This window comes from Neodiprion pinetum, unplaced genomic scaffold (genome assembly GCF_021155775.2).
Source record: "Neodiprion pinetum isolate iyNeoPine1 unplaced genomic scaffold, iyNeoPine1.2 ptg000081l, whole genome shotgun sequence".
NCBI classification, from domain to species: Eukaryota; Metazoa; Arthropoda; class Insecta; order Hymenoptera; family Diprionidae; genus Neodiprion; species Neodiprion pinetum.
The window spans coordinates 1-118601 of record NW_027184493.1 but is presented as its reverse complement, the minus strand read 5'-3'; the positions used below and the strand labels follow the sequence as shown (position 1 = coordinate 118601).

General features: G+C 42.3%; 6 protein-coding genes across 7 annotated transcripts; 4 read left to right on the top strand and 2 right to left on the bottom strand.

Moving 5' to 3' along the window:
• The first annotated feature begins 5613 nt into the window (after positions 1-5613).
• Positions 5614-7478, top strand: LOC138191350 (probable glutamate receptor). The gene is made up of 2 exons (XM_069138051.1): positions 5614-5772; positions 5838-7478. Exons 1-2 carry the CDS (start codon positions 5614-5616, stop codon positions 7476-7478), a joined length of 1800 nt encoding a protein of 599 aa, XP_068994152.1.
• A 20354-nt stretch (positions 7479-27832) lies between these two features.
• Positions 27833-40118, top strand: LOC124224075 (uncharacterized). Its single transcript, XM_069138050.1, has 28 exons — positions 27833-27878; positions 28097-28170; positions 28231-28388; positions 28732-28826; positions 28913-28986; positions 29125-29177; positions 29329-29518; positions 29619-29987; positions 30060-30264; positions 30334-30507; positions 30586-30737; positions 30807-30908; positions 30984-31101; positions 32769-32901; positions 33410-33641; positions 33712-33921; positions 33984-34095; positions 34188-34392; positions 34499-34686; positions 35929-36099; positions 36150-36404; positions 36475-36747; positions 36818-37194; positions 37270-37532; positions 37625-37811; positions 37894-38085; positions 38775-38995; positions 39672-40118. The coding sequence occupies exons 1-28, from the start codon at positions 27849-27851 to the stop codon at positions 39848-39850; spliced, it is 4992 nt and encodes a 1663-aa protein (XP_068994151.1). The 5' UTR covers positions 27833-27848; the 3' UTR covers positions 39851-40118.
• A 329-nt stretch (positions 40119-40447) lies between these two features.
• On the top strand, positions 40448-117327 carry LOC124224071 (phosphatase and actin regulator 4-A-like; the record flags this gene model as incomplete). Its single annotated transcript, XM_046636510.2, is given in 4 exon segments — positions 40448-40614; positions 44438-44539; positions 116531-116695; positions 117229-117327. Coding segments are annotated over 4 exon segments (472 nt in total), but the record flags the coding sequence as incomplete, so codon positions are not given.
• Positions 41822-44310, top strand: LOC124224073 (F-box only protein 7). 2 transcript variants are annotated; one of them, XM_046636512.2, is made up of 3 exons: positions 41822-42152; positions 43080-43611; positions 44101-44310. In XM_046636512.2, the coding sequence occupies exons 1-3, from the start codon at positions 41968-41970 to the stop codon at positions 44269-44271; spliced, it is 888 nt and encodes a 295-aa protein (XP_046492468.1). In that variant the 5' UTR covers positions 41822-41967; the 3' UTR covers positions 44272-44310. The 2 variants fall into 2 exon arrangements, with proteins under 2 accessions (XP_046492468.1, XP_046492469.1); XM_046636513.1 differs by having other exon boundaries at positions 41833-42152; positions 44143-44310.
• On the bottom strand, positions 53241-55862 carry LOC124224072 (uncharacterized). The gene is made up of 5 exons (XM_046636511.2): positions 55486-55862; positions 55110-55328; positions 54151-54988; positions 53897-54055; positions 53241-53828 (listed from the first exon to the last, which is right to left on the bottom strand). The coding sequence occupies exons 1-5, from the start codon at positions 55615-55617 to the stop codon at positions 53497-53499; spliced, it is 1680 nt and encodes a 559-aa protein (XP_046492467.1). The 5' UTR covers positions 55618-55862; the 3' UTR covers positions 53241-53496.
• Positions 57381-58237, bottom strand: LOC124224074 (uncharacterized). The gene is made up of 2 exons (XM_046636515.2): positions 58098-58237; positions 57381-57962 (listed from the first exon to the last, which is right to left on the bottom strand). The coding sequence occupies exons 1-2, from the start codon at positions 58234-58236 to the stop codon at positions 57691-57693; spliced, it is 411 nt and encodes a 136-aa protein (XP_046492471.1). The 5' UTR covers position 58237; the 3' UTR covers positions 57381-57690.
• Positions 117328-118601: the final 1274 nt, after the last annotated feature.

Genomic DNA, 118601 nt, shown 5'->3' with positions numbered 1-118601 from the left:
TATAAAAGAAAATAACGTTCAACTTATGAAAACACGACAAAAGCGCCGATTCAACCGGGTTTGTAATTACAAGGAAATTAATTGAAGTTCAAAACTGGAGTGAATTGCACGCGGATCTCGCGTTAGAATCGAGAGGTAAAGGAAAAAGGAAAAAGAACGTTTCAGGCCTTGGAAGGGGACTTCAAAGTTTTCAATTACCTTTGTTTTTATCTTGAAAAATTTTGCCGAGGTGAAATTTCACCCGAAAATTTCACCGGAGATTTACTCGGCAAGTGGCGAGGTTTTTCTTTCAGAGCAATTCTTCTCAGCGAACCGTTTGTATATGGTGCATTCCGTGCCACCTTGCTAGTTGAATACCTAAATCTCCTAAGACTCACTCACATTTCATCCACCGAATTTTCTCGATTCCCGATTTATTGCTAAATTTTCGAGCAAACGGAAATTAACAAATTTGTGTCAAAGACATAATTCCGAAATTGAAGTATGAAAAATATAAAATTGGAAAACTTCGATGGCTGTCAATGCTTAAGCATCGTAAATTCACCCGGAGCTCGATTTTTCGAAGAAAGCTGAAGCGCGTGATAAGAATGTGAATCGGAGGCAGTCGATTTGACGAGGAATGCCTTGTATATTCACAGGCGTCTTTTTACGGAGGTATTCAGCGCGGTGTTATACCTCTTCTTCTTATTTCCCGTTATAATTTCAACTGATACCAACGTGAGCGAGCTTTTTAAGCGTACCTGCTAACGCGTCTGACTTGAAATATTTTCAAGAAGAAGATTTCAAACAAAACCCGCTCTACCGGCAATAATCTCAAACGGTAGATGTGTACCCACCCAACTCGACGAGCTCAACTACTATTTATAATCCTTCGCGAAAATAAGAGTCAATACTTCTGTGCAACGGCCGTCTAGTGTATAAAAAGTGATAGAGCGTAAAATTAGTAGCTGCAAGCAATTCGACCCGACGAACTTCACGCTGCATTGAAATATTCCACAGACGACGAGAGTGCATGTACATTAGGGTGGTCCTCGTTTAGGGTGTTGACGAATCCCCCACAAATTAACTTTAAATACTTCAATAACAATTGCCTAATTTTTTCAGATTTTTACCTCAACTCTAACGAGAAGAAACTTCAGTGACAAAGCGGACTATCTTAGATTTGGGGAGGATGGGGCGAAAAAAATTTGTCAACACCCTAAACAAGGACCACCTTGAAATGTGCATGAGTCGATAAATCTCATCTTTGGTTGGCGATTGTTGTTCAAAGTTAAGCTCGTCGTCACGGCTCGGTAAGCCGTGTAATCCAGACCGACTAAGGGGTTGATTACTGTTTGTTTAAACAACGGTCGAAAATCCGTCCGAGAGAAGATCATCAATCACCGAGTAGAGTCACGGCCGGTTGTCTGCTGTTTGCCAAAATAACTCCACTTCTCCTTGGTGCTGTTCTACGTTCTAAAGGCGTGCGGCGACAGGTATTTCAACCCTGCAACGTAACGACAAGAGGCGGTTGCTTAATAAATAAACGCGCTCGAACGATTGCCAACTTTTCCTCTTGGTTGTTATTGTCGAATCGATATGCCTGCTATCCGTCATTGAATAGGCGCCATTTTTAATGCGCGAACAAATGAAAAGCGAAAAATCCGTCGTCCCACGTTTCGAGCTGTCTTCGATCTTCCAATTAGCGAGGCCAATGACTCAGTCTTTGAATCATCTTCTTCAACGTTTGACTTCCCACAGTTACAATTGGACAAATTTCTGTTGTGGTCAAGCCGCGGAGGAACTCATCAATGTCTAATACAGACTGAGACTATCGGCAGTCATTTTAGGTGGAAATGTAAGGGTTGAAAGGTCTACAGAGTTGTACCGCTTCAGCCGTCAGCGATACGAATCGATATCTAGTCGGTACCTCTTCGTTCTTGCAGACAGCGTTCAAATGGATTCTCCTTTAATCGGATTGCAAATTTCACCATTAAGCTTGATTTCGCGACTCCCACTGCGAGGATGAAAGTTTCTTCGCGTCGACGCTTTGTAAAGAAAAGCCAAGTTAGGTATAAGGCACCGCAGCCGACGAAACGGCGAGGAACGACGTTAGCCTCTTTGAAATGGACGAGAGAACTAATCGAATCAAGCTCTCCGGCGGACAACCTAATTTAATGAAACTTACTCTCGTCCCCCTCTCTCCCTCTCTTTCTATCTCCGATGCGGAAGTTTATTTGTTTTTTTGCGGACGGATTGAGAGGGAGAAAGAGAGAGCGAGAGAGAGAGAGAGAGAGAGACGAAAGAGCAGAACATCAAGATATAGGAAGAATACATGAAAGGGTGGACAACCGAATGTTTTTGGTTTGGATTCACGGGTCCTGAAGCGGTTGAATTTTTCTGTTCTCCTTTCACCCGTCACCTCGACTTTGTTTTCATCCCTCAAAATTCCACCCCCGAGATATGGGAAAAGTTATTCAACTTTCAGAGAGCCTCTGAAAAGTCTTGAAGATTTGAGAGGCGTAGGACGAAACACGCGTTAAGCCTTCTTCGCAGATAAGCGATCAAGCGAGTTGTACACCCCTCGGATTAGCCCACGGGTTGGAATTAATTTACTAGCCGAAAATCCGGCGGCGTTGAAACGACCTTGAAATCGATTATCTGATAATCGCGACGGAGCTGGTGGATGTTCGAAGGGGTTGAAGGAGAGCTTAAACCTTAGGAGGAAATTCTCTCGCCATCCGAGTCATTCGTTGTATACGTATATAATACACGCCTAGATTTCACTCGGCTCGCTCGGATAATGCTCTTACAACGCTGACCTCCCGGAGGCAGGGAGTTTCCAAGATCCTGGCAAAGCCCTCGATAAGACTTTGGCAAACTTGAGCCGGATGGGGAGTAGAAAACACCATTACGCCTCGCGGGATCAAGCCAGTTATCCAACTCGTCATCCGAACCGAGCTTCCCGGTCGTTCCTCGTTGCTGGGCCCGTCTCGCGGGCTGATGAAAAGTAAATTAATGAGAAGCAGAGCCTTCCGCAAGGAAGAAGAACGACGGTTGGTCGCGTCCATAGCCAAGTCTGCGAACGCTCGTCGTCCCCTTGGCTTCCAACGCCTAGATAATAAAACGTGGGAAGTTCCGCTAGTTGGTGAGGGTTGTTGGGGGCGGACACCCAGCCACTCCAGCAGAGCGGACCACTTGCAGCCCCGCTACTCGGGAAAGCATGCATGCATTTGGGTCAAAGAATCATCAAGGCTCCATTATTCCGATGTAGTGGTCCGCGATAGCGAATGGAAGTGCCCTCTGCTCGGAGGGACTCGGCCAAACGTTGGAATCTGGGTCACGGAAGCCCTGTCCTACCCCATCCTACCCTGCAAGTGCAGCGAGAATGTCGGGGAAGTTGGCACACCGATTGTCACCCAGCGCGCCGCGGCTCCGGGTCACCCGTCACTTCCGTTCCAAACTGCTGCGGGATTACGCCACTTCTGACTCCCTGCTTTTTCTCGACACGATCAAATGAACACAATCGCAAAAAGCATGGACGGTAATTTAGTGCTTTTTTTACAGCTTAAGGGATCATCCTAGTGTAACGGGTCGTAAGATAGCTGATTTTCGCGATTTTTCTTTTTTTCGATCGTCAAACTACGCCAATCGGTCTGATTTTTTTATGTCTAATCAAAGCACTCACTCGTAAAGAACAGAAAACACATTTTTAGACTTTTCTTTCAACGGTTTTTTCTATACGTGGTTCTTGAAAACGATGGACATTCTCGAAAGAGAAGTTTTCAAGTTATCTGTCTCAAATTTGCACACAACATTCTTCGCGACATTCTTTATCGTGCTACGAAATCTTCTTTTTTTTGGGTATCTTCATAATTTTTTACTTTAAACTACTACTCTTATTAATTTTTTTTAACTACATCGATTCAACAGATTATCGTGCGCAGATGCAAACGCAAACGCAAAACGTTAATTAAAGCAAGTGTAACTGCGCTGCCTCAACACTAGAATTTGCTGAAACTTTGATTACAGTGCATTAACTCGAGAATTTTGCTGGTCCAGCGCATCATTTTATTCCGTGCGAACGCAAACGCGAACGCAAAAGCGCATTCAAACCCAAGCGCAAAAGTAAGCGTAAAAGGGAAAAAAAAAACAGCCGTGCCAAATTTACCGTTGAGTCGGCAAGATATCGATTTTTAAAAAAATGGCCGACAAAACGAAATTAAAAGCAGGGCAACAAATTGGTAACAAAAAATCACTAAATATTCCCACTCTTAATCGAATAAAAACAAATTTTAGTGGCTACGTTAACTCAAGCAGCTCAAGTCAAGCCGAGTGGTGTTTATGCAAGCCACTATTTTCAAAAAAATATATTCAGCATCAAAATCGGCGATTGCTCAATTAATTAGTAACAAAAGCGCAAACTTGACTTGTTTTCTACGATTGTCCTCATTTGGTTGTATCGTTCTCAAAGTCGTAAAACTGCTCGCAGTATGAATATACAAGTGGCATTGAAATGTTGCGATTTGGCTCCCAACTTCACTGCGTAGATGGTAATGGAGAACCGAAAGACTCGCAAGTGCAGAGAGGATGATTAAATGGACTCTTCTCTGCCAGTTAGGTCACCGATCACCCGAAGTAAATCTTGTACTGTGACATCCGATTAATTGTAACAAGTCTGCGAGCACTTGCGAAGCTTTTCAGGTTCATCCCAGAACCGACTCTTTCAATCGAGTCCAGTCCAGTATCACCATCCATGCTTCGGAAGAGGGGTTGAATCGGGAGGGAGGCATATGAACCGTGGTGATAAACATATATTACATCAGTACAATCGCGGAAGCGTGAAAAAACATAGCCCCATAGATTGTGGCAACCGATGCTGAAACTGCCGCATGAATTCCAACTCCATCAAAATCCAAGCTTTTCCATAGGTATTTGTGTAGAGTATGTAGGAGCTTTACGGACGATTGGAGATACGGGCGAATCGCGAAGCAGTTAACGTCCGAGATGACAAATTGACGATGGATATGAGAGTCGATAAAGGTGGTGCATAACCGTTGATCAGCCAACACGGAGAACAAGCGAAGCTGCGCTCGATATGCGGAATGGAAGAAGGCTTATCGGATCAGTACAACGGCGCATGTTGTAACATTTGAGAGTTTGCAGCAAGGCGTCCCCGAGGGATAATACCGCCCGTCAGAGGGGAGATTTTGCGTTGTACGAAGATCGGGCTTTTGTCGGGATGACACGTTCCGCTCATAAGCACCAAGCATCTATTGGGTTTGAGGTACAGAGAATTGTTTCGGTTCATTCCGCCGTGATAAAGAATCAAGTCGATACCGTAAACGGATGAGTAGCGATGAAAATCAGCACACGATTTACGGCGGCATTTCGTCTTGCGAAGATACCGGTCGGTATTTACGTCGAGAATGATGACGGTCATGATGGAGTGGCGGGAAAATTTGGGGCTTGCCGAATGGTCCTACTTGGCGAATTACTTATACACGTTTGTACGAAACGTCTGAGCGTGTTCGCGCAACCCAGTTTCTCGCATTCTGCCTTGAAATGTTTCGCAGGAAGGTGTCACGACGGAATTCAATTTCATCTCTAGTCCGCCTTGTCGTGTTTGTCTCGATGGCGGTGCAGGTGACGACAGGCAGCGTCGAATTTCAGCAAAATACTTACCCCCAGTTAGGAGAAGAAGAATTTTTTCACCAGCCAAAGAATTTGGCGAGTAATTTCAAGCGACGAAATTACGCGAATATTCAAATCGACGTCTTCCTTGGCTCCAAGGTAGGTACTCCCATCCGCTCGTATATATCAGACCAATACAATTATCGATCGGAAACGTGTTTCAGACCGCAGACTACAGGCTGGTGGATCTCATCGTCAAGGACTGTTCGGTCGAGAATGTACTGACAGTCAGCGGCTGGTCAAAGGTCAAAGAACGCGAGACTGCAGTCGAGCCGAGTACAAAGCTGCAGAATTTGATCTTGATTTACGATTCGGCGAGCAGAATTGACCTCGAAATTGTGAAAAGGGTATTCGAAAGACGATGGAATTCCCGAGCTCAAGTGATGATCTTCGTCGAAGTGCTCGGGGATAAAACGCTGCTTCAAATCCTGGGATATTTCTGGTCTCGCGACTTGTTGAACGTGGTTCTCTCGGTCTTGGGGATCGGGGAAAGCTACACCTACAATCCTTTCCTCCCGGGAAGTTCACCCGGAAGCCGAGGTGCCGTGGCGAAATTGAGAGTCGGCGATCCTTTGTTCCCAGACAAGCTGACCGATCTGCACAACCACTCGATACCGGTCTCGGTATTCTTCCACTTTCCAAAGGCAGTGCTGTGGAACTTCACCCGTCTAAAAAACGGCGCTGACATCGAGGTCCAGCGGGCACTTTCACGGAAGCTGAACTTTACCGCGGACCTGAAGACGACTAACATTTACGGTATCAGCCACGTGGTCCGACTCCCGGACGGCGAGCATGTCGGCATGATGGGTGACGTGCTGGTGAACAGGTCTGACATCGTGTTCAACGCCCAGAACATGGAATCGACGAGGGGAAGACACCTCGAGACCACCTATCCCACCCTCCAAACCGGCTCCTGCGTCCTCGTTCCTAAGGCGAAGATGATGCCGATGATAGTCCGCATGGTCCGGCCCTTTTCTAAGGCGGTCTGGACCGCTGAAGCCGGCGTGGTCGTGATGCTGCTGGTGTGCCTGACCCTAGCCGGCGAGGAGAACAAGCTCATCAAGGTACTGAGGCTGTTGCTGCACTACGCGTTCGCAAAGATCCCACGACGGTTGTCGACCAGAGTATTCTGCATCTCCTGCGTCGTCTGGGCTTACGTGATGGCCTGTATGTACCAGGTCAACTTCATGAAAGAGCTGATTATCCCGAGGTACTACCGCAGCATCGAGACCCTCGAGGACCTCGACGAGAGCGGGTTGCCGCTTCTGGTGGGCGGGGGTATCGTCCAGGTCCTAAACAACTCCGAGGTTCCCGTCTTCAGAAGCCTGGCCAAGCGGACGATAGAGTTTTTGAAGATGAACGACTGCATCCAGCAGCTTATCGAGTACTCCAACGTCTCCTGCGGCGTCGACGAGTACGTTGGCGTATTGCTGAGCAAGGTGCGGAGGAACAGACACGGGGCGCTGGCCATCCACAAGGCCAAGGAGCGTCTCAGCCTACATTGGGACGTATACGTCGCCAAGGAGGGGTTTCCGTACCTCGAGAAATTCAACCTGCACATACAGAGCCTGGTGGAAGCTGGACTCTACAGAAAATGGCTCCAGGATGTCTTGACGGAGACGAGGATGGGCGAAGAGGAAGCGCGGAGCGCGGTTTTGATACTCAAACACTACGAGGGTGTTTTCATCCTGCTATTTCTGGGACTCGCTCTTTCCACCGCGGTCTTTATCTTGGAGGTGATCGCCGCTCGAATGACCCTCCGAAAAATTCCAATTACCTTTCGACGGATTCGAGGAGCTAATTAACTTTGTGCAAAAGCTCCGGATCAAGTTTACGCTTCGATGAGTTTTGTTTTTCGCGTGCAATCGAATTATAAAATCGTAACAGCATAGTATACCGAGCAGCAAAACTTTCTCTTTTCCCCCACGAATTTCAGCAATCCTGTTGATGAGTCGGAACGAAAAAGTGTTTGGGTAGATGGAAAAAACCGAATGAATATAAAAAGTGTTTCACCAAGCTCCAGGTTTTGTTTATTTTCTTTTCTTTTCTTTTTCCACCTCCCGCATATATACACAATGGTAAAAATTTACCGAGGCAGCACCGAGTGACGCTATACGTATTCACGGGGTACACTGTCGGCTCAGCGAAAATAATTCCGAAGAAATTTGAATATGCAAAATTACCCGGGGAATCACGTAGCGGAGGTATTTTTAACGTTTAAAAAGCAAAGTTAGCGGCTAGGTGGAATATGCAAATGATCACCCGATACCGTGCCGTACGAATTTCCCGGTAAACTGATCGAGGCTTATTAAAGAGCAAGGGGATTCTTATTGGTGGAAGCAAAGCAATCTGCCTGGAAAACTTAGCTATGAATTTTATACAGGTATTGGGAAATTTGCCCATCCGTAAGAAATGCACGCAGAATTCTTTTGTGGATAGTGTGAGACTTTCTTTGAGGTAGAGAGAATTGAGTTTATTGGTTGAATCGCGGGTATTATACCCTGTAAACGTGTTATCGAGTTCGTAGGACAAAATTAGTCAAGTACCCTAATGAAATTTCGCGAAGTTCCATTGGTGCTCGGATCTGGTGACGTGGGAATTAATTGATACCAAGTCTGTAGGAAGACAACGCGAGACATTCACAACGGAGTTGAACGGTAGCTGGGTGTAGGTACCTGTAATTATACAATGCCGGGGGAAATTTCCTCCGGATAGTATAATTACAGCTAGTTATTTTCCGTTAGACCTGTGGACAAACTGGGGCACGGTATCGCAGCCTGCAGGGTTACGGTTATGAAGTATGACGGGGTTAACGGTGGGCGACGATTCGAGAGAAGGGCGAAGGGCGAAGGGCGAACGAGTGAAATGGAGCGCGAGGTACGAGGACGAGGGGAACCGGAATGACAATCTTGTTAACGGCGCGTACTTCCACCTTCTGAAAGAGACGGGCGACTTCGTCGTACCGAAATGAGAAACACGTACCTGCCGACGTTAATATTTTGCCTACGTTTCCAAATTGCAAGACATTTCTCGTATTATAACCGCGTGACGCTGGCGTTCAGCCTTTGCAGTAATACCTCGTAACGATAACGTAACTCGGAAATCTGTCTCGATTATATTTCCAAATGAATAATTACTCTGGTCCTGAAAATTTGCTACTTCAACGAAGGTGAAGAAGAAAAAGAAATTGTGAAGGAGTAATAACGTCATCGAGTTATATGAATACCAAGTTATTCGTATAAATTGTCTCTCAGGAAGAAACAGAATCTGTTGAGTATGCGAAAAAGAAGAGGAAACGCTACGGCATGTATTAAAAAATTGTGAGGACACGAAAGGACAAAAGTTAAAGGGACGAAGTGCAATGACCAGAATGTGAGAAATCATATGGAAAAGAAAAAGAGAAGAAAGAGTACGACGGGAAAATATACAAAGTTGCAAAAATCTAAGCAGGGAAAAGAAAGAATGAAATTTTGATAATAAGCAATGATTAATAATGTCAATCAATACAAACGATTTTATGGATGTAGACAATTATTGATTAGGTTAAACGAAATGCTACGTATAAAGTAATTTATGTTATAAACCTACTTTATTATTGCAATTTATTATAAACCGTCTCTGGACCATGGCTCGTTGAAACTGAAATTAACAATCTGCGTGTCCAAAAGCAGAGAAAATTTAGGTGAAATGTATGATTTATTAGAAAATGATTATGTGACGGGGCTGAATTAAAGGTGGGTAAAATCGGAATCGAACAACGTGTGGAATGGCTGAAAGAAATTAAGAGGTAAGTATCGACGTCGGTTTATTACCGCACAGCTGTTTTCACCCCGAAGACTTATTGTTGGCCGCATTATCAATTTATGTATTCACTCACACCTGCATGCAGTCGAAGCCGTTTTCGTGGCTTGACAGTTGAGACCTTTACGCGCAGACGGGCGTGCACGTTATTTTATTAGGTAAAGATAGGGCGACAGAAAAAAAAAATTAATGACTTCCGGTTGTGGGCGGGCAACCCCTCTCGTTTCGAGCGACTGACGGTCAACGTAGGCAGATCGTTATTCGCCGAATGGAAATGCCGCAAATAAAACAGCTGTCGGACTTCCGCCCGCCGTCGGCGATTATCAGGCGAGTTCAATCGCGATGAAAAAGGCAAGGTGGAAAAAAAAATTACGAGAAACACAGAAAATAATGCAAATTCATCAAAATAATGCAATATTATTATCAAACGGTGAAGAAGAAAGAGGAATTTCTTTTCTCTTGCAGGTTCGCCCATAAATTTCCGAATCTAAGGCGAGCTGTTAATTAAGCTTTTTGATTTACTTTTTTTCAGCCCCGTTGCGAAACTGTGTTAATGACTTTTTCCTTAACTCCTGGGGCTGAAGTTTGGGAAAAGTAACGAATGATGTTGACATAAACGCTAATTAAAAAAGAAAATCAGATTTAGGACGGTGTACAAGTATCATATATACTGCAGAAGGGGCAGAAAAATTTTGATCGATATAATAATGTAAGGTTAGGTATACGCTTCGGTGGCTCTCTCTGACCGTAATAAGGTCCAAATAATCCAATACACATACTTTCCTGAAATGTGCCTTAGCTACAACTACAAGATTCTTGGCTCGATGTAAGTTCGCAAGGTAAGATCGAAACACAGAAAAAAAGAGTCCAGCCTCGAATTTATCCCCGGGCGAATTTTTACACCACTTTCATTTCCACTAGTGGGCCGGACAACGGACGAGTAATTTTTTAGGGTTAAGCCTATGTATTGAATGTAAGAAAATCCGGGAAAAATACTAATTGGAGGGTTGCCAACTTACATTTTCGTACACAAGTTATTCGTTACCGATAATAACCCTTTTCAAACGTGGTCACTTCCTGCAAATTGTTTCGATCGCAGTGTTTGTACGTGACAATCGATGATAACAGTTGCTTTCTCTACTTTGTAGCCTTTCCCGCGAAACAAGGGTGGGAAAAAAAAAAATTTCAGCCGAATCGAATTGTCTGAGCGATACGTAATGAGGGGAAATCGTACGAGTGATTTTAATGACACGTAAATCGCTTGTATAAGCGTCACTGAAATTCCAGTACAAGGAACGAAAGGAAAGGAATTATCATTGGAGATTTTTCTTGAAACAGAACAATTTCCCTCGCAAATCGAGACACAATGATGCAAATTCGGCAACAATGAAACAACCTTGCAGGGTGTTGCCATAGCGACGTATTGCCACACAGAATCCTCGTCCTTATGTCATTTTTCGGATTTCTTTTTCTGTATTCATGGTGAAAAATCGAGGCGATCCAGCAATTTTCATGCGGAGGGTGCAGAGCGATAAAACAGCTGCTGCCATCCCCGAATGAAATAACGATCTTTTATTGTGGCACACAAATCCAGATGATATTGTGTATTTGCCTATCACAGGATTAAAGCGCGAGTCAAAAAGTACCGTCAAAAATTGGATGGGGTTCCATGTGCGGAAAAAAGCGCGGCGCCGAGGCCTTTGCAAGCACGTCGTTTACAAGCAATTCGACAATATCCTTGATCCGACCAGGAGGATGGATGAAGCTATAAGTGTGTTATTTTTCCCCCTCCAAATTTCCGCGCCATTCTATCATAACACCGAGATATTTTTGTGAGGGGGTTTTGGAAGACGGGGATCGAACCTTTCACCGAGCGGAGCCTGCAGCTCGCGTTCTGAACTATTGATTGGGCGTATTTTTGTGGCTAAAGCGAAGAAAACAAAGAAAGACGGAGCTGAAGGCTCTGGGTAGGGGTGAAGTAATTTGAGAAAATGGAAAGCGTGGTTTTTTAAGGTTATACCCAACTCGTACCGCGATGAGAACTCAATCGGTAAAGAAGAGCGAGATTCAGATTGGATCGGTTGATCAGATACGAGTAATTTGGGGAAAAGCATTCGCCGATAGGCAGAGGCTCCGCAGCCGCACCATTGACAACGGCGCGGAGATAATTGGTCCTCAAGTGTCGGGGTAATTTCGTGGAAGCGATGCCGAGATAAAGGCGAGAGAGCCTCGCAAGAAAAGGGCGCTTTCCCTTTGCCTGAAATTATTCAGCTGCCGAGTGAATGCCTGAGCGAATGGAGAACCGGACGGGTATCCGCGGCTCAAGGGCCGAGGTCTCTGTTTATTCGCATCTCCGTTTACAGCGGAATGTCACAGTGTACGCGATTAAGACGTAATTAACTCCATGGCGTGTAAAACTTTGCGACGAACTTTTCTTTATCCGTCGTCCACCGCCGAACTCTCTGGAAGATGGTTCGTGTCTTGGCTTGAGTGTCGATAAGATGGCGGTAACGGAATCTGTGCCCTGAACGTGCCTTGCTATTCTACTGAAATTCGTCGCGGACGAGATGAGAGCGAGGATGGTGTACAGGATTCCAGCAAATTTCGCACGTGTATATTCCGGGATCAATATTACGAGGCGAAGCTACGGACCGGGTCGGTGGGTCTCTGTGCCGCCGTTTTGCGCACCTGCAGCGACACACTCGGCGGCATCGAGAGTAGCTCTTCCAGCTTCCGAAAACAACTTCCGAGGTGCCGGTTTAAGGATCCCAACTTCACCGTTAAGGCTCAATTAGCAAAACGAGAGAATGGAAATTGTGGGAGATGAGTATAAATCGAAGCCGAGTCTCGCTCTTCTAGAGTTTTAACGAAACGTTGCTGGAGTTCGCAGTGATCCAACTTTGTTAATTGCCAATATTCACGAAATTCCCAAGAATTCCAAGCGAATTTATCATAACAATTCCCCCCCCCCCCCCCCCCCCCCCCCCCGAATTGCCGACGTTTTTTCGCGGGTCGATTTTGTTCATTTGCCTGCCGTTTTCCTTCTGCAGCTCTACGGACATAGAAGAGAGCTTTACGATGACAACCAGGCGATACGAAACTGGGATGCAGGAATCGCCGGAAATTGCTGTATCAGTATGCCGGCTCGGAGGGCGTGTTTCACCCTGTTTTTCCCTGACCTAGCCTTCGCCCTTGGCAGCAACGAACTGGCGATACCCCACCAGCCGTAACATCTCACCCGTAAAATCCATGCTGCAGTAAACTGTCCGTGTGTCCGACACGGACACACAATCACAGACACGTGCAAAGATAGATGCGTGCCTAGGTGGGCCGCGTACGTGAGATTCGATACGCCACAGCGTTGGATATCGGTTATACGGGAATTGATCGTTTTATGTACAGACAGGCAATAAAGTTGAAAGGCGAGATGAGGATCAAGCTCGTCGTCGCAGTGCTTCGGCCGTAAAAAATCCCTCACCGATTCCCCGTTTATATCCTCGAAATGTATCATCCCTTCGCAATTATACGATAACCCGAATTACGGCGTTACGTCTCAAATCAACTCGTTATCCGTAGATTTTTTTCAAAATCGAATTACGCACGTGCAGAGGCACCTGTTTCTTCACGAGTCTCGGCTGATCAATTGGTCCAATAATAATCATCGGGCGAAATATGTAAGCTGATTGGATAATTATTATATGTATACCGTGTAGAGTTGTTACGTTAAGCCGCGGCTCGGATCCTCCTGTTTCCGTGATTAAAATATCTCTAATCATCTTCCAGCGTCTCGTATAACCTTAATAATCGACTTCGATTACGAGACAGGCGATTGTAACGTTACTCGTAACGCGTAACGGTGCGGGGATATTTTCAAACGTCTCGTTTCCCAATTTTCACTTCATTCAAATCAGCGCTGCTTACGTTAAGACATTGGGAAGGGAACAAGACGAAAAATGGGGGAAAAATAAACGACAAGAAAGAAACAACCCCACGGTATCAAACGTTTAATATTACACCAAGCCAGCGATATTTATATCTTTCACAGCACCGAAAGTTAAGATTAATGCGCGGAAAGTATAGGAGAAGAAGATGAAGATGAAAAAGGACGGTGATAATATAAGGGGGAAAAAACAAGAAGAACTTATGTAGGTATCCTTCAAATTTAAAACAAAATGAGCCGAATTCTCTTGCCCCAAAAATTTCTGCACGAAGTAATGTAAGTTCGCATTGCTGCTTATCTATCGCGCGAGAAATAAAAATTCATTTTTTTTCACGCCATACAATTCTTCGTTTGCATTAATTACAACGCACCGTGGTTCTAGAATAATTGTTATAATATATAAAATACAAAGTACATAGGAGAAAATATTCCATATTTTCGTGTTGCAAAATTTTTCCAAACAACTTGGGGGAAAACAATTCAAATCAGCGCCGAGCTGCTAGAGCTATAAACCGCCTCAAAGAGAAACTTGGGACTTACCGAGCTTGTGTTATGCATAAATCTCGCCGCTGCTTGTCTCGGCTGCAAGGGTTCGTCTCTCGGCACGTCTGCAAACGATTAATGAATCATCATAAGTCAAGTTTATACACACAAGCATCTCAAAGACCAATATAAATATACGTTTGGGGTAGTAGAAAACAATCGGACGTTGCGTTACGTAGGGAGAATTTAGTAGAAAGTGAAGAAACGCTGGGGACTGTTATAAGAAGGTTTCTCCTGAAACCATTTCCGGTTTTCCTGGTATTGTCGTTGAAAATCGTCGAAACGGATGCGAAAGACGTTTGTTGCGAGATTCCAACCCGATGAAAGGATGGAATAAAATTGAATTTTGAGAATCCCAAGGGTCTTCTCAACGGAAACGTTATGCCCGTTACTATACGAGAGTCTGGTCTGGTGGCGATAACACGTTTCAGCACACGTTTCTGACGTTTATAACAATATATTGTTTGGTGGAAAACAAGCGATTAGCGCGTCGAAGCTTTATACGGAACGAATTTTGCCGCGAGGTTTGTCGCTGACTCGTTCTAAGATTTATCGTAGGCCCGCCTGTATATAATATGTAACAACCGTGTAGGTATGTAACATATAAACAAAATGCGCGAGAGAAATCCCGAAATCCAGCATCGAATCCAGCGTCGGCACGCACCTTCGATCGATTTCTACGTCGCTCGTTGCGACGAGGGTTGCTCGAGCTCGTAGAAAGCTATCTTCATAAATTTCTGATAAAAAATTGAAGCCCGAATCCGCCGCGGCTACGAAGGCAGCTGAGAAAGTTGTGAAAATTTATTTTTACCTTCCTCCATCTCGAGAACGGACAGCTATTTCGAAATCACGAGAGATGGATACGTTTTTCGACGAGAGAGAATAAACACGCGATACATTTCTTGGGTTTTTAATTTCTCCAGTACAAAGTATCGAATGGCGTGAAGCCTGAATTCAAGGTGACATTATTATTATTATTATTCGAATTCAATTCTCTCATCGCCTTTATTGTAGTTGATTCTTCACCGATTTTTATCTTATAAGGTATTCAATATTCTCGACCAGACTCACTTGCGGTGAGACTTTAGTCGCAGATTCAAATTGCGTGAAAATAGCCAGCGCTCTGGTAGACACGCGGTATTAAAAATTAACTCCAGGAGTCTCGAGGGTCGTTTCGCCCCTGGACTTGGCCACGAATCGTGGCTTAAACCGGTGGCTAACTTCAGCATGCAGTGATTTTGCATATGGAAATTGGAACGTCGCGACGCGCATGACGCAACTTTAATGCCTGCGGATTCCCGCGGCGTTGCATCGTTGAATGCGAATGAAATGATCCTTCTGCACGTATTTGCAAGCATTTCGTAACTGATCTCTAAATATTTTACGTCTTTTCGGTGTACGTGTGAAATCCGCAAACGTGGATTAATGAGGAAACTTGAAAAATCTGTATTATGCTCTGATCGTAAAAGGCGCTGGACGAAGAATGACTGAAAGATGAATGATATCCACGGTGTGATTTAAAATCTAGTGATCGAGAAAAACTGGTTATAAAATCTATGCGTACATCAAGCGATTAAAATAGCGGCTCACCGATAAGCAGACTTTTGAAGTATCATTTGGTTCGTCATCGAACGAAAAAACGTCAACAATACACGCGAGCATCGATCTGACATCAATTTTGAATTTTTTTCTCGAGTTACCGATTATACCTTGTCTCATAGTATTCAAATTTATCTAGATTCGTTTCCGTTTCTCCAGTTCACCGTAGTAACGTCGTAAATAACATTACGTAGATGTTGTAAACTGTTAAATCTTGTTTCCTAATTCTCGATTCGAAGAGAAAGAGAGATTTTTATTATACCCATGGCAATGTTGGACAAAAAGCAGAAACACGAGTAAAGCAGTAACAGGAAATAAAAAGAGGTGAAACTAAATGACATCGAAAGTATGAATACGTAAAGAAGAAAGAGAAAGAGAGAGAGAGAGAGAGAGGAGAACGGAGAGTGGAGATCCAAGCGAAACATTCATCCCTAAATCACCGAGCGGTAGGAAATTCGGCAGGAACGTAGAAAAGAAAAAGTCTCATGTTTAACGACGCAGCAAACGGTTCTGGTTCGAGTTCTCTTTTTTCCCCCTTCTTCTCTTCTTCACTCCCACAGCTCGTGCAATTCTCACCCCCTAGTTGCGAGGCGCTCGGGGGTTTTCGCATCAGCTGCATACAGCGGCAGCAAGGAGGAAAGGAAGGAAAGGGAGGAAAGGGAGGAAAGGGAGGGAATGCAGCCCGCGGAGGTGTTGGCGAAACGGCAATCAGCCCGCGTTTAAACGAGTCGAATCGAGTCGAGTCGACTCGAGTCTCCCGGTGAGCCTGTGTAGACGGAAGCTGGATCCTGGTGCACCAACGGGAAAATGTCAAGGGTCGTTTTGTCGGTCGTTCGGCTGCTCGGGACGAAACGGGACGGAACGGAATGGGTCGATACAGCGGTGCCCGGTGCCGAGGATGAAGAGGACCTCTCCTCGTTTCGCCGTAACTTCGCCATTCGCCATTATTGCCGGACCCCGCAGGAACACCGGGCTGTTGCACACCTGTTAAGAGGACGCTGTAGTCGGTTCTTACCGGCTAACGACGAAGGTATCCCGGCTCGATCTTTGTAATATGGTACAGTAGACTAAAAACTAAGCCACGCGTGTTTGTTCTTTTCATCCGCCATTAAAGACTTTAAGGGGGTGAAACCATCCTCCGAAGTAAGACGTGAGCTGTTTTTGTTTTTTTTTTTTTTTTTGTTTTTTTAATTCAGAAAATTACATTTCTCATTTCTCGTTGTGAGAAAACCTTTCCAGTTGGATTGGTTAAGAAAAATATTATGTTCTTGCGGATGAAACTGCCAAATCAGCCCTGGATATTCCTTACGTTGGAGGGTGGTTTACATCCCCTTAAGTGTTTAATGGCAGATGAAAACAAAAATACGTGTCGCTTAGTTTTTAGTCTACCATAACGTATTGTGATAGAAATAAAATCGGAGAAATGTATATGATTCGACTGACGAGAGTAAGAAAGATAATATTATCATAACGATCTTGCGAATAAAAAAAAAAAAAATACTGCGGCAGAAATAAAAACGGTTTTATTTTCTCCCGAAATGATCGCGCATACATTGTTTGAAACCGCGTACAAGCGATACTCAGAGCTGCCGATAAAACTCGACCATGATGAACCGGAAAAGTACCCACGGTGTTGTAGAACAAAGGGTTGAAACACGGCAGTGGCAAATTTAAGCAAATTTAATTACAGTCGAACAGGGGACGTCGCTATAATTCTCCCTCTTTCCCTCTGGACGTTTCCTTCTCTCTCTCTCTCTCTCTCTCTCTCTCTCTCTCTCTCTCTCTCTCTCTCTCTCTCTCTCTCTCTCTCTCTCTCTCTCTCTCTCTCTCTCTCTCTCTCTCGCTCTCTCTCTTCGTCTCTCTCCGTAGCGTATCCGCCCAGTTTGAAATTGGATCGAACGAATGTTTCGCATTGCAGCGGAACGGTTTCCCGTACCACTCAATGCATATACATTAGGATGGTTTATTTTTCTACTTTTTTTTTAAGGTGCCATTCGAGAAATTTGTACAGAAAAAAAAAAAAAAAAAATTGTTGTAAAACCCGGAGGAGGTAGGAAAATATTTAGAGGATGCTATCGATCATTTTAATATCTTTCATTTATTTTCACGTGCACACCTAACTGGCACTTTAAAAATAGAAAGTTAAAAAATGAATCGCCCTAACATACATGCCGTATGCTACGGAGTGCAGTTTGCAACGTCGATGACTATTGTCTTACCGGATTCGGATCAATTAATTAACCGTTCGGAAGGGGGAGAAAATTCAACCGGTTCTTTCTCCTCGGATTACACGCAATTAAGTAAATGAACCGATGATCCAGCCGTGCTTTCGAATCGCGTGAATAAAATGTGGATGAAACGCGTTGCAGATTGCCAATTAAAGTCGCTCCCAAGTTTCGAATTTCAATTTTTATTATCACCGAAGCACGCGTCGCTTCGTCGCGACTTTGAAAAGCAATTTCGCAAGCCCGCAATTTCGCCAAAGTCTCCAAGTTCCCGGTGTCAGGCAGCAGGTACGAGCTTCGCTGCATTCCCGGAAATATATAACAATGCAGGTTTATTATTGTACCAGAACCGTCACCGTATGCAAATTCCAAATGCTCCTGCAGGTCGCTCGGAGGCCACTTTGCCGCATATAAATCGGAGGAAACTACGCGGTTGGCTGCAGTGAAACTCGGGCGAGCAAGTTTAGCTGGTAAAAAATTTCTACGGCATGAAGAAGAGAAGGAAAAATGGGAGAATTTATCTGAGAAACGCGAAGAATTTCGCAAGAGTTACACCTCGAGAATTTACCTGGTTTCTCACAAACCGTAGAAGAAGAAAAAAACAAAATAAAAAATAACACGGGCTTAATTCCGCAGACTACGGCGGGTAAGAAAATATTTTTCGTTGTTTTTACGTAAATCTAGTATTCGTTATCAAAAAAAATTAACAAAAAATTCTTCCCTCTCTCGATCAGCTTGGAGGAGAAATCCTTTCTCCTTGCGTATCGATACAAAAAAGCTCGAGGAAATCCTTGTTCCTACCTCGGGGTGAAATGTCCTGCTTAAATAGAAGGTTCAAGGTTCCGAGCGTGACTTTAAGCCAGGTACAGGTGGGTATAAGGCAGACGGTTTATACCGTATCGCGTAATAAATATGCACCGAATTAGCATAAAAATACACGGCATCCCGCGATTACTTGGTCGGTCTCTAATCTGAGTCGATAAATTTGGTATTATATGTATATTTGAAACGCGACGGCGTCTCGTCGGCGATCTTTATAAGCCGCCGCCGTCGAAGCGAAGCTCGCAGCTCACCTCGCCGCACGATATTACAATTTCAAGTATACGATACTCGTACAGGGTATAATGTGCCTGTTTTCAATTTCAACCGAAGCCTGCAGCCGCGTCGAGAGTGAATTCGGGGTCGAAGGGCGCGAAAAAGCTTTTCGCCCATAATAAGACTGGGCCGGATGTATAGTTCGGTGAAAGAGCGCTAAAGACGGAAACGTGATGTGACGAAGGTTTTAAAGTGCAACTGAAGTTCGTCGAGTTGAATTTAGTTTGAACAATATTCCGTTGGGATGGAAAATTTTTTAAATAACAAACAATTATATTTTAGGTACGATCGTATAATTACAACGGTCAACACGGATTTTCAGTCTGGATTCTAGATGTCAAATTTCGATTCATTCTACGCAGCTAATAAATAGGAAACATAGTTTTATTAGATAGAGTTTGTTTTTGTAGAAACCAGAACGATATATCCGATTTTAAGAAAAATTACCTATTTTCTCAAATGTTTATTGTAAATAACAACTAGACAAATTTCAGTTTTGCATTTAAATCACTTTCATTCGAAAATAATAATTAATAATAAGCCACAACTGTAAAAGAATTGATAAATTAGTTAGACTTTTCAATTGATCACAACAACACGATTAGCGAAATTGTCACAAGAAATGAATACTTTACCAATGTCTCGATAAAAAATACTCCACCATTCTTTAAAATCTGATTCAAATTCAAATTCATCGATAACCGTGACATTGTCGCCGAAATTCACGGTTTTCGAAACATTTTTTCTATGTCAAACGACATCGTTTCACGTAAATTCAATTCTACTACCTCCAGTTGCGCTTTCGAACCTTCGTATCATCACATCTCTGTCTTTACAGCTCTTTGACTGGACTGTACGTTTGATGAATCCTTCAACTCACCCCCGTTTTTTCGACAGGATCAGGGGGGTTCGAATAAAGGGGTTGCTTCCTATCGTGCTTGATATCGTCAGCTCGTAATGTTCACGGCTGTTCAAGAATTAAAGATTCGAGGAGGCTAACAAATGTCAGCTGGCGTGAGCTCTGAACTACGACCATTAATATTTCATCGGGTTTGCGACGTGCCGTGAAAGCAAAGCCGAAACAACAATGCCACGATTTGAGTTACGCTAAATCCATTTCACTCGGTTCTGCTTGCGGCTAGCGGCTCACTTTACAGCCTTTTCCACCTTGCGAATAAAATTGTGGTAAATATTTCAAACTCGCACGTCATCGCTCACCAAACGCGTTTTTCAATCGGAAAAACATTGGAGCTCAAACGTGCCGCGGATTATATTCGCAACGCTCTACGATCGGATGCTTTTTGTCATCTATAGTTACTTCTTTTTTTTTTATATCACCCCATATTTTTGGCTCGGTGTTATTTCACTTTTTCATTCGATATTTCTCTCGCATTTATATATACGTATGATATACACCGATAACGAATCGGTCAGCTATTATGTTATACGTTAAAAATTTATCGACACTCTGCAAAAAAAAAAAAAATAAATAAAATAAAATAAAATAAACTCCGTACGGATGAACGATTTGGAAATTTAATAAATTAAAATCGTTCATCTGCTGCAGCTGCGTTTTTATGCGATTCTTCTACCTATAAATCACTCAAATAACTGCGGCGAAGCACCAATGGCCAAATTTTCGCTGCATGAATTTCGCAGCTGAATAACGTGTTGTGCACCATGAAATGAAGCTAAATTTTTGGAAAGCTTTCCGACCGCTTTAAACATATCGTAAATATATTTAAACCGACGTTTCAGGCCAAAAATTAAAGAAAAAATTTTCTCTCTGTTCTTCGTTGTCAGGTACGTCGATGCAGGTCCCTTTGCTTCTTTCTTTCTGTCCGGTTTCTTCCGAGGTCCAGAAAAAACCAGATAATAATGAAAGTACAAAATTAATAACTTTTTACACACACAGGCGGGGATAAATCCGCGAACAAAAGAGCGGGGATATTGGGAGGATCGTCCCGATCGGCGTGATCCTCCCTTTCATTTCGCCTCCTGCAGGATCGATTCAACGTCTCCCGTTATCCCGCCCCCGTTTTTCCCGATTTATTTTATCGAAGCCTGCAATGCCGCAGAATCCCGGCGACCCTGGCTCAGATATTATATGATTGATTAACCTGAAAAGCGATTACGGTTTCCTTTCTTGTCCCGCGTTTCGCGCGACGGATACCTGCAACTTTTCTGCCATATACGTATATTACATTGTACAAGGGGGTGGTCCTTGAAAAAGTAAGTTTTTAATTTCGACCGGCTCACCCCCCAAATCGGTTTGACGCAATTTAAAAATGATTCCAAAATTTTGTCAAATTTCTATCTCAACTCTAAGCCCTGCCCCAAAAAGGGTGGAATTCTCCATTCAACCCTTGCAAGGGTGCTTCAAATCTATCGAACGGATTTAGATGAAATTTGGTATTGGGGGGTTTCTTGGGTCACCGATTACGAATCGAAACTCAAAATTTGAAAATTTAAAACGGTGGGTTCAATGCAGCGGAGCGTAATCCAAATTTTATCACCGCGTATGTGAAAATGTCGGAAATTCAGGCGCATGATGAATCCGCACGTGGCTCGAAATGCGCGACAAAATATGGGCCAAGGACAAGACCAGGACCCGGCGAAACGCCGGTGCCTCGACGACGCGAATTCCCCGACGCGCAGCTCGATAAAAGTCGGTATAAAACATCTCGTCCCGCGTTGTGTTTTTGGAAACGTAGCGAACAATGCCGTTGGAGAGGCGGATTGCCTGGGGAAAAGGGTTGAAAAAAATTGAGATGAAAGAATGAGAGGGAAGAGGAAAACGTCGAGGGAGAAAACGAAACGTTGGAGGAATTATTTCGAAAAACAAATGACGATTCGGAGAAGGAAATCACCAAAGAAGTGCTGATGCGATTTTTTTCTTCACTTATACCAAGTACCAAGTACCAACACGGTTGGACATTGCCGCAAAGTTTGATCGTTACTGCCGTAGGTATACGTAGGTATGTAGTATAAAGCGAGGGGAAAAAAGAAACAGATCCCTTGAGCGCAAACGGGGAAAAGTATAAGGAGGCGGCGCGGGGCGCAGGGAAAGATCGCATTTGAATTTCAAGAAAATTCCGGGGAGACTCGTTATACTCCTAATCGTGAACCGGCTACGCTTTCTCACGGACTGCGGTCGCCATCTTTGCCCTGCAGAAGAGGCGCAACCCTCGCGTAGCATTAGTGATAAATGTTCTCCCGCCTGAATGTGTGCGGTGCCCATCTGTCAAAAGCTGACAAAAAAGAAAAACGAAGAGAAAAGAAGAAAGCAAAGGGAGAGAAAATCACCCAGTTTTTTCAACTTAATCGCAACCAAGTTCTTCGTATTCCGCCCCAAATTTAAGCTTAGCTTGCCCTCTTTCCTACCCTTGCATCAGTTTTCGATGGTTCCTAGAGTTCCGGATCCTTTTTGCAATACGGGAAAAAGCTTCTTAGTGTGCGATTCACGTACCTTTGGAAATATGATAAGACAATAAGAGAGAGGCTAACTATAAAGATAGATTTAAGACATAGACTGAGTTGACCCTCGAAGTATTTGTTATTCCATGGTTTAATACATTCTAAAGGTTAAGGTGTGCCATGAAATGAATCCTCTACCACAATAATCTTCGCAACGCGTACAAATTGTATCAATTTTCAGAGGTTTGCCATAAATTCTGCGGCTATAAAATTCGTGAATATTAAGTATAACAGAGTCTCAATTCGCGACGGTAATTTTAGCAGTCTCACCACATAAGCTGTGTTGAGACAAAATCAACTCTTGTTACAACGATACCACGCGATTCAACGGAATTGAAATCCACCCTTGCGATATCGTCGTAATTGGCAAGCGGGGATATCAGAGCTCAGTGTATGATATAATCGCGAGCGACGTACTTGCTTGGGCTTCTTGCGGATTGAAGCAGCTCTTGGAACACTTCTAAGATTATATGTAAAGGTCGCGCAAGCGCGTTTAAGTCGATATTAAGCCGCCGGGGATGAAGTTTTATTCCACGTTTGATTTGGCGTGTTTCCATTCCTCTCTCTCTCTCTCTTTCTCTCTGCGCTGTTCTCATTAGTTGAGAAATTACAGTCTTTCGAAAGCGAGAAAGTGCAGAGGTGCGAAGGCGAACCGCTTTGTTATTAATTTCAATGAAGAAATTGTAAAATGTTGTTGAAACTACGATTAATAAAGCTCTCAAACTGAAATTGCTCCAAGTGTTTTCATTTTCTACGAAAAAGAAAAAAAAAAACTGTATGATTTTAGACCGTCCAAGCTGTACCACCATCCCCTCAATTCTCGCTCCGATATCTCACGATCGTTGACAACAAACTGCATTGCGACATTTCGAGGCAGCGATTATTTGGTCCGGTTTTCGATTCCAGGTCGAAGATCGAAGCCGGCGATAACGCTTGACGACGTGAAAAATAAATCGAGCCGATGCAGCGATTGAATATTCCAGCCGGACTGCGGCACTTCGCTTAACGAAAATAAAGCCCGGCTTTACGAAGGAGAATCCCGTCCTCGTACGTTCAGATCTCTGTCCAGTTTCATCCCGTTCCTGCTTTCATTCCGCCGAGTTGCCCCGCTTTTCCGTCTTACACCCAACGCAACGCTCTGACGGTGTCAACCCACTTTCATTTCCGTCTGAAAGTCCGCGTCCTGCAGCTCTGCCCTCTTCGCCATTCGCAGATTAAATTTCCACGTCCCGTGTGCCACGTTCTCGGATAAGTAATTTTCTCTGTTCGTGTCGTTTCCTTTTTCCCTTTTTGTCTTTTAATAATCTTTTTCTTATTCGAGGATCCCGCCGCTCTACACGGGATATAATAACGCCCCCAGACCCGAGTACATGCGCCACATCATTGCTCGATTGAAAAAGTTATACCCTCCGGTTCATGGCGTAGGCCGCATGAACAGGATGCTGCCCCCTATAATTAAATTCAAACTTTCTACCCGCCGCGTCTCCCGTCTAAATTTATTCAATCAACGCCCAGCGCGTCCGTATCAAACTGACAAAGATTATTGCAAGGTCTGGCTGTACGAAACACCCTTACTTATCGTTAGTCAAATTAAACGTGGTAATTACTTCTGCGATACGTAGTTTGCAATAAATTACACGAGACTTGATATAAAGAGAATATCGCACGGTGACATTAATTGGTTGACATTAATTCGCTCTTTCGTTCGCTAGAACATCGTCAGCAGTGATAATTACACGTTGATGCGATAAACGAGTTACGATTCTTCCGCGAAGTTTCAACTTCATTCTTGGTCTGGTATTTTGCAGTTTTCGGAAAATTATCTCACTATTATACGAACCGAGTGGTGAATTGTTGACTCTCGACAAATCCGCTCGATTCTATCATCCGAATTGTAAAATCAGAGTGGTTAGAAAAATTGGTAGAAAATGAATAACGGAAGCTTGCGAGCTTCCACGTTATATTATGTATATATACCTATATAGGGTAGGTAAAAACTTTAGTGCTCCGCATGTTGAGGGAAATTGAAACGGGTTTGGTGTCTATATCTACGAGGGAATATACCTACACCATTATCCTGTGGGAGGAGATGGCGCGTGGGTGTCGAGAGTGTGGGGGTGAATCGGTGGACGAGGAGGGATAGTGGAGGAGGATGAAAGAGGACGATGGAAGTGGGAAGTGGGAAGTGGGGGGGGGGGGAGAAGAGGAAAAGGGTCGTGACGCGAGCCGTAACCTTGGCAACTCGGGTCTACGAATGGTCCAGAACTGGAGCGCAGGCGGTTCATTCAAATTTCCGCGCCCTTCCGGTTCCTCTTTGGAAACGAAAAAATCGAGGAAAAGGAAGTGGCGTTTTTTTTTTCATTCGCGTTGTACGTTTTTCAGAGATTTTCATTTCGATTTCGAGCAGGCTCGCAGCGTAACCTCGTATTCGCTTCCCTCTTCACCTCGGATATCTGCGTCATCGGGGAATTCCGTTGCATGTGTAAAAGAAGAAACAGAGTAAACTTGTGTATGCACTGGCTACAGAGTGAATATTTTACTTCCTCTCATGATATGCTGCAGCACATATAAGCGTGGGTTCATTCCGTATTCATCCGGGCGCCTGGATGTCGTACACAACGAATACATATACATATTATATTTAAACCGACGGGCGAAGTCGGTTACAAAGGGTTATGCGCGGTTACACGTTGCTTATAAATAGAGCGGAGCATGCTCCACGTACCTACAACAACCCTGTGTGAGATGGTCTTTTTGCTACCGAGGCGTACGGCTTGGCGTTGAAGAAACCTCTGCTCGAGCTTGTTTTGTACAAAAATAATGGAAAATAAAGACGGAAGGAAGTTTGAAAAAAAAATTTATACCCCATTCTCCGACGAGATCTGGTCGTCGTATATTTAACGAGCTCCTGGAAAGAGTCACTAAGATAAAGTAAAATAACGTGACAGCTCGGCGTTGCAGCACGACGTGTAACGAGGAACAATAATAATTGCGATCTTCTCGACTTGTTCACAATTAATTTTCCATTCCCGTAACGACGAGCATCGCGCGTCTCTTTGTCGTGTTCACCGCGTTGCCCTGAAAAGCCGATGATAATACGATATTAAAAACGGGACAGGATGGTACGAAATTCGCATTTTTCATTTGTTACTTTCTTTCGAAGGCCGAAGTTGAAAGTCAGATTTATTCCGGTTTAGCTACCCCTGATTATTATCACTTCAAGGGATGGTCAAATCGGTTTCAATTTTATAATCTGAAATCGATTTGCTGCTGATACAAATCTATTCTAAAAACTCGAGTTTCGATCTGTGACTAAATTTTGGAAGACGTTTGTGTTCCCGAAAATACAATATACCTTCACGTTTACGTATCGAAATGTACAAGTAAACTTTCCTATCGACATAATTTACATTTTGTCAGTTTGCGAATAAATTAGTATTATCCGACTTCATTTCACCATGCGTTTGGTTTTCATCTTCATCTGCAGTTAATTCGAATGAACTTTAAAAGTATCCCTTCAAGATAAAAACTAATGTTTCAATAAAAAGTTGTTCAAAGCTGACTTGTGCTGGTCGGTTGATCGACTCAGAAATTGGAAAGTCCGTTTTCGGCCCTAGCCAATCCCCGGATATCCTGTCAATTCCCCCTCCACTTTTCCACCTCCTCCCCTCGCAGAGCTGAAAATAATTTCTTCTTTGTCTCACAAGCGTTTTTGTATCATCAAAACCGTAGCCTCGCTGCGCGAGGTAGAAGTCGGAGGGTAAAAATGAGGTAAACAACAGGGAGGGTGGAAGGGCCGAATCGTCGGTGCTGCGGGGGGGAAAGCGCCGGTTCGAAGAGCTTCCTTCTGCCTGCAGCGCGGGGCTGCGGCGTGTTTTGACGGGGGTGCTAACTGACCCGGGTCGGCGGGCCGTGGAGTGCGGAGCGTGTTCGAGGCGGTGGCGGTACTGGGTCGAGGTCACCGGGACGGTTCGAGCCGATCGATGCAGCCACGAGCCGCCGCCAAAACCCCCGAAGCTCTCACCCCCTCCCCCTGCCCCTATCCACCCCTTATCTACCCACGCCACCCCCCAACATCCACCCCCCGATTCCGGCCTCATGCCGAAAGGGCGCGCGAGTGCCGGTGTGGCGATGGTATCTGTCCCGCCTGCCTTTCCCTCGATCCCCCGTTCATCTCGACGCCGGCGTTTGCGCCCCTAGCCGTGTTCTCGGTTCTCGCGAATACAGGCTGCAGGAATATAATGCACACTTTCCAGGATTACCATATCCAGCGAGATTTCACATCGTTTGTGGGATTAATCAATGCGCAGCGACGACTGCATCTCGTGTTGGTTCAGGGACGTATGTGTGTGGCTGCGTTTATTCACTTTTTAAAGGGAGTTTTCTAACCGTACGGGAATTAACATTCAGTTTTCGATAAAACTTGACGATTCGATAGATTTATCTAATTCAATCGGTGGATTGAATTTTTATTTTTTTTCTATCGTTTCACGGGATTTTTTGCAAGATACAAGCAATTATGTTTCCGCACGTTTTACACGTAGGTATTCTTGTGAAGGAATGGACGAGAATTTATGTTATTGATTAAATTTGTAACGAGGTGACGCTGGAATTTTGATGACATTTTTTCGCAGTTGAAGCTAGTATAATGATAATTGATAAAGATATTTCAGAATTATTCAAAACTTCCATGATATTGGAATAAATTATTTACAAAAAAATCTATACATGTATGAGGTTGTACCGAGCTGCGCAGGCCATAACGCGTTGTAACGTAGGAACAGCGTAAAACGTGAAATCGTTGGATTAGAGTTACTTTTCGGTAGTAAATGAAAAACAAGTGTTTTTATGCGTAACGGATCTTGGAATTATATATAGTGAATGTACAAAGTTTTGACAGTAACGTGAGGCGGCTTTGCCAAATTCTGAAAAATCTAATACGCTAGTCAGACACGCAACGCATCCGAACTTTGACTAGCTGGGTGACTTCCTTAATTCTCCGTTTCTGCAGTTCCAATTTGAGCCAATAGGTACAATACCTCGATGCAAAATCGGCACCTGAACTTGACGAGCGATTCTCAATTGCCGGTGGGATCGGCGTTTTATGTTCACACCTGTGCGTTCAACTGTCGCGTGTTTGGTTTCTAAGGGTATCTCTGCAGGCACTTATACACACCAACACAGACGCGACACAACATCACAGTTTTTACTAATGTTCTGGCCATTTTAAATGTCATAGCATTCATTTATACAACATATTTCTTACCCCCGAGGGATTTTTTTCTGGTGTTTTTTTTCCATTCTATTCATTTCTTCTATTCTCTCATACCGAAGAAACGATTTGGCGATATTATTGTATTATACATAGCGCGGGAACGAGTAGACTTTCAAGAGGAGAGGTTGAATGATAGATTGATTAATGAGGAGGTGTCGGTGTCTTGTGGTATGTTAACGGTGCGGTTCGAACGTAAGATAAAGTCGATGTGATACGTATCATGCGAAAAGGCCTCCCACGCAGCTATGACGTGAGTTATTTTTCACCCCAAACATACCTCGAGGAAACTCGCCTCGACTTCGTTCGTAAATTTTGACCGAACAAGATCAGACGGGAAAGTTTCTCTACGTGCCTTTTTCCTCCTACTCCGTTCACCCTTTTGCCGACTCTTCGAATGGCACTTGAAACTGTGAAATCGAAGTGCGAATTACCAACCCGATGATGATACACCGCTCATTTTCTCCGCAGGATAATTTAGACACGTCAACGTCATCCGAAGAGGAATCGTTACTCACCCCAGATCTCGATCTACTAAATCTAAGGTAAGCGCCAGGTCGAAGGAAAGAAACGACCGGATCTTAAGGAGGGATTCATCATTGCAGGGTGCCGATTCATCACGATAAAACTCGAACTGCCGCCGCGCGACGACGAGTTGTTGTAAAACGATCAGATGAGGAGTCTCATCCGCCAAATCTTCTCGACGAATTTCGCCTTCTGAAAGCTAGAAATTCACCCGAGAATACCACCAAGCCTAAATCACGTAAGTGAAGTAAGTTACTGTCGGTATGTGAGAACGAATCTATCTACTCTGCGGATGCGCCATGCGTACGTGTCTCAATTTCACACGCGAGTTTTTGTCATGATGAACAAATGTGTATATATATATATATATATATATATATATATATATATACATGTTTTTGTTCTTCCAAAACTGATGTCTTCTCCGTTGGGACTTTTCTGGCAATTACTTTTTTTTCCCTTTCCCGAAGCTTAAAAAAAATAAAACACGCTTCTAAAAAGAAATCGAGTGGAGTAAATGCGAGACCATTTATCTTCGAGTGAAACCGCGACTGATGTTATAATCCAGAGATTTCTTTCAGTCCACAAGGACGACCTGTCGTCGAACATTTTTCTGCAGCGAGCAGCGAGTCTTCAATGTGTTTCCGGAAAGGCATTGCACACGAGCAAGTATGAGGTGGGTGATGGATGGAGATCTTGTCTCGCAATCGGTACAAAGTGCGAGCAATTTTTGTCTGAGATCAGAGTCTGTTATCTTTGCAGCACCAGGTGACTTTTGCGGAAACGGGATATTCGAGCGACGAAAGAGCCGCGCATAAATCCGACCTGAGATTTTGGTAATTATGAAAGATTTAACCTCAAACTTCCGTGACCAAGTCTAATGCGAGAATTATGATAAACCTGAAAGGTTCGAGTTGTAAGAGCAAGAGGTTGTTGGAAATTTTTCAATAACGGTCTCCTTGTTACTCGTGCAGGAGGAAGGGAACGCCTCGCATCATCAAGGCGATTCGACAGCACAGCAAGAAGGGTGAGCTTCTGAACAAGACAGTCTTTACATATAATTTAACGCTCGATTCTTCCCCCATTGTATTTTCTCATGAATTTAAATCTCCTCACTCGCCTGGCCTGCCTCCCTCCCTCCCTTGCTCTCACACCGCATTGACGCAAAACTCGTGTAGCTATTCCTGAAGACAAACCGGAGCCCTCGCCCCGCCCGAAGGGAGATAACAGCAAGAGTAGCGTCGTTGTTCTCTACCACAACAAGCTACCTGCGCCTACGCCAGATCCCTCTTCAAAACCCAAACTCAGGGTTTCCCATTCAGAGGACTCGGTGGCCCAAACCCTCTCTCCTACATTTTGCCCACCTAGGTAAGACGGAGGATGCGGAATTTTACCGGTAAAATGGTCGAGCTCAACGATAGATGAGACGATGATTTGTTACTGATTAGTTGGACCGACCTTTCCACAGGGGCAAGCTTCAGTCTCGACTTCAGTCCCATGCCAAAATTGCAGAGACGCTACCGTCAAAAACACCGACTCGTCACAAGAGGACTGCACTGCGAAGACAGCGCAGAAGGACAGAGGAGATTCGTCGTAATTTGTCCATTCAGCGGAACCCAGTGGAACTAAAGAGTGTGAGAGTTCAGGAACGACGTTGCGAAGGTCAAGAGACTTCTTCCCGTCTGTCGACGGTTGCTTTGGACAAGAGTGTCAAGGATCGCGAGTCGTCCAGAATCGCACAGGAAAACGCAGGAAGTCTAAATCACCGAGCGAGAGGGCGATGTCGCCCGTTTAATAAACCCGGTTGTACTCCAAGGCAAATGGCTTATCGTGCCAAGTAAATTGACGAGTCAATTGCTGGTCGTATCCTTAGTGCTCGCATTTTTTATTTCGTCGATTTTTCTCGCAGTTTGGGAAGACAAAACAGTGCAGAGCCGCACCCGTTCATGAACGGAAGTCACAATCTGAGTTATCTGATGCAACACATGCAAAATCATCCTCCAAAAGAAAACGGTGACAGTCGTGGATTGATCGACGTTAAGAGCGACGAGGCAAGGCGGGTATTTCCATTTCAGGCAACGCCCAGCGGAAACTTGAAGATCATTCCAAACCAGGTTCGAATTCGTGTCGCCTGTTTCCGGCGTCGTAAAGACAGGCTCGAAACAGACGTACAGTTGTTTTAGGTCGTGTTCGAGTCGAAGAAGGTTAGCGTACTTGTCGCGGATCCCAGGCATACGAAAGTGAATGTCAAGGCCGAGCTGAGTCGACAGGGTGTTGACGTTGGAAGGTCGGGTGTGGACGCGAGTGGACAGGAGCTACCTCCGGGAATCAGTCACTCGACAGTTAATCAGCTCCAGGTGAGATCCGCGGTGTATCTTCGATGCTGTACAATTTGTGAGAAGCGAATGAACCCTCGAATATATCGGCTACTGTAGGTCCATCAAAACTTGTCCCACATCGAGGGGGAATACAGGCCGAGAACCCAGCCGCACAGATCCACGCATCATCACGGTGAGATGGACCAGCATCCCTCCAATCAAGGGGCAGCCTCGCACGCGATGCCGACCAACGACACACCCCTGGCAGCGTTAGTTGCAGACTGTTATGTTATTGAGTAGTCCGGTTACGGTGGGAGTGACAGTGTGGTTCGATCTAGGTTGGGCTTCAACGGGGAGCAGCCGATCGACTGGGAGAACATAATCCTGCCGGAGAAAACGGATCTGTACCAGGAACTGGCGAGGCGTATTACGAATTACAAGTGGGTCTGGTTTCGAATTCGGTGGCGTTTCTTTTCTTCTCTTTACCACCCTTGCGTTATACATATCGTGTGCAGGAATGCAGATTGCATAATACGACTCGGCCACGACGAGTTCCACTGTCATCTCTTGGTTCTACAAAGCTACAGTACATTTTTCGACGAAAAGAATTACAAAGAAGTCGATTTAACCGGGGTGAGTTTGATCATAACTCATTGCTCCGAGCGCCAATGCAGTATATGAGCGTATCCTTAAGTCTACTTAACGCAAATTACGAGACGATGAAAGTTCCCTACTTCCAGTCTCCCGTAATTTGATCCCTGGTTTAATTACGTTAGACTCTACCTCCTAGAGTATAAGATTAAACGGTGCCGATCGGATGTCACGACTGCAAAAACAGTATTTAGAACACTGTCAACTTACTCGTTTCCAATATGTTGCAAGAATCAATTCTTACCATCACCTCGTGTACATAGGCAGGATCCTTTCTTAAATTTTATTTACTCCAGGTTCAGCTATCGTGAGATCTAGGGAGCAATTTTTTTTTATCCATCAACCGTTCTCAAACAGATCCTCCCATAGTCCGAGAGTCGCGAGCGCGACCTTAGGCCACTTTACCACTTCATTGCTGGCCTTAATATTATCAGAGTGCCACACACGCGAAACTGCGATGGTAGAGGGAGCTTTGCTATTTATTGCTGAGGGATGTGGTTGCGAGAAACGATACAACCGAGGGCAAGCGGGGTTAGGTACTGGTGGAGGCAGTAAGATAGCTCGAATGGGGAGGACGGGTGGTTCAGTCAGGTTGACTAAGGTGGCGTCGGCGGTGAGAAAGTAATGGTTTATATCCAGCTAAATATATTATATTAGGGTAGGTACCCGTCCGAGGACGAGGAGGAGGCAGAGCTTTCCAGAATCAGGTATAAAAACCCTTGCGGCACGTTAATCCACCCGGTACTTTATTCCGGGTCCCGAAGACTTGCAATTTTTTTACTTTATACCCACCTCGCCTCGCCCCATCGACCTAAAATCTTTTCTCTTCCACGCCCCATACTGCGAGACATCTCCCAGTCGACCAACGGAGTTCACTGTGTCAGTTTTTGCTCTTTACCACCGCCTTCGATGACTCGAAGAAACGATCCGCACGACCTACACGCAACCCTATCGCAAAAACCAACCATTTCCTCAGCGATCACCCTACCTCCCTCGACTCGCTCGCGTTGTTTTGCTTGTAGGTATTTCGATTTCATTACAATAGCCCGCACGTATTGTGCGCGAGGTGGAAGCCCAAAGAGCATACCGAAGCAAGGGAATGTATCGCTTATCGCGGTCGAAGCATAATGTGTCTTGAGGACTTCGGCTGGCTGAAAGGGGACAGGAAATCGATATATCTAATACTTGAGCACAGTCAGCGGATGAACGAGGGGACGAGGGCGAAGACGAGGAGGGGGGAGGAGCGGCCCCTACACTTCTGGGGCAGAGATACAAGCATCCCCGATCCCCTGTGTCAGCATCCCCCAGCGGCTTTCCCCATCCTGCCTTCTCCATCTTTCTTTCTCGCCCTCCTATCGGTGGCTCAGCGCCAACTGACCTTGGACCCGTTTTATCCCCTAGCTGGCTATATTTAACTCCATTTACCGAACGACGAATAGAGCGTCTTGAATACTGTTCATAAAGAGGTTCACTATTCTCTTATCTTCACTTTCTTAATCCCTTGAAAATCATCCAGCGAAGAAGCAATTAACGTGGCGAATATAACGGCGGCGCTTTGAGGGATCTAATATTCATATTCAACTGACAATTTCTTATTTAGTGATGTAAAAAAAAATAATCAGATACAGTAATACATAAGTAAAATGCAGAGCAGCGTGACGTCGAAGGCGTTCTCTATAATATACGACTGGATGATCAGCCCAACCTGCGAGAGCTGCCATCTACTCAGAAGGGACAATATATTGGAGATTTTCACAGCTGCTCAGTACCTCGGAGTCAAAGGTCAGTATGGCACACAAAGCGCGTATAAAATTTCACCAGTCAGGCAAAGATAAGAGTCACAGGCCACAGCCAAATGCCCACGAAACTGCTAGCAAGGTGCATTGTTTTCAAGAGATGCATCTCGCTGGTGTAAGTTCTCTAGATGGCTACAGGCATTTTACGTCTAGCTGAGCAGACCTGTTTCCGAATGTTCTCGAGAGTTTGAAACTTTTCTGTGTGGGCACTTTGCGGTTTTCCAAACCCATTCTGCTCCACAGAAGATTTTGCATACCGGCTGTATAAAGTATACGGAAGACTGAAACGCGGCTGGAAGTAACGCTGCTCATAACAATGGTAAATGCTTCACGTGATATTTGTTTCGTCTTTTAATGTCAGCGTTGGACGACGACGCATTCACGTAGTGTAAAAATATGCACCTCTAACACTAGCTCGCTGCGGAATACGAGGTTCGGGAAGTAGAAAAATGAGATTAATGGTTCGCTCGATAACTCGTGCTTACGGTTCACAGAGCTGGAGGAACAGTGCTGGGCTTTTATTGACAACGATGAATTGTTCTGCGAGGATACAGCCTTCCTGCTCTACTTAGAATCGCGGAAGATCGGAAACACCGCGGTAATGGAATTGATGGTCCCCAGGATCATGAAGTTCTTCCTAATGCTTGTGAGCACCAAGGATTTCCTTGAATTGTCGGTCGAAGAGCTGTGCTCGCTTCTGCGTTCGAATTATATCTGCGTTAACAGGTAACCCCGTCGTCAGTGGGAATACAATTTGAATTCATCCAATTGTAAAGTGGCTCTATTATTCTTCCAGTGAAATGGAAGTCCTAATGTCGGCCGTACGCTGGCTTATGCACGACTGGGAAGGAAGAAGACAACACTTGCTCGAGGTTCTAAAATGCGTGCGATTCGGTCTCATCGCCCCTTGGCAACTGGTTGACGTCAAACGAAACCCCGAGAACCCAGAATTTATGGAACTAATGTCGTATCCAGAGATTCAAAAAATGGTCGATGACGGGCTCGCGTGAGTGCATGTGTCACGGGATGTTCGCGACTCGAACGATAACGTGAATTTCACTTCCGTAGATTCGTGATAATAAAATACTGGTACGGGAACCAAACCGAAGATTACTACCACTGGATAGATCTGCTGGGTCTGACGGAACCAACGAACAGAAACTGGGCTGGCGAAGACAAGGTAAATCGAATTAAATCCACCTCAGGTACCTACTTTCGACTCGTCGAAACCATGTTGCATGATCCTGAGTGTACTTCAACTTGTTTTTACAGAACTACGTCACGTATCGAGAGTTTTTACTATACTTGGAGGAGTATCAGCAAACCCGGATGCCAGAATTGAAGGCACCGCGAAAGCCAAGGACGAAACCGACCCCGCCCAGCTCACCGCCAAAGGATTGTCCGTCCCCGCCACCTTCCAGGACACGTGCGGGTTTTACAGGCCAAAATCACGCACCTATGGAGGGAGGCTCATCCGGTAAATGTTCTGAATATTCAATGCCACGTCAAAAACTGAACTTGAGGGATTTTTGTTTATTTTTTTTTTTGCCCATTTTTGATTATTTTACATGTGTCTGACCAAGGAGCTATCCCGAATAATGTTAATAACAACCCTGGAAGTCGCAACAGTCTTTCGAAGCACCCGCCAGGTACGAATCCGCCAAAAATGCCAGTGCCAGCGTATCTCCCACCCGGAACACCGGCCAGCATGATGGTACCGCCAGAAATTTTGAACGAGTACCTCAGCAGTATGGACAGAAACGCCAAGGGGGTGAGTAGGCCAGAAACGAATCCCAGGGCGAATCAGCGGCAGAAAAACTAGGAATTTGTCGATATAGATGAAATGTCAACGCAGCTGTGATCGCCTCCTTTGCTATTCATACCACAGTATTCGTTCACTGCATCGCGATATCGTGAAACGACCAGTTTCGCAAAATTTCCACGTTCTTGTACAATGTTATAAATACATAGATAAAAAAAAAAGATTGTACAAAGAGTATGTGCTGCGTTCAGTATAAGAATGTATACGACTCAAACCTCGGCACTCTACTCTTCTTTATGTAGATAGTTTTACGTTCAGCATGCGAAATATCTTTGAGATTATAGGACCAGCTAATTCTAATGGATTTTCCAATGGTGATATTGGCGATTCCAGCTGTCTTTAGAAAAAGTTTCGATCTCCACCTCGCGCGTTTTCATTTTCACTTACCGAAACAATCCTTGTTAAACTGATTGGATTTGTTCACGGTTTGAAAGCAACAGAGTTGCAGTTGTGCTCGAAAGTGCAAACAGTAATCTAATTGAAAATCCCAACGGACCGCTAAGCCCGTCCTCGCTCAACCCGCGTTTCTCCTCTCTCCCAACTTCCGCCCCTCTGTTACGCTTTACTCCGCAGTTTAAGTTAACCCAAGAATAGACTATCGTAGCTCTTAATTGAGGTTAACTGGAATGAGGAGAATAACGCTTTCCTGGTCACGATTCACCGCGATGTGATCCCTTGGGAACCGTTTGGGATTCCCTGAATTCGGTGAGTCCAACAGCTTGGGACGATGATGTTGGCATTCCGAGCCGCTCGTTCACTGCATTATTTTTCCAGGACCTTGCTCTGGCTTGCCTTGCTTCACTGGGCTAGAAAACCTATCCAATCTCGAGGTAAGCAGGGATGCCTGTAAGTGGTTGTCCCGAACAGTGGCATAGTCTAAGGTCAGAGTTCATGCTGCTATAATTCCGCCTTATAACTGCCGCTACATTCTCAAATTAATTGAACAAATTGGTATATTTTTTACCGGCTATCATCAATTACTGTATGAAATTTCGTAGCGATGGCTATCATCTATGTCACTGATATCGGAGAAAATTTGTCCGGTTTGCACTTACAGCGCATAACTCTTACCTTGAGATGGCAATCTCAGTATAGCTGAATCGATCATGAATCACTTAATTCAGTGAAAAAATAATTAACACCAATGACGATCTCCTCTATTGATACAATACAGCTTCTCCTATGTTTCAGGAGTGTAAAAATTACGAAAATCCGGAAATTGGCCCGGAGACCAGAGATCACAAGTGCAATTTTATCGAAGCGGGAGAGCCAAACGCGGCAGTATACAACTTGCAGCATGTTATGGATAGGCCAGCGATGTTCCAGCGCATCCATCCCGAAGGATGTGTAACGGTACCCCCATGAGATGATTCCTTAGAGAAAGATTTTTTGATCAATACCTCCGTTCTTAGGACGAGGGAAGACTGCTCAGTAACGATGGAATCGGTATGGAGGAGCATCATTTGTACTGTTACCAGCAACCTCACCTCGTCTACACAGCAGAGAGGAAATGTCATCACTTTGATCAGCAGATGCAGCAGCAGCTTCTGCGACGTCATAAAAAATACGAGGTCGAGCTCGTAGAGTCTTCCAGATCCGAGGAGGAGGCTGCAACTACTATTCAAGCAGTTTACAGAGGGTACAAGGCCAGAAGACGGTTCGACGAAGTAGGTGCTGTTTAGAGTTCTACCTTAATGATCAACCGGCTACGATTGATCATTTTCTTCTACATCTCAGATCAGGAAAACCTCTTCCGAGGAACGTCAAAAGACCAAACGAGTTGCGGAGCTGCTGGCTATGCCGATTGTAAAGAATTTGCACAAGCCACTTGAACCGGTTAAAGTGTCGGCCGGGTTTAATTCTCAAAGGCAAAACTCAAACGACCTCAAGCAGCAGTCTTGCCCCAGTCCGCGAAAAACGAAGGATGAATTACTGAACGACAATGCAGGGCAGCTTCAAGCGGAGGAAAACGAGCGGGTGAACTCGGAGAAGGACTTTGAAGGGATAAGTGTGAGCCACGGGGTCGACGGTTTTGGTCTAATTACGTCACCGGATACAAGAAATTCGGTTTCTTTTTCAGTTCGACGTGATTTCACCCCGGCCAACTCCTCGTTGTATTAAAAAATCTCGACAAGCCGATTTGCAAGTGGAAAAAAGCTCCACGAATTTCATCGAGCCCATAAACCCCATCGAAACCATAAAATCACCGACATTCTTTCACGGCTGGGACGAGAGGCTGAGCTCAGTTACACCCTCGCTAAATACCGACACAGATGATCCGTTTTCACCGAGAATGGTGGAACGCTCTACCATCGATCTGCAAACCACACGGGAATCTCTTCGCCAAAGCGTCGAGTTCAACGATGAAGTTACGCGAACGGGGAACAATGAAAATTTACCAAAACCGAAGGCTAGAGGGGTCTACATGCAGAGTGTCTCTGGTTTCAACAGCCAGTTGTTAGTATAACGTGAAATATATTTGAGAATTCAGAAAAGATGTGATCTCGACATGATTTTCATCTCTTTTACAAGATCACAGCGAATGAGCCTCAGCCTTCTTGGCTCCCATTCGAAGCACTATTACCAGCAAAATTCGTTGTTCTATCCGGATCGCGAGTCGGTTTTGGTATTGGGTGGGATAGATACACACGAGGAGTATGGTTGCACCGGAAATACCGGAAAGGACATGTACAGATTCAAGCCCGAAGAGAACAGCTGGGAATTCGTCGGCGAGATTCCTGAACCGAGGCATCACCATTCCGTGGTGTATTTGAAAGGACGTGTCTACCTAGTGGGTGAGATATATTCTACGAAACTGAGTCCTCGGCGCTTCGCGACTCTTACAAACAGTCAAGCGATTCATTAATTCGCTGCTTGTGTTATCCAGGTGGAGCCGATCCCAGAGAGGATGACATCCAGAAGAAAAGTCCAGTCGTCGGAACGGTCTGGAGCTACGATCCTGCCGGTAGAATTTGGTTCAACGAGCCCGGGATGTTGACGCCCAGGCAGAATTTCAGCCTGGTCGTTAGTCACGGGAAAATGTTCGCCATTGGTGGACAGGACAGGAACGGGATGTCAGTACGGCTAGTGCCTCTTCGTCTTACGGTTATTGGTTACTTCTTGCAGGCATTCAAAATGGTTATCGCGTTTTCGCAGGGCGCTTAGGACCGTTGAATCGTTCGACCCGATCGAGTGCGTTTGGCGAAAAGTACGACCGATGTTCACGGCGCGGATTGGACCGGCCAGTGCGAAGTATCAAAATCGTATCTGGGTCGCTGGAGGAATGACCAAATCGAAAAAGGAGCCCCTATCCAGAGAAGTTGAATGCTATGACCCATTAGAAAATTTGTGAGTTCAACCATAAGCAAAAAAAAAAAATTAACAATTTGCGCAGTTTTGTTGTTAATATCGCATCACTCGTAATTCTGAGACAGTGCCCAGATCAAATTGATACATGAGTATACACGGAGAGAAGAAAAAAGTGCAGATTTTACTTAATCTACAGAAAAAGTGGGACACATCAAGGTTTTTAGTCAAAAATACCCGTGGCAGTAACGTTACTTTAACAATGCATGCGGAAGAACTCGTTACTTCGTAACTTTAAGATCATCTGAAATTTGATAAAACATGATAAACAAAACATACTTATATATTTAAAAGCCCAACTCCTTGAAAGCCATTCAGAAATTGCACAGTTATGTTTTTTCCCCTGATATTTTGTTACGTTAACGTTACTAAATTAAACCTCGTATTGATTTTCACTGTTTCTATAATAAATTCTACATTTTACAAAGTATATTTCCCGAAATAACTCGGTGTGTTCCTCCTTTCCTGCAGCTTTGAGTAAAACCGACTCTGTTATTTTCTCCGTGTAGTCGTAACTTTTCTGTTCAGTACATTGCATCAGTACTGCGATTACTATTACTCCCAAGAATAAACTACGCTAGATCCGAAAAGTGGATTGAGTTCGGATCGTGTTTTTCATGCAACAAAGGTAATCAGTCGGAAAATTCTTTTTCAAACATACCCACATCAAGATGGTTAAAGGCAGCGGCACTCCGTTCACCACGGTGTTTCGCCTCCATGTACGTCGTTTCGGGTTGTCTCTACGTTATCGGGGGTGCCGGGAAAAGTCCGAAGGTGGAAAACGGGACAGAAAGCATCGACAGCATCGACGTCTGGGATCAGGACGGCTGCACGTGGTGCCTGCAGGCTTCCATGGCGATAGCTCGCCACGGTCACTCGACGAGTTACATAGGTGCGGAACGACGAAGAACCTGCGTTAAAACACGGGTATCAAAATTACACAGGCCTGCAAAATATAACTTTTAATTCCCCCTTAAAATAACGATGCTTTTTTTTTAGCTATTTCGGTATGTTGACTTCGAATATAGCCCTACTTTTTTTTCTTTTTTGCTTTACTTATTTATTTTTATGCAAGATATGCATATTTTCAGATTCTTGAACAATTTTTATGAAAACATAAAATATAATGAATACAAAACTGAATGTTTAGTTATAAATTGAACAGCATTAGTTATAAGCATGACTAAAGTGACGAGATAAATGAAAAAGACTTCAAAACTCCTGTTCAATCTTTTTCTCCTGTACTTACGTAGCTCTAAATATGCTTAAAATCACCACGCACAGCACTAGTGAGGCTAGATGAATATTTGAATATCAGCACTACCATTGATACATATAATTAACACAGAAATTGTAAGCTAACTCTAGTAGTAACATAAATAGAAATTCTAAGAAAATTGACGTGATAGAACTTTGCTAAAAAAAAATTTCATAGATTCGTACCTAATACCTACCGAAATTGCATCTCAGTTTTGTCAGAGGAAAAACCATTGCAGGTCTGTGTTATCCGAGTCGATAAATTGAAACACCAATTCCTCTCTCTAGCGCTATCTCTCTCACTCCCACAGGAGGGCAGCTCCTGATAATCGGCGGCGTCACGACGGTCTACATGGGGACGTTAAAGAGCGTGGAATGTTACTGCTGCGAGCGTGCCAATTGGATAAAGGGAGTGGCGTCCCTGCCCTACGCAATATCGGGCCATGGAAGCGTCTCCCTTCCCCCCGTGAACCTTCTCCTCGAGCCTTAGTCCCCCTCCCCCTCGTCGCCCGTGCCTCCGATGATAAATTTATTTTCACTATACTCACGGGACAATTTCGCCTGAAGTTCTATTGGGCGGCTTGCGGTTCGTAGATCTAGAGATTTGGAGTTCAAATCGATGCACATCATTCGCAAGGAACAGATCGCGACGATGATTTTAGGTGAAATTGCCCCATGTTTTGATGGGCGGGTCAGCGGGCGAAGAGTCGACGAGCTGTTTACGTATCGAAGATGCTCTTCGGATTGTACAACATTGTTAGGATTCATTTGTTGTTTTAATAAACGTTTACCATACGCTGTTGAAGCCCGCTGTTATTCTCTCTCTTGCGGAAGAAACTTGTAGGCATATCACTCGATACGATGATATATATTACCAGTGAAAGTAATTCGAGTTTCTTCGGTGACTGTGAGAAGAAAAACAGTTTCCTTGCAACGCCTAACGGATATTCGAAACATTTGAAGGACGATAATCGAAATGTGATGTTGAACCGTACCGTCGATAGAGGTCGGCAGCGTCTTTTATTATCGAGGCGCCATCTGTGAGCTAACCACGGAACCGTTTGCCTCGCGGATTGAAGTTTCGAAAAGTTTTGATTCGAATGTGGTGAGCGGCGAGTAGTTTCAGGTTAGCGCGAGTTAACCTGAAAATGGCCGAATCGGAAGGCTCGACGGTATCGTGTGTGTCAAATTCGTCGCGTGGTGAGGATAAAGTGCAAGTGTCAAACGATGAGGATTCGCTGCCGGGATTACTGGGTGAGTTTTTCTCTGAGCATATTGTGGCCTAGTTATCGAGCCCGTAGTGTTTACCAGCTCGAGCTTACACACGAATAACGAAAAGGAAAAATGCACTCGGTAAGAGAGAAAGAGAGAAGGACAGATGAGAAGGATGGAAGGACGGAAAAGGAAAAGAAAGGAAGGGAAAAGAATCGGTATGTATCGCGCGTGGAAACAATCACGTCGTGTGCAACAAGTTGTTGCAGGTCGGTTAGGTAGCCGAATGATGTCACGATTACCAACGAGTCAGTGAATCACATTCTTAGTACCGTACAACTCGAATCCGGGACCGTTGTAATATATTATTATTGCGTAAAAATATCGTGCATTCCTTGGTCCCTTAGTCACATATATCCAGCTTCTCTCTCTATCTTTCTCGCTCTCTCGCTCTTTCCTCGCACGACGGTTTTTGACTCGTCCTTATAACAAGTTGCAGCCGAGCGCCGTCGGATTTTCTTCACCATGCCCCTTTTTCGATCGGCAAACCTACCGAGGTCAGAAGACAGTCTCAAACTGTGCGAAAGAATCTCGATTGACACGCCGAGTACTCGAATACTCGATCGTGCCGAAATCTGCAGCGGCAACTCCGATCCGCTCGGATGGTAAGTCGCGACTGTCTTTGACCGCGGCTCTTTCGCAGATAGACAGTGTACCGTCTTTTTTCGATTTTGAGATGAAATGGTTCGTTCTGATTGACGTGTGGTTCTTTCGAGAACGCTTAGCGCGTCGATTATGAGGGAAGAATGTGCCGGTTTTTAGATAATTTAACGGTGATAAGCCGAGTTTAAACATGGCTTAAATACTGCTGATCGTATATCGCAGATAAGAGTGAAATATGTGTATGTATAACGCGTATAGAATGTTACGGTAAACATGTGATTACCGCTGCTCATGACGCCGCGGAGTGTGTGAAATTTTTGAGAGAAGTACATACATGCAATGTCAGTGGGTGCTGTATGGCCGGAAAAACCGTTCCAGTACCTACCGCAACGTAACAACGAAGGAAGAACAAATTATTCGTGAAGCGGATCGATTCCTTCCGGCTCCTGTTGTGAAAACCAGGCGAAACAGGGTTATCCTCCAACAGTACGAGAAGCGGGCCTTTATCGCAGTCGGGAGTAATACCGACAGTGGGCTTGTTCACGATTCAAATGATCATAGTCTTTTCGGTGGAGCTTCGAACGACGCTCGCCAGGTAGACAACTAACCACCAATGCGAACGAAGCATGGTGACATGCGAAGTGTCAAACTAATCTGAATTACGAATCGGAAAATATTTTTTGCGACCCTACGTAAGTTGTGAAAGGCGAGAGTATCGCTGTATAGGAAAGTATGGCGGAACCCGTGCTCGTCGAGGAGAGCACGCCGATCCGACTTGCCGTGAAGTTGGAAGAATTGGCGAAGACACTCGGAGAGGATGCGAAACACCACGACTACATGGTAGTGCTGTTGATAGTTGTCATGGCTGAGGCTGGATTTTTCATCGCGCGATCAGGTTCAGCGGACGCCGATGCAGGGTAAATAACACGTCATGCAAATAATTCTTGTACTTGCGAAATTGCATGGATAACAGGGTTCACTTTCGAAACTACAAACTTACGCCTTTCTCGCTCACTTCTATCCTCTTTTTCGTTCTATCGCGATGTTTCTTGCTCATTCGATCGTATTCAAGAAACAAGAAACATCAGACGACTGGACCAGGTCCGTGATTGCGAACCTACAAATCAACCACGTGATGACAAGGAGAGACAGCTTTCGATAAAAACTTTATCTCACGACTAGCGCAGTCTAACGATGCGATTCGGCGACGTGCTCGGCGGCAAATCTTTCAACGGGGAAATTGTCGGTCGGTAAGAACAGCCGTGGCCACAGCGTGGAGGGTAAGCTACGTGCAGGCGCGATGCGCGTACTTTCTGAGCGCGAGTTGTTCGCAACGAAATATCGGCAAATAACTCGGTTGCGATTGATTGAGAATAATTCACGTTGCATAAATACGAATGATTCTTCAAATATAATTTGTATAAACTATGAACGATTGTGGCAAAACTTCTGGTCACACGAAGATCCACTGGAAACACGACGCACGCGAATATTGCTAGTCACCCTTTCAGTCGTATAATAAACATACATGTTGATGGACTTGTTACCACGCGGTACTGAAAATCGCATTGATACCCGTGCGCTCGCCATACGTAAATGACGCTCCAACTTCGAGCGGTTTCTTCGTGGCATTAGGCGTAAATTTCAAATTCACAAAAAGGAATGGAATCCTTGAGTTAGAGTCACTGACGCGTGAAAAGATCTGTCTGCTTTCTTGAATGTCGAGAAATCCTTGAAAAGCTCGCTCTCTTTGGCATCCTGTATAAAAATTGCTGAATGTTTTTGCTTAAGAATTGGAAAATTCATATGAACTATACTACAGCTTTTACATTGAATGACTGCAGATACGGAAAGAAGAGAGCGTTGGTAATACCTTCGGACTGGAAAATGCCGGACACTGGAAATTACAGTTTGAAATTTCAATTGCAACCATTGCCAGATCGGGAATGCAAGCTGCTGGCGATCCCGTGCGGGGATACGCTGGTCGTGAACCTCGTACTGCCATATCCGTCCAGAAAGGTGTTCAGCAGAGCGCTGCAGACGGTGAAATACGTGAACATCTACTCTTCGGATTTGGCCGGGCGTTACCTGAACCTGAAAGAGTTCTCGGTCGTCTTCAAAAACAACATGACCACTCCGGCACGCTGTGAAATGCTGTCAGTCGCTGGAATCCCGAACGCCAGTCTCCCCGGACTTCCGGCAGAGATTAAGCTCCGGATCATACGGATGATGGACGCTTACTCCTTGACCAGGCTCGCCCAAACCTCCCGTGAATTCCATGAACTCGTCATGCAACCCATAATTTGGAAAAGACTGCTGCTACGCGACTTTCCTCAAAATTCCTGCCCCGAGCGAAATTACTACGAAACTTATCGCGTAAGCAGACACTCCATACTCAAATTGAAACTGCCCGAAGCTCTCGCGAAACGTAACACTCGCGGAATACGCAAGGAGTTGTCGTCGTGCTTCGTAGGCATCGTATCCTCCATCTTATTTGCTTTCATCGTACTCGCGTGTCTTGCGTATTACATGCTCCCACAGCTTTAATACCTAACAGAGAAAGAAGTAAATTTAATCGACCCTTCCGTTCTTTCTGACTTCGAACAGAACATACTGTGATATAAGTACTGGAATTGTCTTCGAATCGCCTGAAATGAATGGGAAAGGACCGTTTTTGCAGAAATTATTTCGGATTTTAACTTCTTTCATATTTTACAACCTCTTTTCTACCTACGATGCTTCGACAAATGTTTATAATGCCAAGTCAGACCGTAAGCTCGATATATCCGAGCAAACCTCATGCATAAGTAAATATCGATACTTATTATCCGATTATTTTTGTGATATATCTACAATTTCTACCAGATGTTAATATCTCCACTTTTTATCGATCGCAACCCTCACCAGGACTTCCATGAAACAACTGTCGCGTCGACGCCGAGCTTCATGGACGAGTGGTGGCCAGATCTCGAGGTTCCAGCAGACTTTCCAAGAGGACGCAGCATCCCGCGATGCTGGCCGGTGCATAGATATTAACTACGCTATTTATCCGAATAAACGATTATTGGAAATAAATTTTCATTGTTCTGTTTTCCATGCTGCCTTTTATACCGATATCCTTAAACCAGCAGCTTGAGCGGAGAAATGGGAGCGGCTGAAAATTGCTGAGTTTTTTTTTTTAAATTTGTATTTCGACTTGCAGCAGGGGAAGACGCACTTCATGAGGTAGCGGTCGGTGCTGCTGTTCGTGAGAGTTCGCAGAATTCGACCGAGCAACGACAGGCCAAGGCAAACGGCGATACCGGTAAGTCAGTCATCGTATATTTGGAGTAAAGAGTTTTTCCACGAGCGATTCGTCCTTTCGCTGGTAAAAGCTCGCTGATTAGCAGGACCGTACCATAGTTCTGGGAATCATGGAAAGTGATTCTGATTTTCTTTGTCAACATCATTTTCTTGAATTTAAACTCCTTCCCTCCGAATCGCACGCGATATGGATTAGCTTTGACAAATCTTGCATCTTTTATTAAATTTCTCGATGAGACTGAAGTTGGTAACGTTCACGCAAAGAAACACGTCGGGGTGGGGGGGTTTACTATTTTACAACTTTGTAACAACTTTAAAGCAGTCGAGTTTTCAAATTATGAATACGTTTTGTTTTATTACGATTTATTGCATTTCAGACATTTTTGCAATTGTGAAATGAAGATTTTTTTCGAAACGTAAATCATTGTAATAACGTTACTAACTTCAGCCTTATATTCCTTGGCTCATCGCGTTCATCTATCGTTCATTATTTCTTATCTCGTGAGTTTCAGACTCGTAACTCAATTAGGTTGTATCAAATTTTATCCCTTCTTCAAGGCTGCGTTATACGCAACAACTTTGGCACGACTGTTGTATTCGGTGCTTACAACGCAGTAATTAATACGAATTGTTACTTGGGAGGGGGATAAGAGACTGTAAAGACTGCTGCCCTTGGTGGTACCCTTGAAATCTTTCGTACCGCAGCAAGTTCCCAATTCTCGTTGGGTCTAACTCACACAATTTCTGGAGCTTACGTATTTCACGTGACTGGCATACACTCCTCCGTTATTTTTTGTACATACTACTCGCAGGTACCTATATTCTCTTATCTCTACGCGCAACATTGTCATCTTTTTGTATTCAGTTGCGTGATAAATTTGACACGTTTACATTTTTTTGTTTTTTTTTCCTACTTTCGTACGAGAGGCGGAGAAATTTCTTTGGCCTAAAAATCACACAAATATTTCACCTTCGTCAATTTTACACTGTAGGACTTGATAAAACATACCGGGAAAGAGAAAAATGATACTATCCAATTTGCTTCTTCTTCCTCTGCTTCGCATATATGAATATGATATCATCAAGGAATACTTTCATTGTTGTTTATTATTTCGCACGTGCGTAATCTTATTCATTGGCAAATGACAACGTTCATCGATCGGATAAATCTGATGGGAAAAAAGTATATATAGATAAATAAAAAAGAGAGATAAACAAGGAAATACATATCGTTAAAAGTATAAGGGGCGTGAAATATATGGAGCGTGAAATTTTCGGCCCTTACGACGTGGCGTATGAAACGAGAGTCGTTGTAATGCAAAAAGTGTCGGTCCAAAGGTGGGAAACTTTAATGACGCCGACGTACGCGTCGAGCGCGAGGAATATCCAGATCTTAGCAAGGGTTCGCGAGAGACGAGATGCTGCGGCACACCCTTGACGGAGACAATGCCGACTCGAGTTTGCTCTTGCAGCTCCTGAACGACACGGCGCGGGCGTTAAAGCTGTGCTCATGTACACGAAGATGGAGAGAAAAGGGAAGGACATGTACAATACGTTACACACCGACCCGAGGGATGAGTTGAGGAGAGAAGAAGAGGAAGAAAAAAGGAAGACAAAAGTAAAAATGATGAGATAGGCGATCGGCGATAGAGACGCGCGCTTCGTATGGATGCGAAAACGCTTCGTTCTATTTTATTCCATCTTCGGGACTTCGAAGGTCGTCAAAGGTCGTTCCGCTCGCCAAAGGTAGAAGGAGAGGAAAAGAAGAGGAAGGCTTGTTGTACAGGGAGGATATCAGTGGCCCACAAATCGCGGCAATGAAGTCAGCTTGTCCGTATATATCGGTGAACAGGATCCCTCCCATACACCGTGAGTGCAGGGTAGGTGTATGGTGCTTTGTCAGCAACCCGAAAATGGTCAGGAGAGTAGAAGGCGGTCGAGATTACGTCGCGGTGGCTCAATCTCGCCACGAATTCGAGAGTCATCCTCGGCCGTGTCGTCTGTGAGACGGGATACGGGAGAGACAGAGAGAAAGAGACGGAGAAAAAGAATGGGGGGGATAAGTCGGAAAATCGGAGAATGGGATGGACGAAGGGGAAAATAAGTATAGCACATAAACCATGCACGCAAATACCTATGTATAAAAAATTACATACTTCCTTTCGACTTCCGTCCGACTTACGGTTACGGCTCCGCAATGAAAATTATGGTACCTTTTACATACGCGCGGCATCGTCGAGGCGGAAAATGGAAGGAAACGCTGCTACCGGTCCTTCTCTATTTATTCGCAAATATAAACCGGTTTGTTTTTTGGTTTTCTCCTCAGAGATATTGAAGGAAAGCTAGACTGGTTATGAACTCACGAGATTGAAGTTGGTAACGTTATCCTAACGAAGCATTGGGAAAAAACACTATTTTCTTATTTTTACAACGACTTTGAAGGGACGAAAATTTCAATGTATCATTATGTTTCGTTTTTCCTCAGAATGAATCGTTGCGATAACGTTAATAGTGATTCTGCAGTTTAGTGTGAATTCGGGAATACTTGAAGTATAGTTTTTTGCTTTTCGTCTTAGTCGGTTCGTCATTGATTCTGGATACTACGTACGTTTGGTCAGTTTCTCTCCTCTTGAGCTTTCTTCCGACTTCTTCTTTCTTTGGCAAAAAATCCCGAGAAGGATGCTCGCAGCCTGTCTTGCCTTCTTCCGTTTTTCGCTGTTCATACAGCAGCAGGATATTCTCTGAAGGATTTACATACCACGCGACTTTTAATGGGGGAGGAATCCCCGCGCAGTGCGTGTCCGGATCGGAATAAAGTGATTTTGTGTCAGCGCCTCGTCAAACGTCGAGTGGTAAAAGTTGATGTTGGACAGATTTCTGGAGAGGGGGATGATTATTCTTGCACAGGATCGTTTGAGCACGCCTGATTGCCAGGAGGTCGAAGCGACAGTTTAAAAGTATAAGCGTTATCCGAAAGCCCGCGTGTCTCTTCCTGATGTCTTCAATTGCTCAGCCGTAAATTCCCGCATCCTGAGAACCCGCGAAGCAGTTAACTCGACGTCTCAGCCTCGGTTTCCACCATTACTGTTATTACTGTTATTATTTTTATACGCGTCGCCTCGAACCTCGGACGACTCGTTTTATTCCCCATTTCCCCGCTGCGGACGGCTGATGTAACGCGAATCCTGAAGGGGGCGAGTCTACCGCCTCCTCGGATCATCTTTGAATCGTATCAGATAAACGTCTTATTCCCTAACACCGCGACCTGTGATCGCCGTCCTTTCCGGTACATAAACGTTCCCGATCGACCAGAAGAATCGGAATCACTATCCCTTTTTCGGATGCTTCCGATGCTTCAGGAGGCCGAAAACGAGTGATTTTTCAAGGATTCTTCACGAAGAGACATTTCAATTTATTGATAATCAAATTTAATTATTGAACTTTAGTCTGATATTTTTTGTTTGTATAAATAACGATTTTTAAAACTGCTATAACCGATTTCTGGGAGCACCTTTAGAAAAAAGCGTCTTGCGGTGAGGAATATATCTCTGGACTGGATCATCCGAAATGAAAAAACAAAAAAGATTTAGTTAATACAAAATGGAAAATATTTATCGGCGAGGAAAAACCTTCGATCAAGGCCTGAAAGATTTATTCATAAAGCTTGTGTAAAAATTTTGAGATCGATCGATCGATCGAATTTTGCTCACCGACTTCATAAACGCAGTTTTGAAAAAGACGCGTTCAAAGTTTCGAGAGCACTTTTAAACGCTCCGAGGCGTCTTTGCAAATGTTGGCGTAACTTGGAGAATGTTTGTCGGAACGACGTGAAATTTTCTGTGCACATACTCGACATATTTACATTACAAAAATGAAACTAAAAAACAAAATAACCCCTTAAACTTCATCGTTCTCCAAGTAAACTCGAATCTTCCCCCCCCTCTCTTTGCTTCTTCATCCTTGATTTTCCATCACCCCATAATCTTAGGCTAAAAATTCCTCAATGCGAATTCACCGTTTCGCTAAGCTAGCGCTAGCGAAAATTTGATTCATTCGTCGAGACGAACTCAATTCCATAAATCCGAGTTTCTCTACCAGGTTTGAAAGGAGGGTGAAAAAAAAAAAAAAAAAACTTTTCCACCGCCGAGGGTCGCAAATATCTGACCCTCCGTTTTCTCCCTTTACATTCGCTGTTTGCGATTCGGTTTTTCGCGGATCTCTATATGCAGTCGGTTTTACCCTGCAGGATCCGTCGCTTCCTCCTTTTCCTTGACTTGTTCTTCCCCAGTCGATAACGATTGCTCCCTCATGCAGGACGCTCAAGGACCCAGGAAGAGATCCTGCACCGACATTATAACCCGCGTCCCATTTCTCGCCCGCGACCTCCAAGCTCGAAGCTTGCGCCGTTTGGCCCCTATCTCTCTCCCTCCCTCCCTCCCTCTCTCTCTGTCTCTCTCTCTCTCTCTCACCAGCCATCCGATTCTCTGTTCTCTCCCTCTCTCCTCAGCGCAGCTGGACCCAGTTTCAGTTCGCTTACCGAACCCGTCCCGGACGAATGTCCTGAGATTCGCGGCTCGTCGCCTAGTGGCGGTAAAAGTTAAACGCAGGGTAAATGAGCGAGTTTCAGCCCCTGTTCTGATTATCCCCCGTCGTTATAATCAGCGAGATCTGTAATACTGAACGATCTGCCACTAACCCTTATTTTTCATGCCCTGTTTGTCTGAATATTCGGATGCTGCAACTGTACGAAAAATCCGAGTTTCATCGCCTCCAGACTTACGTGCTACTTTCTTGATTTAACAAGTGCGGTGCGGCAGTATTTTTGTCAACAGTTACGTGATATTTTCCGTTATCATTACCGGGAATAACGCGCTCAAGCGTAATAATTAATCAGTAATTATATCTCTGATACGAATAATCTGTTACATGGACGCGAGTTCTTTTTTATCGTCGATATATGTATATATGTATAATTATCCGCATGAATATACAATACGTGTGTATGTGTGATGATTATTTTCGAACTCCGTATTGTGCAAGTTGTTTTTTAACGTCCGTACAATACTCGAGGTTTATCGTCATTGCGAGTTAATTACTCCTGTATAAAGACGTTCTTAAATTATTTTTATTTCGTTTGTGTATTTTTTTTTCTTTACGCTTACACACTTTTCAAAGAAATCTCCGCTTTATCTTTACTCCGGTCCGAATCTCCTCCCTTCTCTGACCGTCCTAATGGCCATATGCGTCGTCGTTTTTACGGCCAGCTCTTTTTTGAGCCTTGAAATTCTGACGGTCCCCTCCTATCTCGGTTCTGATACCGTTTGACGTAATTCCGAAAGCGCCGCACGAGGCGCATATTATACCTGTTTGGCTATCCGTTTCCTAAGTTCGGCCGTACCGAGAAACGCGAGACCAGTCGAGAGCTCTTTATTGACGATAAATCTCCGTGAACGACGAGGAGACGAAAATAGCCGTATACATGTACAGTGTAGAAGAGTAAGAGAAGAGAAAAATATGATGTATCGCCACTGTTCCCGGTGTGGAAAAAAATTTTATTGAAATACGAAAGGAATTCCCGAACGTCTCTGCATTGTATAACGTGAGGGCGCAAATCTGTATTCTCATCCATTTTTCTCGTCGTTGGAATGAGAGAGACGGACTATCCCCTACATTGTGAAGGGAATATTATTTCGGTGATTTCGGATCGTTGAATTGGGCGAGGGACAGGTAATTACCGCGTTTCAAATAACCTCCCGGATTTACGTGTCGCTTGTGCCACAGACGCGATAGTAATAACAATGAAAATTGATTCCCGGGCGCGAAATTCACGCTCAAATGTGCGATAAGGATGAAGTTAGTTGGTAACGTTACTGTGAAAATTATTTAGGATCATCGGAAATTTATTAAACGACGACGGACAAAATATACTCTCACAGTTTGAGAAGCCAACTCGTTCGACAGTCACTTTGGCAGGTCATGGATTGCACGGGTTGTGATTCATAGCTCAGGTTTTATTACCATCGGGGTGCCGTGACCCTTATTAGATAACAGCGACGTAATTTGTCCAAAATGATTCGACGCGTGTAGAAAGGGGATTCTCGAAAATGGTTGATCGATTCGAAAGCGAAAAAAACAAAAAAAAAAAAATAAACACGGTCTTACTCTCTCAAAAATACATCAAGCCGCGCACGCGTCAAGATTAAAAGGCGCGGTGTCCTCGGTATTTTAACTCCCGGAAGTAGCAACACTCCAAAAATACTCGTGGGGTAGGTACCCACCTTCCGTTACGCTTAAGAAAAGTTTTCAAGGCTCGTCAGAGAGCTGGCGCTTAGACGTTCAATATCTCGTCAGTATCCCGGCTCGGTCTGCAGTTAGGTACGGAGTTTAAGCTCGCCGTCAACTCCGGAGTAAGCCGTCTTTTCATCCTTTCTATAACCAGCGTAATTCCCTTTTTCCCCACCGTCAGGCAAAACTGAACGTGATTTGGTTGGAAAGAAGTGACGGATTAACGTGGAAATATTGAATATAGTGGAAAATAATAACAACGATAACAACCGAGGCAGTGATATTATATAATTTTATTCAACAAAGTGTAAAAATAACGTCGAGTACGCTGATGGTTGAGGGGATTAAAGACCTTGTTTCACCGTAATGGCATTGTGAGTCGCCGCCTCTGTCTCGCCGAGTATCCAAATTTTACCGAAAGTGAGATTTACAATCCGGAAGTGGCAAGGGTCCTACGGTTCGACGATCTCGAGGAGGCCGCTCGGTCCAGGACTAGAACGGACGAGGCACAGCGAAAAGCGGTGTGGCAGTGTTACTCGGCGAGGATGCTTACGCACAGTCATAGCGATGGAGAATTTCCCATATACTCCCAAGGTAAGGTCCGATTCGCTGAGTCTTTCACCACCAAACAGAGGCGTCGGGAAGTCGTTGAGTTCGATAAAAAATTTCGAGACCATTACGCGCATTGTTGAAAGTTTTTTTTTTTTTTTTGTATCTCAAGGGTGATATTTGTTTCGATCAAATTTAACCGCGACAACTTTATTACGTTGATTTATGATGTTGTACCTCCGAATCCACTGTCTCGTTTTCTTCTTCGTTCATTAACGCAGAGCGAGGAAAAGTAAGGAATCTCCAAAAGGAGCTTGGACTGGTGAATCGATGAATTACGGATGTCCCAAAAGGCCGTTAATTTCCGTCAACAGGGTTCCCTCCATCTTTGACGAGGCTTTCGCCGCGCGAGGAGGCTTGATAAACGGCGCAGGGAATCATGCTGCTACACAGAGGCGGCATTCCGTCTCGAGTTGATTAACGCCACCCAGGACCTAATCACATTAATGCGCTCCTCCAGCCCTCGAAGCTTTGAGAACCTGGGCGCACGAATTCGCCAGACAATTTTCGTACACAACTTGTGGAAAGCTCACACGCGCGAATACGGATGTCCGGAATTGTGAACAAGCCTGCCGATGATCGGTAAACTTTCTTTCGTAGTCATAAATCCACTCACCTATGCACGTGATCGAAATTTTTAGTGACATTCCGATTTGTCTACCTGGTCAAGCTCTGTGTCTCTTTACCGCAGTGCAGCTGACTCGAGAATTTTCTAGAGCACGTAATCAGCCCATCGATTTCAAGCCGCTGCCAAAAGCTCGTGATTTTGTCTCATACCATTTCGTTTGCTAAGTCCGAAAACAATCTCCCACAACTCCGAGAAACCAGGGTTGATTGTAGAACCTCCCGAATATTGGAGTTCGACAACAAGTTTCCATTGAATTTTGAAACCAGTCTGTAGTAAATCAACAGACTTCGACCCGCTTCACTGGAAAAGTTTTTATCCGACGTCTTGACGGCCGTTCTAAAATTGGGGAAGTTCGCTGTGACGAAAAGGTGAAATGATTCAAAGCAGACTCGTTTTTTTTTTTTTTTTGAGCTGATTTTACCCCGCGTCCAACGATTAATCCTCAATAATTATAATCACTCGTTAGCTGTGACGAAGAAAAATCTAACTCAAATAAGCCTTGATATTAATATATCGTCGGCACTTGTCGCGGGGATTGATCAGGTATTTTAACTATCGACCCAACTTCCGGCTCGTAAACATCATCAAAGTGCTGTGACTCATTGTCAGTCGAGTAATAGGAGTTGAAAATGATTGCTCGATGCCAGCCCAGCGATTAGAATTTATTAGACTTTGTAATGATGCGCGTGCAGATTGTAGGATGAAAAACGTGCCCCTCTCGCGGCGTTTTTTGGAATGATTGCATACGTAAAATAATCTTATCTGTTGGCGAAGCTGCGACAGTATGCGTGCGGTGACATCGTGAGCATCGCGAGACATCGGAAATCTGGACATGGAATCGCTGGGAAAAATCCACACGACGAACTGGATCATCGATCAAGATTGATGCCGAGTGACTCATTATTAGACCATGCTGGGTTTACCAGCACTGGTTGGTTAGAGGAAAACGTGCGCTTTATCACTCGGTGTGTAACGGTACATGATCCATCACGATTTTGTTTCCAACCACTTGGACAACTCGATTTTCATTGTATATTTACAAGTTCGTTCAAACGATGGTTCCAACTCCTTCAGTTCGTTCGCGGAGTTCGTACCTAATTACATCTTCGAATAATAACTATATGTTACACACACACACACACACTCACACACGCATATATATATATATATATATATATATATATATATATATAGGTGCTAAAAAAATATTGTCCTCGTAAAATAAACGTCATCGAGGCGAGATTATACGGTGAAACATATCGTGTTCGTTGTTGATTCGAAACGCGGTTAGAAATATATTACTAAAACGTCCAATAAACCGATCGTAATCAGAAGATGACAGAGGTAACAGCAGCTTATCCGATTTCGAATGTACAATTTTGATCAACACTATATCGTGAATTCTGAGTGCAAAAGACACTCTGTTTGGTCCATGTTCACCTGCCCTTTTCCTCACGGTTTAAATCACTGGAATTTGTCACTTCACCATGAGCACTCGACTCCTTCTTATCCGCTTCTTTCTCCTTATCGGCCACTTGAACCTTGGCGGCGTCTCGGTCCGGTCGCTGGTTTGCGACGTCCTCCGGACAGCCATTCTCGAAAATCCCCTTACACGCTTTGGAAACTCGTTCCCCAAGTGCCGCTGTGAATTTGTGGGCTGAAGTGTCTTTCACGGTTTGCCTCAACCAGCACGTTTCGATGTTCGTCTCGCAGCTTCGGTAGTGTTGTGAGGCTGCGACCTGCACGTCGACGGTGACTTCCTTGTACCCTGAAAAACATGACATTAACGATCTGTCGGTCAGAGCTCCGCTCCATCAGTCTCTCGATTAAACTCACGTTTGTTGAATGCCGAGGCTGTTTTCCTCAGTTCCCAAGTGTGATGGTTTCCCAGCTCGACTGTCTGTCTACTCCGGACGATGTACTTGCTCCGTTCTCTTCCGGGGTTTGCAAACATCGTCCTCGTCGTCTTCGACTGGGTGTACAGCTTCGGTATTTCTGTAAAAATATTGCACCGGTACTTTGCTGGCTAAGCTGACTTTTCGTCGAAACTGTAATTATCTGAATCGCCGGGATACAGCGCGTTGTCATACCTGGCGCCAGCGTCACGGGGTCGTCGTCGAACATCAGGTAGAAAAACATGTTTCTGAATAAGAAGGAGGCCTGGTCGTTGAGGGGCAAATGGGGACCGATTGGATCGAGGTACTGCATCATGTCCAGATAGTCCTTGTGTTTTCTGGGCACGATGAACTCGTCGATGTCGACGCTGGCCACGTACATGTAACTTTTGTGGAACGAGCTTCTGTAGAGGCAGTCGTTGAGGGCCGCGAATATACCATCGACTCTGAGGTTTTTCTCGAATATGAAGTAGGGTGGTAGATCCCAAGGTAGAATCGTCGCCACGCCGTTGTCTCTGTAGTGTTCGAGAACTTTTCCTACCCTCGATGAGATCGACCGATTGTAGAAGGTGAAGTGACCGACGCCCATCATTCGATAAAATTCAACGAACTCCACCAGGTTCGTAACCCTGTCGAAGTTGTGGTGCAATACGGGAACGCACACAGCCATGAAGTTGGTGGAGAACTCCGCCATCGATATGCCGTTTTCTGGATAGAAAATCGGTACGAACGAATCATTTTTCGGCTCGTAGGAGTCCGTAATATTGCCGGGAGCGATAGTTATCTCGTAGGGCAGATGCTGCTTGGAGTAATACTCCTCGTAGTCCATTTTCGCCGACATTGTCAGATCGCAGAGTACGAAGAAGGCGCTGTAGTACATGTTGAAACCCTCGGATATGGCTACTGGCTTCGTCCGAGTCGCCTTTTTTTTCTTTATCAGAAACGTCTCGCCATCCTCGGTCTGTTTACCTCGGTACTTGTAGACGCAAGTCACCGGTGGATTGTACCTCGGTAGTATCGCGATGATTCTGACCTGAAAACGAGAGATAAATACCTGTCGCGCATTCCCTCTCCTAACTTGACACCGTCACTGGAAGTAAGAAAAACAAATCACCACCACCACCACCACCATCACCACGACTACCACCACGTACCATCGCCCATGTCGTCTCGTTTCCGATTCCCTCGTGTGACTCTTGCAAAATTTGCTCTGGTCTCGTGTCGAGGTAGGCGGAATATATGTGTCCCTCTTTAACCGACGTTTGCTTCCATCCGGTCGACCCGTTTGTTTTCGGCAGGTATCTCATTTCCAAATCCAGCATATCGCCCAGGGATGATTGCAGGTTGTAGATGCTCGACAGGCTGCTGTTTCTCTGTGCAACACGCATCGTCATCTACTAGCACTACAATTACTTCCGTTCGCACATGTTACCAGTGTGCAGACGGTTATAACTACTTGGTAAATCGACGTGTAACTGCATATTTATTTACACAACCGTGTATTTATTTGTGAAAATCGACGTCACCTACCTTGGCTACGTGAATCACCAGTCCAATCAGTCCGACAAACAGCCCATAGAAAAAGATGAATTTCAAACGCCGGGAGATGCAGGCCCAGGCGGTAACCTGCGGCTTTTGAAACAGCGGGTGGTACTTCACCATTATGCGATTATTCCGAGTTCTGGACTATTAAACTGTGACGAAATTCAACCCGCAAGTAACGGTCAGAAGTACACTATTCATGCCGCACGATTCACGGCACGCTGCAACTGGCTCGCCTCTAATCTGACCAAAGATTAAATTTTTCTAACTCCTGTCGCTTTCCGAGTTCTTATCAACCCATCGAGCAGATAAAGCCTCGACTCCCCTCTCCAACACTTATAGCTGGACTTTCGTAACGTCCGATCACATATTTTCACCGGGACATTGTCGGATGACATCGAAAGTTATAAATAGGAGCTCACGTTTGTAATATCGAGACGATGATGAGTGCGTAATGACACCGTTGATGACACGTCATTTTTCTTGCAAAAGCAGGTTGTGATGTACTGTGGAGTCTGCGATCACACGTATCGATCTGGTTATGATGAATTTTAACTTGATAAGCTCTCAGAGTTTGTCTAGCTTGGCGTTTGTTGGTGTCCACGCCAGTATAATATTGCTTTGTCGTAACCGACTGATGATTTAATAATCGAAATTAGGTTGCCGATAAGAACATGTTATACCTGATGTACATACATGCGTAAATTCCCAAGTCATATCTGCCTTCGATCGGGGTATTGCAACTAGCGAATTCCCCGTGCAGTAATTTGGTCGTTAGTCCGTTCAGTAGGTGGATAGGTACCTACGCTTGATTGGAAAGCCTTATCGTCGTTGAAAGACGCGAGGATGATTTACTCGTCGATGGCATGTGGAGACCGATAAACTCGAGGATAATGTCTATTTAGTACTGGGATAGAAAGTTGCTTTGTAATTAACTGTGTGGGATTGCAGATGGCGGTGATGAATAATGTAAGCAATATGCGCCATATCATATATTCATGCAAATCAATCAGATACGAAATCGCGACGCGCATGACAAGAGTCTTTTTTCACGTCCATTCCACCTTCGAACAAATTGACGGTGATGACTCGTATTGTGTTGGATTTGCGCAAATAGGGAATCCGAGCGTGCGACGTGCTCGTCATTTTGGATGTCTTCGTATCAAGCACACGTCCGAACGGCGCGTCAGGTTAACTAATCAATCGGTTCGTCATTCCCAAGCTTGTACGTGCATTTATTGACCTTCGTTGTTCGCTCCGAAGCTCCTCTTCAATCCGGCGACTCTGTGTCACGGTGTGATTGATTGGCCATTCTTATAACCGACGTCGAAACCCCGGCCATATCAGTTCTGAGCACCTTATTAACGACCCTCCGTAAATTTTACTGCCTCGAAATATTCCCTCGAATCTTGATCAAGACCCCGAAAAATCAAGGTTGAATATTCTTTTGAGGAGGGAGTTCCGGTAATCCGGAAATCATGGAGAAGTTCATTTTGACTGCTGTTCAAGCAGAGCCACTGAGCGAAAAGTCAAACTCTTAATTTCAGTACTCTTTACTTTACCAGGATGTATAGATGTAAAGACTCTGCGCTGAACTTGGGGAGCACAATGCCTTGACACAAGCACCCCAAAATTGGCCTGGTAATCTCTTTCGTGAAACGGCGAAAATGTCATTCATTTCAGTGAGAAGTATTTCACCTCTCGAGGGGAGACAACTGCAGAGCAGGATATTTTAATTCGTCTGCCTAAAGTTCATCAGCTCATCGCACCGGCAATCTTGCTGAGGAAAATCATGAGAGGGAAGAACGGCCGCGTAATTAAACTTGTCGAGATTATTTACAACAACGCATCAAGCTGATTATATTCTTTACTTTTTAAATATTTAAAAAAAAATTTATTTCTCTGTCTATTTCTCGTTATATTTGTACAAAAATAAGGTTGGACATTCCGTGCATTTTACACACTTTTACGTTGTATCTATATCTAGTTATAACAAATGGGGATACAAATAACGACTAAACAATACATGGTCATATCAGAAAAGTCAACTACACGTGGGCGAGGATAAGTAATTGCAAAGTTGAGAATCAAATGACCATAAACGATCGGTCTTTGTTACCAGTACTTGTTTCAAACACATCATTCCAAGATCTGAATCACGCGGTGATTCTCTCTATGATTCGAGGCTTGAGATCACTGTTTTTCGTCCGGAAGATGCGTCTTGAAGGCGAAGCCCGGATCTTGGACAACGCCGATCTCGGCGTAATTCGATTGAAAATCGCCGGTGGGCCCGTCGATTTCTTCCGGTTCGTAAGACGGCGTGTTTTCGGGTCCAGGCTCGAAGTCCTGAATGTGGGCACCGTAGTCATTGTAGTCGGCGTTCTCCCCGTTGGCCTTTTTTACTTCCGACCAAGGTCCGTAGAACTTGTGAAGAACAGCGCCGTGCCAGGCGTCGGCTTCCGGGCCTGTCGCATTTCCAGTTGAGCATAATTTACAGCGTGATTGACAAGAACTTGAAATGCGATTATCGATCGAAGCGAGCCGAGAACTGGCAAACCTCTTCCGATTTTACAGTACATTGAGGACGATTTGTTGCTTACCCAGAGCTCCGTCACGAACGGGCGAAGCCTCGGAGATGCAGACGATCGTCAGGAAGAACAAGGCAATCAGAACGAAGTGATCCGACACTACGAATGACGGGTGCGTCATTGTTCTTGGTCTGTCAACTGCTTTTCTCATGTTCATGAGGAAACTGGTCCCATTCGAGAATCAGCCGAATGTTATATACCTTCGTACCCTCTCGAATATTCCAAATATTGACATTGACTCAGCGCGTGCGAACGGCGGCACGCTAAATTGTGATAACATGATTAGGAAGATTTCGTTTTTGCGAACGTCTAACCGTTTTTACAGCTTCTCTTTCGAGCTCGCAAATTAGCACCCTAATCAGTTATTCTCTGGTCAAATCGTGATGTGTGGGAATAGGAAGAGGATTTATGCCAAACACAACTCAACAAGAATATCTATAAGTAAATATGAAATTTAATTAACAGTGTATTAAATAGCGAATACACACATTTAACGAATATTTACGTGGAAAAACTCATCAGTAGATACGAAGCATTATCGTTGATGACTTGGAAATATTTGTCAATACTGGTTATAAAAATTGAATATAAAAAAAAAAAAACAAGCTACAAATATTAAGTAGTAATCGATTAAAAATTGTCATTATATAGATATATATATATGTATAATATAGGTACACAGAGTACAGAATAAATGTCATGCAGCGCAATAACTTAGACGGTATACATTGCAGGGCAGTTGGTATTCATTCGTTATGTTCTTCCCGGTCTTCGGTGATATGAATTAAGCGCGTCGTTTTTCAGCGACCCCAACCAGCTCTGCAATCGTTATTTGGTAGTGAAAATTAGTACGTCGTTGGATTTATAAATCAGCAGAAGTACTCGGTAATGGTCTACAGCTACTTACCCAGCCGTTTCGTAAAGAGGAACGGAATCCCCGTTGCCATGGTCAGACGATGACGATTTCGCATAGCCGTCGTCGTCTGCGCCATAATCATCGCCGTCGTCACCTGTCAACGGACGTCGGTACCAATAAGACGGAAAACCGTAATAACGTGAGTCTCTGCCTTTCAAAATCTCCTGACCGTCTAGAAAAAATGTCCATTGACAAGAATAACAGTTTGAAACGTAAGTCGTGCGTATTGAAAATTCGTATTGTTGTTTTTTTTTTTTTTTTATTGAAACTTCGATTGAAAAGTGGATGTCTGATTCCCTACAGTTGAGGTACCATTTTAACAGGTTAATTCTTACCGCCATTCTCGTAGTCTGGAGCTGGTTTAGCTGTGGCAAAAACGATTATAGCTAGTAGCACAAAGACGGTGAGGTTAGCCATGACTTTAATGCGACGCGTTGAAACGATACAAGTGCGAAATAATTGCAGTTGCTTTGTGAATTCGACCGGGCACGGGATGGTTTTGAAATATACTGAGTTACCGGTAACGGCTGGGACATTTATATACTACCGGTGGTTCGATTCATAAGTTCACTGAAACTTGTTAGCGGAGATTTTCCACCACAGTCGCGTATATTACATAGTAAATTTATGTCCGCTAATTTGTTTGACCTGCGGTTATATCGGAGATGCTAATAGTTTAAGGAGAATGCGGAACAGTTGACAAACGCCTGCCGAACAATGTCGGCTACCGGGACGCATCTAAACATCTGATGGCTTCGACCAATTGTCGCGCATTCCGGTGCCAAGCGTATTTGCTTGCTTCTCATGCTCGCTTAGCTGAGGAATTAGCGCCTTGTTATTAACGGCCAGATTTCACAGAATTTGATGTTGAATATCATCGTTATTTATACCACCGTATAGTCCGAACAATCATTCAAGCGCCGGTCGTGGTGTACAAGAATCAAAGAATCTCTTCACGACAAGGAGCAACGTTGTCAGAAAAGTAAGCGCAGACTTTGGAAGTATCTGGAAATGTCTTCACCAGCTGCTCCGCGACGAGGCAAACGTAACTTGTAAATCAACGCCATTCGCCGACAATAAAATGATTCTTTATAAAATGTCAGAACTTGGAATCTATCCATTCTGTACGTTAGAACACGGCGTGCACAGCCGGCCATTATCGTTACACTAAATTATAAGGGCTGAAGTACTTACACTTGATAGCCGTTCCACGTGTTTCACTGGCATTTCACTTCCGTTATCAAGATCTCTCGAAGGTACGAACGAGATAACTTTGATTTTCGCATCAATATGGTCGAAGAGACACGTGTTTGACTCAAACCGAATGTTATAAGTATTCTTGATGGTGATTATGAAACTCGGAAATACCCGACTCGGAAGCGTTGTAACGTATGTTCAGAATGCGAAAAGCGCTTAATTGGGATGGTCAATAACTGGCGGAGCCCCGCCGACAAGGAAACACATTAAGCCAAAGTTTAGCGTGTGAGCCTGGCTATTCAAACCATAAAAAATCACACCTGAACCGCGCGTTGAATCTTCGTGTCGCAGTTGCTTCATACTTATAGCAATATAATATTTAACCAGAGATAAATCCGCAGAGACAGGTGCGAGCGAATATCGAACTTGGCCTCCTTTCATCATCTGCGTTTTGTTCATCTCAACGGTACCGTTAAGACCGAAATTAGTATTGCCAGTTTGCGTCGTGCATTCTTCAACCTGAAAATGATCTCCTTGTCCTCGAGCAACTAAAGCTGTCATCGTACTCATGGGACTTTGAAAACAGTCCGATATTTAAAATTTGTGTAATCTAATTCTCACGAAGAATAACTGGATCTGACAAAACACTAAAGCCATATGTCGAGTTGTTTGTCCACCGAGTCTCGGAGTGGAACGAGGTTGACTGCTGTTTGAATTGCTCGAGCATAGTGTGCATATTGATCGAGTCTACTTGCACGAAGGTAACTTGTACATACCTGAACATTCGAGACAGCCGGAGAAGATTTAAGGGAGGATCTACTACGCTCTGTCGAAAGGTTAGTCCTGCAGTAGCTCTTGGAATCCAGCGGATTCGCCGGTTCGCGAAATCCTTTCGCGGGCGTTACGGTACCCCAAAATCATTCCAATATGTGTGCGATTCATCGGAATCTGTCTGTAGGGACTATAGAAAATAAACGAAAACTTTTACCCAAAAAATTACATGGAATGCCACGAGATCTACTAAAGCATTGGAGTGAATCCCAAACGATCCATTCATCGCTCGGTCGATTCAACCGCATCAGTGTCGATGGTCGAATCAGAGGAGATGGCATCACGCGGTCCGTTTTCGAAACATCTGTCACATCGGCTGGCTACAGCGAGATCCTTGTTACCAAGAGATCGTCGATACTCTATGTTCCGCGAGTGACCATGCAGGCAGGCTTACGGCATTCGTATTCATTATTGAATTATTCGCCTTACAGGGTCGTAAAACGGTGATTTCATATCAATTCGTAATAGCCCTGTGTGTATGTACGTTGGTTGAGGGTAAACTTCTTCCTTTCGATGAACGTTGTATGCCTATAGAAATAAGTGAGCATACATATAGAGTCGTTATTTTGTTTTTTCACAGAATCTGAGCATTGGTTATTCATGTCGTATATTATGTACGGGCGGAACAAACGCATGCGTTATGTACATGGTGTGGGTAGATGAAAATCGATCAAATCTTAACGGCAGGCGAAGAGAGCCGTTGGTAGAATGCCAAGATCCGGAGGAATTCCTTTCCGCGTCTGTAGCACCAGCAGCAGCTAATGTCGGACGGATTTTCAATCTCATTTACGTCACGCACGAGTGCGTCGCTATATACCCACAGGAGAATACGCGCACGTATATATAGAGACCCAAGTACGCGCGTATAAGTCATGGACTATTTATGTGTGTTCAGACCTGCGTGTACGATGGGTTGCGAATTTTTTACACAACGGCACTCGGGCGTTCCTTGACAAGGAAGTACTCATCCATCTACGGGAAAATTTCCGGCGAAACGGAGGAAAACGGATGCTGATAGGCGGATGGAAGTCGGAACGGGGTGAAACCGATAACGCGTCGCCCTCCTGGATTATTACGACAACCACGAAGCCCGCGGCCAAAAAGTGAAGAGAGTTACTACATCGGAGCGCCTGGGAAATCATCAGCCCGTTTCTCTCGCTGTCACATTTCAATTCCCACGCGCCACTTCGCGCCGATTGTTCTACCACGTGACCAGCGACTGCCTACTCTCCTAACCCAGTACCACCGGATGCCATGGTTCAAAGTTTTGCCATACGCGTACGTTATGTATCTACGCCCCGGGTGGATTTTTTCTCGCATTCGTGTATTCTCGTTCCTGCAGGAATATCCCACTCATCAAATTCCCTTTACTGTTAACGAAAATATGCCAGATCTGCAGTTTTTCCTTGGTGCGGAAGACATCGGAGGTATCGCGACAAGGAATCGCCGTCTCCGGAAACAATTACTGGATGCGAAAGGCATGCAAGGTCGGTAATTACGGTTAACGGAACGCGCACATGGACAGCCTTTGACAGGTTGTCAAAGCCGAAGCCGATGCAGTGCAAAGTACATTGTGAAGGTGGGCGTGGCTCGGGAACTTTAACACGGAGCAACCGTGAACATGACTCCTTTACTCACTGCCGGAAGGAATTGAAAGACGTTTCAGTGGGTATCTCGGTCTGTGCACTCTGCACTTGGTGATTTGAGACATTTCAATTAGACACCGTGGTTGACTCGGAAAGGCTTGGATCCAAAGCACATTGCCTTTGCTCGAGCGTTTCAGTTCATGGATTAATATATGAAAACTACGTTCGCTTTCTCTTAACTGGGGCAAACATTACAAATCCCTTCAAAATTATACTGTAAGAATTCGTAAGTACCTAGGCGTTGCAAAGTAACTGGAAAGTATCTCAAGAACTTTATGAACGCTCGTACCCGGGGCTACAAAAGTTTCAACATATTTCTGTGCGTTGAATGGAAACTTCTGAACTCGTGTCGCCTGAATTTTGATTCGCGAATTATACTCGTACGTACAAACGAGTTTAATTTGCAACAAGTCACCTCTACCGTTACCAAATGTAATCAAGAAACTCGCGATTCTCTAATGTCAAGTGACGATCTGACGTCGTTACACCAAAAAGCACCCACTCCAAAGAAAAAGCAGCACACTAGTGCCATTGACGCAAAATTAGATAGATTGAAAACACGGAGGTGTGAACCATCGGATAATCGTCAGGAGGTCAGGTCTCGGTTTGGAAGGTGGTTAACGGTGCGTGACAGTGTCCAACGGTGTGAACGCAAGGGTGTAGGCACAATCATGCCGGGTGATCAGACGACAAAGGAGAGCTTGGAGCTCCGTGGGGATCCGTAAGGGTGGGTAACCGCCTGTTGGCGGCTCGACGGTATGGCGCCCACACCCATCATGCCAAACAGAAGGGGAACCTACCTACCGTCGTTCGCTGTTGCACGTATACCGGGAAAATGCGCCTTGGGGCAGTAGCGGGTGCGGAGGGTGAAGGGGAAGCGAAGCCCGGCAAGGTGTGTCACCGACAACGACAGAGTCGCAGTCGACACGCGCGGCGATCGCCTCCCGCTGCCGGAGAGGATGATAAATAAGGTGAATCGCGAATCGGTTCGTGGTGTGAAGTCATTTCTGAGAGGCTGGAACGTCAGCGGAATCGGATTCGGTCGCTTCGGCCAATCCTGAGAGTGGCCGTAACGAGGAGGGAGGACTTGAAGAACTCGAGGGATCAGACGTCTATTATTCCGTTCTCGTCGAGGCGCTGATCGGCTTCCAGAGACTTCCGTTAATGTTATTACCGGCAATTATACATCGATTAACGTGATAATTTTAGCGCGATGTGTGCCGAGACCAGACCATAGATAATTCCCGTTCACCTTCCGAGCCACGTGAGGTCAAACGTGAGCCACATCATCGGCGAAATTGAGCATCATGTTCTTAAGAGGATTGGGTGCTGGGGGTCGGGGTGTTGTTGGTTGTGAGTGTACCAGGAAACCGAAGTGCGGAGCTGTGAATACGCCCGGTGATCGGAAGATTAAGTCACGTCGAGCTGGTATCTGTTTGCAGATTAATAACGCACACACCGATACGCAATCTTTCTGGTTGCAAGATAACACGAGGCCAGCCTAACCGTGTCCCCGAAGGTCTATCGAGTCTACTGTTTCAAGTGATTTTTCGGCAGTGGCACTACGCGACTAATCCTCGTCGCGTTTCTTTAGTTGCGTAATGCACGCTCACCGTGATTTTCATCGCGAAATTTCGCACACGTAACTATCGGCACCGAGCGGTTCTTCTCGTCGATGATCGGCGCGTAATATTTTAATGAAGCCAAACGAAAGTGCCTCGAGTCGCCTGGGGTCATAGTGGTTCTCCAAATTCATTCGGGATACTGGTCTCAGTTCTTAACGAGTGATTCTCGCGCGCGCGATCATCGCTGGCTTGGTTCAGCGACTTTTGGATATTTGGATTACCGCCATGACTGCGAGGACGGGGAGCTTCTGGAGGATTGGAACCTTCAACGATCAAGGTATGCTTTACTTCACAGTGCAGTGCCGGGCAAGTTGCCGACTTACTATGCTTCGACGATCGTCGACCGCTGGCAGTTGTTCAATCGTGAAAAGGCAAATAAACGATGAAACCACGTAGCACCGATGCATAATGATGGTAAACAGTAATTGCAACCAACTCATCCATAACAAACAGGACCGCGCGTGTACTTATTAGCTCGTTAAGCTGCAGCGGTGGTGCTTCGCGGTTTCCAGACACCTAGAGGCGGGTCGATAGATTATCTCGAAACTAGAAAGAAAGGATTGGAGACGTACTTAAGAATCGAGTCTCTTTGACGCTGCGGTGATGGAGGTAGGTTTCTCATCTCGGCAGAATTTCAAGCCCGACATTGAAACTTCTGAAACTCACGTCGTAAACATTTCGCAAACCATTATGAAACAACGTTGAAGTGATGTAATGAGCAGATTTAAACAGTGCTTTCAAAAATTAAATTTGTCTTTGTCGAAAAACGAATTGGCAATCCTTGGAAAGTTATTCAATCTCGTGAGCAGGATGAAACTCGTAAAACGTATCGCAGAGTAAGAAGGAATTCTATCTCCCGGTGAATTTTCACTGTTTGAATCGAGAATTTTGCCACTTAGGAATCACAATTTCGCCTAAATATCGTACTTTGACGTTCATCTTCCCTGCATCTGGTGTCGAGAAATTACTCCTGACGATATCAAAGCAGGTATTTCGACGGATTACAACATAACTACAAAGATGTTTCGCGGATTGGCACATTTGCGAATAAGTGCCTCCGTAAACTGACTTGAAAATCCGTTCAACCAATGTCGCACATCATTAATCCTGCAAGAAATCTTTTCATCTCGGGCACAGGACGATACGCGAAGAGTTGAGTTCTGCGGAGTGAAATCGATGCCCGAGATCTTCCTCGATCGTGTTTTTCATGCGTCGCAAAGTCGCTTCTATGTCGCTCCTGTCGTTGCTGCAACTTCTTCCCCACTTCCAGAATATTTCGGTAGAGTGAATTTTCTTGTGAAAAATTACTCCATTTCAACTTTTCTCTTCTACTGCATGAAGTATCGTCTTTAGTTACGTGATAAATGTCTCACGGAATTCTGTAAGAGACTGAATATCTGCGCGAAAGTGATTTTGACCGGATGATCTTCTTAAGCTTGGGTTATCTATGAAGGATTTATACCACAGGGTCAAGATATCCGGAAGACCGGAAAACTGATCTTTCTGCTAAATATTTAAGGATCATTTAATCCGATTAAACTACGTATATATCGTTTCAGTTTTTGCTGGTCGTAAAAAAAATTTCGAGGTGATGAACCGTTTTACGCGAAGACTGTAGAGCTTACAAGTTGCGAAACGATTAAGAAGGGAGAATACGTTGTCTGTATCTTTTTTGATCTTGTTGAGTATTTCGAATGCGCTGGGATGGGTTGTGTCTGTCTCAGATTTCTCGAAGGGATAGGAGGCCGCGCTTCGTTCAACGTGAATTAAAATTGCATCTACCACCTTGATCCAAGCAATTGGCCGAACCACGGAGAGTGTGTCTGAAGGAATTGGAAAAAACAAGAGACCGAAAACTGACACTTCAATTTGTACTAAATTAATACAAATTGGGTGGCACGAAACACGGATGCGGATTGAAAACGGTAAAATCTAATCCAGAACCAACCAATATTCATCCGTCAGACTGCAAAGTTCGGAGCTTTTGAACTTTCAACTATGCCCGACCGAAGTCAGCGGTGCGAAATGAAAATGACTCCATCCTCTTTCGGGTGGCTCGTTGATCGCGGAAGAGCGTAAACACCCCTGGAGCTTGGAATCGATTGATTTCACCGTCGAGAAAAAGGCGGTATGAAGAGGGTGGCTTAAGGGGAGAATCACGGAGCCAAGTTACGTGCACCAAGAGGCCGCAGGGCGCCCGAGAGTCGAGCGAGTAGCAACCGAAAAGCCATTTTCCGCAGTCGAGCGAGTACACAGGTTACATAACAAGGCGAGGATCGTCCCTCCCTCCGCCGCCTCGTCAGCGTCTCTACCGAAGTGCTTCGCTCTCTTCATTGTATTTACTTGGAGAGGACATTGTCTCGAGGAATCCCTCGGGTCTTCGAAAATAACGGGCTTTGCTGTATTGGTCTGCTCGATTGAGGGTGTGGGCACTTAGCGTCAACTTTTTATGCAGTTGTGGAACAGTTCGATCATTCCATTCCATCAATTATCACTTATCAGTTTCACTTACTCAGGGTGACTAGACCAGAATGAATAAACAGCAACCAGCAATGAAACAAACTACAGGAAAGTTTGCCTTGACAGTTTGGTTTTAACATGGCGAATCATTCGCTGTTGCATGCACCAACTTTTGTGTCCGTCTTCCTCTTGTGGTGGGCAAAAAATTTCGAGGTTTCAAGCTGGGTGAAGGTCTGAACGGGGAAAAAGGCTGAAGGAGACATATGATGATAGTGAAATGAGGATCGGGGATCGGGTGGTCGAGCTTTCCACACGCGGAAAGCTACCGACCGACACGCAAGGTCCCAAGCTGGTCGTTTGTCACCGAGCGCCAGCGGCGGAGAACCTGCCAAACCCAACCGCGACATCGCGTTGTATAATATGCTGATGCGGTCGAAGCATTCATCTTCATCTCCGGGGGGAGCGTGACCTTCCATGAAGCTGTGGTTGAACATCACGTTCCGATCGAAGAACCACCGTAACCGGTTCGATTCTTGCCACATCTTGGTTCGACGCGGTCGGAAAGCGGCGCGAAGTCGGACTCTGGTTCGATTCGACGAGTCGGATCCCACGTGCATCTGGAGTCAGCCACGCTTCGGTATCTTTGCACAGTGCGCCGGTTGTCCGATCTCTCTCGGCTTCTTCGAGAATAAGATAGTCTTTCAGGATCTCGCCCGCCTTCTCTAACCCAGCGCGTACTTCTTGTTACAATGATTCCACTATGCTCTCGCGATAAGGTAAAGCAAGTCTGGTTATAATTACGCCAAGTGCTGTGAGCGGCTTACTTGGCTTCACTTTTACGCTTGAATTCAGTAACGTTCTGATTATATTCTATGGTTATACGCTGTAAAGCTTAGAGTCGAGAGCTTGGGACCAGGCGAAAGCTCCACACTCTTCACACTCGTCAAACTGTTTCATTGAAAGCTCTGCCGTAAGATACCGCGCCGGATTTTATGGCTTGTTCTGTCAACATGCATGTTCGTTTGAGTTGCAGTCGACATAAAGATCGATCTAGTTCTCTAAAAAAATACAGATCATACCGAGAGGTTAATCACTCGTGAAATCTGCTGGTGTATACTTTTCCGAATATCTTGTGAGATCTTTTGAAATCTTTTGGAATCATCTTAAATTTTCCTTCGAAACAGTCCTTTGAAATTCCATGAAATCCTCGAAACCTTTCGATATCTTTCGAAATCCCTGAAATCTTCCGAAACCTTTGTAATCCTGAAATCAGGTGTACATAAAAATCGATGAGTGATCAACCCCTCGGATCATACTTTTTCGGCACAGTTTTCACCGCAGCAGTTTTTGCCATGAACTTTGTTCGAATCGCGGGTGAAGTTTGGGTTGCGCCCGCTGTATCAGGGAGCAGAAATCCAGCCTTGACGAACATCAGGTTTGAAAATTGATGGCCCCGAGTACCTCGTGGTTAATTCACCATGCTGTATCGATCCTCGCCGGCCGCAGGATCCTGGAATCTTTCCTTCGTTAGTGATTCGTTAAATAATAGAGATGTGCGTGCGCTTGGTGAGTCGGAAACGTGGGTTTTACCCTCCCGGAAATAGATCTCTCTTCCACAATAAATATCCCGTTGATAATAACAGTCTTGCCTTGGTTTATCTCTGTTCCCTATTTAATGAAAGGTGAATGAAAAATTGCCGGCATGCGATCCTCGCAGAATTTCACACAGATATTCGATTCAACTTTTTTCTCTTCTTCTATGTTCCAGGTAAGGACTATTCACTCTATGTACCTACATTACAGTCGAGCGCTTCGTGTACTCGGAAAAACTCGGTGAAAGAGCTCGCGGAGTCTGAATGATAAACTCATCTCTTTGCGCCGTGTTTCAACTAGGAACAAAGAAAGGTAAGGTAAACTACAGGAAGTTTGGTTCGAGTGAATCTTTGCATTGCGCATAACTCTAGTTGAACGTTATATATATTTATATATATCCTCCGGTACTTGAAACCTTGGCTGTATTTTGTTGGAGCATTTTTCACTATGTCTATCCTAATTCGGTTGGTTTGATGAGGACGTTTTCCGAATTTATTTCAGAAGGTTTAAACTTTCGTCTACACCTTGAAGATTTCGACACGTGCAATTAATGTTTCGGTCTGTGCTTTAAGCAATAAAATTATACACTCGATAGTCTCGGAATGATTTGAAGTGATGATGTCTGTTACTTTCTCTCTCGCATTCAGAATAATCATCGCGTGAGTGTATAAAAATTGCAAGAAACATTTCATCGCTGAAATGAAGAAAAATACGAGAAAGGAAGAGTAAAACTCAGGGCGAGAAGATAAATGAACCAAAGTTTTTATCAAATTTTGATGGCGACATGATACGCCGAAACGTCCGAACGGGTGAGAGAACCAAGGACCCTCGGTGTAGTCCAACTTCCGGAGTTGGCCTATAGTTTGAGAATTGAAGGGATAAACTTTTTCGCCATTTTCTTCGACATCTGCAGCAGCTCAAACGTCATTTTACCACCCTGGTGGAAAACTCGTCCCCTACATTTATTGGATTTAGGGTATCGGCTTTTCACGTCCCGCACGCTTTTGTACAACAGCTGGCACAATAGGCGAGCCTCTATCTCATCCGCGAGTGTATTTCCTCCGATTTCTCCGCCTGCAGTTTCCCGGCAGCTCGACGTTGCACCGCAGCTGATACACACCTACCGCATGCAGCCAACGAGCTTCGAAAGTCTTTATCGCCCTTTCGGCCCATTCAGGAAAACGCGATTTGCATATCGCGCGACAGTTTCGTAGTTTTTCGCAACGTCAACTTTTCCCCCGGTCGCTGTGCCGCCGTTCCAAAATTCGGCGCGAAAACTCACCGCCGAATGCAGGGATTTATCATGTATATAAAGTATAACGGTTATCCGGAATAATAAGGTCGTAGGTATGCATGGCTCTTTTTTACAGCGCGAGCGGTTTATTATATGTATGTATGTATATGAATAAAAACAGAATGATTTTTCATTCCCCCGGAGATAAGTTATCATCGTGGGCGGCGCGCTCATGCCGAGGGTAAAAAATTCGACGCTACGGCACTTTTTTTTTTCATCTGCACGTTACACATTATCGTACCCTGATGCACGGTGTGCAATAAATACTATAACTCGCTGGAAGTTAATAGATATACTAATACTATAAAATGTATGAACGAAACCGTAAATTACGGTTTATCTGAAAGGGAGGCGCTCTAATTGTTTCTCTCTCAAATTCTCACTGTCAGCGAAGATTTCACCAGACTTAATCACCTATCGCTGCAGCATTAGAACGGTCCTTATTTAGGGTGCTGACGAATCCCCCCCAAATTAACTTCAAATAATTCAAAAACAATTTTGTCAGATTTTGTCACCGAAGTTTCTTGTGGAAATAACATGTGAAGAACTTCTTGTCTCAGTATATATTGTATTGTAAGAGTAATAATGGTCCAAAAAATCTGTAACTGCTATTATCTGGAAGAAAATTCACATTATCAAACCAGGCAATCTACACGAATTGCGCTTCCTCTAAATACAAAAAAAAAGTCCGATTTCTAGGGTCTGCAATTCGTCTATATTCTCTGATATGATGTATATTTTTTTTCAGATAGTTAAAACCTCGTAGTTGCTGATTTTTTGGAATATTATTATTTTTACCTTGTTATTGACGCAACAAAAAATCTGAAAAAATTAGGCAATTGTTGTTTAATTATTTGAAGCTGATTTGGGGAGGCGGAGTGGAAAAAAAGTGGAAAAAAAGGACACCCTGAGTAAGGACCACCCTACTGCAGCATGTTGAAGCGAGATATAGATCAGCGAAAAAATGCCTGCAGGCAAGTCCGTCGGTACGGAAAGATAGGATAGAACAGTTTGGAGACAGCTAATTAGCCGATTGTATCCCGAGTGAAATCAGTAGGACATTTTCTCTTCCCGGAAAGACAAACCAAGTGATTATCTTTCGCCCGTCTCATATCTCCGAGATTGTCTTCTGCAGACGGTTTTCCAAGTTTTTCTAATATCGCTTTTAAATCGGCCCTTCAACCGACTATACACGTCGGTTGGTTTCACGAAGGTGGAAAGGAATTTGAGAATGGTGAAAAGTGATTTTGCGGGTCCTCGAATTCCTCGCGATATGACAAATTTTCGGTACCAATTTCCACCGACTTTCCAGACTCGACAATAAAGATCGGGACGTAAGCATATTTTTTCGTAGGTTATAAACTTGGAGGCAACTAATTTCGCTAGTCCGATATCACGGCCGTTATTCTTGCCGCAGTAAAAAAGAGCAATTATAAAACAGTCCAAACTTTCGGTTTCATGTAAACCTGAGATATTACACGTATAAATAAACGAAAGCGAAGCAGGTAATTTAAGATTCAACGATATTGTTTAAACAATTACACAGTTAAATAACCTCGAATCGCACATCGCTCGATATCCCTATTTTCTTTTCAAGACTGTGTCCCGCTTTGTTTCTAATTTTATTTTTCTTGCCGGAGATGAAACGCGCTCTATACGAGACTCGGAAACATTGTCCGGGCGTTTATGGGATCCAGGCTATTATTTCAGGCCCCGGTACCGTAAACGAGGGTCGACCTCCGCCCTCATTTTTGTTTTTTTTGTTTTTTTATTTCTTTAAGACGCGTTACGCATCGCAGCAGCGAGAGATTCTTAATCGCGGTAAAGATCTGATGGCGTCTGGGGAGGGATGGGAAAAACATCGCGCGAGATTGTTTTCTTCTCTTAAAACTAATCGGCGTTACTGTAACGCGCAGAGATTAATCGGCGTTCAGCCGGGTGTTTCACATGCGTAAGCCATTAAACCGAGTGATTGAAGCCTCCGCGCCTAAAGCCCTAATATCTCACGTCGAACTCACAAGCATCGAATAAAAATTTCACCCGTAACGGAGAGACTTTTAATAATCCGTGATAACCGGCGCCGGATCAACGCATCGACATTTTTACGAGATTTTTCTCTTTATGACTCCGCTGTTATATCGTAACAGCGAATTATTTTATATCTCGTAACTCTGTGGAGGTACGTGGTGGCGGATTGCCAAAAACTGGCCAAATTGCTTGCCATATTTTATTTATTTTTTTTCAAACGGGATACGTGTGGTCCACCATTATCCAAGGGCAGGTCTCTTCGGACGTCGGAACAAGTGAAACTCCTTCCATAACACTGGTTAGTAAAAATTCACTTTTTGTCTGCAACATGAAAAGTTTGAACTGATTATGTTAGGAAGAAGGTTTAGTATGATAGAATTGATGTTAGAATATTTTAGATACGAGTAGTTTTATCGTAATATGATTTTTTTAGTTTTTCCGAAAAATACAGTTCTTAGGGACGAAAATGAGATTATGTCTATTGTTACGGCACACCGGTCGAAAAAATTTTTTAACAAGGAAGGTGCTTACTAATTTTAAAATACCCATAAAACCATATTTATTTTCATTCGATCAGGTCTAGTTTTTGCGTTGCATCTACTACCGATAAAATTCAATGTTTATCGTTTTGACTTACCTTTTTTGATTCGGGGTGTTTTGTTATTTATTGAAACTAATCAACTGGTATTTACAGTAAATAACAAAACACCACGAATCAGGAAAAGGTAAGTCAAAACGATAATCATTCAATATTAACGGTAGTAGCTGCCACCTAAAAACCAGAGCTGATAGAATCAAAATAAATATGTTTTTGTAACGAGCGGAGATTACAGGTATTTTAAAAATTCATAAGCATCTTCCTTGTTACGAAATTTTGCTGACCAGTGTAATTCGTCTGTCCGAATTCCGTAAATATCTTTTAATTATACAGAGTGATACCTACTTTATGAGCTTGGCTAATGCATCGTTTCAGAGTCTCCTTCTCATTCCCTTTTTCCCCCACGACGTAACTTTCGCTTCAAACTTCCCGGCCCACTTTTTTTCCCTCTCTTTTTGCTGATATCTCTGCTGACGAGGAAATAATTTATCGGAAAAACTGTATAACCGACTTCCACCCTTCCCGCGATTAGGATTATATAAATGAAGCCAGAGGGTGATGATGATGATGTAGTTTCTGGCTAATGGACGTTACTGCACGAAAGAAGATTCGTAACAACCATCGAGGGGGCGACTGATTGATTGATCGATCCTCCTATTCGTACGTTCATTCATTCATTCGTTAATTCATTCATTCGTTCGTTCGACGATAATCTAATGACCGTAGGTACCTGCACATTAAATTTGCTGATAAAAGCCAAAGCCGACGATCGTTCGGTGCGATTTGGGTATAATAATAATAATAATAATAATAATAATGATGACGATGATGTTGATGGTGAACGGAAAGGAATGAAGAGCTGAACGAAAAGAGGGGCAATTAATTAAACGTATAGGTATAGAAGCCGGGAGTAAGCAGCGATAAGAAAAGTGTGAAAAGAGTTTTTTCGCCTTGATGGTTATCCGGATCGTATTTGGATCCCAACCCAGCACCAGCAGCAGTATTATCAGTGTACCGACATCAGCGACAAGCCGGAAGTGATAAATTAATGCCTTAATAAGAGGACGGCGATCTCGTCGTTACGTTATCCTCGGGCTTCCGTTTTCACAATTTAATTTCCTATATATATACACGCACCGTCATTCGATGGTATCTTGAACGCTCGCCGCCGACCGCTGGATAAACTTAATTACACGGAATTATCGGTCGCTTGAGAAAAGCAGGAAAATATGTGACCCTCGTATTTTACCGAACATTTTTCCTTTTCTCTGTCGCATTTCCTTTGCATCAAATAATCGACCTTAAGGAGGGGAGGATACAGCTTGGACGGTCTATTTTTTTTTTTTTTTTTAGAAAATGAAAACATTTAGAGCAATTTCAGTTCGACGACTTTATTGTTTATAGTATCGAGAATATTTCAGAATTTTTTCATCGAAATTAACAACAAAATGGCGGCATGGCGCGTATAAGTAGCGAACAACCGCGTTTTCAATACGATGGCGCAGATTACTCGGTCAATTTTTATCCGATCCACTTGAAACTTTGACACAATCTTTAAAACCTGTTTATCGATTCGAGCTAGTGGCTAGATATTTGAATTTCAATACCAAGACTTTTTTTCAACTCGAAGAAATTTTTCTATCCGTGACAAGTTGGACAATAACGTCAGGAGATGCCCAGCCGTATTTTGTTATTAATGTCAATGAAAAAATCCTAAGACGTTTTTGAAACTGAAAATAATAAATCCCTTGAACCGAAATTGCTCCAAGTGTTTTCATTTTCTTTAAAATAAAGCTCGTAAAAATCGGTATGATTTTGTATCATCCAAGCTTTACTCCCCTATTTAAATCGAAAAACCCGAAACCTTTAAGCAGCCAATGAGTCGGTCTCGTGGTTCGTTCGGCTGACCGGGGCTCTGTCCAAGTTAAGCAACGGTAGCGAGTCTCGGTCCCCGGATGGGTGAACGTGTCGCCGTCTCAAGTCCCTCCTCTCTCTTCTTCTCTCTCTCACTCTTGGTTTCTCGGCTCGCCTGCCTTTCGTTTCTTCTCTTCCATCCCCCTCTGATTGTACGCTACTCCTCCATTGCTCAGGAGGAATTAGCTCTAATCGGAGGAATAAAAAGTTGGCCGATCCACCCCGATGCGCCTCAGTTAATGGTTCTTCGGCACTAAATCCGTCATACAGATTAATTTTTTGTTTTCAAAGTTTGTTTCATGTTTAAATTTAGCCAGTTTTTGATTTTCAGTTTCAATTGATATCAGCTTGATCAATGTCCGACTTACATATCTGGATTCAAGTAAATAACGCGCGGTAAACATGATAAGGTTTCTCAGAATAATCAGTATCAATCGGTTGTTAAGTACTCATGGCCGACTCGTCGAACGTAAAGTCTGAACAAAAATTTGTCGAATTCTACTTATTCTCAATTCCTACGGATGAAGAAATTCCAAGGCTATAATTACTATTCGGTAGATGGTCACAAGTTTTAACAATCTTGAATGGATTTTGAATTATTGTCAAAATTTAAACGCGTTCGAAAATAAAGTCTCTTAAAATCCTCTAACGATTAGGTATATTTTTATTTTTACACTCTCCAACGTTAGAGAGAAATCATTAAAATCGAACGTATAGTCCGCTTTCTTGTGACGAAGGAAAACAGAAATGATTTCGCGGTGTTTAAATTCCGTCAATCCTCATTTTGTACGAAAATGTGTAACTGTTTCAATTCGCGTAAATAATTCAGTTATCTACCGGAGCCGCTCGACTGAGGGACAACCTAAATTTCGCAACCTATTTGTCAGTTGTGTCCATACGACTGTTCCGACTACGCCCAATATTGTAATAAGAAAAATGCGCACGCCTTCGATGATAATTAATGAAATCCTTAGACATTCACTTTCGAAATACGCCCATATATTTATCGTACATTATACCCACCCAAGGACTTATGTCGTGTATAGCTATGGATAGATTATTATGCAAGTTACACCTTCCACGTACGTGGGCTGCTCGTGCACGTCTGGAATTCGCAAATCGTGACCTAACCGTAATAATCTGGAGTTACCCCGAGTGCATACCTTCGATGATGACCGATTATATCCGTCTCGCTGCTAATTCCAATCAACCGCATCGCCGTGACTACCGAAACTGACCGATTATCGTACACGTCACGAGTCACGAATAGTGGAAGTAAAAGGGGTTTCTCCGTTTTCAGGGTCAAGTTGAAATCGTCCGGCTTGGTTTTTTCTTATTTCTTCGATTACCAGTTTAGTTTAATTACCGACATCTTCGATGCATGCTCGCTTTATTCAATGCTATAAGCATGTTTTCCCCTCAAATACTTGCCGATATTCTTCTTCAATAAATTTCGAACAACGTTGATGCATTCTCTTATAAATTCAGGGTGTCTAACTGTCAGGAAAATTTGGGAAACCGGCAATTGCAATCGCGAGATTTTCTACACGTATGGAAAAACGGGGAAATAATGTCGCAGGGAACGATTCTTTGAAATGTTGAAAATTACTTTACCCTTGAGGCAATTGAGGGGATTATTGCGAAAAGGGTACAAGGGACAAGAAATTAGGGTTTTGTTGGGAATTTTAATAATTGATGAATCGATAACGAGCACCACGTAAAACTTATATGAAAGATATAAACAAGTAGTAAATACATTTGATACTCTCAGATTGATGTTTCTACTTTTACGTTTTTCGAAATAATGGCTTATCCGAATCTTCCGTTAGTTTCTTAAAATCAGAGCGTTTATTGATACGTTTGGTAATTGAGCTTGAGTAACGTTAAACAGAAATAAAAGTCGGATCATCTTAATTAACGACTGAGACATTCGATATCTAATTTCCTTTAAAGTTAGGTTGAAATGACTTTTGAAAAATGTCTCTATTTTCGTCTGTAAAACGGAGAAAATGCGAGCTAATTATATATCTAATCGATACGCCAGAGAACCTGAAATTATCGGTGCGAAAAATCCTATCAATAATCACCGATTCATCGGTTTTTTAATCTGCAACCGATACTCGTAAAAGTTGTAACAAATAACGAAACCCTCTTGAAACGATCGATTAATTTTTAACTCAAATAACATTTTACTCACAAGAACGAATCGGCGTTTGGATCAATGTTTAAAAACACGTATCAACACGCAGGCAACCAAATCGCCGCAACCGATACCGTCGCCTGAATAAAAATCCGACAAGAACCGTCGCTGAACGCCCTTTGAAAGTGGCGGGCAACAGCCGTCGTCTGTTTCTCCATAATCCCCGCACGAGTTCGCGTCGCGTCCGCCAGGCGTCGCCCTCGTCGAATGGCCGCCTTTCAGTTGGTGCGAAGCCTGGCTAGAAGCAAGTATCGTCGCGCGTACGGCGCGTCGTTGTTTCACGTAAGAAAGAAAAAAAAAAAAAATACGAAAACAAATCGGTACGAGTCTACTACGAAGCTTCTTGGGGCGGATTCGCGTTCCAACAAAGCCCCGGCGATTCGTCGTCGTCGTGACTTAATATCGGTGAGAAGCCGTCGCGTTGTGCCGCGTCTGGTTAAAATATTAGCGTACATGCACAAGTGCGGATATACGAATCGCTTCTTTTCTCTCCCTCTTTCGTCTTCTCGCGTTTCATACATTCGCGAGACGAGACGAGAAGCGACGCGAGATACTGACTCGAATCGACGGTGAATCCTTATCGCGAGTCGTAAACGCCGAAAACAACAGAGCATCGCTTTATTTCGAGTCGAGTCGAGTCGGGTCGGGTCGAATCGAGTCGAGACGAACGGACGAAACAAGGCGAGGCGAGGCTCGAGAGGTGAAGAATAATATTCACGGCTCTGCAGCCGGCGTCTTCTTCCTTCGCCTTTCATACCTGCGCTGCGTTTTCCGTCCCGAATCGTAGAGAGGCGAGCGAGCGACGAGGAGTGCTGCACCTGCTCCGAGAAATACGTACTGGAATCGAGTTTAATCTCACGGAAAGCGTCGAAACGGTTTTTCTCTTCCAGATCCCCCTGTGTGATCGTGTTGTGTCTTTTTTTTCCATCCCCCCTTATTATTATTATTATTATTATTACTGTTATCGTTATCGTTATCGTTATCGTTATTTTCGTTACTCTCTACGTTCTCCCGATCATTGATCGATCTTTTATTACTCGACCGTGTGTGTGTGTTTTTTTTTTCTCCCATTCTCTCTCTCTCACTCTGTGCATCGTGTGAAAGTGCGTGCAAAACGATGCGATCGTCATTGTTTTCGTCATCGTTAATGTTACTGGTGCATACATCGGGCTGCCTCAACCTCGTCGTCGTCCGTCGGATAAAAGAGCTGCAATGACAACGTCGGCGGTGAATTACAGTGATGAAGAGTATCTAGAATTACATATACATATACGTGTATATATGAATCGATAATCACGTGCCATGTAGTGGGTGTGGAAGAATAAAAGTAAAGAAATTAATCAATCAACGAGTAACGAGAAGGGAAAATCGGTCGAAATGGCGACGTCGATTTCACCCAGATAATAACAACAACAACAATATCAATGTCAATGTTAACGTTAATACAAGAAGTGTGCAGTTCGTGACGTGCAAGGTTAGTTTTTCTTCTGCATTTGCAAATCATCCAGTTTTCCAAACGACGATCTAACAAGTGAAAATTCACTCGCGGAATGAAGGTGTCGGGTTCGGCGTGCGTCTAATAATCGCGAGGCTTGTCTGCCTGCGGCAGCACGTGGTCGCCTCGCTTCGAAGGGGGCCGGGGGGTGGGGGGGGTGGGGGGTGATGTCGATTCGGGTGCGGGGGGTGTACCTGGTGCCCGCGGCAGGTGCGGGGACCGACAACGAGAAGTCAGGGAACAACGGGGTCGACGTTAACAACGAGAGCAACAATCATAAAAGTGTTACGATTGTGGCTGGGCCCCAGAGAAGCAACAGTTTGGATTACCTGAACTTCGAAGAGAAACGACAGATAATCGCGTCGTCTTTGTCGCTTAGCGATTTTCTCGCTCATGGACCGGCAGCCGCTGCCGCTGCGGCTAAAGAAGTTGCCGCCAGCACTGTGATAGGTGAGAGATGGAGATTTGATTTCGTTTGATAATTTCGACAATGTTGCACGGATGGAGCGAAATGAAAATGACGAAAGCGAGAAGTTTTGAAAATAAAGATTAGGTTGAAGTTGGTAACGAGGAAATTTTTTTTTTTTTTTTTTTTGTTTTCGAGTGGGGGGGATAATCACTGTTTTGCAAGTTTATAGCGACTGTGGAGTAATCGAGTTTTTGTTCTTACTCTTCATTTCTTTTTTTTTTTGTTTTAACTAAAGTTCGGACATTTTTGTGCAATTGTAAAATAACGATTTTTCGAAACGTTAATCGTTACAACAACGTTTACTGACTTGGGCATTGGGAATAAAGAAAAATTCAGCAGGGCGGTGAATCAAGGAAATTATGTATGTGGTTAAGGCAGGAAAATATAAGCGTACGGTAAGATAAACCGAGTTAAGAAACGAGGAAACTGAGGTAAATAACTTATATAGCGTAGAGTTTGAAAATTTGCAAAGTCCAAGCATGGAGAAGTAGTTGAAAATAGAAAGGTCAGAATATATGTGCGAGATTTTAAAGTTAGTAAGGTTATCGTGACGAGAGTTTGGGGAAAGAAAATCACTATATTCGTATGTTTACAACGACTTTGAAGGAACAGAGATTTCGAACTAGGAGTGTGTGTTGTTTTATTATGCTTCACCGAATTTCAAACAATTCAATTTATTACTTTCCTGCTGCTTCGATTTTTCTTGAAAGAACCGTGACTAAACAAAGTTTTTAAAAGTCTAAACCGAATCTGATAAACTTTAATCTTCTGATTCAAAGAGATTTAAAAATATAATCTGCAGATCAAGTTCTTTAGAAAACATCGTTCATCCGGCGATAATTAACTTCTATGATGTGTACTATGAAACACCTTATCGTCATCCACTTATAATCGATCTCGAAAAATTGCTGAAGAACTTTTCAAAGTATTTTCTGAAAAACAAACATTTCTCATCTGCGTAACAATTGGACGAGCAATATTACGAATTTACCGGTGAAAAATTGTCCAACGTAAGAACGGAATTTCTGAGACATTGTTGATGTAGAAAATTCATTTATTTAATATTTTTTTCTATATATATCGCGAGTGGGTATATTTCAATAATTATTGAATTCAACCATTTGATCGGCCGCAGCGACATTTCGTTTAAACTTTAATTAACCTTGTCGCACTTTTGACCAAGAACGCGTGTCCAAAAATTCGTAAACACCTGCTGTTGCAGAAAATACATCACATTTGTGACAGAATGCGTATTTTTTACAGTGAAGAGATTAGAGAGACATGCTTCTATGTTGTGGCCACCAATTTCGTGGCATCTTTACATGCGTACAATATTCCAGCTAGCGCAGGTATTTAACTGGCGTCTGCCTGGCTTCTCTCTCTCTCTCTCTCTCTCTCCCTCTCTCTCTATCTCTCTCCCCCCCCCCCCCCCCTCTCTCTATTTCTATAACGGACGTAAACAAGCTCGAGGTTCGCCGTGATTTTTCCTCTCTCTTTTTTTTTAAATTCCTTATTCCGTCTCTTCCTCCTCCCGAACTTTACGAAGAAGAGATAATCGTGCACGTCGACCGCGTGACGGTTTTTTCACATTAACATTCACATTCACATTCAGAGGCGACACCCACGCTGTAAGCTAGCACGAGGGAATAATAATCGACCTTTGAACCGCAATTATTACAGTCCGTAATGTTCTCTCTCTCTCTCGAGATGAGAGGAAACTCACTGCAAGCGTTTGTAATGATAGTTTGTAGTATATATATATATATGTGTGTGTGTGTGTATAGAGATCGAATAATGGATTATAACACGCTTCTTGGATCGTTGAACAATTTAAATGTTTTTTTTTTTCCTTCTATCGTTGCAACTTTAATCCTGCAACGCATTCGCTTTTTTCCCTACACCAAAATCTACAGTCTCGAATTTTGCATTTTTTCTTAACGATTTTCTCGAGGTTTATACCGCATGTTAAATAATTCTCGTCAATCCCATGATACAGGTGGTGAAATTTTCCGACAAATCGATCGCCGCTATTTATTTTTTTAAAAATTTTCTCACATTGCGAGAAAAACGAACGAAACTCTGAAACACGTTCGAAACATCGCAAAATCGTAAAAGCAAACGGGGTTTTCTTTACTCAAATAAAAGGCTTATTTTAAGCAAATACATTTTCGTTTTAAAGCGAACCGGTTAATACTCACAGAGCGAAATGCGTTATCGCGTGTTGCGTATTCGTAACGAATCCGCCCCACGAAGGCGAATAAAAGAAGAAGAAGAAGAAGAAGAAGAAGAAGAAGCAGGCGGCTTCCTTGCCTGCATCACGGCGCAAGAACCGGTTTTCCTGCTCATATAATGTACCTGCTATTATACAACGCGTGACAGTCGCGGCGTGTTGTGTTGTGTAGTCGTCGGAGTGGAATAGGAGAAGAAAAAGAAGAAAAATGAGAAAAAAAAAAAAAAAATGATGAGATAAAATGAACCGGAGTATCAGATGATGAGTAACTGTTTACTATATTATTACGTAACAGTAACAACGATGCAAAAATCAATGAGCGATCGTCCGGCAAGATCGAAAAACAAAACCAATTTTTTTTAGCTGTACAATTTTGGTACGACTTTGAAGTTGTCGGTTTCTCGAAATATCAACATTTTCTTTCATTCGTTACGCTTTACTAACTTGATTTCGAACAATACTGAGAATCGAACGCAACGTTTTTCTAAGAAAAAAAAAAAAAAAAAAAAAAAAGAGCATAGTTACCGTAACGATTCGTGATTAGGAAAAACGGCTAATTCGAACCTTCGTAACTTTCAAAAATTTAGTCAGCTGGTGTGAAACAACGAAATATGTACACTTTTTCCGAATGAAATTCCTAAAATTGTCCAACAATGATTTTAACCTCGTCCGAAACGATCGAATCGAGACGAGATCTTCTCACCTACAATAATGTGGTGAAATTTTTACTTTTACATAAACATCGCTGCTATTGTTATTGTCGTTGTTACACACACGGACATATCTAACTTCTATTTCCGGCGCACATTCGTCGCCCCGTTGCGGTAAAACCCGCTCGGCTCCTCGGGTCAACGTTATGAATATAAACATTGACGATAAGGCCTAACGCCGCTGCTGAATGACTCACTGCAGCCTTTTGTTATTGTTATCGGAAGCGGGTCCGTGGCGCCGAATTAGCCTCCTCGCCTTAAGGGGGTATTCTAGTGTAGAAATTTGAAAAAATCGATTTTTTTTTTTTTATATTTTCAAAGCTTAACCTTTCAAGAATGTGTCCTTAAAAGGACAAGTCAAAATTTCAATTATTTTCAGAGATATAGCTATTTTAGTGACACGTCTTCAATACTGGCTCGGCTGGAACGAATTTTACTCGAAACTTTAAACGCGTTTTTCTCAAAACTACATTTTTCAAAACGGTTGACATGATTTCTCAAGTTCTATTGAACCGATTTACTTGAAATTTGGTGAGAATCTTCTCAATACATGTCTCTATCGCACGAACTATTATTATAACGAAATAATAATTTTTACTATTTTTAAAAAATTCAGAAACGTCCAAAAAAGTAAAAAAAAACGTATTATTTTTTCGGACAGCCGTAATTTGGCAAAAAAAAATTTTTTTTCGACTTTTTTTTAGTTAGTACGATAGCTGCATTTATGTAGATTAATAATCTTTTTTTTTTTTTTTTTTCTGACTTTGAAAATGCTTGCAATCGTGACAACATTGGCGCGCCATTTTTTTTGTACCCCCCACTTCAACAACTCATAGCACTTTCAATTTTGTATTTTTTGACTTGTTTTCTTTTTTTTTGTAATCGTGAAATAATAATAAACGCCTGATAAAAAAATGGATGGTAAAAATATTTTTTGTTTTTTGTTTATAGCACTTCAAAAAACACCTCAAATTCATGCCTCTACACTAGAATACCCCCTTAAGAACGAACAAAAATAATCCTTCATTTTATCCCGATTAATTGAATGTAATAGATTATTTTTCAGACTCGATTGATCGACGATGCGATATCGATTCGTGTGATCAAAGTATGAATTTATTTATTTATTCATTTATTTTTATCTTTCTATCAATCTCTCGTACTGCTTTCGTAGTACGAATTGGAATATTAAAATTTAAATATCGTACACCTTTTCGAGTTTGTCAACTCTGTGACTTATATGTAATAATTGACTCGGTTAAATTATTATTATAAAACACTTGCGACGACGCGTGTTCTTCTCGCGTGTAGTTTCTTCTGTACTTATACACGGAAACTTACCGTGTCCAACGAAACTGAATCCGACGTATCGATTTCCGATTGTTTATAGTCGTGATTAAACTTCGTTGTACGTACTAAGCTTCGAATCTTGATTATCGGTGTCCCTGCGTACAAGTTTACCCACTAAAGGATTGAAGTAACGTGTTTCCACCAGTTTGTGTCTCTAATCGGCGACCGCACGTGGACAAAGATTTCCGCAAACGATCATTTATCCTCCTTGTCAAGTAAGCAATAATTTTCTGGCCCGCAAAAGTCGAAACATGTGTATCGAATTGTATTAATTATGATATTATTTTCCACTAAAAAAAAATAAAAATGATTTTAAGCTAGAGCAAAAAAAATTCAACGCTATTAAAAATAACTGTAGATAAAAAATTGTAATGAATAATAAACACCGTAATTTATAGATTTATCATAAAAATATTTCACCCCATAATTCGTCGGATGCATTCAGTTTTTTTTGGCGCGTCTGCGTCTATGCGAAGATATAAATTATCATCTCCGTACGTTGTAAGAAGGCTGAATCCGACCACTCGATCAATCCAACGACGATCAATGCGACTAGAAGTACGGATTGATCGGTAGGCAATGAGTATCGATGCACAGATAGATGAGCCGTGTAGTAGTAAAATGTATAGTACACGAAGAGTAGAGTAAAAAGAGAAATGGCAACATCGCGCGGAAATCATTCATTGAGCTGCTGCAGCATAACTGCGAATAACGTCGTCTGCTGTTGCTGCCGCGGTGGCAAAGAATTGGATAACACGACGATGAAGAGAGACGGGGTGAGAGAGAGAGAGAGAGAGAGAGAGGCTGTTAATTCATCGGCGATGCGCCTTTCCCGCATAATAACGTCACACCATGGGCGATGAGAGGAATGAGAATGGAAGACACCTCATTGCCACGTCTCAATAATTAACGATTATGTTTATTGGTTGGAGAAAAATAAGACAAGAAGAAGCGCCTCTGACTTACGCCGTTCAAACGTCAGTCACTCGAGTCCAAGTCTGATCGTAAGTGACTGACTGACTGACTGATTGTGAGTGACGCTGGTCGCTGGTATTGTGGGAGTTGGTCGAATGCCGCGCACGTTCTTTGTTTTATATTTTGCCTGCAACACCGTCGTAGGTACGAACGCTTCTCTGTGTTTGTCGCTTACCGTTGAAGAGTTAGAAGGGCACTTTGGTGCAGTTTATAGGTGCGGTTTGTTGAAAGTTCAGCACCGCGGACTCGTGCGTCATCATCGTCTCGCGATCAGAGTGCCTGCGGGATGAATAACGCCGGGAATTTTTATTTGTAGGCAGTGATACACGGTAGAGGATGGTTACAAATATTCTTGTTTCGGTTATGTCGAAATCTTTTCGCGCCCCCAAACAATAATATATATATAATATATATATATATAATTTGTCGGACTAAAAATTTTCGTACGATTCGAATTTGTTGTTGCTTTTATTCTCACTTCAAAGATAGAGATTAATTATGTTTTTTTTTTTTTTATTTTGTCTCTTTTTGACTGAAGACGACTGAAATGTCAACGAATCAGTTAATAATATGTGACTAAAAACGATTGAAGATATAACATATCTGGGGGGGGGGGGGGGGGGGGGGGGGAGGGCAAAAAAGGATTTAAAGACACTAGCAATCAACAAGAGAAGAAAAGAGATCCCCATTAACTTGGAACTCGAGTACTGTGACTGAATAATCGTATTCATTCGTTTGATGATTAATGAATGTAGGAATTCATTCGAGTCAATTCTAGATGACATATAGCTAATATTTATTAGAATATAACGGTCATTTAACGCTGGCTGGTCAACGGACGATGATTTATTATTCAGACGCGGTCGAATGGATATTATTTTTTTAAATAAATAAATAAATAAACCTATTGTCTCGCAAATGTGTAAGATCTCTTCGCGAAATGTACAGCAGTCGTTATTTGCATACCTAAATGAACGAAAAGGAAATGTCAGATATCAGATGTCAAAGAGAGAGAAATAGATTGAATAAAATAATTTTGGCAGCAATATTGCAATTTCAAATTTTGCGAAGAAAGCAGTTAATGCCGTTGCTGTTGGATATAGGGAATGAGTTGGAGGTGAAAGGGAAGAAGAGGAACCGGTACTAGGAGGAAAAATAAAAAAAAAAAGAACAACATAATTGACAAAAATAATAGTAACAATGATAATGATAACAGAAGAGAAGAGAGCTTCTCTCGCAAAAATCCATTACCCGTTCCACGCATACTTATATACATATATATATGCGTGTGTGTCTGTAAACGCCCAATTTCGCTGTTGTTTAACGTAAAATAGACTCGCAAATATACTTGGGCGTGCTAACACCGGAATTAATGACGTCACTGCGGCGGGATTTTTATTATATACGACTTGTGTGTATAACGATAAAAAACAAAAGAAATTCATTTCAGTAAATTCGTGTTTGTTAAAGTGAGAAAAAAGCTCACCGTAAAATTATTCGCATTATGTGAAATATGAAATTGATAATTCTAAGTTGAAAAAAAAAAGAAGACAAATTCAGTTGTAAATTTATTGTGACGAATTTGTCCCCGAGTATCACCGCGTGTGCGGTTTCCGTGTTTTTTTTTAAACCGGCATATAATTATGTTACGTCGTGTTAGTTATTACTTTAACTCACATCGGGTAATTCTTTCTTACGAGTCGTTATTGCGAGTAACATTGCTCTTCCAATTTCCTTTTTTTTTCTTTGAAAATCAAACGCAATTATGGATGAACAATGAATTTAGCCAGTCATAAAATTTCCGAGAGATTTGGAACAGTATGTTTTTTTTTTTTTAGGATGTATAACGTCAATAATTTAATGGTTAAAATTTTAACAGGCGTATTTTTATACTTGAACGGAACTTTTGAACCTGTTTGGAAGGGGAGACATTTTTATTTATTTTTTTTATAATTTTTAAAATTTTCCAACACCCTAATGCACGTGCAATGCGCAGCTTTTATGCCTCACCACCTTTCACGCAGACATTTTTGCCCCCCCCCCCCCCCCCCCCCCCCCCCCCCCCCCCCCAAGTATTTTTCCCCTCGACGTCTTCGACTCCTCAGGCAAAAAGAAAAAGGAGCCGCTTGCGGCAGACGGACGGATGAAAGACGGGCTCGGGGTTTGAAGTTGATAGTATGTATAAGTAGAGGAAGAAGAAGAAGGAGAAGGAGAAGGAGAAGGAGAAGAAGTTGGGAGGAGGGGAGAGAAGAACGGAGATAATAGTTGGCATAGAAAATTCATCAGCTCATTTGCGTCGTCTGCGGCGGCCTGCAAGCTTCTTCGCGCCGCTTTGGCCGCTGAAAGCTGTCTACCACATACGTATATACCGCGTTTCTTTTCTCTTCGACTTTTTATCACGAGGGTCCGTCTGATTCCGGTGGTTGTCGCATCGTCGGGTCGGAGATTGCAGATGCTTGATGATTGATGAACTTTGCTCCTAGGAATAAGAAGGTCAGGACGATGGACGCCGAAGAAAGGAGGGAGGAAAATTGAGATGATTGAGAATGCTTGAGGGTAGCTTTAACCCTTTGAAAGATACATTTTTCTGTCACGGTTCTCGAAATCGCTGATTTGAAAAATTCGAAACGGCGGGTCTAATTCGAGCTAATAGGATCAATTTTTATGTTTTCAGTCTGCCATATTCGACCCCCAATCTTGAATTTTGACATTCTGACGTGAGGTTCATTTTTAGCGACCCCGGAAACCCGAGAGTATCGAGTCCCACTTTTCCAGTCCCCGTAATCTTCCCATAATTACATTTATTCTGTAAAAATAGGCATTTTCAACACTTTGTTTATTTACAGCGTTCACTATACTCGCGGAATCGTCATAATCACACTTGAAACATCAACATTGACATCTTAGAAGACCAATTACGCAAACAAAAAATGACATCGATATGTCAAAAATTGAGTATTAATCTTGAACAACCGATCCAAAAGAATGTGTCTCATAAATGAGATGAAAATACTTAAACTGCGCCTGTAGATGAAAAGTTTTTGGGTGAAAATAATCGTTTTTAACTTTTTCAATTGTATAATTGCGAGATAATAAATAGTACCTCGGTAGCAGAATTAAATAAGAAGCTTTTTTGTGGCGTAAAGTGTTTTTCTCCACGAGACCGGCGACGTCTCCTTTTTCCTCCGCGTCCGCATGTTTCTTGCACGTTTTTCCTCTCTCTCTCTCTTTTATCCATCCTCCTCGGTTTCTCAATCTTTAATTCCACAAAATCAAGCGCAATTATCCACGTGCGTAATAACGCCTAATCACATGCAATCACGACTTCGCGGCGTAATTAACGGTCAGTAGAAACAACTCGAGTGTCGTGTTCAGTCTTTGTTTATTATCTCCTTTTTCAACGTGCATTCTAAATTCCTCGATCTTCCTCTTCGGCGTGCCAACAATCAGCGAGGAAGCGTGCGGGAATTATTTAACCTGCCTGCTTAAATATCTACCTGCCGCTTGCATTACACGCTTGTAGAGTATCGATGCTGAAGTCTCGTGGTAATTTTTTGACACGTCATATCGCGGCCACACGGGAATGCCAAGGCTACGCTATGGCGTGAAAAAATAATTATCATCGGAAATTTATCCGCTAGATATTTAGTAATAATAATAGTAATAATAATAATAAATATTTCCGTCCAGTCTTGCAGGTGTGTAAGATTTTTTTTAAAAACGACCAAATTCAATTTATTCATCTTACATTTTTTACAAAAAGAGCTTTCTGAGAAAGTTGGACATTTTCAAACAAAGAATATTTGAGGTGAAACAAAACTGTATGATACCATTTTTTTTTTTTAAACAGCTCCATCCACAGCATCGCTAGTTTTGGTGCTGGACAGCGTGTAAAAAATTCTTTATGCCCCCTCCCCTTCTGAACCATACAACTCTTGTAGGACACATTTTCAAATTGAACCATTAGGTGGGCTGGAAACCTAACGCGTCTTTTAAATTGGAATACCCTGTATACCAAAGCTAACCCTCCGCCATGAACTCGTTACAATTTTTTTTTCATCACAAGTTCTTCCTGCCTGCTGCGGTTATAATTATGCGGTAATCCTATCAGCTGGTCTGACGAAACAGACCCATGGAGCTTCGATGCATCGGCGCACGATTCCTACCACGACAAAAAGATTTATTAATATCAGTCGTTGTCAGTCTTACAGTCCAATAATAAAGAAATCCCATAATTTTCACTACCTACCTTCATACGAAATTCCTAAATCGAAATTTTGACGAAACAATCGAAGAAGCATAATGGATATTTCTCATCGTTGGTCAACAACGATTCGCATCGTATCCAGTAGTCCTGGAAACGTTCTTGAATTTTCCTTGTTTCCTGGAAATAATCTATTTCTAATGTTCTCGAATGACCTGAAAATGTCCTGGAAACGTCCGTGAATTTGTTACCAATTTTTGACTCTACCACCACGAGTCCGGACCAGCAGCGTTTTCGCTTTACACGGCGAACTCGTTGCTCCGAAAAAGCGTTCACGCGGCAATTTGTCAATCGTCTAGGATCTGGATAAGTACTCTAGGAACATGCAGTTGCAGCGGTGCTGACGTTTTGCAGTATCCCGGAGGGAATCGTTCCAGCTAAAGTTGGGTGATGACGTTGCGCACGCACGATGCCTTCGTTGCATTATCTCTTTCCTCGACCGCAAGCCGACCGATGATCGTTGCAGCCCAGAGACACGGTGTGTGCGTGTGTGTGTGTGTATTTTTAACTCGGAAAAATGAAAGAAGGGAACTCACTGTCGGTACGTGGCTCGCACCTGGCGACGGTCTTGTCCTCGTCTCAAAAGCTGACGATAATGACGATGATTTTTTTACTTATGGAGTGAGTGTAAAAAAGTTGAACCGATTTTGGGTGAAAATAAGGGTGGAGCTGTTGAACTTGAGTCGCTCATTTCGAGTTGGGTTGGAATAAAGTTGAAGCTTTTCTAGGAAGCCAGAGTTAGCAGCTAAACGTGTCGAGCGTTTTGGATATCATTTTTAGAAAAGCGAAGTTCAGTTTTATCCTCGTAATTCTATAAAAGTATCCGGGGTTCAAGATATTTCACGAAATTTGGATTTTCGGATCTCACTACTTAACTCGAGTGAACGTTAGGACGTTTGGCTGCTAATTCTTGCTGAAAGCTTCAGTCTCGTTGGGTTAGAGGATGTAATAAGTGTAACTGTTTAACTGTGTAACTAGCTTAAACATTCAATTTTACAGTATCGATCAACATCACGTTGGTTATTCTGTGTGAGAAAGTGCCTTTCTTCTATACACTCGGTACCCAGGAGGTTGAAGTTGGTAATTTTAACGTAACGATCGTCAGAGTACAAACCATCACCGTGCAATATCCGAATAACTTTCAAGAAGTTGGCTTTCAAACGTATTACAGTCGTTTTCTTCATCATGCTTTGTCAAATTCAAGACGATATCCTAAAGGTGCGAAGTAACAAGCTCCTCCTTGCAATCATGCACAGTTGCACGTCAATTACGCATCATTTTCATCATCACGCCCTGCGGTAGAATTTGACCATCCTTCCGTCTTAACTAACCGATGATAGTAAGTGGAGACAAGAGAGAGAACGAGAGAGAGAGAGAGAGTTGATCCATGGTAAGGTGCAATGTCTGTCCAGTACCAAGGATTGAGTAATTGAAAATCCATTGTCGACTTTTCCTTCACCAGCACTTTGCCTCTCCTCCTCAACGGCTTCTTCCAGCTCGAGTTCTTCTACTTCTCGGCAAGGAGGAGCAGCGTAGCATGCTGCTGGTGTTCGTTAATGGCAGCTACGCCTTGAAACACAGTCAGTCTTTGTACCCGAGACACGTCTTCGTTTTCCGTCTGCCTGCCTACTGCAGTCAAGTCGTCGAGCCATGGCAGCTCGGTGAGCTTCCTTCGCTTCCACTTCTGCTTCTCCTCCTCTTCCTCTTCCTCCTCCTCCTCCTCCTCGTTTTATACTCCAGCTGAAGGCTTTTATTACAGCATTTATGGCAAGGCGAGGCCTTGCTGCTCAGCGTCATATATCGGAAGTACTAAACTTTCGAGCAACTCGTAAGTGTGTTTTGGAAGATCGAATCGAATCTATCGCCCGGGAAACGTTCTCTGGGAAATTTAATATATTGCTTGATAGTTTTACGTCTGGTTTGTGGATAAAGTCATTATCGTCAATTCACAAAGCTCCCCAGTCACGATATCCATTAGCCAGAGATTAAACCTGGGATTAACGATCGGTCAATTTTACTAATTACATAGTTTGTGCAAGGTTTATTTTTTCTTACTTTTGCGCTCTGGATTCTTTTCCTTATATCGCGATCGTTAAGTCGAGTGTTTATTAGAAGCATTCCAAGCCTTGGCAAGGTATCGAAATCCAATATTTGTCTTTTACATTTAAGATATCAGAAACCACACCTACATCCTTTCGGTTTTAGAAAATTCCGCCGAAGTTACGACCACTTCTTACTTCGCGGTGTGTATTTACGGGTATAAACAAATTACCACGTTACGCGTGAAAAATTGATTCTTATTTCAAAACTTTATTAACTTTATTAAAGTGATTTCGATGCGCATTTGAGTTTACCAATTTTGAGTAAATTTTGCCTTACTTACATTTGTAGACAATTAACTGATTGCGAGTTTCAGACATTTACAAGTTTGTTTTTTTTTTTTTTTTTGTCGAATAACTATTTGTCTGAAAAATTCATCGTTACGTGTCGCCGTTTTACAGGATCGACTATATGTGTATAGGACAATGGCTTTTTTAATTCCCTCGCGGCAGAATGGCCCATGTCGACTTACGTCACCGCTTCAACGGTAATAATTTGTTGGATTTACGAGCCAACTGATCAATGAATCACTCAACCAAATCGAGGCCATGACTGTAACAATCGCGATACATGGTTGTTATTATAGTGTTTAATTATTATCAACGTCGATTTTGTTACTTTGTGTATTCGCACGCCTCTATCATTATTTTCCTTGTACAAATATTTTTATATCATATGCATACATGTATACATATATATATATATGTATATACGTTATAATCGCATATATTTTTCCATACATATTTAAGCATTTGAACGATTAAAAAATGTGAAATTTGACAATAATCTGTTAGTAGAACATTGATCTACAAAATCATATGATTTCTTTCCATTTTTCTTAGCTTGCTGTGCGTGAATGAATAAATTTTTTTCAGGTAAACTGCGCAAATTATACAACGCTTTATTTTATCAGTTTTTTTTTTCTAAATTCTTTTTTTCAACTTCGCTGCGATAAGATAAAATTCCTTATCAAACTGCGTCGCTGCGATTTCAGATAAGACTAAATACCGTCGGCGTCAGTTGTTCGATGATAAGAACGATAACGATTTATAAAAATATAAAACGGGGTAAAAATATACTAAAAAAGTTTGCTGAAAACTAATGATTGACGGGGCGCCTGGATTCGATACGATACACGTAAACTCGTAGAATTGTTATAAACAATTGTAATGTCGTATGGATGTGTAATGGTACTTATGTAACTTTCAAGTCTCTAACAAATTCTTCTTTCTTTCTGTTTCAGGTAAGTTTTCAAAGTATCTAGAAGATCGCTGAGGAATTCAAAAATTGCACTGCAGACTTCTACCTTTGATTGGTATACGTTTTATTCGTATTATAATTAAACAGGTCGGCATAAGGTATATATAATGTATAGTCGATTCATAATTTTCCCCCCTTTTTTTTATCGTTTAGTCGTAAGTTGGTAGCGTTTTGCCCCGTCTTGTCAATCTTCTCGTTCCAATTTTCAATCTTGCTCTTTTCTCACGTTCCATACGTCGAAACTGAGCTCAGGTCTGCGACACAGATTTAGTGAGAGATCGTTCTCGATATCACGTTTCGTAATGATGTCAGAATTCATCTCCGACGGTGTATTTTTCCTCGTATTTTCCTCTAATTACAACATATTTACTTGATAAAGTCTCGAGAATTTTAATCTCCACACTCGTGTTCGTTCAATTTAACGTGTGTAATATAAATCACGCAAGTAATTTCGAGAAAATAATTTTCTCGAAGTCTGACACTGATGCGAAAATAAAAAAAGTATCGAAATACGGTGGTAGAATTTAATATTATCTTTGAATATAAGCATTATTCCTCTCGTAATTAGGGTATCGAATTAGGTTATGAGGCATTAATGAGTTAACCCAATTTCTTCGTCTTTTTTTGCTGAATTTATTCCGGTGTGATCCCTTTATTCCTCCTGCTTATTTTCTCCTTCGCCACAAACCTGAAAAACCTGGAAATATCGGGGAATTTATAAAAGGTGTCATGGAAAACCGGGAATGTTTACATTTCGATCACGGAAAAACTGAGAATATCAGTTTTCTATCATGGGAATTGAAAATGATTTTTTTTAAACTCGCTTAAACTGATTTCTTTGTTCGTCACATTTTTTTTTTTTCAAGTCGACTAGAATTTGAACTAAATACCGAGTTGACAAGCCGAACGATCTAGGTTTTAGTAACTTGTTAGAACTGGGAAAATGTCAGGGAAAGTTGGGTCTTATATTCTTATTAATTAGCTCCTGCAAAAAACCTGGAAACATCATGAAATCTTTTTCTCAAAAATTTGTGACTGGCTTGTACAACATTTCATCATCTGCACATTTTCCATCAACAAATTATACCTCTGAATTAATTGCTCGAGTTAACTCAATATATATATATATATAATTATATATATATGTAACACGTCGCAATTATGCGACAGTAATCAGACCGTGGGATTTTTGCATTACAGTATACTTTCTCTAATATTCAGTATGCTCTATACGCTTCAGTAGTCCTTCTCTCCTATCGATCCTCCTACTTTTAATACTGAGAAAAGAGTTTATTTACTGTTATAACGAACGTATCATCACATATACTTAAATATATTTGGATATGGCGAAATAAATCTTTCGTTATTATAATCAAATCTTAGTTGAACCGCTAAAAAATTTCCGTATAACTATCGTTATTTGGCTTAACTAAACTCTGATTGTGATAACGAAACGTTTATTTATTCATATCCAAGCATATACATACATACAGTATAATACGTTTGTTTAGCAGCTTATTCTCGACGGATAAAAATAAACAAATTTCCATTGTTTGTTGTTATTATAATCAATGCTACCACTCTTACTTATAAGTCAATTTCCTTCTCATCATTTATGTTTGTTGCTGTTGTGGTGATAAAATCCGAAACGTCACAAGTTATCGACTAATTGTAAGAAAAAAGTGAAAACCAACTCCTCGTCAAATTTTCCCCAGCTTGTTTCAATTTTCTCCACTACGTATTTTATTTCTTTTTTTTTACCGCCCGGGAAAGTCTCTTCGTTCCATTTTTCATGCATTTTTTTTTTTTTTGTTCTCCTTGGGAAACCGAATGAAACGACAACATTCGAGCACTCCACTTTTTCGATACGTTAGACAACATCAAGGGCTGTTGATGTAGGTACATCGGATTTGTGTTAATTCTTGTTGTACAGTTGCTTCGAGGATGAAACCACAACAACAACAACTACCGGTTATAATTATCCTCCGGTAGTTATTAGTGTAATTGACATATAGCTGGACTTATTACCGTTACATATAACCAGCAGTGCGTTACGCTGCCTCCTTTTATTTCTTACACCTGAACTTGAACACACTTGCGATCAAGAATGCACGGATATTTTTTGGTACGTACGGTATGATTGTTTCTACTTACGTGTTTCACGGTGTGAATTTATAACCAACGAACAAAACTGCACGTATGTAACGAAACTATTGCCCTGGAAACGGCAAGAGAGAACCGGAGGAGTTATTTTCTGATATGCAAACATCGCACTCGTCGAGATGAATCGTACCGTTTGTGCTCTGCACGTTTTATCGGTTTAAATTGCTTTTTGAAAATGTATCGGTACGTTGTTGAATTTGAGAAAGATTATCGATTCGGAGAAGATGAAAGAAAGCTTTTTTTAAATTTTTTTTCAGGGACTGTTTTATTTCAAAGAAATTTGCGAACTTTGAGAATTTATGTGACGTTACGTCGTGTCTCTTTTACTTTCCTCCCGATAACTCTTTTGCATTTCCCCGGATCAATTGTCGGGTAATCTAGTTGAGCTTTTTGCTTATCCATAAATTTCTGTCTGAAATATTTTCATTGGATATTTGTCGCGGTGACGAATTTGGCAAAATTTTTACCTCCGCACTTCGAAACGTCGACAATTGGTTAAAACGGATTTCGTTATTACTATTTCTGCAGACATTTTAATACAGTAGATTTCTCTCTCTCTCTCTATGATCCTTCCACATTTCCTTCCTTTTAAAATTCACACGGGGATTTTAATTCTTATTCGAACTCGCGGACGATGGATGCATTAATTGCTGGCTCAGTGAAAAACCGCGGTTATCTTTTCGTCGCACGTATTCTCGTTAATACTTGCAGCACGGCACACACGCGTGCGATGTTGGGATCGAAGGTAGGAGTGGGAACGTTTAATATCGGGATGGAAAAGGACGATCTCACAGAATCGGACTCAGGATTAATCACGGACCAATTAGAAGGACGTCAAAACGGCGAGTGGCGGTCGTCACTCGACCTTATGAATTTCCACTTCTTCCGACCAACGGGAGTATAAACCGATCCGAGCTTATCTCCCAACGAATCGTCCAACTTATTTTTCTACCCCTGAGTCAAGTTGGCTGTCCTTGGCCTCAAAGTCTCTCTCTTTACACGACCGGAGAGCAAAAAGCTTCTTCATCGCCAGATTAATCGAAGATTATTCGTCCCTCGAATCGAACCGAGTAATTGAAAGGCGCTTCTTGTCACGAACGATAATATTTCGGAATCTATCTGACAATTTATTATTTATTTATTTATTTTTTTTTCTAACTTTTGCGCCGTTATTCGCATCCACATCTTTTTTCTCCGCCGCTCTTGCGGCTGTATTAAATATACTCGAACGCCTTTTTCTTTCCCCCCCAGCGTTGAGAAATCTTGCGGCGACGAAGGACGGAAACCTTTTCGAGACCATAATCTTGTTACAGGTCATAACTTCTTCTTCGGTTTGAAGTTTATGTATCCTAACGGCGCCAGAAGTATCGGTGAAGACCGTGCAAGACATTCCGTGATTTCTCTGTAAGAGACGACGGTGAAACACCGTGCTGGGAAAAGCAGATGTTGACTTTACCGTCGGTTGGATTTTTCTTCCTCCGCGTCGTTTTTTCAACCTCTCGCCAAATATCGTAATCAACCAATGCTGTTACGTAGAATCTACTTTGTGTACTGAATTTGTTTGCAACACCCGTTATTACGAAGAACAACCGTTGTCTGCTGAAAAAATATTGTCGCAAGGTATTTTATCAATTAAGGCGGGGACGGTTTAATATCGTACCTATTTTTAGGAGCTTTTATTTTTTTTTTCTAAATAAAATGAACACTCATAGAGCAATTTGAGTTTGGGAGCTTTATTATTTATAGTTTCAAAATTTACTGAAATTGCTCCAAGTGTTGTAATTTGCTATAGGAAAAAAAAAAAAAAAAAATGTGACTTTAGACCGTCCAAGTTTTACCTCTTTCTCCTTCACAGTTTAATTCGCGATTCTTTTTCTTTGTAATATGCAAGGGAGGAGAAATTGTGTCATTCTAAATTAAGGCAGAGGCGAATGAGGAGCAAAAAAGAAAGCGGGATACTCTCTTAATTATCACCTGGTTCGTAACGACAATTAGAAAGGTTTGTTCAGTCGAGGCGACTGCGATTGACCCGGAAACCTTGACCTCGGTGCTGCTGCATCGGGACACTTACGTTGTGTGCGGCCAAACCGGAACGGACGAAAATAGCCCTCTCGTATTCGATTCACGATCAAGAAGACTCCCTGCGGAACGTCTTCACCGTCTAAATAAACAGCGGCTTTCCCGACCTACCGCTCAACTCTGTCTTATATGTTACACGTACGCGTAACACGGCTAGCCGGCAAACGTACGTAAGGTTCGGATTTTCAGACAACCCTCGGAACCGAGACGCGATCCAGACTTCGAATTTCTTTCGACAACAGTTTCAACGTTATTAATAATAATTTCGCAATTACTTTCTGCGAATCGAAGCGATACTGTGTTTTAAATAAGTCCACATCTGTATACGTTCAAGGTGTAGAGCTTCTGGAGCTTTTAATCTCAAAATCTGCCCGACGTTACTTAAGTTTCGTGGGAAAAAGTTTGGGAATTTCAATGTTTGTTTCTTTTTTTTTTTTTAATTTTTTTCCTCTTTACGGGTAAAGCGAGGGTATTTTATTTGTGAAAAATTGTCGCCACCTTGATTTGATTCTCTTGAACTTCGCCTCAACCTTGAAGCGTTGACGCCGTTTCGTTCGAAACCTCAAGATTGAATTCGGTCTCGTGTTGCGGGGAACAGACCAGAGAAGCAGACTTGCTCAAGCTGTTTGCACGATGCCGCGATGCTCCGTTTATGGGGCGTGTGTGATGCATATGCAAAGGTTCGACGCTGGCTGACCGCCATCCCTGATCGTATCAAAGGCAATTTCCTGTATCAATTGCACGGACCGAGTCCGTCATCGTCCGTTGCTTGACGAACGCAGAGAATTTAAACTACCGACGGTTTGCTTTTTTTACCCGGACTCGCATCTCGTACCGAATGAGAATTCGCACGATCGCGGATGTGATTGAATGACACAGGTCGGCAAAACAATTCCATTCATTTTTTTATTTATTTTTTTTTTCGGATTTCCAGTTTATATTCAAATGGATAAATTTGAAATCTACGTACATCGAATAATAAATCAAACCAACTATTGTCTTGATAAAAAGAAAAAAAAATAACAAAGTTGTACATTTTCGAATAAAGGATATTTGAGTTGGATGAAAAATGTATGATTCCGTGAAAAAAAAAAAAAAAAAAAAAAAAAAAAAAATCGTCCATTCTCCACAGCATCACCGGTTTTGATGCTGGACCGCGTGAAAAAAATTCCTTACTTGTCCCCAAATTTTCCAAAAACGTACACTGAGAGAAATTTTTAGTTCCTTAACTATTTTCATTTTTTTTTTTTTTACCGCGATCGAAAAATATAGTTCCAGGTAGAAAATGAAAATCAGTTCGCCAGCCGTTACCGGAAAGTGTAGCATCCGTTGCTATTCTTTCTCATCGCGATCCCTGTTACTAGATTTTCTTGCAACCGTTGCGAAAATTTAACGCTTGTGCAACGATAAATTACCAGTTACTGCAACATATGAGATTCTTCTCGGTATAACGCGTGTTTTAAATCGGGACACCGTGTATGCATACGTATACGTGCAATTACGCTGTAGAAAAATCTTAAGCGTCGGTTCACGAAGTAAACGCGTTCAATTCCGCAAAATATGAATGTATTCTGGAAGAGTACAGAAAAACAATTCGGCCAAGGCTTACGGTACAATACGTCGCGTACACGGTCAAGTTTCTTTTAAAAGTCACGGCTGATCGCGGACGAATTCGATTATTCTTTCTAGCCCCGTAACGGTGCTCAATGCGGATTGTTGTACAAGTTGTTGTTGTTGTTGTTAATTGCGGAGGAGCAGCCGCGTTTCCGCCGGACTCGTCCAGTCTACACCATAGAGAGGTATACATGTGCGTGGGTTTCCATGTTTCCCACAACACAAAGTACGCGTATAATGTGTAATTCATTTTCGTATACAAATAAATAACGCAAGTTGAATCATCCAGCGATCGAATCTCGCACACTATATTTTATTCTCAACATCGTGCGGTCGTAATTATCGCGCCTCGTTACAGTTAAGTACGTGCCGCTATCGTCGTTGCGATAAAAAAAAAAGGAAGAAAAAGAGGAAGAAGAAAAAATAAAAAAAGAAGCGTTCAGAAGTCCAGTATCAGTAGTCGATGTTCCCGCTAACGGTACAACGGTCAGGTTTTACACACAGTCTCGTCTTCGATTCTCCGCAGACTGTATTGTTGATCCATTTTGTTTGCCAATTCCGTAGGCTGTCGCAGCTTTTTCCCGCGAGGAATAACAATTGTTTGCAAAAAGCTCGCGCAACGTTTCGTACATCCGGCTTTGTTTTACTCTTACGAGTAGCCGCTTCGATTCGTAACCGCGTTATCTACGTCGGATCCGTTTGTACCGGGCGTCTTTTAAATAAAATCACGAAACTCGACGATCATTCCTGGCTTTAGATCCTCGACTTTATGAGAGGATATTTGAAGCCTGATAAATATCGTCGTTTCTCCTATACTTTGTCATACGAATTTTGTACCACGAATTCCAAAGCCATGTCGATACGAGCGTACGGCATACTTACTATACCTGTGTATACAAGCGGAATGGACATTTTCTCTGTCGAAAGATAAAAAAAAAAAAAAAAAAAAAGAAAGATCAAAGAAACCTTGCGAACAAGTATCAAGCATCGTGATTCGGACGAGAGATTTCGCTGGTGGGCGTTTAAGAATGCGGTATCCACATGTACGAGCTTTGTAACCGGAAATGTCGGGAGCATTAAGCCGGCTTCTGTACGCCCGATACAAGTTATACGTGACAGAGATTCGGGCCAATTCTTACTCACGCTTGTAAGCTGTTGGATAGCTAGCGAATGCGACAGTTTAGTGAAAAACAGAAATTAAATTTTACAGAAAAAAAAAAAAAAAAAAATTATGATCGCATTATTTTCTCGACGAACAATCTTAAGAATTTTTGGTGGGGTTCAGAAATTCCGAATTCGAAAAGTTCCGAAAGCGCACAATTCCGATTTTTTTTTTCCGGCGAAACTTGACGCGAAAAAATTGAACGTCGACGAAACATGAAAGTTTCGAATGGGCGTAACTACGTCAAGACAAAGTTCCGAAAGTCCGAAAATGAGGAGATTTAAAAAACTGAAGCATCGAAATTCCGAGCGATCGAAAATTTTCAGTTCTGTGAATTTCTGGCTTGGTGAAATCTCACCGCTTCGATCTTTCGTGGATTTTTCATATCCTTACGTTCGGAATTCCGGTCATTCTGACTATCGCTTTTTCTCATTTTTTCCACCCACTCGTCGGGCAAACTACGCTGTGCGAGTACATTTTAAATTTCGGAATTTTCACTCCGTCGAAACTTTGTTTTTCGCAATTTTGCTCCATCGGTTCTTTACTTTTCGAAACTTTGCTCTATCGTAACTTGAATTATCGGAATATTTCATTTCGGAACTTTGAGCCGTCAAGTTACCGACCATTCGAAACTCTGTTCTTTCTTCGAGGTTTCGTTCCTTCGCTTCAAGTTTCTCCATCAATTAATTCGAAATTAGCCGTCTTTGGAACTTTTCTAATTCGGAACTTGAAACCCGCCCCATCGTCTGGTGTACATATCTCACGATTCGATCTCATTTTTCACCCCGCTCAAACGTTCGCAAGGCGCCATGTGCGTTCATCGACACTCTTTCTTCTCTTCAGGCCGTACGCGTGGGTGTCGCAAGTTTGCCCACGCGTCTTGCGGTATTTCCACACACACACACACACACACACACACGCATGCGCGAAAAAATTCCCTCTCTCTCTCTCTCTCTCTCTCTTTTTTCTTCTTTTTTATTTTACAACTTTTCTAAAACAGGGCACGGGCACCTCCTCAGAGTCAAAGTGTCAGAACTGGCCTTTGTCGACGGTTGGTCATCCAGACACTTTCTCTCTCTGTATTTAGGTAGAGAATTATTCACCATCGTTCGGCATTGCGAAGGTGAACCAGTGTTTTCACACCTCGTCGTTGTTCATCTTTCGTCCACACTGTGAGACTAACTTCGTCTTGTACAAAAACTAAAAATAAACTAAACTAAACTACTGAACTAAAAATTTCTCTAAATGTAGAAATTCCGAACATATTCACCCGTTGTATCGTACGGTAGAGACGACTCGCGTTTTATTGAGAAGCTATTCGGCAGATAAACCCAGACGTCTGTCTCTGCGGCATCCGTTCATCCGCCGTCAACCTCGGAGAACGAAATGAAATCTGACCCCGTGCGTTGGCTGATGGTTTTTACATTCCAGAACGAACGCGATGACTCGTTATTGATTTCGAGCTCGATTCATTTTGTCGAAGTCTTTTTTCTTACCCTACAACGCCATTGGTTGGACGATTGAAAATAGAAACGGTAAAGCGAGAAATCCCCGAAATAGCCAAATAGAAATTATTTACTCTTTTGTTAGATGAATTTTCATGCAACTCTCTGCGATCATCTTCAACTTTGGATAATTTGTACCTGTTATATTGTTTGCTCAAACAGTTATATGATATAAATAACTCTTGTTTATTTACGAGATAGAACCAGTTTCCGGAAGGACCTGAATAAGAGAGACTAGATTATAAAGTTGCACATTTTTTTTTTATTTTTTATTTATTTGTTTGTTTTTTTTTCTTATACTTTGCACTCCGTACACGTTGTTGAGGATAAATGAGTTCGGAAAATCAATATCGTCCAAGTGGAATCCAAATTTCCGGAAACAAAAACCACTAAACTCGAGACTGACTGAGTGTAGAAAATATTTTTAAACACTTCATCAGAGATGCGAATATCTTTCAAATGAAATCTTTGAACCGACGGATGGCAGTTTCCACTGTGTATATATGTATATATATATTATTCTGTATGTATAACCTAGTATTTATAGCTCGAAACGTTATTTGGCCAAGAATGTTTTCCCCCGCTCGACGAATTACTCGAACGGTGTTGGCCTAGATTTTCTCATACTCTTTTCTCCTATTTATCAATCATCGTTTTCATTCATCGTTCACCTACTTCGTCCAATTTCTTGCCTCTCTTTTTTCTTTGGTCAGTGTTCGTTGTTGCTTGCCGGAGAAAATTCTTGAAATTTCTTTGGTAATATTATTAATAATGCAGGCGTACGTAAGTATTTCGCACTGCTCCTTCGGCTGTATCGCGATTAAGACCCGTGTTGTTGACCCTGGTTCGTTGCTACTTACTTACTCGGCTAGCTGGTTTATCATCTGGTATTAGGAATTTTATCCTGTTTTCAGAAACTATATAATAATTCGTAGGTTACACAGTCTGGTTTATTTTCATATCTTTCGGCAATTATCTCGTATTAAAAATTCTCCGCGTAGTTGATGGGAACCTGTTTAACAGATTAATTTATAAAAGATGGAAAGAAATATTTATATTATATCGTTGTAATGTCTGAAAATTGCCGTTAATGATTGCTACTTCGGTGCGAAGTTGGCAACTATCAATCACCTTCTCTCTCTCTTCTCGAGAACGACGACGAGATTCCTAAATGACTACGATCAACGAACCGGAATTTGTCTACAGAATCTGTGTGATAGAACGAAGCAAAGCCCTGAATCAGACCTTCGCACCGGAATAGATAACTTCCTGATGTAATAACGACGTTTTTCTCGAGGACAAGGAGAGCTGCACCTTGACCCAGTGACCCAACTCGACCCTGCAGGGTTGACACTGAGTACCTGGTTCCCCCTCCTCCCTTATTCCCCCGTATAATAATTATCACTCGTCACGGGTCCATGAGTCTCGTCATTTCTCATTGCGATCTTTTATTTATAAATGTTTTTTTTTTTATCATCACTCGGAATCCACGAAGCTTTTTACGACATGCTTTGTAATTCAGGGTGGTCACGTAACTGAAAAACCCTGGAAATTTAAGGAAATTTTAAACGGGTCATGGAAAACCTGGAATTCTTGAGGGATTTTCAATTCGATTGCAGAGAAAAACTGAAAATATCAGTTTTCTATCGTGGGAATTAAAAATGATTTTTTTTTTTTTTTGTTTTCTCGAGGTAAAAAGTTTACTTTTCATCGTCGAGAAAACAAATTGGGTTCGACTGACCATTTTTTTTGTACACGTTATATATTTCTTTAATTCAAATTGAATTCTAACCGAATATAGAGTCGATAAACTGAACAATTTAGGTTTTGGTAACTTACCAGAAAACTAGGGAAACACATCTGGAAATGTAATGAAATATTTTTCTCACGTTGATGTTGGTAACATTAACGTTACGAAAGCTCCTTGTACAATTTTTCAAACGACTTTCAAGGCGCTGTTTTCTTTTTTTTTTGTGATTTACTTGCCGAATTTCAGACAATCCTAAGGCTGCGAATTAACGATTTTCCCTAAACGTGCATCGTCGAAGTAACCTTAAAAACTTCAACCTCGTAGGATAAATGCATACGTTGTGCGGGCACGACTTCCGGTGGGAATAACACGTTTAATCGGTGTATTGTAATTATACATGCGCGTCGCATTCACCTCGCGTCGTAACCTCGAGTAAAGTCGTTAAACTCTGATATATTCAAGTATCACCTGTACATACATACAAATATTATGCGATTACGGTTAATAGAAATAATTATGTCACATTGCGTAATGTTTGCTACACGAAACTATGCGTCATTAATTGTCAAACGAAATTCGTGATCACTTTTGCTTTCATCTTGACAAACGCAATTTTCGTTCTACCGTAACTCGTCGTCGAAAATATAGACGAGAATGAAAATATCGAGAAACTTTTTTTTTAGACAGCAATATTTTGTAAAAAAAAAAAAAAAAGGTACACTTTTATTTTCTCTGAATTTAATACGATTATTTTTGTTTTCTTTTTAATTCGCAATAATTTCCACGGTATGCAAAATTGAATAAAATATCTGGAGACCCTTTTTGTACCGAATATTGTTGCCTGAAAAAGAGGATTTTTCTTTTCATCATAAATAACAGTTTTATGAGGAATTCGCAGTGAGAAAAAATGTTTTTTTTCGTCAACCACTTTAATATTTAGGCTAATTTTCAACTTTCGTGAGAACTACCGCAACCTTCATCTCTCTCTCTCTTTCTCTCTCTCTCTCTTTATCTTTCTCTCTTTCTCCCCACTTTGTCCCCGGTCAGCGTATATTATTCCATTCCTGCTTGCAAACAAGCAACCGAGAGTCAGGCAGCTGCTGCTGCGGTATAATTCCGTTAACGAGAGAGACAATTTGCTATCCCAGGGTAACTGGAGATGATTCCGCCCCACCCTTCTCTTATAATGTGTGTGTGTGTGTTCAATGTTTTCACGAGTCTCTCTGCGGAATTGCATTCTGTGACTACATCCTGCAAGGTACAAGTGCATAATACTTTAATCTTTATCACACCTCGGAGATCGCGAGCCGACCGTTACGAGTTTGTAGAGAGATAATATCGTTGCAATTAGTCACGACTTTTAACTCGAATTAATTACCGACGATGCGTTGACGATAATGGGGAATCTACTAATTGTCGAAATTTTGTTAGTGCCTCATGAATTGGACGTTCCTTTTTTTTTTTTTTTCTTCTATCCGGTTCTCCAATCTACTGAGAATTATAGTTATCAATGGTTATTAGGATGCTTCGTTTTTTAACTCGTTTTTCTTTCTTTTTTTTTTTTAACGAGCCACTTGAAAAATTAGTGTCAAATACTTATTTATTAGTGTCGATTACTATTATTTTTATTTCCGCACCTCACGGAATTATATAATTCAATTAGTTGATTGTTTTCGTATGGTGGTCCAATTAATCGTTCACCAATCAACGTCAAACCGCGCTTAACAATTCCGCTGTTGGCTCTTCTAGTCTTTTATCCGAAAGATTAATCCTCTCGGAGAAATTTGGATGACAGTTTTTATTTCCCATTGGTACCTTAAAACAAAAAAGGCAAATTGAAAAAAAGTGAACCACTCTAATGTCTATGTTTTTCAAACACTAGCTGCGGCAATGTGACGATTGTTCGCATATTTCTCCATCATACACGACTATATATTATACGTATACGGTGCCTAGAGAGAGATAGAGAAACTCTGGTCTGGTTTTTAGTTGCCGGAGCAAGGTCCCAGTTTAGAACTCGGCAGGCTCGTTTCGTTTGAGGGCGGAGAAGCACGTGACGCTATGCAGGCGACGAAGAAGAAGAAGAAGAAGAAGAAGAAGAAGAAGAAGAAGAAGAAGAAGAAGAAGAAGGCGTGGGCCGTCCGGCGCGCGGCGTCGCGACGCCCGAGGTGAACCAACTTCGATGATCACGCTCTGTGTGCGTTTGCACGCACGTGTGTGACGCGTGTACGCGTAAGTTATGAACCAGCATCGCGAGCTTTCTTGAGACGACCGACCGCCTGCAACGCGATGTTTGCACGGGGGGAGATATTCATCGGGCTCTTAAAATTCGTGACGTTATCGTAACGATGCGTATTTAAGACAAAATAAATAAAAAAAAACAAATAAGTAAAAAAATAAAGAATCGTTTTTTGTGCAACTTTAGAGGGTTGGACGAAATTTAGCAAACCAGTTATAGAACATGAACAAATTCAGATTTTGTAAAATCAATTTCTTCAATTATACTTATGCCAATGGTGTAAAATAGTAATTTTTGCTTCAACTTTCGACGGGGTTGCTAATTTCAGCCTCGTACATATTCTAATCCTTGGTATATACAATAGCAGTAGGTATAGTATATTAGCGAATTTTTCATCGAAACGTTATTACCATTTTTTTTTTTCTTCCTTTTCTTTCGCCTGTAATTGTAACTCGTCATTTCTTTTTTTAATTCTCATTATCATTATTACCATCATTGTTATATCAGGCTACAGAGTCAAGTTTCTGGTATCGGACGAATTAGAAAAAAAAACAGAAAAAAAAATAATAAACAAATAAATAATACGCGAGTTACGCAACACGCAAGTACATCCATGACTCCATACTTTGTCATATCAAATTTTTTGTCTTATACTCATCCTCACGCGTATCCGTGTAGTGAAAAACAGGGCGAGTGATTTTTCTTGGAAACGCGACTTTGCGCGGAGAGCGTGCCTGAGAATGAAAATTTTTCTTCTCACTCGGTTGTGCGGATAGAATAATTGCGGTACGAAGTGAATACAGACATTTATCGCGTGTAAAAACGTTTCGGTAACAGCAGCATATGCTGACCGACTGCTCGTTTCTTAACCCTTCTGTCATTTCCTCAGACAATTACCGTTATTATACGATACTCAGGTACGGGGAGGAGGGAGATTCGTGAAAAGAATGCTTATTATATATTAATATTATTATTACCGTATTCTCGCTTCGTTTTTCCATATTATTACAATTCATTACAATCGCGTGTGAGAACGGTAATTTCTGACGATGATACGTACCGTACGTACAATAATATTACACACATATGCATGTATGGAACGCAGGTGTGAACCACCATCTCACGTATAATGACCCAAAACTCCAGAGAGGCGATCGATCCCATATGGCAAACTGCTACACACTCCGGCACAACAGTGTTCGTCGTTGTCACAATCGGGTAGATTATAAGTCCGAACCCACGCGTTCGTTGGCTTTCCTCTCCTTTTCCCACGACAGCCGTTGCGTAAAGCCGTTTGCTTCCTTGCCGCATGGCAGGTGCAATTTGTCGTTAAAACTCGCGCCACTCGCTACGAAGCCACGTGTACGTACATACTTGTGTATATTGTGCACGTTAGGTTGTGTCAAAAAAAAGAAGAAAGAAAAGTTTAACTTTTAAACACGTTTTCGTGAATTTTTTTTACGGAAACATGTTCAAAAGTTCTGTTTAAGTGTGAAAATACGACTGTTAAAATTTGAGCATCAAATTATTTTTATCAAATTATTTAATGCAGGATATTGTTCCAAATTTTCAAACATATACGATTTACGGAGCAACGATAGGTTTTTGCTCGCTGTCGCTTATATTTCGAAGAAATAGACAAGGAGAGAGATAACGAGAAAGAAGTTTGACCGAACGTTGATCGCCTTGTTGCTTTTTTGTTAATCAGCTCCTTGATCGCTTTTTAATCCTATACTTGGACTGTTTTCTTCTTCTCGATCGTTCGGAAGTATTCTCGTTCTAATTCATTCTACAGGACAATAATTTCAATACCCTTTATACAGTTCCGTATTGTGCTGTAGCACGTTTATTGCTCGCCTATCGCGTCGTTTATACTTGATTAGAAACGTGTCTGCCCATTGTGCCTATACCTATATCTAGGCACCTTTAGTTGTTACGGGAATAGGACTGCGGCAGGACGTTGCACCATTGAGCTACATTAAACTTCCTGCAATTATATACCAGGTACCAGCACGCGGATAAAATCACGTTGCAATTTACGTTACGTGCGTATACGCGTAACGGCAATTTAAACGTAAATTATATTTATTTTTATTTATTTTATTAAAATTTATTATACTTAGAATAGAAGAAAAACGGATTGTCCCTTTGTCAAGATCCTTTTTCTCAGGAATTGGTAGAGGTGTCGAGTTGAAATTAATATCAAATACTCAACGTCTACGGTACCTTGGAGGTGTGCAAAATTCATGCCACTAAGTCAACGCAATCAAAAGACACGGCCATTTGTGTCACATATTTTTATACCCGCAAACTTAATCGTCAAAACCTATTTTAGGGTACTTAACGTTTACGTGGAATCATGAAATTTGGACAGAAGCAAGGTCTCACGGTACAAGCAAAGAAACAAGTCCTGAAACAGTTACTTTTTAATCATATCCCGTGAAAGCAAAATGTCCGTTCTTTTTTTTATTTTTGCTGATTCGACTCGATGTTCTTTCCTCTTGTATTAAAATATATCGAACCTTCGCAGCTTATAGATCAACATGATTGTAATAGTTGCGAGTAACAATATCATCATCATCATCATCATCATCATCATCATCATCATTATCATCGTCATCGTCATCGTTATCTTACGGTGCACAATTAAACAGCGTGCAACGAAATTACCCAATAAGCAGCTTTTGAAATGCCATAGCTTCGTCGATTGGAAATCGATTACTCAACGATTACCGCAGCGTATTACATGTACATACATATGTATGCATACATGCAACGATTATCGTCAACTCTTTGGTAGAAGTTGCGCCGCGTGACGGACTCTGCGAAAATTAGCCAGAGGCAAGGCAGGCTTACTTTCTTTTCACACACGTACTTACGCCGTATGGACGTTTGGTTGTACGGGCAAATCTGTGCAATCGCGTAAGCAAACGGCACGTATGCAGAATTTAATAACCATCGATTAAACGACGACGAGTTAATACGCGTACCGTATTACGAATCTAAAACTCGAAATTCGATCATTCAAAATAACGGATCCAACATGACGTACAAAACAGAAACAAGAAGTAGAAAATTTTTGTAGAAATTGTATAAAACTTTCCCGCGTGTATCAAGTTTTTGTGCAAAAATTTGCCATTCCGGATTTTCACGGTAGGTTAGCAGAAAATAGTAAATGCTTTCTTTTTTTTCGCGTATATTTATATGAATTTCGAACATTTCTGTACACACGCGCCATTTTCGCTGTAATTAAATAAATATATTCAATATTTTCTCTTGTACTTGGCAGTTGTTGTTGGTGAATCAAAAATTGCCAAAAAAAAAAGAAAAAAAAAAGGAAGGAGCGGTAACTCAAACTCTGCTCGAGTCTGCGTCGTTCCGCTATCTCGTCGGTAAGATTCTCGTTCTTGTTCCCGGCCACGTGGATCCTACCGCGAGGATCGCTAGCACAGCAGGTGGCAGTCCCGAAGTTCATCCTATCCCCGTGTAACTCGGCATCCCCCCCCCCCCCATTCTTCCCTCACCTTTCCCCCTCCCACTCGCCACTTGATTGCCGTCGTCGTCGTTCCTCCTCATCCCCTCCACCGGCCGTTTTCTCTCCGTTTCGGATGCGCGTCGGCGTTCCGCGCATCTCCCACCACTCCTCCCGTATCAGCGCCTACAGTACGACATGCCTGCTGACTTTTACCTCGGCGACGACGATCGTATACGACAAACACCGTTAAACGCACACAACGTGGCGTATTGCTATATAGGACGTGTGGTGGGGAATCAGCTGGGAGTAAACACCGTTTACGTTTAACGTAACTCGCGCAACAACGAGAAGCATACTTCGCTCGCTTTTTCCCCCGCGCCTTCGTTTATGCGTACAAGTTACGCATGTTTTGCGCGGGTGCGAGTATTTGCGTTGGCGAATCAATTTGTCGTAATCGTAATTCGTTTTTATTTTTTATTTAATTATTTATTTATTTTTTTTTTTTTTTTTCTTATTATTACGTATCGGGATTGTCAGTTTGCAATCCGTCAAAGTGGTGGGGAAAAATGAAACGAATGCGTGTCGGCTGAGAAATGATCGTTGACCCTGTTTTTTTTCGAGTTTAGATAGTATAAGAATAGGTATATTGTTCGTTATGTTTCGTTGATTTGTGCGATACCGAGGAATTTGAAAGCCCAAGAATTATGATTTGCTCGTACTAAAATTAAAAGAAACTTGGGTTTTGTGGTGATGAAATGTAGCCGATAACCAGGCTCTGACTTTATGACGACATTTTTCAATAATAACCCACGATCTTACATTTCTTATTGTTTGCGTTAATAAATTGTTGCACTGCACACTTTTCGATTCTTAAAATTTTTCCCGTAGCATAGTTGCACGCTCGTTTTTTCCCACAGTTAGCTGTTTGTATGATTATAAATATCAACGCGGCTCTCTCGTCGAACACGCCGTGGGATATATTATTATAAATTACATTATTGTATTATTCTTATATCGTACATAATACTGAGTAGAAAGCGTTTATTCCTTGTATTGAAATATTTTCGAATAACGCGTCTCGTGAGAAGATTCAAATTTTAACATTCCTACGGCAATTGCTCGACTCCTCTCGCTGTAACAGACAATAATATGATATGTAACATGTATATATATATATATATATATATCCATCGATTGATCAGAAATAATTTTAACAGGAATCAAACTCAGCATTCCTGACCTAGATCTGTCAATATCTCTCGGTTTCAAAATTAACCGCGGTACTTAAAACTTGGCACAGTCTTATAAAAATTTACAAACGCTTTCATTCGCACAGCCGTATATAGTTTATAAAAAAAACGTGACTTCAAATCTCAATCTTTGCGAATTGTTTATCGATCGATCGATTGATTCGTTTAATTTTTTCAAATAGTAATGTAATGTTTTAGAGAGATGAAATATATTAAAATGGAAGGATAATGTATATACGTGTATCCGTGATAATAGTAATAATAATAATAATAATAATGATATTACACTCGTCTCGTTAATTGTGAAATTTGAGAGTTGCCGCATCGCAAGCAGCGGAATGAAATAAATTGAAATTATCATTCGCTCCCGTTGCTCGAGCATCAAATATAATAATAGATGTGTGTTCGTGCAACGTAACGACGCAGAATTGCGGATAAGGACTAGGGTATTATTCTTCGTCGTTTATTGCATCAGCCGCTCGCTATGATCTTTGCCATTTTAACACGGAAACACGAACGTGTGTGTGCGCGTGTGTATATATATACATATGTACATATATAATATATATGTATGTACATATGTCCGTTAATTACTCGCAATCACGTAACCCGACAAAGACTGGAAACTCGCGTATCACTCGCGTCTGTTTCTAACAGATCTCTTAGAACGTTCGTAACGTTACCTACATTTGTTCGAAATAATTTACGGTTTGCGCTCGTGCGGAAAAAGACTAAAGAGTAATGGAAGGGAAAAAGAAAGAAAATAAAATTAATAATGAGAAAGAGAAAAGAAAATTAAAAAGAAGTGTAAAAAACAGAGAAGAACAGGATCGTGTCAATTGGCACGTTTTCAACGTCACGTTATAATCTCTGCCTCGCGATCGTCAGCAACGCTTTATCATGTTCGCGTTCTTTTTCTAATTGCACACAATTTGTACTGCTAAATTGTACGCGCAAGTAGCCGGTAGTTTGTCACGCGTGTAAAAATCATTCCGCTCCATGATTTGTGTAAATTTTTTTTTTTGCTTCCTCAAAGTGTTTGAAAGAAAAAAATAACGACAATGACAAAACGACGCGTGAACAAAAACGAAACGTTGAAAATTTCGTTCAATGTTGAAGAAATTTTTTTAAAACAGTGAGGTATGAATACATGTTTCGGTTTGAATTTTTGCAACAGGTTTTCTCGCCGCAAAAAAAAAAAAAGAAAAATGATGAAGGGGTAAAAATTTTTTTCTTTTTTTTATTTTCTTTCTTATCATCATCAATTTCCGAGGCCTTGTTCGTACCTAATATGCAGCATCTTGAGACCAGCGTCTTAAGCTTCGAGAGCTGTTCTTGGATCTGTCTCCCCCCCCCCCCCCCCCCCCCTTCCCCCTCCCCCTTTATCGTCCCAAATCGTTTATCGCGGCTGTAAAAGATATATGTGAACGAGTCTCGATGATGAAGCTTTTGTGGCCCTCGTGAGTGATTAAGATTGGACGTCAGCGTCGAGAGGAAGGCGTTTTATCTCTCTTCGGTAACCGATTCTCGCATATACTCCGTCTTCTATTTCATTTTAATGTTTATATGTGCTTCGGCTTGTCGCGTTTATTATTGTTATTGTATATTGAATAATTTATCATCACAGCGCGAGCGTGTAAAGTGATGAATTATTAAAGGGGGAAGCTGTTGTTGGTGAGGGTGAAATATTCAAATCTCAATTCTTTCTATTGCTTTTTACGTATACGTGGGGCTTGTAAAGGGATATGATTAAGTGCAAAAGTTTTATTTTCACCCTTCGAGTTTACCGGATATCAGCTGGACGTGGTCCTTCACCTTCCCCAACGAGTTGCAGGATCAAAGCGCGTGGAATCAACGGACATTCGATTGATCGTGCGAGTTGATTCGTTGTGAAATAAAAATTTCACTCGCTCGTTCGGTTTTAGGTAAATCCAAATTTCACTTTTTAGATTTTCAGAATCAATACGAAAGTCGAAATTTCGAGTATATTTTAACACATAAAAAAGTGATGATAAAAAATGAAACATGATTTTGAGGTTAAAGTTGGCAACGTTACTGTAACGTTTAGGAAAAGTCGTTACTCCGTAACTTTCAGATTGTGTAAAATTTAGTAAACGTTAACAGAAACGAAAAAATTACTCTCATGTCATACTCTAAAATTGACTAACAACGAATGGATACCTGATCTTTCGTTACTTCAACGTTACTAACTTCAGTCTCTTGTACGCTGAGAGAACTCTTGCGACACGTTCAAGTTGACGCCAATTAATTAACTTACTCCAATCAGATGGTGTGATTATCGAGCGAATTAATATCTAACATCGTTAAATCCGATTTTGTTATCATTATTATCCCAATTTATAATTTTCTTTTTTTTTTTTACCCCAATTCGTCAACTTCTTGGCTGTTGCTGGCCATCAATGTTGGGTCAGATCAGGTTGACAACCCGTGGCCAGATAATTGGAGAGAGAAAACAAAGTGCGGTGGCGTAGCCATGGCAACCCCCCATGAACCCTACGCCCTTGCAGTACCACCACCATAGCCTCGTACTCGCGCACCCTAAAGCGCACCCTTTGCTTTTGCTGTCCGTTATATCGCTATCAGCAGTCGCGCGTATTGCCGCCGTCCGTTCTTCCGGCTTGAAAAAGTGGTTGTACGTATATATCCTCGTTATCGCGCGAACGTCATCGTCATCTTCCTCGAGCCTGATCTGTTTCATTTGAAAAAAAAAAAAATACCGGTACAGGTAATGGAAAGAAAGAAAATGGTTGTTTTTTTCCCGTCTCGTACAATTTCAGATGTGCTCGGATTGATTTGTTTTTCTTTTTTTTTGTTTTGTTTTTTTTTTTGTTTTTCAATCCGACCTCATTTTTGTTTTCGAAGCAATCGTTCGAAATCACGTGACAACAAAATTTTCGACGAATCAGTGACGAACGGGCAACGATATTATCGGCGAATGAAATAACAACGTTTTAGTCTCGGTAAACGGGAGATTAAGATTTTCGAATCGTCAGATTGTTGATTCAACTTCCAGTTGAAATTTTCCACGCGGGAAAATATCCACCTCTTCTTTCCAAGTCTTTCGGATTTTTTGTTTTTTCCAATAAACTTTGCATCTTCGATAAATCGGAAAAACAAAAAACTACTCAAAGAACTCGGAATTGGAAAATTATCGAGAAATATTCACATTTTTTCTTTTTTTTTCAACCGATTAGAAAATATACAAACTTTCGGTTCGTTTAAGAACGCGATTTGTCTTCTCGTCGGTATCCTGCAGTGTTTTGATCTTTGGCGCGATGTTTCATAATTGTAGGACAATTAATTCGACAAGGGTTCTATAATATCATTATCCGAGAGTCTTGTTGGTCTAATTCATCTTCCTTCCGTTCATTCTCATCCAGCTCGTCATCTCCCCCCCCCCCCCGAGGTTATCTATGCGTGTTTGCATATCTCGAATACACGGTCCAAGGCTAATTATCACGTCGTAAACACCGCGTAATATAAATATATATATATATATATATATATATATGGTAAAGTCGGCTGGGAAACCCACACGATGTGTTACCTCGTCCATCCGTCACCTCACCACAAAATATACACCGTGTCATGTAATTAGTATGCAGGAACTATTTTCAAGGAAGTCGTGAAGCCAATTCGATGTTCGGAATTTACCTGAAATATCGATCGCTAAAGTTCAAGTTGATTCAATCACGCAAGTCAAAAAAAGAACGCTTATATTGGTCGGTAAAATATTTAGCTTCAAGTCGTTTTACCAAGATTCATTTTCATATCCGTCAAGAATGTTTGATCGTGACTCATTTCTAGCAGTTTAAGTTTTCCATTAAGCTTGATAGATCTAAACTTTGGATTCTACGTAATTAAAAGTTTTACTCGAGTCTACCGGCTATCAAATTTCAATCGTACCTGAAAATGAGTTTTGATAATAATAAAAAAGAGTATTTAAGCAAGTTGAAAATGGATTGAGAAATTTAGTCTTCGTTCTCAGTGCGGTGATTTTATTATATAATCCTTTTTCGGTGCGGTTGAATTTAAGAGAGGAATTCGAACAACAAAGTCTACTTGAAAATGATAAAAAAGAGAGAAAACAAGTGCCAAAATACCGATAGCTTTGTTGAAATTTTTTTTTTCGCGTACTCGAACAGTTTTAAGAGAGACGATGCTTAGAGAGGAACCTCTGAAAAGAGCTTCGAAAAGTTCTCGGTATAGTTTGGTGTATAACGTAGGTTGCGAGGAGGGAGAACTCGACGATATTTCATTCCGAGGGGATGAAGTATGTTCCGCGTCTTGAAACGACAATTTTCCGACACCCGGGGCTAATAACGGGGGATGAGGGGGTCGGAATGGGGTCGGGGCCTCGAACGTGTCCCGGAGCAATTTTGGTCGACCGTCGTCGTCGTCTGTCGCACAAGGGGGCGAGGCTAACGGGGTGTCTTTCAACCCCAGGAAACGACAACGCGATCCTAAGTGCTGCTTAGAACCCACTGGAATCGAATCTTTCGCCAATTCCGTTCTCCCCACATCCTATTTTTCCCTTCTCTTCCTCACCCGACGACTTCCGGCACGTGAAACGCGTTGCTCGGATCATTTTTACACCGTATGCGTTATTGTATGCGTAACAAGAGGCTTGAGAGAGAGAGAGAGAGAGGGGAGGGTGTTGTGTTAAATGTGATCTCGGTTTGGACAACTTTATCTCTGAAAAAAAATTGAAAAAAAAAATACCTCAAGACCTGTCTAATCGAATCAGCGCACCTGCAATCCGGATTCGTAAAAAGATTTTTACGTAGATCACTTTTCTTACTTTGCCTTATTATGAAATAAATTCGTCAACACCCAAAATAAGGACCAACTCCTCATTGCCTTTGGAAATCAACATCCGAAGTTTGCAGACAATGAGGGTAAAACGGGACCGACGAAACCTTTGTTCCGATCGCTTGCTGGGTTTGGTTTGTTAGTCAGCTGGATCTACCTGGATCTACCTGGATCTTCCTGGATCTTCCTGGATCGTGATGGATTAGGAGAGAAACTTTGGGCCGAGCGCTTGTCTGGGTAGTAATGACCGTTTCGCGTCGTCCAGTCGGACTTTCCTCAATCGGCAATATGCGGTCCTCGTACACAAGACGACGAATTCTCTCTGAAGTGATATATAGATTGGGAAAATACCGGTTCGATCCTGGTGTAATTATTTACCCGGAAGAAAGAGTTTGGCGTTATTTCGTGTAACCGAAGATATGAAACTTGGCGGTATTCGTCTTACTCGTTCGGATAATTAATTAATCACGGGGCAATTGTTCCGTGAAAATTAGTTCGGCACTTAATCGGTCAACCGAAATGGTATCCAGGAATTCGACGATGAATCTTCGAACGTGACGAGTGCATGTCGGGGGAAGACATTATTAGAACGTGACCGAATCCCGTGAATTTGACATCGCGAATCCATCTTTTCAGTGTTTCTGAACCTTTTTTCACGTCAAATTAGCAGTCCGTGTACCTCCTTCCCCTTAAATTCTGATCGTTTCTTAGTATTTTGGAAACTGTTTCAGATTTTCTTCAGATTTTCTTCAGCCGCTGGTGGAATTTATGCAATATCGCAAAACCAATTACGAAAAACGCCAAATTTTCATCGATTCTATGATTCGAAATGTGATTTTTGAACACCACACGACAACGGGAACTCTGTAATTACTATTTTTTTGTTCGCAAGTTTTTAGCTATTTCATTTGGGAATTGTTTTTGCTTTTTTATTATATTTGGAACGGGAAAGACAGAAAAAAAGAGATAAGCGATTCCGATACGAGAAAACTAGAAACTTGCGAAAAAATTAGTAGATATTGGGTTCCGATTATCGCGTGGTGTTTAAAAATTACATTTCAAATCATAGAACCTGTGTAAATTTTTCGGAATCGGTTTATCATTATTTTTTTTTTACTTATTTCACCGGTGGCTGAAAAAATCTGAAAAAATGACGATACATGGGTTGCTAATTTGACGTGAAATGCCTATTAACATTCAGTTTCTCTCTCAGCTTTCAAAAGCCCTAACCAGCAGCCGTCGACGAATATGGATCATTGTTACAAGAAATTTTATAAAGTCATTACCTGGGTTCGGCATTTTTCGCGATGTGAAAAGCGATCGAAAGATAAGAGATCAGGGTCCCTTTGTCGGTGTGCACCTTTTGCCTCGAGAATAACGAACTGCTTTGCAGCACGCGCTGTGATTTGTCGCTAAGGCACGAAATTTCGTTCTAAACGACAATTCGCTGTCGGAAAATTCACGGTGTCGATAAAAGTCCACTCCGATTAGTGTAAGATTAAAGATCGTCGTTGTAAATCGTTCGATTCTTGACGCTAAGTCGTCTTAAAATTAACACCAAAATGACGTGGACTTCTGCAGAATATTTTCGGTGTTACATTCAAAGCAAGATTCTTTTTAACAGTGAATTCTTTCACAAGCTGACCGTTGAATCGCAATTAATCGTCTTATCGTCCTCGAATTGCAATTCATTGTCAGTCATCGGAGTATCGTGCTTATCGTAGATTTACAAATTCACTTTATCGGCCAGCCGTCTTCTCAACAACCTTCGCGTGCTGCGGAACATAACGATCAATGCTTGATCAGAGATCGGCACTTTGGCCGGTGATTAGGATAGTCTCGTCTAGTTTAACCATCGACAATTTAGCCGAGAGACTCTCTATCAATTTTCCCAAATCAGAACAGGAACGGTTTACTTTTTTTAGTCGCACAGTTTTATCAGCTGACTTGTAGATACATTCGACGCAGGGTTTTAGATCTCTGACGATAAGCGTGATCTGTCATCTGTTCTAGATCCGCGAGGATGAAGTTGAGTAACGTTACTGTAACTACGCGTGTTTCGGAAAAATCGCTAATTCGCATCTTCGGACGTGTCCAAGATTTAGTAAACCAGTATTCATACAAAGTGTACGATTGATTTGAAAAGTTAACTCCTCGAAATTCAATTTAAAATTAATACCGATACCCGATCTTTTACTCTTTAGTTTCTTTACGCAGAGTTTTTCTAGCAGTATGTTGTCACTATGTATAATGGAGGATTCTTTTAGCGAATCGTGTATTGATCGTAGAAATTTCGTACTCACTCCCGAGTGTAAATTTTGTCCGATGATTGTACAAGATACATAAAACTTCGTTAACACTGACGTGCGAATCAAATTTCATCGCTCGGTTCAAACGGACGTGCAAATTGTGATTCGGACGAGCTCTGAAATTCGCCGACGAGAAAAGAGGCACCGAAAAAATGAAGAAATCATTCCGCAAACGTGAACAAACGTCAATGTGATCTAGAAATGTAGCTTCTTCGATTCATGGATCAATTCAATCTTCCTTCAAACTTCGACGCTTACGAGTATCGATTTCGGCAGATTTTTATCAGACGCTATTTCGCGCTTCGTAGTTTCTAGGCCTTGCCGAAAGGGGGTAGCAAAGTTTTAGGGGTTGCGGTGAAAATCGATGAGACGAAAGCTCAAGCTCAACACATCGTGGTTACGTCGGTACAACGAAGATCGCGATTTACCCACCGTAACCCAGGAATAACCGACAGAGTTCCGTCATTTCCGACTCGTCTGAGAACAACGTCGAAAAGGTCGCTGGTTTAACGATTCTGCGAATCCAGCCATGATAACGCAACCCTTTCGACCCTCGAATCCACTTCCAGGTGGCGGAAATTTGTATCCACTCAGCCATCCGCGCAAATCAAACGTTTTGTCATCGATTTGTTGTCCAATTTTCAATATCAATTTACCAACCCTGCATGCAACAAATTTATGAAGATTAGATATTTGCGGTATAAGTTGTGATTGATGACTAGTAAAATTCGCATTGGTCGTTTGCACCCTCAGTATTTTGGCTTTCTTTTCTTTTTTCTCTCCATTTCCGACACAGCCAAGGTGGAAGGACTGGAAATAATAATATAAATTATAAGAAATGGTATAATTAGAAAATGCTTATGCCTTGGCTAATATTTTGTCTATCCATTTTTTCTTTTTTTTGTTTACAGCTAAAAAACAAAATGGCACTGCCTTACGGACGAACAGTCTGGGTTCGGGCGCTCGGACGCCACCGTTGGAAAGAAAAAGCAAGTTCTCGGCATTCGGGAGATTATTCAAACCATGGAAATGGAAACGGAAAAAGAAATCCGACAAGTTCGAAGCTGCCTCCAGATGTAAGTCAACTTATATAGCCGAAATTGAAACACCCTTAAGTGGTAATTTCATAAGCCTCGTTTTATTTGCACTCTAATTTGCTTCTCCGACTCTCGCTTATTTTCTCTCAAATACCTCCACGTTCTTTTCTTCCGTCTGTTCAACTCTCGAATTGCGATGAGTAAGATATTCGGGGAAGAAATGACTTTTAAAGTGACAATGTCAAAAGTTTTTTGTTCCCCTCCGTTGCTATTCGGTGTCTTTCTTATTAAACGACATTCGATTTTCACTTTGATTTCCAATGCTTTCATCTTTCCTCGTATCAATCAAACATCCGATACTGTTTTACATTTGCATCCGTTTATTCGGTCTGAAGTTCATCCGACAAGAATTTTTTTCTTCTCTTTTCTCCTCCCTACTTCGCTTCGACGAACAATTTTCTTTGACAAAATCTTTCATGCTTGAGAATAACCGAGGAAGGTATGTTTCACCGATTTCAAGTGATGATTTTTTCTTACTTTTTGTTTTTTTTTTTGTTTTATTAAATCCTCAGCGCTCGAGAGAAAAATCTCGGTACGAGCGAACCGCGAGGAGTTGGTACAGAAAGGAATTCTCTTGCCCGAAAGTCCGTCGTCGCCGATCCCCGAGCACGGTGAGTTGATACGAAAATAAGTGACCAAACGGGCGAAATATTGAAAGGGAAGAAAAATGCTTTCATTCGCAACGCGTGTCTCTCTAGTTGGAAGTCGGAAGCAAGACGATATTTTTATTCATTTTTTTTTTTACAATAATCAGGTTGACGTAGCAACCAAATTCATTTGATAAACATTCGATCGCTTTTACATGTTTTTTTTTTATTTATTACAAATACTCTAACCGAAATATCTCGAAAACTAGAAAAGTTTGGAAGCTGTTTTTGGTTTCATTTTGTAGATAGTCAAATTTTCTATAGAAAAAAAAAGAGAGACTGCTATACACCTAAATGTTCGTCTTGTATTTCATACGATCGTTGAAATTTGAGTGGACATAATAAATGAACGAAGGTGCTTGTTACCTTGTAAGATTTTTTCTCACCCGTCTTCTAAGCGGGTACAAATAATTTCACGTAGTAGTCGGGACATTTTTTGATGAACATTTCGTTATCTACAAAACGAAACAAAGAACACCTTTTCAACTTGTACAGTTTTACAGAGTTATTTCGGTTGGAGTGTTTGAAAAATTCAAACCTGACGGAGACACCTTTTAGAATTTTATTACCGAGTTCCGATCTCACGAGGCTTCGTTTGAGGCTGGAAATTAACTTTTCGAAGGGTACGTTACAAAAAAAAAAAAAAAAAAAGTTAAAAAAAAACCATTCCAATATACATATCGTAAAAAATCGTAAATGTAAGATACGTGGTACAACAGAGCGCTAGTACACGCGTCTATAAAATGCATAGAATAACGAACTGAAAAATCAATTCGTGGTTGAAAAAGCGGCTGCCTTCTTCACCGGCTTTGAACGAGACTGAGAGGCCTCCTTCTAGATGGCATTCACGTGTAGATATACGAAATATTATCAACATTGAGAATGTAGAAATCTGCAACTCGTTGAAACCGTACGGGGTTGGCTGGTTCGATAATAATAGTAATAACAACAACGACTAAAGGAAAAGTAAAAAAAGAAAAAGAAGAAGTAGACGCACATAGGACAGACCCCAGAATCAATATTCCCCAGCGTACAATCCTTGCCGTGCTACATGGCGTAGCAACTTTTTTTTTTCTTCCAAATTTCCGATTTATTAGATGATAATTTATCGTTGTTCAATCGTTCGATAGAAATATAAAATTCGGATGTAGGTAATCGACAAAAATTGAACGACATTGAAAGAATTCCAAACGCGAGCTTCCACGGTACGTAGTAAAAAATGTAGGTATTATCCTTTT

Excerpts from the sequence above, each read along its gene's own strand:
- LOC138191350 (XM_069138051.1), top strand. The coding sequence starts at position 5,614 with ATGGCGGTGCAGGTGACGACAGGCAGCGTCGAATTTCAGCAAAATACT. Across the intron at positions 5,773-5,837 it reads ACGTCTTCCTTGGCTCCAAG|ACCGCAGACTACAGGCTGGT; the intron begins GTAGGTACTCCC and ends AACGTGTTTCAG.
- LOC124224075 (XM_069138050.1), top strand. The coding sequence starts at position 27,849 with ATGCGAAAAGGCCTCCCACGCAGCTATGAC. Across the intron at positions 33,922-33,983 it reads ATGGTCGATGACGGGCTCGC|ATTCGTGATAATAAAATACT; the intron begins GTGAGTGCATGT and ends TCACTTCCGTAG. Across the intron at positions 38,086-38,774 it reads TATGACCCATTAGAAAATTT|ATGGTTAAAGGCAGCGGCAC; the intron begins GTGAGTTCAACC and ends ACCCACATCAAG.
- LOC124224073 (XM_046636512.2), top strand. The coding sequence starts at position 41,968 with ATGGCGGAACCCGTGCTCGTCGAGGAGAGCACGCCGATCCGACTTGCC. Across the intron at positions 42,153-43,079 it reads TCAGCGGACGCCGATGCAGG|ATACGGAAAGAAGAGAGCGT; the intron begins GTAAATAACACG and ends GAATGACTGCAG. Across the intron at positions 43,612-44,100 it reads ATTACTACGAAACTTATCGC|ATGTTAATATCTCCACTTTT; the intron begins GTAAGCAGACAC and ends AATTTCTACCAG.
- LOC124224072 (XM_046636511.2), bottom strand. The coding sequence starts at position 55,617 with ATGGTGAAGTACCACCCGCTGTTTCAAAAGCCGCAGGTTACCGCCTGG. Across the intron at positions 54,989-55,109 it reads ACGAGACGACATGGGCGATG|GTCAGAATCATCGCGATACT; the intron begins GTACGTGGTGGT and ends TCTCGTTTTCAG. Across the intron at positions 54,056-54,150 it reads CCCCGTGACGCTGGCGCCAG|AAATACCGAAGCTGTACACC; the intron begins GTATGACAACGC and ends ATATTTTTACAG.
- LOC124224074 (XM_046636515.2), bottom strand. The coding sequence starts at position 58,236 with ATGAGAAAAGCAGTTGACAGACCAAGAACAATGACGCACCCGTCATTC. Across the intron at positions 57,963-58,097 it reads CGTTCGTGACGGAGCTCTGG|GCCCGGAAGCCGACGCCTGG; the intron begins GTAAGCAACAAA and ends GAAATGCGACAG.